The sequence below is a fragment of the Rhinoderma darwinii genome, chromosome 7 (assembly GCF_050947455.1).
Source record: "Rhinoderma darwinii isolate aRhiDar2 chromosome 7, aRhiDar2.hap1, whole genome shotgun sequence".
NCBI lineage: Eukaryota > Metazoa > Chordata > Amphibia > Anura > Rhinodermatidae > Rhinoderma > Rhinoderma darwinii.
Window position 1 is genome coordinate 26990288 of NC_134693.1, and position 134470 is coordinate 27124757.

The following is a 134470-nucleotide window of genomic DNA, read 5'->3' on the forward strand; positions in this document are numbered from 1 at the left end:
TAAGGGAAGTGCCGCTGTCCTCAAGAAGCGCTTTGCCCAGGGACTCCGGGTCTGCAGGAGCTCCTGACGTCTTTGTCCATATATGGACTGTGACATCAGGAGCTTCCCCCAGGCCGGAGTCTCCAGCCAGGCATGATCAAGCATCTGACAGACTCTGCGCTTGGTCGGGAGCGTTCAGGTGGCGTATCCTACTGTATGCCATACAGTGGAATACATTGGAGGTATGCTTCCGGAGTCCTCCTGACTTATACCTTCGACGGAAGGCAAATAACGCAATGTAACGGGGGCCTCAGAAATTCTCTTTATGCTCAATGGGGGTCATTTCCCAATACTATTACATCATAAATTTGAGAATTGGGGAACGCAGCCTGTACAACAGCATACCAAGGCTCATATATTTCGGTATATGGACCTGTAGGCACTCCATGTGCCACTGGATGGTGCCTACATAATGTACCATATTCTCCCCTAGAAGTAAGAAAGACAAATGGCGAATAAAGCAAGAGGTGCAATTCATACATCATACATATATTGCTATTTTTTCAAGTAAAATGACATCAGATATTGATGTGTTCTTCAGTGTGTTACAATTTTGTTTTTTATTTTTATAAATCAGGAACATTTTAAAAATGGAATGCAGAATGTTTGTACGTGTTATGTGTGCTACACAAAGAATTATGTGTACACAACACATGAACTGTGAGTGCTGCATATACAAGGGGCCTCATATATACCAATAAGTGCAAACATAATGTAGCAGTTGCCCTATGCAGCCAATCAATTTCCTGCTTGTGTGTGTTTTAGGGTGGATTAAAATGGACCAACCGTGGCGGTTTACTGCAAATTGCTGAGGTTTTGCAATGCAGTTATTGACTACCTGTTTTTTACAGGTGAAACACAGTAAAAATCACACAATAAGGCCTCCCACACACGAGCGTGTTCGGTCCGTGATATATGGAACGTACGTCGGCAGTATTTCCCGGACCGAACACAGTGCAGGGTGGTTTTTCCAGGGATACCTAGGGTCTGGTGGGTGTGGATTATGGGGCGTGGCTTATCTGGTGGGTGTGGCTAGGTGGGGCATGACTTTCGTTCCAGAATTTCTGCATACAAATAACCAGACAATAGTTTCTGCACGAGTTTGGCTGACAACTATTATGGTAGCCGATATCTCCCTCTGGTTATCCGGTTGTTTACAGGCAGGTGATGTCTCACTTTAACACTAGGGTTTGGCGATATGTGCTGACCACTGCTGGTAGTGTAAAAACAGCATAGATAGTGCCACACTCAGTGCCCCTTGTAGATGGTGCTCCACATTTCCCCCAGTAGATAGTGCCACACAATGCTTCCTGTAGATAATGCCACATGGCCTTCCTGTAGATAGTGCCACACATCCCGTTTTTGATAGTGCCACAGTGCCCTCTGTAGATAGCGACAAAGTGCCACAGTGCCCCTTGTAGCTGGTGCCACACAGCCCCCTGTAGCTGGTGCCACACAGCCCCCTCTATAGCTGGTGCCACACAGCCCCCACTGTAGCTGGTGCCACACAGCCCTCTGTAGCTGGTGCCACACAGCCCCCTCTGTAGCTGGTGCCACACAGCCCCCTCTGTAGCTGGTGCCACACAGCCCCCTCTGTAGCTGGTGCCACACAGCCCCCTCTGTAGCTGGTGCCACACACTAGCCTCCCTGCAGATGAAGCCACAACCCCCTCCCGCCACTGTAGGTAAGGCCAATGTGGCTCCCTCTAGGAGGGGAATCCCCAGCCAGAAAGTTTCCGACACTCTGGTTGGGGATTCTTCTCCTGGAGGAGCCCATGATGTCACTGTCCATATATGGACAGCGATGCCTAGGCTCCTCCAGTAGAGGATTTACCCGGCCAGAGCGAAGGCAACTGTCTGGCCGGGGATTCCGGTGCTCCAGGAGCCCCTGACTTCAATGTCCATGTATGGACAGTGACATCGTCAGAGGTTTTCTCTATGAGTGGAATCCCTGGCCAGAACGTTGCGATGCTCTGGACGGGGATCCGGCTTGTCTCACTTTATCACTAGGGCTTGGCGATATGTGCTGACTACTATTCCCAGTAGGATAATTTATCCTAAAGATGGAATACAGGTTATTTTATAAGACTTGACCATATTGGTTGCTAAGGGGATATTACATAAAGTCTGTTTACTAACTAAACTGGATGGATAGTGAAAAACTAGCACTTTAGTATATGACGTCATCAGTTGAATTTTCGCTATATAATGATTCGGGGAGATTTATGAAAACCGTCTAACAGCAAAACTGTCTTTGTTGTCCATAGTAACCAATCACATCGTATTTCTCATTTTTCAAGAGCACAATAAGAAATGAAAACTGCGCTGTGATTGGTTGCTATAGGCAATAGTTTCAGAAATCTCCTCTAAAATGTTTCTTCTCTATTTTTCTCCCATAATTCCACTTCATGAACTAAAGACCTCTTCTTCTTTGTGGGAGGGTCTATTTCTGGGGGGGGGGGGCGACGACAAAAAGAAAATAAAGATCTAAAACAGATATTATTATCTCTTTGCATCTGTCGCACTACAAGTCTATGGGGTCTGTCATCGTGGTAAACAAAAATGATGCCAGCCCAGCTAACGGATGGCTAAAGACACAAAAAAGTTCATGGGCTGTGATACTAAAACATTTCTCATCTTGTTTTTTTTTTTAAATAAAACCAGATATACTATATCTGGTAAAATACAAGAGGGCACATACCTTTAAAGTGTACCTATACTTTCAAAAAACTTTTGACATGTCATATTGACATGTCAGAAGTTTTGATCGGTGGGGGTCCGAGCACTGAAGCCCCCACAATCGCTAAAACAAATCGGCAGAATGATCTGGTCAGCAATGTGCCCCTTCGTTTTGGCTTGGTTCTTTGAGTTTATTGGTCCGTACACTGCTTGCTCGGCTTTCCGAGGAAACTAAGCAGTACAGTGCTCGGACCCCCACCGATCAAAACTTCTGAGATGCCTCTACGATATGTCAAAAGTTTTCTGAAAGTATAGGTACACGTTCAGGCTGTGGAATTTCTGCAATGGAATTCTGTGTGGAAATTCCGCAGCATTTACAGTAGAAGTGAAGTGAATACGATTTCGCAAACTTCCACCACACACTGCGGAAAACAAAAAAACGCAGAAAAATTGTGCGGAAAGTGTTCTGCGGTGCGACTTTCAATTCTGCAGCATGTGCTGCGGGTTCTTGCAGAGATGCCGCCCGCAGACTTGAATAGGGAGCATACATTTCACAACAGAAGAGTTTTACGGCAGTTTGAACACCATTTACGCAACGAAAATGCAATAGAAACCGCTGGAAATCTGCAGGTGCACACAAAGTTTGGTATAATCAATGCTTGACACTAAATCAGTCGGTAAAACTGCTGCAGTTTCCACAGCAATATGCGCAGCAAAAGCGCACTGTTTGATGCAGATTTTGTGACTGAATTACCTGTTTGTTTTTTTTAAAGATTTCGCTGCAGATTTTCTGTTGCAGTGTATCCCGTGTATGAGGAACATACCCTAAATGTTTTATTCTGTTCAGGACTGGATCAAAGTTGTTGGAGGCCCATAAGCAAAAAATTTGGTGGTGGGCAGCTCCTCAGTAGCAGTGTAATATAATACGTGGATAACGCATGCTGGACTTAGATTGATGGCGAACCCAATCTAACATGTATGAACGCGGCCCCACTGTCCTTTGGTGTCTACTGGTGGGGGTAATAAGGTTTGGCTTGTTGGATTTTAACCTGCCTGATCCATTGACTAACCTGGAGAGAAGTGGGGCTGCTGTCTCTGGCAGCTGCTTATCTCTGCTTCCTATGCCAATAAACATGCATGCTCGAGCAGCAGATTTCTTCTAGTTAGCAGTGTAGACAGGAGAATGGAGCTTCAACACTGAGGCTGGGTTCACACGACTTATTTTCAGACGTAAACGAGGCGTATTATGCCTCGTTTTACGTCTGAAAATAGGGCTACAATACGTTGGCAAACATCTGCCCATTCATTTGAATGGGTTTGCCGACGTATTGTGCAGACGACCTGTAATTTACGCGTCGTCGTTTGACAGCTGTCAAACGACGACGCGTAAATTGACTGCCTCGGCAAAGAAGTGCAGGGCACTTCTTTGCAACGTAATTTGAGCTGTTCTTCATTGAATTCAATGAAGAGCATCTCAAGATTTACGAGCATCACAGACGCATCGTATATTACGACTGAAAAGACGCAGCTGTTTTCTTCTGAAAACAGGCTGTCATTTCAGCCGTAAATGCCTACTATCGTGTGAACATACCCTGAGGGTATGTTCACAGGGCAAACGAAAAACGGCTGTAAAATACGGAGCTGTTTTCAAGGGAAAACAACCTCTGATTTTCAGACATTTTTAAAACATTTTTTTTACAGACGTTTTTGGAGCTGTTTTTCTATTGAGACAATGAAAAACAGCTCAGAAAACGGCGCAAGAAGTGACATGCACTTATTTTACGGGGCGTTTTTTTACGCGCTGTTTTTACAAACAGCCACATGAAAAAACGCCCCGTCGGAACGAAATGCCGTTTTTCCCATTGGAGGTGTTTTTTTCAACTGTTTTTCAGGGCGTTTATGGCTAGAAAAAACTTCTGAAAATAAGCCGTGTGAGCGTACCCTAAGTAATAAATATTCGTAAGAGTATGTTCACATGGCTTAAACGGCCGAAAAATCGGAAGCAGAATGCCTCCAAACATCTGCCCATTGATTTCAATGGGAAAAACGGCGTTCTGTTCCGACGGGCCGTTTTTTCGCGGCCGTTTTTCAAAATGAAAAACAAGTGCATGTCACTTCTTCAGCCGCTTTTGAAGCCGTTTTTCCATAGACCCTACAGAAAAGCAGCTCCAAAAACGGCCGTAAAAAACGCCGCGAAAAACCCGAGTAGCTTAAAAAACGTCTGAAAATCAGGAGCTATTTTCCCTTGAAAACAGCTCTGTATTTTCAGACGTTTTTGAGTTTGCGTGTGAACATACCCTAAATGTTGCAGAATCACCTCTTATTAGAGGCTCTCAAACTCCCAAGTCTTCCGGGAACGAATAGGGTGCGAGACCCCTTCACATACGCCCTTTTTTTCCTACCTTTAACCCGGTGCTGCTCCATTTATAGTCTCATTATTGTAGCACCCCGGGAAGGGTTAGACATACCATATGTGCAGCTCCATGGGGGTCCTGCACACAAGATGGCCCTAAAGGGAAAAAAATAGTGGTCCCTACTATCTATCTGACTCTACATAAGGGACTATACTAATAATTCCCATCCATGGGATTTTGTGGAGAGCCATGAAGGAGGTGCCCTCTGACTTGTACCTACTCTTATCAGATATACAGCTGGCAATGAAGGGGCCCATATACTAGTCTTACACAGGAGCCTTACCTGCCCGTGTCCGGCCCACATCGCAGTTGCATTGAGCTGTACAATGTTAGTGAATGGGCCACATAGGTTTTTATGGACATTAAGGCCTCGTGCACATGACCGTAAGGGTTTTTACTGTGCGCAAATATGGATCCGACGGCTATGGATACACATCCATAGCCGTGCCGCAACTGCGGACAAAAATAGGACATGTTCTAAATTTTGCAGATCATTTCTACGGCCGTGACACACATTCATAAATATACGGAAAGGTGTCTGTGCCAATAGAAATGAATGGGTCCGCAATTCCATCCATAATTACGGAAACTAAGTTTGTGTGCCTTGTGCCTAAGATGGCTACGGCCATGCCAAGGTGAGCTGCTGGGCAGCCCGGGGCTACATATTACCGTGGATTTATACAGGTCAGACATAAATATATCGTGTTACACGTGGTTATGGAGCCACGCCAAACAGATCACGGAATTTGGTTATAAATACGCCGCCACCGGCAACTTTCTTTGCCAAACTTATTATTACGTTATTCAGTCATAGGTAGAATTTCCTTTACTGGGAGTCAATATTCAGTTTGCTGCCCTAGCTCTGTATCTATATACTCTGCCATGGGGTCCATGCCCCCTAGCTATGCCCCTGCATTATTTTATGTAGTGCCACACACTGGTATGATAGTGTGCATGAATACCGTGTAATATTATTATAATACTCGGGGGCATGAGAGTTATTGTCCCGGAGTTCAGCCATGGTGGGCATATGCCCATGTATGTATGTATATATGAGCAGCCAGCGTGTTACAGACAACCCAGGGGCGGCCTGCACGGCTGATGGATGGCACACAAAGCCTGGTACTCACAATGGGGGATACATGCACAGTACACACAGGGGACGGCTCCCCCTCCCATTGGCCGGCCGTCCGGGTGGGTGAGGGGCAGCGGAAGGTCCGGGCTCCGCCTCCTCCAGGACACGTTCTCATCACATACACACAGTGCATGCAGCAGACTGGGGGAGACCTGGGCCAGGCCCGGGACATACTGAGCACGGACAGCGGGACATGGGGCCAGGCGTGAAGACGAGGAGAGCCCGGGACTGAGCTGCGAGTATTCTCCGCCTCTGCTGCTGCTTGGACTCACATTTGGTGCACCGTATAAAACACCGGCTACAGCCGCACGGACCGGGAGTCTTCGCCGGGTGTCGCTAGGCCGCCACGGCTCCTGGCCGCTCGCTCGTCATGTTCGCCAAGGGGAAAGGCTCAGCGGTGCCGTCTGACGGGCAGGCCCGGGAGAAGTAAGTGGGGCTGGGGAATAGGGAGAATGTGTCCTCAGCCTGTAATGCTGCTGCTGCCTGTGTCTTTGTGCTGCCCCTCACCTATTATGTACCCACAGCACTGCCTGCGCCCCAACCAACATGTGCCCCTATAGTGTTGTCTGCTGCCCCCTAACCTTCGTTTACCTCTTGTAGACATGATTAATGCCCTCCCATTATGTACCCCCTGAATAATTGCTGCACCCCCATGTGCCCCTATAGTGTTGTCTGCTGCCCCCTAACATTTGTTTTTCCTCTTGTAGACATGACTGATGCCCTCCTCCCATTATGTACCCCCTGAATAATGACTGCACCTCCATGTGCCCCCATAATGGTTTCTGCTATGCCCCACCTTTATATATGATTAATGCCACCCACCCCTATATAAGTAACAGAATAATAACCCATTATGCTCCTGCACAATATTTACTGTCCCCCATAATAGTGCATGTATGTACCCCATTGTGAAGCTTTCTATTCTCTTAGCTACCGGATACCCCCTAGACATGATGGTGTTTGCTGTGTTTTTTCTTTTTTTTTTGTAACCACTCTAATTGTTTTCCCCCACTATCCTGTATCCCCACAGTAATGTCTATAGCGCCAGAGACCTTTCTATACCCCCATAGCAACATCCCGATGAATCATACATGTCCCACTGTGATGTCTCCTGACCACCTAACATATACCCCCATGATGTGTGTTCTCCCCCAGACCTTATGATCCCCAGCATTGGTGCCCGCTGTATTTTGTTCTGCACTGTGATGTCTGTGCCCCCCATAACTTCTGCTACAATTACTTGCCCCCATATCTCTGCCTGATGGTTCTGCATCCCCAAAGTGATGTCTTCTGCCCTCGTAATAACCTCTTCTGCTCCTCTCATTGCCCATAAAGTTGTGCTCCCCCGCTAACTTTCAGGTACTCCGCCAGTGATGTCCTGTTATGTCTTTTGCCTTCTAACCTTTGTCCCCAGATATTGCCCCCTCTAATCTTTTATATACATGCACGTACCCCCCTCTTCCCTCCACTGAACCCTCCCGTTCTGTATGCCTTATACCCCCAGCAAGTCCCTGATGTAACTGTACCCCCATCCAGGTACACAGTGATGTTTTTGTTTACTCCTCCTCCATCCTCAATATTTGTGAAATATTATTTACAATGTTGCAGAATTGTCTCTAACACTAACCACTGCTAATAAACTGGCATCGGCTCTGACCTGTCGTGTCTGTTCTTTGCTTTCGAAAGCCCAAATTCTGTTATTAGGCGCTGATCTATATAGCTCGCAGCGGCGTCTTGTCAGCCACACCCCTGAAGTGCCCCTTTTTGAATGAATATGGAGAAAGTCACCTGTGACAATTTGCCATATCCTCTTATGTCAGTGTCCACTTATGACATCTGGATAAATCCTGAATTTTCCTTCCGCCATGGACGGTGCTTATGTTTCCTCTTGTTGTTCTCCACCTATTATATAAAGTGTGGAGTTTCGTTCCCTCCCCGTCATGTGCTCCGTGTTGTCTTACGTTTGCCGTCCCTGTATCATGGGGCATGCTGTGCTGTGTACACCTGGCACTGCTTTACATAAGGGCCAGCACATTCTTACCTAACTAAGCTCCTTATTTGTCAGCTACTTTAACCTTAAAATCCTTTTATTTATGCCCCTTTTTTGTAATGGGGATGCCACCGCTGCTTGGTAATGGCTCTTGTGCCCGGCTGGCGGTCTGCTCCCCCAGTTATATTTATAGTGTTATTTGCCGCTTATGCCCAGTGACTTGTATACTCTGGTTTGCTACACTGGACAGTCTGTCATCCATATTTTAAGAAGCCTGCGAGTGGTCTCTGCTCCTGAGATTTGGACCCATGGACTATGAGAATGAGCAACACCTTCTGTCCGTCTTGTCCTTCTGTCCGTCTTGTAATCTTGGGCATCATGAGCCAAAAGACCATAGACCCAGATGCTGCTTGTGTTCTTTGAAGTGGGTCCTGTGGGTTCTTACTTTATTAGGCCTCATGCACACTACTAGAATTGTGGAAGCACCCATAGACTTCTATAGGCAAGTCCGTGCCATGATTGCGGACAAGGATAGCACATATTCTATATTTTGCAGATAACTTCTACAGCCCAGACACACATCTGTAAATATACGGAACGGTATCCATGGCCTATAGAAATAAATGGGTCTGCAATTAAAGTTGATGTGAGTGGTAACGATCTCTGAACATCCGGTATTCCTCTAATATGTAGTTCAGCTGTGGGGACTTTAAATTTCCCGCAACCCTGCATGTTATTTTTTACGTGTTTCCCACATTTTAGGGAACTACTATTTCTGCAGTTCCCAAATACAGCCAATCCTTGGTGCAGCGACCTTTTCAATTTGCAGCGTGTTCACGTATATTGACCCCCGCCCCCCCCCCCAATTTACCTCCGTGTTCCACGATCTACTCCGTCTTGTTAAAGTTTCCTCTGTTTTCATGTCCTGTCTTTAGTTCAGGTTTCTTTTCCTGTTTCCCTGGTATTTCATGTATCAGACCTCCCTCCCCCCTTTTTCCTTTGTACACTCTTTCCTTGATTCTGATCTCTTGTCCTCTCTGTGCTCTTCCCTATGGTCCGCGCTGCACATAGCATGAACCTGCTGCAGAAATCACCCCTGAGTAGTAGATCTATTCCACATGAAAAGTTGAGTAACTATGTAAATACATGACATTACCTATCTTGATATTGAGTGGCAGCTGGTATTATAGACCAGGGTTCCAGTCAACGTTCTCAGGCACGTCTGACAACAACTGTCAAGGCTGAGCTCCTATAATGCAAGGGGGGACAATTATTTTTTTCATACTTTGTAGTGCCTGGTATAAGGCTACTCTTCCCAGAATGCAAAGCACCACAGCAAGCTCTGTACAGACATTGAGCCAGGAATGAATGCTGGGAGATTTCAGCTCTGAAGCCTGCAGAACTGTGTATACAGCTCTGGACTATAATCCAGACTAATTTGTGATCAGTACAATGTAAGTAATGTATTTACAAGTTACTTAACGTTCTCTGTCGATTCATTCTATATATACACTGTAAAATAGTGTTTCAAATAAAAAACCAGTCTATGGGGCTCCAAGTTTTGCACTTTGAATTGATACATTGATCTACTTTCCATGTTCTTGCGTCCGTCCCCCCCCGGACTGTAATTATGGTTGATTTGATATCCTCTTACCAAAAATTGTCCATGTAGCTTGGGTCTTATGTTTTTTACATGCTTACTATAGGCTTTCTGTTTCTTCTAATGTTTTTGCAGCATCCTAGGTGTATAAGAAAGATCCATGATTATCTTTTCTTTTGTAGGCTTGCTCTTTATGTATATGAATATCTACTTCATGTTGGCGCCCAGAAATCTGCACAGACGTTTCTATCAGAGGTGAGATCTAGATGTCTTTATTGATATCCTGTAGGCCAGGGCTCCACGTATTCTTACACACGGCAATCATGACCCTGTAAGATCGCAACATATTGGAGTGCGATATCGCTGCTTCTGTTAACCTATGGGGTTTGCGTGACATTTAATTTGTACGTGCTTTTTCTTTCGCTTGTGATTTTCACAATGGCAAAGAATATGACGTTGGATTTTTTGCAAATACAAACTCAAGTGCACATGGTAGAGCATGTACATATGTGGTTTTATGAGCTCGCTTTCCTTCTAGGTTAACACCATTATCGATATCTCACTGTGATTGGCTGCAATCAGACAGTACATTAATTGTTGCATGTAATATCACCATGGAGCCTTGCCCTTATAAAGACCTGGTGTCGTTACTTTCACTTCGTTTTGGTTTACAGCTGGCAAGGAGCGAATGTCAGGTGCAAAAGTGCAATAACGCCTCCCTAGGCATCATAAGAGTTCAGTCCGGATTTAAACGGATTCCGCTTCTAAATTCAAGCAGAATCTACTGCAGTTCCGCCGGCAATGCATATAAATGGTGTTTTGTTTTTTTTCATTCCCTACTAACACAGTATTTTTTCCATTGAACAAATGGAGCTAATGAACAGGCTCCTGAACGCTTTGAAACGAGTCTTATGCGTATTGTTACATGTAGGACTAAATGCACTTCAGACGGAAGGACAGCGCTGGTGGCTCAGTATGCGAGGTAAAACAAGGACATAAGAGGTTCTCAGAACCTTTTTCTTTATGTACTTTAAACTCTCATACTGAGCCGGTCGCCCGGGACTGCGGGCGCACAGCACTGTGGACTTACTGCAGCGGACAACTGTATATATTATATAGACAACTGCCATATAAATTCTATAGTCCAGTCTTTAGTCAGTGCCGTGATAACTAGTGAGATCTCGTGGCTTTGCACTATGCCTACCAGGGTTTATGGGAGCACCCCTGGGAATATGGGAGCTGCGGGGCAGGTAGTTCGGACCTAACTTCTGCGGTATGTCGGATTATTTACGTATTCTGCGCGGACCTTTATAATGCATTTTTTCTTATATTTTTTTTTATATTTCTTAGTTATTTTTGTGGGGGCTAATAATTTTTCAGTTAAAATACATCATGCTCTAGCTATTCTTTAAAAATGCTAATAGGAATATTTTTACACTGCTAAAAATTATTTTGTGTGTGTGTGTGTGTGTGTGTGTATATATATATATATATATATATATATATGTATGTGTGTGTGTGTATATATATATATATATATATATATTAATTACACACATATTTGGGTTTTTCCTGCTTGTAAACGGAATGATTCTCATAGAAAAAGGCTCCTAAATTCAAGCAGAATCTACTGCAGTTCCGCCGGCGATACGTATAAATGGTGGTTTTGTTTTTGTGTTTTTTTTTTTTCTTCCCTACTAACACAGTATTTTTTTCCATTGAATAAAATGGAGCTAATCCTTGTGCGAATCCGAATTTTGCTGTTGCAAATCCACAAAAGAAATCCTGAACTTCAAGCGGATTTCTGCGGCAAATTTCATTGAATGTCCATGGCTGAATTTACTTCTGCAAATCCTGACCATGTGAACATGGTGTCAGTTTGCTGTATATGCAATTCCTTAATATCCGTGAGTAGGGCAGGACTAATGCCAGAAGCCAGGTAGTTTATGGGTTTAGGAGTATTTTTTTTTTTCCACCCCCGTAATCAAATTATTTAGAATAGCAAAATGTTGCCACTAAAACGGATCCCTTATGCGTTCTAGGGATTTAATTATTGGCGATCCCTGTAAATGTTTTCATAGCTTTTAATGACACAATTTTGGGATAATGCACTGCTTGTTTTAAATCAGATCGTCTTTATTAGTTGAAGTTTTCAAAACGTAGATACATTTCAATAAACCCCATACCCCCCCCCCCCCACCACCCGGTCCCATTCCAGGCATAATCGTACAATACATAGTCAACAACAGTACAATATCATAGGTGGCTACCACGCATGGTAGGGGGTCAAAGGCCACTTATACAGAATCAAAGCGACACATAACATGAATACTGTCACATTTCAATGTGGAGCGCATTAGGATACAACCCAGATACCAGTAACCTTTCCTTGTCTATTTCCTAAGTTCGGATAGTGCACTGCTTTACTCAGCCATGAACACAATCATGGGTCACCCATAAATAAAGTACAGTAGTCCGTTCCTAGGAAGTATAGGACACAGCCTTTCCTATTTCTGAGTGACCTCCTGTTTACATGTTTGGCAGTTCCCATCATGCGGTGCTGCCAGCGATCGAGTAGGTACCCACTTTTAAAGAGGTTGCCGTGAAGTGGCAAGTGGGCTTATACAGTTTGCTCAAAATGTTAACAAAGGACTTCATGTTCATGTTTATAAATGACGCCTAGCGGCTATAGATCAAAGTGTGGATGTGCGGTCCATGTCTAGTCTCAATGCTGATATTAATGTTTTACTGCCTGGGATATTGTCAATGGTTTGACTTTTTTTTATTTGTAGGATTTTAAATGCTTCATTCCCTTTTATTACAGATCAGGTGGGAGAAGAATATCACATTAGGGGAACCTCCTGGATTTTTACATTCATGGTGGTGGTGAGTGAAAGATTGTGAAAATTCGAGTTTTTTTTATGTATTTCACTTGTCTTTTGCATACTGAGGCTTCTTAATTCTTCCTACCTGGCATACTAGCTCAAGTCTCTGATGTCCATTGAATTAGAGGTTAACGGGTAACTAAAGTTTTGAAAAACTTTTGACATGTCATTGTGATATGTCAGGAGTTTTGATTGGTGGGGGTCCGAGCACTGAGCCCCCCACTGATGACATTTTAATGAAGTGGCAGATGTGCTCAGGTGAGCGTCGTGGCCCTGCGTTTCTGAACGGCTTTCTGCAGCGTTGTACGGGCTCAATAGGAAGTCTGAGTGTGTACACTGCTCCCTCAGGATTTTCGTGGAAAACCACCATTGCTTTTGCCGCTTCATTTTAGCGATCGTTGGGGGTCCCAGTGCTCCAATTAAAAATTCTGACTTTAAAGTGGCTCTGTCACCACATTATAATTGCCCTATCTTCTACATCATGTTATCAATGCTGTAATGTAGATTACAGCAGTGTTTTTTTTATTTAGAAAAAGTTATAACCTATTTTAGATTTATGCTAATGACTTTCTTAATAGACAACTGGGCGTGTTTTTACTCTTTGACCAAGTGGGTGTTGTACAGAGGAGTGTATGACGCTGACCAATCAGCGTCATACACTTCTCTCCATTCATTTACTCAGCACATAGTGATCTTGCTCGATCATGATGTGCAGTCACATACTCACATTAACGTTACTGAAGTGTCTTGAGAGTTAATATACATGACCCCCAGCCAGGACGCAATGTCTATTCACAATAAGTAAAAACACGCCCAGTTGTCTTTTAAGAAATGCATTAGCATAAAGCCAATATAGGTCATAACTCAGCCAAACTTGATCGTTTTTCTAAATAAAAACCACTGCTGTAATCTACATTACAGCGCCGATCACAATATGTACAAGATAAAGCACTTATAATGTGGTGACAGAGCCTCTTTAATGGAAAAAAAAAAGTTTAGATACCCTTTAACAAAATTCAGACTTTGCTATTTTTAAATTGCACAAAAACGCAATTAAACATGGTGTTTACATAAATGTGAATGTACAACTGGGTTCTCCAGGGCTTGTTGGATGTTTTTATTTGCGATTTTGTTTGGTGTGGGTTTTTTTTTTTTTTTTTTATATGCTGACCCCCGTACCTCTCCTTATTTTACACAGTGTATTTTGGGACCTGTACTGTGCTGCGCCGGAGCGCAGAGACACCTGTGAACATTCAAGTGAAGCAAAAGCCTTCCACGATTATGTAAGTAGTCCGTTTCTGAATATAACCCTAATTTGACATTGGCTAATCTAATATAGAGAAATCCTCAGAACAGAGGAAGTGTCGGGTCATTGTATGGTTTGCGACTTGCATGACGTGAAGAGCTATAACCACGATCTGTGTTCAATGACTCCACTGACCCCTTTGGCAATACATACAATAGTATCTCTCAAGTAGACGGCACTGTGTAGTAGTTGTGTGTACCTTTACTACTGATTTGCCATTTTCCGCTGTACTGATAGCATGGTAACCTGTCATTTCTATGCAGGCTTCAGCGTAAGGCTCGGCCTCTACAGCTAAATTTGGTCTACCACAACTTGCCCTCTGTTTCCCTATGAGTAAAAAGTAGAGTGACAATGACTAGAATTCTGATGTGGTTGGAATTTTTGTAACCCTCAAGTTAGCTGTGACTTTTTTTTTTTTTTATTTTTTTTTTTCCCCTCCTAGGGAATCCTTGAGGTTTTGTGAAAGTGGCTGTCATGCCACAAAGTATTGTTGTATCACTAGTTGTATTCACAGCTTGGGGATAAATGGTTGAAATTACGTTAATGAATAATTCACATTGACCATGGTAGATGATGAATTCAGCCAGGCCATGTGACATGCGTATACTGTATTGTCTGATGTATTGGTAAAGATGTGCGTTTATAGCTCAGCATTGTGGTTTAACTATACGCATTGGTTTTGTGTGTTGGTGACTTTACCTTGTTACCTAGTCTTTCACCAGCGCCCATCGATATTGGATTGTTGTTGGCAGATCCCACCGCTTTCCACAGGATCTTCCATCACATTGGGGTGATGTAGTGTGTTTTATTTCTGAAGAGTCCTCGGCTGTGATTATGCTGCCTGTATGATGGTTTTCTACATTAATGTGGATTTTATAGCACAGGCAGTTACTGGGGTCTGATATTGCTCGCCATTGCTTCCTTTCCTACTAATCAATATTGTATAAGGCAGCAATATAACTTGTGTAAACCATGAGGATATTAATTTCCCATACTCGCTACAGTGTTTTTCAATGCAGAATCATCCGACTCCATTTTTTTTTATTTGGTTGAGTTCCAGGTGCTTGTGTGCTGCATTTGCAATGAACTTGGCAGCGTCAGGGCTGGGGTAAACTATGGACATCTTGTGTGTTTGGGTCAGCCACTCATGCATGTTATTTTAATAGAATAGGAGGATAATCTGCTGTCGGGTAACCCCTGTTGCTGCTCATCTCTGGACAAAAAGAGCATAAAAGAAGTTCTATCAGATCCTCGTCGCCCCTGATTTCAGCCCACTTCAAGCCCCTCTAGACATTATTTTGTCAGCAGATCACAACAAAAATGTGCTGTCTATGACCGACTTGAGCACTCTCGGGCTGTGTTCTCATCTGTGTTCTGTTGTTCTGCTCAGTCATGGGAGCCAAAAAACGAGGATACCGGAAGTGCCAGATCCGTCGCATGATCAAAACCAACAGTGCCCGATGGAATCTATTAACTGTAATGGGTACCGCAATGGTTTCTATAATTTAGCTGGACAAAATAGCGCAGCATGCTGCCCTATTTTGTCCAGGAAAGGGAGGAAATCTGTGAGGCCAATCTGCTGACCAACCTAATGTGTATGGGGGGCCTCCTGACTTTTCCCCCGAAGGCAGATGTTGGAGGAGAGAAGGATCGGGCACTTGGGTTTCAACTTTTCCTGATCCTTTTTTTTTCTTGGGGGAAGATAAGCTGCCGCCAAAGGTGTCTAGCAGTGGCTTACTCCCCTTAATTGCACGCTTGGCCAAGCGTGTATGAGGAATTGGGGGAAGGATATGTTTTACACCACTACCTCGGGGTGTTGCACCACTGACCTGTAGGATCCGGCTACATTGGTTTTGGTAGTAGTCTGTAACCATGGAGACACATCGGTCTGCATAGAACCTGCTTGCACGAAACAGTTTTTTTTAGTTTTTTTATCGAGACTATTTGCAAATTTGCTTTTTATTTTAGATGCATTTGAGCAATAATAGAAACATTTGAAAACGTGTCCATAGCCTTTAAATTTAAAATTCAAAATTTACTAATTAAAATGAAGGCATATCGTCCATGGCCAATAGAATGTAGAGATCCTGTAACAACATTACACGACACTCTGAGATAGGGTCAGATATCACCTGTATCAGATGTCACCTGGAATAATTCCCAATAATCCATGTTTTTTCATCAGTGCATGGTCATATGACCACACTAAGAGGTTTCACTGGAGCCAGAAGTGATCCGGTGTGTGACCTAAGGGGTCGTGTGTCAGACTCCCACCCGCCTTGGCCAGCCATGTGGGTGGCCAAGCCAAATTATTTTGTCTATCCAGTCTCTGCGATGCAATCTTACAACTGTCCTGTGTGGTGTTTTTTTCTTTCTTTTTACAAAAACGACATTAAAATGTAATCACCAGGCCATGCTTCCATCCAGAAATCCCAGCAGTGATTTAATTTTATTGCGGTGTCACTTGTGCAGGTTTTGCTGCAGTATTTAGTTTCATTTTTGCATTTTAGGCGTTTACACAGCTTTGGGGTTTTTTTTTTCATGTGTTTCAAACTGCATAAAAAAAAAAACACCATTCTTCTTTTGGATTTTTTTTACATGGCATTTTTATTTAGTGTATTTATGTACAGGTGTTTTTTCCTGCAGTTTTTGAAGTTTTTTTTTTTAGAGAAGCCTATGAAGAAAAACTCCATAACTATAGCATGCTGAGTTTTGATTAAAAACGCTGTGTATGTGGGCTTTCTCATATTTTGAGACTATAAATTTAAATCTAGCTGTAGCGTTTTTGCCCCACAACGCGTCTAAACGCTGTGCGGGGGGGAAAAAAATAGTAGTCTGAGGTCTTGGGCATGTGTTACTTTAGGGGGGGGGGGTCAGTATTTAGTTTATATATATATATATATATATATATATATATATATATATAATATATATATATATATATTTATTTTTTTTTATTAGTAAATAGGGAGCTGCAATAAAGCTAAAAAAATAAATGAATAAATAAATCCGATCATGTGGACTTGGCATAATCTAACCTCTCTGGATGGGTCCATGAATTAGACAATTAGTAGTGTTGATGAAACATTGTTCTAACCGGCCGGTGGAAGATAACTTTTTAATATTTAAGTGTTTTTAGATTTACAATGAAATATTAATAGGACCAGAGTTGTATGATACGAAGTAAACAGTCTGTAAACAATACTGCAATTTCAAAGAGATTAAAATGTTCATTTGTGAGGTTGGGATCACACAAGGCTGTCTGTCCAGTGCTCAGCCCTCTACGCCCAGAAACCATAAACATCCCCAGATCCGAGTAATCTGGTTGTGACACTTCCTGACCAGGAAAGGGCATGAGTTGTTGTCATAGGGGAAAGGACTCAAGCACCCTGGTAGTTTATATGAAGGGTAGTGCCCAGACATATACCACACAAATACCCTGTGTGTATCCGGCCTTTAATTGGCAGTAAACAATGATGCCTTGTACAACTGATAACTCATGTTCTACAATATTTTTTAGCTTTTTAAATATTGCAGCACTGATATGAGAACTTTTCTTGAGGATGAATTGACATTTAGGTTGATGAGTCATTGCTTAGTCACTGCTAGAGCACCAAAAATCCCAATTAATTCTGGTTGTGACCGGATGCTGGGTTTGCTGCTGCCAGTGTAGAAAAAAAAACATTATACTGCTCTGATCGGAGATTTGATGTCGACGGCCACAACTGTTGAGATATTTAGAGAGATGCTAGTCTGGAATTCTGCCTTGTATACATGGTGTGTAATACGATCTTCCCTATAAGAAATCATTTTAGGCTGAGGAGAGGCGGACTGTCCTGTTCTTCAATGGAAGGGTCAAGAAAAATGTCCGTCCCCGATGATCCCCTCGCTTTTAAGGTTCTAGACTCTGCAGATACGTATACCTTCACACCATTCCTTTTTGATTTTTTTTTTTTTCAGTGCATCTAAAATGAACAATGAAGCAACTTTGCAATAGTCTTGGTTTAAAACCTTTCCTATCGTTTTGTGCATACAGCTCCTATGTGTCTTTATGGTAAGTCTACAAACCCTGTGTAGTCTGATCCTGCGGGCATTTTGCCATCTGCCTGTCCTCTGCTTCTTGATAACTTACCAAATGTATGTTATCCGAATGTAAGGAATAGATGTTGTGTAGCATGGCTGCAGCATTCGACTACACAGGGTTTGCTTTTAGTGTTTTACTGTGAAGATACATAGGAGCTGCATACACCAACAAATCGGAGCTCAGCTTTAATTTCTGAAAAACTAAAAGCTGCAGTGTGGTTGCTATTGGCAACACGACCAGTCTTGACAGTTTTGATCCTATTTGAGGCCTATTAATCAAAACTAACAGTAAAATTGGTCTTGTTGCCCATAGCAACCAATCAGAGCTCAGCTTTCATTTTTCCAGAGCAGCTTAAGACATTTTAAACTAAGCTCTAATTGGTTGCTATGAGCAACAAGACCAATTGACTGTTATACAGTTTCGATAAATGAGGCCCATATGGCCCATAGATATTCTTTACACGGCCAATCATTGGGTGAACGTGCGTTTGTTTGAATGATCGTTCCCAATCATAGACCTGTGGACCAGGCAGCGATCAGCCAGCGAATGAGCAAACGCGTTCATCGGCTGATTGCATCTTATATAGTGCCATAAAAATCATTGTTTACGCGAGGAGACAGGACTCCATCTGTATGGGGACCAAACGATCGTATTGACGATTGGTCGTCCCCATACACTTTGCATCGGCCCATGTAAAGGGGCTTTAAACGAGTGTCGATAACAGGTCTGTCGGTGCTCGTTCAAAGGCCCTTTACATGGGCCGATGTAAAATTTATGGGGACGGCCAATCGTTAATACGATTGTTATGGGCCAAAATCTGCCTGTGTAAACCAGCCTTTACACCCCTCTTGGTTTTTATGTCTACAATGACCAAAGGTTGTAGATCTCCAACCCAGGGGGTGCGGTGCTCCCGGCTCATAAACCCTCCGTTATCTGTTTTTATTGTTCTTGGTCAAGAAAACAAAAGGGACGCAGAGCCGTTCACATTTGCAATTCTTTGCCTCCACACGGCTAAGAACAAAAAGCCTCTTTTACATGGGAGGTGACGGACAGCAATAAATCAGTGAACCAGACTGGAACACCTCTGCCCCAGTATCTTCCTCCTGTTACGGGGGCCCCAGCAGTCTGCCCCGGACCAGCATTGTGCCGCCTTGCATCTCAAAATGTAACACCCCTGTATGCTGCTGAAAACTCAATATCAAATTGTGGCATGTACACGGATAGGATGTGGCTGATCATATTCTAACGTGATGTGAAATACTTTCCCCATCCCCCTCCCCAGGAGTGCCGAGGTCTTCATCCTTCACAATGTTTTGCTGCTCTGCTATACTGCCATTGAGGATTAGTTGGACTTGGCGCACAGGTGTCCTGTGGAGCAGATGTGGATTAAGCTGCTGCCTTCTGTACAACGCTGCTCACATCCCTGACCAAACTCGAGCTTTCCTTATGCGGTATTTGGTACTTGGTAATGTTTCGTGCATATGGGCTGGCCCTGAGCAAGTTGCATTGTATATGTTGAGTTTTAAACCCTGCGAAGTGGACGTTACAAGGACATGAGTTATGCAGACTTTTTCTAGCGGGGACTGTTCCAATACATGTAGCAAAATTCCGGATTGGATCAGATCATAGGAAAGGATTCAATTATATTCACAGTCTTAGATGATAGGGCACGGAAAGACTTTCCCTGTGCATGTGCTACGTTAATATTAGCGAGGGGCATGACTAATTACTACTCCTCCCCCCCCCCCCCCACCTGTCCTCCATAGGGGACAGTGTGATAATGATCAGAAGCACTAGGGTTTATCTGAACAGGTAAGTATAGCTTGCATGAAGCACCACGTAAAGTTTCCTCTATAAACAGTTGTCCTATATGGAGGATCGAAGCCATAATTGAGTCTCTGTCCTTGTATCCACGAAGATACTACAAAAAATCCAGATAATTTATTATATTATGCTTCAGTGCAAAAATAAAAAAAACTTTGCTGAGAACGACCGTACCAGTCCCAAGGTTCCATGCATGCAGGTGAATGAAAACTTGGGACTGGTACGGTCGTTCTCAGCAAACTTTTTTATGTGGATCAGATGTTTCAGTCCTATGAAACAATGGGACCTATGCAATTTTTCCAATGATTTATGTATTTTGTATTTTTTGGTTGTGTGCTCTGTGGATTTTGTATTAAATTGATCAGGAAATTATATTGTAAAATAGTAGCAATGTCACGGCGACAATAGGCGCAATTAAATGTAGTTACTGTTTAAGTAGCTTACACAGGATGTGCACAACCTTCTTGTACATGCTGTGTGGACCCTGAACTGCTCAGGGAAGGCCCTGCTCTTCTGCTTTGATTCGGGACCTGCAGGGCAGCTGAGTGCTGTAATACTCCCTGCCATATAAACCACATAAACGGACAATATCTGCTGATGAGAAAGTGGTATTCGTGGAGGCGCAGGATTCACTGGTCACTCCTTAGTTGAAATAAACAAGTGGTGGCACTTCTGTGTAAACTAAGCCAGGTAATACAACCTGTGTCTCATATCCATGATGGTGCCAGGGCGAGAGAGAATCATAACTGGGGAACCAAAGACAAGTCTCCCCAATTACAAATAAATCAGTATTTTCTACTCTGGCTGTTAGAAGGGGTCCTGTTCAGAGGAGCCCTGCCACCCACTATCAATGGGATTGTATGAGATTAGGAAAACATGGCTGTCCTCTTCTAGAAATACACTTGTCCGTGGGCTGTGTGCACAGATCAATGGAACTAAGCTGCAATACTACACCTAGCCCGTGGACAAGTGTGGTGCTGTTTCTGAAAGAAAGCAACCATGTTTTTTTTAAAACCCCTAAACCCCTTTATTTGGCCTAACATACAGCCGAGTCACATTATTATGAGCACCAGCTAATATCCAGAGTAACCGCCGTGTGCAGCACGGACAGCAGCTAAGTGGGCTGGGAGTGACTCAATAAGGTGCTGCCAGGTTATCTCGGGTATCTGGAGCCATACTGACTGCAGTGCATCCCACATTTGCTAGAGGATCCATAGAGCGAACAAGACGATCAAGGTGGTCAATTGGGTTCAATCTGGCGAATTAGGGGGCCAGCGAAGTATTTGGATTCCACCTGCCTCAGGGAACACAAACAGCATGTATGGGTGGACGTGATCTGCAACGATGGATTCATACCCAAATCGTTTCAGAGAACCTTCCACATGGATGAGTGGCCCAGAGAATGGCAGGAAAAAATTCCCCAGACCATAATGCTGCCGCCACCAGCTTGTGTTATTCCAGCAATGGTTGCAGGGTGTTTGTACTCTACTTTTTCCTAATGCACCTTTCTCAATATAGGAACAGTGACCATCCGTCTGCTTCGGATCCCCATACGCATCAGGGTTCGCTGAACTGTTTTAGACACACATCTGGTAGCCCCCTGGTTGATTTTCACGGTGAGCTGCCCACTGTAGCATGTCGTTCGGCCCTTGCGCACCTTCGTAGCAGACGTTCACCTTTCGCGTCAATGGCACGTGGTGCTCTGCCGTTTCCACATCTGTTATTCCCAATGGTGCCATTTGTCCACTCACGATATACTTCCGCCACAGCAGGATGCGAACAGTTAACAAACTGCGGTTGTAAAAATACTGCCAGCCTTGGCCCGAAAGCCAATAATCATCCCTTTTACACATGGCAACATCGAGTGATATGTGTTCAGACAGCCTATCGCACATCTTGTATACCCACCAAGCCAGCCACGGCACATCACTCCCTTCATGGGCTACATGATGCCGACATCCAAAGTAGGAGGTGGTCATAATAATGTGACTCTACTGTGTATATTGCATGTCTAAAGGCATTCCAATAAGCGTGCGACCTCTTAAAACCCGGCTTAAAAAAGTTGGCTGAAAGTATTTTTTAGTCCATAAAATGCATGGTACAATATTTGGTGTTTTTGCTGCTAACGTGGTGTTGTGAAATAGTTAGATCTTTTTTACAACTGTATAAACATACATTTTAACAGATGAGTTTTCTCTCTAGCTGTAATTTAACCAGATTTTCCTATTTGTAGTATTCAGTCATCGCACACACAGCTGGTCAGACTTTTGCGATAAGCGCAAGGTTGCCTGCGCGGTGACTAATGCTGTGATTTTTTTTTTTTTCTGATTTTTTTTCTTGCGACCTAAAGTTGCTATATTGAACAGGAATACGTATCATAATGGGGGAAAAAAAAAACCTTATGACTGAACACTACAGATGCAGATTATTGGTATGAGTGCAAATTGTAGCTAGAATCAGCCAAAAAAAACCGATGTCCAACCTAAAGCCACCTGTAAATATTTGCAGTGTCTTGATCCTTATGATAAAGGACTAATGTAGAAGTTGGTAACTGCATATAGCGCTGGTACATAGATGATGTGTCTATGTGTTAGGTATGTCAAGACAAAGGTGGGGATGACATTCTTTTGTGCTGAGGAGATAAAAATGAATGCTTGTCTCCCCTCCCCCAGCATGCATCTAGAGCGAGAGAACAATCCAGGAGATTAGGGGTAGGGACTCTGAACTTCCCATCCTCCGTCCGGCTCGGGCACTTTCTACATGGAAAAGGCTTTACAGCTCTACCCCCAGCTCCTTGGTAGTGCTATATAGGGTGCATGGTTGGGCAGCTCAAATAAAAATGGGAGGTATTTCAGGTGCATGTAACCCTAACCTACACAGGTGATTTCTAGTAGAATGATTGCACTCTAGTCCTAGGTCGGCCATACACATTCAGCAGCCGTCAGCGGAAAAGAGACGTTCTTCAAATCCCCCATAAACATGAGCGGGAGACCTCTGGCGCCTCTTATCTTTCTATAAATTGATGGGTTAAAATCCAACCGGTCTAATCCCCTGTTCTCCTTATGAGAGACTTTGGGGGACTGGTCCGCCATTGTCTGAACACCTCGTGCTGAAAAAAATCTACAGTCAGCCTGATCAGTTTGTGCTGTCTAGGACTGACTGTTTTACGCTATTGTGACCCCAATTATTACTCTCCGATTTGAATATTGTGAGAAAATCAACTAAACGGTCATTCGTTTTTTCAGTGTGGAAGGAAACAACAGAAACCCCAGCACTACGTACATATAAATTATATTTCTTATTTTTACATGTAAAAAGATAACAAAAACACTGGCAAAGGGGAAAAAAATAAAAGATAAAAGATCTTGAACTAAATGTCTGACACATGGGGGTTTCACCATTTATCAAATCTATTTCTTGACAAATCTTAAAACACATGTGTTTTCCCCGGGACCTGAACTTCACACATTATAAACTCACAAGTCTTGAAGTTTCAATAATCCACTGTCTCATATTGGATTGAACTAGACAGCCGGTATCTTGCTTTCCACGTCTGTGCTATAAACAAGGCTCTATGTATTGCCAAAAACTCCAATGTTATTACATCCAGGTCACTGGGAATACCCAGAATACAAAGTTCCAATGTTGGTTTTCTATTTACCTCAAACACTTGGTTAATATGTGATAACACATTGCCCCTCCACTGCTTTTCATGTTAAAGGGGTATTCAAGTTACAACAAGTTACCCTCTATCCATAGGATAGAGAGTAACTTGATGATCAGTAGGTGTCCGACAGCTGGGACCCCGACCAATCAAGAGAACGGGGGTCCTCGTACCCCACGTTTGAACGCTCATGCGCACTGCCGCTCCATTCATTCTCTATGGCAGCGCCGGTAATAGCCGAATGCTGTACTCTACTGTTTCTGGTAAGTTAGCCCCCTATAACCAGAATATCCCTTTTAAGTTGTTACGTACTGCCTTATTCCTTGTACAAGTCCAGAACCAAGATCAACATCTGTGCCGCTCTTATTGGATAAAGTCTTATTCACCCGAACGTGTCCGTTTTGCGCGTGTAAAAAACGCAGCGTTTTTCCTGCGTTGCAGTTCCGTGTGACATAAGTGTATGGTGCGTGTCTGCGGTTTTACGCGCGTATGTCACGCGTTTCACGTCCGCAAAATAAACTGAAGGAGGTGTTTTTCTTTTTCAAAATCATTCCTTTAGCAACTGTTGCGTGGATTACGCACAGCACACGGATATGCGTCCGTGTGCTGTCAGTGATTTTCACGCACCCATTGACTTCAATGGGTGAGTGATGCGCAAAAAACGTACACGTGTAGGACATGCAGTAAGTTTCACACAGCGGCTACGCTGCGTGAAAAACACGGAATGTCTGACCCATTGACTTGCATAGGTCCGTGTGGCGTGCGTTATTTTCACGCGCGTAACACTGACGTGAAATACGCTCGTGTGAATTAGGCCTAAGAGACATGGTCGTCCCGTTTTGGACATTTCGCTCAACCATTGCTTGTAAAATTAACGCAAACAACCGCTAACTGTAGCTGAAAATGTGATCGGCCAGGTTGGAATTTTTTTGCTGTGGTTGGCCGTGACTACTTGTTCTATGATGTGATCGCCCAAATTCGACCGATCAGTTGCCATTCTGAGTCAACCCCAGGGAGTTGTGTGTTTTTGTTTTTTTTTGGTTTTTTTTTGGTTTTTTTTTAAACTGACTGGGCCAGGTTTTTTTCTATTCTGTAGCTGGTGGGATCGTTCGTACGAATGATCCCATGGACGATTGATCGGCCGGTTGTATGGCCAGATTTATACTTCGGAGGACACTGTCATATCGGTCTGCTGACGTAGTGTAGTGATTACCTCAGATAATGTTATTGATGTCGTGTAAATGTCGGCTTTTGTATTAGACCATGGATGGATGAATTTCACACTCCTTACTGGGTATAAATACAGGTTGTGATGATGAGCATTGTGTCTGTAGTGCATTGAGAGCTTATATGCTGCCGGCATCTGAGCTTTACTTTCTATCCAGTAAGAACTTGCAGGTATTTGGGAGTTGAATATAAAACTTTTTGAAACACAATCCCCAAACTTTATAATGCTGCTTCATATCAAATCACCTTGTCCCATTGGGATCAGTCTATATTTTATACTATATAATAAGTTAAAATTTGATGGTGTAAAAAAATAAACTTGATTTGGTGTTTACGAGATCATACAGAAATCATCTGGTTTCAGGGACATGTCCTTTTTCATTTGGAGCATGGTGTCCCATTATGGCCAAATTCAACTATTAAATAGAAAATGGTTATGGTCGGGCTAATGGAAGAGAGGTTGTGCCTGTTCTTTGCCCAGCCGTCACTGAATGCAATATTGAGTCCTTCGATACACCCACAAGCTCATCTTTAAATGCCCTCATTTATTGTTGTCTGTCTAAAGGCCCACTTATGTGGGCCACGTATCGGGCCAATGAGCGTTTATACGAACGCTTCTTCCTGATCATTGCCCTGTGTAAATAGGACGATGATCAGCCAACGAACGAGCACGTTTTTACGCAACAATAAATATTATCGTTGTTGGCACCTAGCAACGATCGCTCGTCCCCATACATAACCAATCATTGCTCCTTGTGAATAGAGAAAACGAGCGCCGATCAACTAACTGTCTCTTTGATCGGCATTTGTTTTCACTGCCCATATCAGGCCGTGTAAGAGGAACCTTAGTGGGTCTCCCTCTTAATATAAGGTGATACTTTCTCTTTACTCTCATGATCAGACGATGGGCAATACATCATTTTGTGAGTCTGGTCTACGAACACCTTCCTAGATGTCCGTGAGGCATCCATTCTGCCTCTGGACAGGCCCATGACTCCTAGATTATCTTCTGATAATCTGAAGACTTGTTCTCTTGCGAAGAATACCATAAATCAGGATGCCAATGTAATGTTTCTGCTACATTTCATGTAAGTATAATCAGACTGCAGTTTTGTGGCGGTCTCGAAGACTTCACTCTACCAAACCAAACCATGCCAGTAGTTTCCAATTTCTAACTTCAGGTGGGGTCACTACAAGGGATAGTATAGGTCAATGTGGTTGGTACCTGTAGCCCACAAATTACTTTCATTTCTCCACTGGGATGGGTGGGTCCCATGTATACTATGGCTACAATCAGTCCATTATTGGGGTGGCAGTCCCAAGACACAATGGCGTCTTGCTAGGATTTAAACTGATACAATTGTAAGTTTTTCGCTGTAAAGCCCTGGTTTTATGCATAATGGTTTTTCTGTTCTATAGAGTATAATGGAGCATGTCCGCACATGCATGGCCACCTTATTTTCTGCAAGTGTAGGACACAGGACTCCTGTTCTTAGTCCTAGTGGTAAAATCTTTGTAATATCCTATCGATATGCCATAAATGTTTTAGTCGCATGATAATCTTATATTTATCAGTAGAGTACTATATTCATATTGAATTTCGGGATTATATTTTTCTTTTGTCCGCAAAAAAGGTCCTACCGTCAGTGTTCGTATTATGATTTCACTACTCCTAACATGTCTGGCGCCTGTCCCTCATAGAGGGGTTTTTGAGCATGTGGGTGAGGGCAGAAGGGCTCATATAATGCCCGTTCATAATCGACAACTGCGTGGAATTTGTCTTGGCCATTGCCTTTGCTGCGCCCTTTATGTTGTTGTTGTCTAGTCAGCCCATAGAACGGCTAACTATATCTTCTAGATGTCTGCACCCTCTGTTGGGTAAAGCATCTGGGGTCTCATGTATAAAATGAATGCCGTTTTTATATATGGTTTGGGTCTGAAAGCTCATGGACTTTGGAGATACTTGAGCGATGACATTTTCGACCGAGGTGATTGTTATCCTTTTGCACACAAGGCTTAAAGCTGGCTGCTTGTAGGGTTGTACTGCAAGAACTAGTCCTGTGATCCACCAAACTGGACGATGTCTCTGGCTCTTCAAGTTAAATGGTTATATCCGTTTCTTTTCACCATTTAAATGTGTGGTCTGAAGGGGAATGCTGACGAGGGATTTAGCAGTCATCTTCCGACCCCCTTCTATTTTGAGGGGACATTTTAGGCGTTAGACATACAAACTCATAAATGAAAATCAAATTTTATAAGATGTAAGTGAGGGTGAATGCTCTAGTCTGTCAGATAATTCATGTAAACATTTGGTCACTGATACCAGACCTATTTCACACGTTTATGGCCATAAATTCAATCAAGCATTAGGCACAGTGAGAGGGATGTGGTGGGTGAGGGTCTCGAACGGTCACTGACTGTGCTTGAGAGAGTGACCACCTTCTGTGTGACCTGGTGACCAAGAGCTAGTTTAATACTAATATGGCTGTCAGGAAGTCTGTGTCAGACAGCTACTTCCTGTCCTATAAACTGATATCAGGTGATACTGGAGGACATATGACTGAGCTTACAAAAAACGGCACAAAGTTGCTACACATAAGGAGTCGGGAACATAGTGACGTTAATATTTTCTGGTTAATTGAAATAAAATAAAAAAATGTGTGTGTGTGTGTGTATATATATAATTTGAGATAAAGATATATCTCTGAAGTACTGTGATCATTATATACAAATGCCTACTGTAAATAGATACTGGATAGCAGTAGCAAAAATATGTGCTTGACTTTTTTATGGCCTGTTTGCATGAGGCAGTTGCAGAGTAGCCAAAGTTTAATTGAGGGTGCAGTCACACGCGGCAGATTTGTTGCAAAAAAAATATCTGCAACTGAAAATCTGTTCCATTCATCTAAATGAAGCTTGCAGAAATAACACAACTTAGATGAATGGAACTGCTTTTCAGTTGCAGACAATTTCTGCAACAAAATCTCCTCCATGTGACTGTAATATTGATGGCCTACTTAAGATAGGCCATCAATATCAGCAGCGTTGGACTGGGGTCCTTTGGGCCCACCAGAGGGAATGATTCTGGGAGCCCATCCACCATTTCTACAGAATATGTGCACATCCACTTATCATTGTACACATAGGACATATCGTCCTAATAGGTCAATAATGTCTAGTAGGTTATTTGTGAATCACCCATAAGAAATAGACCCTAGTGGTAAGTCCTTGGCTCCAAATGGGGTTGTCTTCTGCTAGACCTTTTAGGACCCATTATTGAGTAAAAGTCTGGGCCCACCGGAGGATCCTCTGGTAGGCCAGTCCGACCCTGAATATCCAATCGATCGGTGGGGGTCTGACTCCTGGGAACCCTGCCGATCAGCTGACTGTGTCCTCTTGTCTACTAGTCACAATGTCCTACATTTGGTAGTTGCTGAGAGTGGTATTGCAGCTCAGTCCTAGTCACCCCCACTAATCTGATATTAATGGATATCCTAAGGCTAGCCCATCAATATTTAAGGGCAGGAAAAGCCCTTTTAATACTTCAGTTGACAAACGGAACAATTTGCTTCCATGCCTGTAACTTACATGGCCAAATATTTACTTTAAAACATTTTATTATTATTTATTTCTTTTTATTCTTAGGCCTCATGCACACGACCGTAAAAACTCCCGTTATTACGGGTCGTAATTACGACCCGTAATAACGGGCTCATAGACTTCTATTGGCGACGGGTACCTTCCGGTTTTCTCACGGGAAGGTGCCCGTGCCGTTGAAAAAGATAGAACTTGTCCTATTTCAGGCCGTAATAACGGCACGGACAGTCCATAGAAGTCTATGGAGCTCTCGTAATGACGGGTGGCTACATGTGTGCACCCGTCATTACGGCAGCGTTGCTAAGCGACGTCAGTAAATAGTCACTGTCCAGGGAGCTGAAAGAGTTAACTGATCGGCAGTAACTCTTTCAGCACCCTGGACAGTGACTACCGATCAGTATAAACCTGTAAAAAATAAGACGTTCATACTTACCGAGAACTTCCTGCTTCCTCCAGTCCGGTCTCCCGCCCGTTGCCTTGGTGACTCGTCCCTCTCGACATCCGGCCCGACGTCCTGGATGACGTTTCAGGCCATGTGACCGCTGCAGCCAATCACAGGCTGCAGCGGTCACATGGACTGCCGCGTCGGGCTGGATGTGAAGAGAGGGACGCGTCACCAAGACAACGGCCGGGTAAGTATGAATTTCTTTAACTTTTATTACAGAAAGGGCTGTCCCTTCTCTCTATCCTGCACTGATAGAGAGAAGGGGCTGCCGATTAGTGCAGTGCTATTTTGCCGCCAAAAACGTGCCCGTAAATACGGGTGGAATACGTGTGACACCGGACCCATATTTACGGGCACGGGTTCGTAAATACTGGTGCAAAACGGGTGGAATACGTGTGACACCGGACCCGTATTTACGCCAGTATTTACGGGTGGGAAAAAATACGGTCGTGTGCATGAGGCCTTAGATTGTTTTGTACATTTACAGTGCAGTGATCTTTCCTAAAGTCAACCATACACATAAGATAATGATTGGTTGCATTATCCTACCAGAAGAGACTACAAACGGACTCCCTGGAGCTTTGAGCAAAGTGGCAAATGTTTGCTCGAATTATGCCATAGATGTCGTTTCGGCTGACCAAATTATCCATCCTGGCAGTTCACATTCTCAGCAGCCACCAGACACGCCGACCGTCCATTGTCGCTAATTTTTTCAAACGATGGCCGGCTGAAAGGGCCAAAATCGGAAATTTCGGACAACTCTAATCTCATGTATGGCCAGTTTAACAATTATTCCTTTGTGTAAATAGGCCTTTAGCTATATGCCATTTTTTTCACCTTTTTTATTTTTTATTTTTTTTTATAAGCTCAAGATTTACATTTCATAAATCCAATGTTACTGTGTTAGATTTACGCACATAACCGTATTACAGCTGCGTACAATCTCCGCGTTGTATAGAGCCAGAATATGGCCCCTATAGGTTTTTGGGCCCTTATTGTACCTCTGTATACCTACGATATTACACGGCGGCGTACTTTCTGTACCATTCCCTATAAATCCCTGGCTTCATGTCTAGGGAAGAATACGAGATATGTGCTGTATAGAGACCCCACACAGTGGTACTGGATCTGTAATACTGCGCCCCAATGACTGCCTCCATACAGCTCTGCCGTGTGCACGAGACCCAGTCTGTAACGTTTTTATGAGCTTTCATGTATATTGCTTTTTCTGTTTTTCTTTGTTTTTTTTTTTATTTATTTTTTAAATACTATATTACATAACCTACTCTTGCATGACAAAACTGTAGTATTGCTTGTCCCAGTGCAGAGGTGTGGGGCAACTTCCTTCTGAATATAAACAGGTCATGTATATTTTCTTTAGGTCTATATTGGAGCGGAGTTGGTGATCAGGCCTCGGCTTTGTTTCTTGTCTCGCTCATGGTCCTTTTTCAAAGATTTGTCAGTGCAGCAGTTCAGGGGTTAACGCCCTGTGGTTCAGAATAGGGCAAGCAGCTCTGTGGAGGACCCCGAGCAGATGCATTGGGAGGGGGTGGGGAAGGGCAGTATTTGCATAACTGATTAAGGCCTTCAGGGGGATTACTGGCAAAGGGGGGGGGGGGGGGGGAAGGGTTTGGTGATGGCACAATGGATGCTACAAAGGATTCAGATACTCTGCATTCCCCTATAATGCCCTTTTATTGTAAGGAATTTCTTCCGGGCCTGACCCTAGTACAGGATAAATCTGTGTGTTGGGGATATATATATATATATATATGTGCTGGCGTGCGTATATAAAAATATATACTGTGTAATAATATATTACACATTTACCATTACCATTAGGAATAGGTCTAAGTCTCTACATGCTTGTATGACCGTGAAGGGAAAGTCGCAGCAATAAATATTTTTACTTAATGTACATTTACGTTGGCGGTGATGAGGTTAACGGCGGCGTGCTGGATTATATGGTTTCCCTGGATACGGCTCTATAATGTGCAGGTGACACACGGGCTGCAGGATGAGACTCCTGATTTCAGGCCACGCTGATGCTTACCCTATAGATGTATATAGGGCTTCCTCCAAGAAGAGCTGCTGCTCCACATTCCCCTATATCAGGCTGGATTTACTCTTCGGGTAAGTTCACATTCCGCAGTTTTTTTCTACAACTGAAAATTGTGTACAAACATCTGAATGGGGTTGTTTCTGCAGGTGCATGGATTTTCTTTAAGTCCCATTCGTATAAGGGCCTGTTCACATCTGCGGTTGGTTTCCGTTGATGGGTTCCGTCCGATCTTTCCGTCAGAGGAGCCCATCAACAGAGGCGCAAACGGAAACCATAGCTTCCGGTTCTTTTACCATCGATTTCAATGGTAATGCTTCCGTTGCTAATGGTTTCCGTTTTTCTCCATTCAGTAAGTTTTTATTTTTTTTTTTTTTTGTTTTTTTTTGGCAGAAACAATAGCGCAGTCGACTGCACTATTGATTCCGTAAAGAAAAAGAAAAAATGGAAACCTTACAGAACAGAGTCAAACGGAAACCATTAGCAACGGAAGCATTACCATTGAAATCGATGGTAATGGAAACGGAAGCTATATGAATGTGTCGAGCTGCAGTGTAAAGCATGGTGGAGGGACTGAATCTGCAATAAGACAGTAGATTGAAAAGCCTAACACGCCAGAGATATGCAGAGGTCTTGCCCGTGGTTCGGGTCTGTGAACCACGTTACAATATTTGTCTTAGGCCCCATGGATATGAATATATTTTTGCGGCCGAAAGTCACCCGCAAATCTGCGTGGGGATTGCGGTCCCATTAATTTATATGGGCCCATGCACACGACCATTGTTTCTACGGTCCGTGCATTGCCCAGGAGCCTGGACTGCAAAAAGATAGGACATATTACGGCCACATTTTGCGGTCCCGGCTCACTGAAATGAATGTTCACAACCCGTGATTTGCGGGCGGCATGCAGGTGACACTCCGCGGCCGTCTGAGCCGCAAATCACGCGCCGTGCACACCACTACGGTCGTGGGCATGAGCCCTTAGATGTGGCTGTCGGAAGTCCCTGCTGTCCGTGACCACATTTCTTCAGAAAGTTATAGCCGGAGTGTTTTCTATGTAGACCACAGAAGTGACATCCAGCAGATATGGGACGGGGCTGCGGAAGTTGGTTGGTTTGTAAGTTGTGGTAGAGTTGCAGTTTTGCTGTCAATTTGGCACCGTGTGGATTTACCCTTCTAGTTTTAAACATTTGGTTACCCTGTCATTACAACCCTGGAGCGTAGTCCGTATAAGATGGATCTTGTAGATAAAACACATTTGCAAATACATTCAAAAGCGAATTTACACAGAGTCCCAGCGACCAATCTGACTTTGGCGATCATCCATCATGTCGTTTGCACTGGTCAGATAAAACCTGAAGGTGGACTGGTTGTCAGGGCTCGGTGTAATGAGTGTGAGCTCTGTGGTCCTGCTTAGCATATTGTGTCTGATTGATGGCTGTCATGCCGCCGTGCTGGAACAGATGCCCCCCCGCACCCCAGGACACCCTGTAGTCCATAATAGGAGATGTGTGAACAAAGAGCTGGGCCGGACTATTAGTCTGGCGTCTATTCTCTTCACACCTGCTTTGTTTGTTTACTTGTACCCACAACCATTCAAAGATTTGCCGATCCAGTCCATACATTTCTCTCCTTTTTGTGCTGAAGAACTCGTGTGACATTTCTACATTTCATTATGGGTTGCGTTCTACAGTGAGTCATGAGACAGATGGAAAAAAAAAATTGTTCACCCATGGATGACAATTTATTGGTTGTGTACAGCAAATGTTTAATTTTTGGGGTAATCAAAAATTTGGCTTTACCTTTGCCATAGTTGCCAATTTTGCCTGCATATTCGCTAAATTATTAACCAAAACTTAGGGGTAAACCTACTGATCATGATCCTGACTGGTTAATGGTGGGATTGGATTGCTGAGGGATCTCAAATGTAACCGCCAAGGTGTGGTCAGCTGAGCGAGCATGTCCTCTCTTTGGTGGAAGCCGGGATGAGGGGCAATCAGATTCTTCTGGTGACGCTTCTCGCAGAAGTAACAATATGGTCGGACATAGTGTCAGTAAATTTATAGGGCCTGCAGCAAACTGGTCGGTTTTTTTTGAGAATCAAGTCAAAAAGAGTCAATTGTCTGTCATTGCATGTAAAAACAGCAGCAGTCCATGGATACTTTATAATGACATTCGCTATGTATTTGCCTATTGGCTATTATTTTTACTAGCCGCCTCTTCATGTCTGTATTTGGCTTCAATGCAACCAACGTGAGGCAGTATATTTCTTCATAGGACTAGACTTCCTTGAATTAATCCCACTGAGGGACTATAGACAGTCCCTGTGCAAACCTCAATGGCTGATAACACAGAACAATAGTTGACTTTTGATCACCTGATCTAGTGATGTAATCGCCAAAAAGAAAAATCCATCCTGTCCGACCTGTCTGTTCGACCATCGGGAGATAAAGGTCTGCTGGTTCGATAACCCCTAAAGGCGTTCTTCAGGACATAAGTCTCTACTAGGTTTCTCAGAAACTAAAGTCCTTCTGTAGTTTTGTCAGCCTGTTCGATCAATAATGTTACAGAGAAACTAATTCTAATTTGAGAACAGGGGGTGCAGTCATATTGGTTGTCAAAATGTCTGCCGCTGCTGAATAGAAAATAAAATGCCAATTTCTCTCTCGGTAAATGTAACCTAAGGCCCCATGAACAAGAACGTGCTTTTGCGGCCGCAATTCCCCCGAAAATCCACGGGAGAATTGCGGCACCATTCATTTCTATGGGCCCATGCACATGACCATGGTTTCCACCGTCCGTGCATGGCCCCAGAGCCCGGACCGCAGAAAGAACGGACAAGCCTTATTACGGCCGTGTTCTGCAGTCCGGGCACATTGAAAATAATGGCCGCGGCCATGTGCACAGCCTGCGATTTGCGGGCGGCTCGCGGCTGACACTCCATGGCCGGCCGATCCGAAAATCACGGCCGTGCACGTGGCTACGGTCGTGTGCATGAGGCTTAATTCCTAAACTTTGACTATCGCTCTAACTTCTGAGTTATTAATATATAGGGCCAGGCCAATTTTACATTTCGTGAGAATCTCCTTCAAACCGCATACACATTTTTATTTTATTTTTTTATTTTCAATAATTGTAACAATTTTTAATTGAGCATAAAATCATCCCGATCAAGCTCCAGTTGTAGTGTTTGGTCCTGTGCGCACATTTTTGAGAATTTTTATTGGACCTACATAGTAGATATTACATCGCGCATCTGTATCGGGTGGGGGTTCTTCGGGCTCTTGGCTATTTGGCCTAATATCAGGTGACTTTGTTGTGTCCGCCGTCTGCTCTGAGAACAGCAGGTGTGACAGTTCTCGCTGACTGAAGATGATGTGATTACTTTAATTAGATAAGAGACTTAGCTGGATTCCAATTAAACTTACCTGACTGCACCGCTCGCTAAACCTGTCAGCTGCGCTCTAATTCTCTAGGTCATCAGAGAGACTGGCCAGGGCAGCAGGCAGCGCTGCGTGTTAGGGCTCATTCACACGAGCGTGAATCTCGTCCGTGTGCTGGGCATTGAAACAACGCACAGCATATGGCCCCATTGATTTCAATGGGGCTATTCACACATGCGTGAGTTTTCACGTAGCGAGCGTCCGTTGCGTGAAACTCACCATGTCCTATATTGGTGCGTCTTCACGCACCTACGTGCCCATTGAAGTCAATGGGTTCGTGAAAAACACGGAAAGCACACGGATGCACATCAGTCTGTGTTTTACACACAAATTGCATTGAAAAAAAAAAAATGTGCTTGCGAGTGCATGAAAAACACGCAAAGCACAATGATGCATAACGCAGATGCGCGTGAATCTGTCACGCTCGTGTGAATGCAGCCCTAGTGCCATCTTCTTAATGTGTGATTAGGAATTGGGTTTAGCTGGTCCTTTCACGATTCTAGAAACGGCAGCCCCCTTTCTATGGTCCCATAAAAGGGGAGAGTGGTCAAACCCTTTCCCCCAGTGACCATATTTTTTATATTTTAACTCAAGTATTAATTGGTACGAGACGAGTAAAGGAATTCCATATAATGTGTGGATAACATGAGGCAGGATGTGATGCTTATGGCCTCTTACGCGTGGAGTGTACTTGACAAATACAAGTTATTTTCCATGATAAATCACCGTGTTGTAATGCAAAGAGACCGGGTTGAGCTATATGTATAGAACGGCACATTACTGCCGTGTTATGCTGATTGGCGCTCTTTGATGGCATTGTGACACTGATGCTGACTTGCTGATCTCATGCTGAGCCTGATCTGGAGGAGTACAAGAGCGCCTTCTGCTGGTGGAATTGTGGAATTTATTTTGTTTTTGCCTGCCGCAGATTTTGTATTGAAGCTGTTCACAAAAGGATTGTGGACATAGACATAGTTATTATCATGTAGTTTGTGGTACTAAAACAGAATATTGGATCTGACAGAACATTTATTGCACCTGCCTGGAAATATCTTGTTTTTAATGCCGCATGAAAATGTTTGGGTTAGGCCTTATTTACACGAACGTGAGCGTTTTGCGCGCGTTGCAGTTCCGTGTGTCATCAGTGTTTGCTGCGTGATTTTCACGCATATGCCATCTTTATGACACGCTGTTTTGATGTTTAGAAAAAGAAATGAAGGAAGTGGTTTTATTTTTTCCTTAATTTCTTTACCTACTGTTGCGCGAATCATGTGCGACACACGGAAGTGCTTCCGTGTGCTGCGCGTGATTTCCACGCACCCATTGACTTCAATTGGTGCGTGATGCGCGGAAAACGGCAGAGTATAGGACATGTCGTGAGTTTTACGCAGCGGACACACGCTGCGTGAAAATCATGGCATGTCTGAACGGCCCCATTGACTAACCATAGGTCCGCGCGACGCGCGTGATTTTTCACGAGTGGATCACGGACGTTAAACACGTTTGTGTGAATAAAGGCCTTGGGGACACACAAACGTGCACGCATGCAAATAAAACATCACTTCCCCATGGAAAATCCTTCCCAGTATTGGAAATATCCGTGTATGTGGAGATGCTCTGACAACTGTCCGGTAAATTAAATATATTGGTACGATTTATTGGATTAGATTTGAAAAGCCATTTCTAGTGACTGATTAAATCGCTAGAGTTTTAGAGGTGCGTTCGCTCCCTGAGTCTACAATCTCCATTGTTCCATGATGTCTAGTTGCTGCCACTGGTGGTGCCATTGTGGCATGAGCTGCTTATGTAGTGTTAAAGTGACCTAAAGTGGTGCATTGGCATAAAATCGTCTCAATCCATTTATGACTGATCAGATTGACATTCGGGTAATGAATTGTACGAAATAAATCGAATGGCCCTTTAAAATGAAATTCGACACATTCCTTTTGGTTTCATTAGATTTAAAGAGGGTTATCCCACCAATACAACTTTAACCTTTCCACAGTGTAGGTAATCAGCGTTTGGTCGCTGGGGGTCCCGAGTTCTTTGAATGGAGCGGCGGTCACTCCGCTATCTCCAGCAGTCGCATAAAGCTTAAATGCAGCAGATATTCATTCAGGGAACTCGGGGCCTCCGTTCTCTTGATTGGTGGGACCCCCAACGATCAAACAGTTATCACCTACCCTGTTGTTTTGGTGGGATTACCCTTTGTAATTGTATAGAGAAGTTGTAAGATGTGTTTTTTTTATGTGGTGTTTTGTTCTTTTATGTTGTAGTTATTTCGTTTTTGTTTGTAAATCCGTTCGTGGGATATCCATAATGGAGACATACTTTCTTCCCGTACTTACTGCATAGTGAGTACAGCAGGGTGTGTGCGCTTTATGGCAGCTCCAATGAATGGGACTCCACCGATAGAGAAATCTTCATAGATTTCTAGTCTCCAGGAAGTGATGGAGTACAGCCCCTCCCGCAGAGACTTGCATACAAAGCCGTGTGTGTATATAGGGTTGCTATCCTACCTTATCTAGGTTTACCAGTAGTACAATAGAGCTGTCATTACAGGGATATAACAATCTCAGACATTTTTGGCATAGCCACCACAGGACCATACCTAGCCCCTGACCCGGTCCTACCTTCTTCTGCTGGGTTCCGACCCTCTCTGGGCTTCGGCCATTAGTTACAAGGTGTATCCTGGAAACGAGCGCATTTTTACTGCGCTGTTTTCCAGAACTTCTTTAGAAACCGTGTAGCACAGTGAGCTATATTGTTTCCTTAGCTTCCGAGTTCCGGAAACCGCATAGCTCGCTGTGTTATGCGGTTTCCGGAACTCTAATTCTCTTCAATGGGAGTTCCAGAAATGATGTAGCAAAACATTCTCGTCTATTTCCTGAAAAACCCGGTCACCTCGTAGTTCAGAGGCCAAAGCAGAGCAGGGGTTGGGGGAGTTGTTTTAGCGATATGTGCTGGTCCCAGAGGTGGGACTTATTCAGATATTTGTGAGATGTCCGAGATGGGAATTCTTGTTTTAATTCGCCCACCCTCTAATGCTATTGAGATGATTCTCCTCATCCTGTGCGTGTATTTACAGCAACACTGAAAAGTGAGCTGCAGAGGACAGGAAATATCTGCTCATTGTGACCTCTCTAGTGGCCAGTGTGAAAACTGCAATATGTCAAGTTCTGGGTTTTTTTTTGTAGCTACATACGTATAAAGTAAAAACAGCGGCATATATATATATTTTTTAATTGTGTAAAATAAAAACCTGATTTAAATATTGTCATTTTCTGATACATTCCGTTTAAATGGCTCTTTAGTGCTTCTTCATGGAAAGAACATTTACAATTGGTGTTGGTCGGCATTTCCGTTACTGTAAATTCATTTACATATTTACATTGTGTAAATTATCAGTTGGCGTACAGCTATAAGCCCAGTAAATGACGATTTTCAGTGTAGCTCGCTAGCCATTCTATGACTTGTAGTTCCGCAGGTTGCTTACCTTTGCTGTAGATCATTGAATTTTCTCTTCTTTCTTCCACAGAGTGCAGCAGCTGCCCCAAGCCCAGTGCTTGGTAACATTCCCCCAAATGATGGAATACCAGGAGGGCCAATACCCCCTGGATTCTTCCAGGTAAGATCCGTACAGCTTGTAATACTTCCTTAGATATTACGTGGGTATGTTCAGCAGCCGCTCCTTATAGCCAGTCTTCTAGCGGGTACGTTGTGCAGCAGCCAGATCTCTGATTAGTGGGCGTACAGGTGCCGGGGCATCGTTCCTCTGTTATTCTGCTGCTAATCATGGGACTTGCTAATCAGCAGGAATTCAGTGGCATTAATGTTTAGCAAAGCTGTTAAACAAATGCTTGCAAAATGGCTAATTAATTTTTCTTAATTAAGGCAACTGCTCGTAATAACTAGCGGTTCTGTCTCTAGCAGAGGGTTCATGGGACAAGCTGCTGCTCACGGTGTTAAGGGGATGCATCACAGCTGCAGAGTCTGCTCCACGGAGAGCGTAGAGATCTGTGATGCCGGGCACATTCTGCTCCGTGTGCACACACCAGCCTCTAAATGGATAAATATTTCTGGAAAAAGAGCTTTTATTAGGTTGGCCAATGATTTGTGATGGGAAGTTGTGTGCCCGTCACTAAGTTTTGATGTTATTTGCATTTTCTTTTCAGCAGGGTCCACCTGGGTCACAGCCATCTCCTCACGCACAGCCACCTCCTCACAACCCCAACATGATGGGTCCTCACAGTCAGGCAAGTCATTACTGTTCAGTAATTGATGCCGTGGCGCAATTACTTGTAAGAATTGAAAAACGGTTTATAGAATTCCCCCTAAAAAATGGGGCCTGCTTCTTACCCACTAAAATGGCGCCACTCTTGTCCTTGGGCTGTGTCTGGTATCAACTCATTTACTAAACTGCTTAATTTTGAAATATACAGCGTATGACAAATAGGCTGGGGTCGCACTCTTACAGCCAAATATAGGGCTAAAGGATAGAGTAGTATAGGGTATAAGGGCAACCGACAAAATACCTATTCTGGCTGCAGAGGCCTGTGGAGGGAAGGTTCAGTCTGAGGGTAGGGCAAATTCGCTCCAAGGTTGTGGTTTTTTTGTTGCATATTTAAACGTGCGTTTTCTTAGATAAACACCCATGTCTCTCAATGGGAGTTAATCAGCCAAAAAAAAACAAAAACACAAAAACCTACAGTGTGAACCCAGCCATGTAGTTGAACTGAATTTGTACTTTAACGCATTCGCACCATTTGTTCATTATAGTCGCTTAAGATACTGCAGTAGGTTTACCTTCTGTCCTATGGAAAACCACAAAAAAATACACGGACTTCTAGCGGAGTTGTCAATTGACCAGTCGGACACTGCTATTTCTGTATTTACATCTGTTGATTTGCACTTGGTGATTAATGTATTTATACTAATAAAAAAAATATATATTTTCTCATTGCAGCCTTTTATGTCTCCGCGATATGGTGGTGGACCCAGGCCTCACATAAGAATGGGAAACCAGGTGAGAAATGAATGATTGTATAGTGACGAACCTCAACCAATATGTTACATCATCACGCAGCATTTCTATAATGATCACAGAACTGGAAGAACAACCTCTTTTGGCTTGAATGCCCCCAATAACATTATTTGCTTCAGCTGTATGTCCATGTTGTGTCTATCGAGTGAGGAGGGGTGTGCGGCTGCCTGACACATCCAACACATCCAAAATGGACTGCTTGAGGTGTCTGCTGGATCCCCATACTTGGCACCTCCTACCGTTAATTAAAAATCTAACAACTAAAGTTATTTTCCTCGTCTTGCATTACTTTGTCTAATGTAGCTGGTTTCTCCTGCAGCCACCAGGGGTAGTCCCAGGATCACAGCCTTTGTTACCAAACTCCATGGATCCAACTCGACAAGGTAACAATCGCACTAAAGACCCTCTGAAATGTCTGATATTGGCCGTGAAAACAAGTGCCGACGATACAGCACATCGATCGGCGCTTATTAGCTCCTTTCACAAGGAGGAATAGTTTGTAATGTATGGGGACAAATGATTGTTACTACGATTGTTCGTCCCCATGCATTTGTCATCATGTCAGCAGCACATCTCCTTATTTACACAGCGAGATGTGCTGCCCACTAGCGACCTAGTTTCATGGTTGCATAAAAGATGCGATTAGCCGATGAACGAGCGCTCGTTCATCCGATCATTGGCTTGTGTAAAAGGGCCGAAAACTGAATGTGCTTATTTTATCAGTCACAGCATCTTAGTAGCTGATCTTTTTTTTTTTGTCTTAAGGACACCCTGGCATGGGAGGGCCCATGCAGAGAATGAATCCACCTAGACCAATGGGCCCCATGGGTCCGGGACCTCAGGTGAGCACATTATATTGGTACTTTTAGTTTCTACCTCCTCTCAGGTCATACTTTATTTTCCCCTCTTCTTTCGTTAATAGCATGACGTGCTTCTATAATTTTACTAGTACTTCCATTTTGTACTCGCAGGGATTGCCAACCTTAAGTTTGTACGCATCATAAAATGCTGATAATTAATATTGCCAGTGTAAATATGAGACCAGGATAGCAAAAATTGAGACCAGCATAAAATATGTTCCAGATGGCAGGGTGGAGAATCGGGTATGATACCGTTGACACAGAGTTGACATTCTGCCTAAAAATTGCCTTTTTTCTGAGGCTGTGCCCTGCTCTATTACACACCATTTGTGGACAGGATTGGAATAATTCCCAATCGTAAATGTCCTTTTGTGTAAGGCCTCGTTCACAACTGCTTTAGGGTACCGTTCATGGGTTCCGTCACACCTTTCCGTTAGGGGAACCCGTGAACGGAAACCATAGCTTTCCCTTTGCATGACCATTGATTTCAATGGTAATGCTTTCGTTGCTAATGGTTTCCATTTGTCTCCGTTCTGTAGAGTTTGCAGTTGTTTTGTTTTTTTTTGGGCAAAATCAATGGTGTAGTCGACTACGCTATTGATTCCGCCAAAAACCTTACAGAACGGAGACAAACGGAAACCGTTAGCAACGGAAGCGTTACCATTGAAATCTATGGTAATGCAAACGGAAAGCTATGGTTTCCGTTCGTGGGTTACCCCGACCGAAAGGTCTAACGGAAGCCATCAATGGAATATCGGCACAGATGTGAACGAGGCCTAACCGAGAACAAATTATTGTCCCTGCACCCAAACACGGATCTTAAGTGGTTTTCCCCCAAAGTGCATTGATATGTCCACTAGTTAGGTGATCATGTTAGGTCACTGGGGGCTTCACTGATCATTAGAATGGGGGTCCCAATTTCTCAATTCGTATGGAGCACCGGTCTAGCGTGCGTGGTGTTACTCCATATAACTCTATGGGCGTTACGGAAACAGTTGTTCTGCAGACACATCCTTTTTTGTTGTTGTACAACCAGTCACTGCCTGTCCTATAAAAGTACACAGGCTGGAGTGTCCTCTTCAGGTTCCCCATAGCTGTCAATGCTCACACATATAAATATAAGTAACACAACCATGTCCGCTAGAATGCGGTGATGTCCAGTAACTACTCTAAAGGTTTACATTGCATACATGATGGCAGGATCCACAGGATAGGTCATCAGTATATGATCGATGGGGGTCCAACACCCGGACCCTGCACCGCTCAGCTGCTCCGGCTGCCTTCGGGCGCCAGAAGCTATTCAGGGGTCGGTGCCAGAAGCAGATGGCTCCGACCACTGTATAGCGGCTGTGCTGCAGCTTTAGTCCTATTCAAGTGACTAGGAGCAGAGCTGCAGTAACCCAGCATTGCCGCTATACAGTGGTCAGAGCCACTGAAACAGCTGATCGGAGCAGGGTCTGGGTGTCTGACCCCCACTGGTCATATACGGATGACCTAGCCTGTGGTTTGGTCATCAGAATAGAAAAACAGCCCCCAAGCTGGACATCCCCTTTATGAATCATATACATTTATTAGACATACTGAGAGGTAAAAGAGACTTCTGATGCATTAGAAGCTAAATGGTGCCAATTCTAGATGAGGAAGGGCACAGAACTCCACTATTCCTGAAAGCCTTGTCGGTGCAGAATAATTCAGCGCAATTTATTGATCAATATTAATGAGGTTCACACCGCTGAGTTTGACAGTTCATCAGTTAAATAGAAAGTTTGTAGGTAATAAGCAGATGGATGTAAATAGAGTTGTAGCCCCTTGATTGACACACGACCTCTGAAACGACTTCCAGAAATTAACGAGCGTCTGGTGGCAGGCGACGTGCTCCTCTGGGATCGTAGAAGTAGATTCCTTGCCTCTCAATACTTGAAGTCATTAGTGCTTTGGGTTCCGTCATGTGAAGCGCTCATGACATGGAATAATTGACGTATTAATCATGTTCTGCTTCAACTAATTATGATAATGCTCAAACTGCTTGTTTACTTCATTTGCATTAAAAGTCCTTACCTGTGCTCTTACTCGATGGCATGATGTTCTGTGTGACTAACCCCCTCGTTTTCTTCTCTTCCATTTTCTTTCCGGATGATCCGTCGTTACCGTAGTCTGATCCTTGGTTATCATTGCAGAGTTATGGAAGCGGAATGAGACCACCACCCAATTCCTTAGGACCTGGCATGAACATGTACGAAAAGCATTTCAGGGGAGCAGGGATAGTGGATGGTTTCTGTTGAGGAATATTTTTCTGACACCTATATAATATTTTTGTTTTAGGGGTCCTGGAGCGGGCAGGCCGTGGCCAAATCCAAATAGTGCAAATTCGGTAAGTGTGCTAATAAAGTGGACTAGTCTATAGTTGTGCAACAATCCTTTTTAGTTCATATGATTACTTATTCTGCTGTTCACCTGGGACTAAGGCGCTGTTCACACCACATACGTGGTGCACGTTTGCTGTTTATGTCCAACTTTTGCAACTGGATGCCATACAGTTGCATACATTGGCAATTGACTTACATTTTATCGAAAAGCGTACTTGATTATACGTTTCAATACTGTAAAAAGAGGCATATGTCGGGCCCATCATAAACTATGGATACATTTGGTGTATACGTTGGGACTTAGCAGCTATAAATGTCTGTTTGTTGGGTAAAAGGAAAGTAGAAATGTAACAGATAATCCTGATATATTCTCTCTTATCAGCAGATTCCATATTCATCGTCCTCGCCTGGCACATATGTGGTAAGTGGTAGAAGGACATTCTCTGTCGGGTAATAGGTAAATTTAAGATCTATTTATACTACACCCTTTATTGTAACTGGCAAGGAGTGTAGACAAGAGTCACCTATTTCGCAATAGCTCGATCTATAAGATCAAGCAAGGTCGATCTCCATCGATTAGATGTGGCAGAGAGCGGATACAATGAACGTCTTTCGCTCTCTCCTGGGGTCTGATCCATCTCGTCTGCTTGATAGCCAGTAGACCGTCAATGGAACAATCAGACTCCATAGGCGACACAGGATGGATGGAGAATCTCATGGCAAATTTGTTTGTTTTACTTCACCAATGGACCGTGTATAATTGTTTTATTAGGATCGGTAGTCAGGAGCTGTTTTTACATTAAGTAAAATCTGGTTACCAGCCAATTGCTAAAGGATCTATATTATAATATATGTGCATGTTTGCAGGGCCCACCAGGTGGTGGAGGACCTCCGGGAACACCCATCATGCCCAGTCCTGCAGGTATGTATGTTGAATTGTTTTTGTAAATATATATGTATGTATGTTTGCCTAAAAGACCGTTATCTTAACATTCAATATTCCTTTATTACAGAATCTACAAATTCAAGTGACAATATTTACACAATGATAAATCCTGGTCCACCCACCGGGAACCGTTCAAATGTAAGTGAATTGATCTGACATTTACATCAACCTATGGCTTTTCAGATGCTGCAAAACTGCATGCTGGGAGATGTCGTTTTGCCAAAGCCAGAGCGCTCCAGATAGGATTACTGCTGTATAACATGCCTTTAATTCATGTGTGACAGTCTATCCCGATGTGTGAGATTTTAATGGATTGGATCTTATCACATCTTTGGATCGGGTCAAGGAATCTCAATATTCCGTGTTACATCACATTTGATTTCCTTTTGAAAAGCGGTAAAGATTCCCACATTTACAATCCTGTATGATCCATCGTCGTGTGTTCTGTTAGATCATACCAGCCATCAAAATGGGCAACAAAGCAAAGATTATGTTCTGTTATAAGAATAGAGAAGACGTTTGAGCCAATAAAATAAGAAAAGTGAAATAGTATAAAAAAAAAAATTATACTAAGTGTGTTTTTTTGTTTTTTTTTCCTCTCTAGTTCCCAATGGGCCCTGGCTCAGATGGGCCTATGGGAGGAATGGGTGGGATGGAACCTCATCATATGAACGGGTCATTAGGTAAGTGATGTGAGCATTAAAAATCTTGCTGTCCATTATTAACCATTGCGGTATACCATATATTCACACCCGAATACTATCTGCTCACAATGTTTTGATTTTTTTTTTCTCCTCCTTTGTTAGGATCTGGAGATATGGACGGACTCCCTAAGGTGAGGCACTACATATGATATCTGTATCCTGCCCAGTGGCTTCAGTGTCTAGCGTTAAGTTTAAAAATTTCAATCTGGTCAAACTGAACAACAAAGGTTTCCTGTGGTCTGTTGGTTCACAAGCTCGGTTTAGGGAAAAGCATCATGTATTATTCCACCGTATACTTTGGGCTCATTCAGACAAACGTGTATCTCGGTCCGTGTGACGGACGGTAAAACAACGGCCGTCACATGGGCTCATGTATTTCAAAGGGGCCGTTCACACGACCGTTGTTTCACCGGAGCGTGTGAAGTGTCTGTGAAGAAAATAGGACATGTCCTATTTTCTTGCGTTTTCACGCATCCCTCCATAGACTCTAGTCTCTGGGGATGCGTGAAATCGCGTTCAGCATGGGTGCACCTTGGATGTGAAAAACTGCCGTGTTTCACGTCCAAGGTTGACCACGTTCGGGTGAATGTAGCCTAAAGCAGAATCACTCCTGCTGTAAACCGTATTAATCTCAGAGAGCATGGCTCCTGTCGAGGACACAAATTCCCTGCAGCCAGTCAACAGATGAAGACCGCTTTGTGTCATTCTGTAGCTTATGCCTCGTAGACAACCTAAACACCCTGTTGTAAATGTAAAAAGTTTGTAATAACTACCAGGAATTACATTTTGCTGCTGCCCTGCTTTTTCAATTGACCTCTTTTTCGGCTGTTCACATGTGTGTCCTAGTTTAATTTCACAATGGAAACCAGTACGCAGTGTCAGATTTGTCGTACCATTGGTGCCCAACTGACCCCATTGACTTATAATGGGGATTCCTTTTAGCGCAAGTCTTTTCGATGGGAAGAATCGTTCTGCATCCAACGCTGTTCTTTGTTAAATCTGACCAGATATGCTATGGAGGCTCCAATGTGAACATAGCCTTGAAATATAAGAGGGGGTTGTGGATAATGTAGTTCCTAATATATAGAAGCTTATGTATTTCTACAGATACGTTTTAAAATGAATGACCACTTTTTATCATGTCACTATTTGGTCCAACCTGCTGTGCTGATTGATTTTCTTAATATATCTTTTTATATGCTCTCCCTTCTAGAATTCCCCAAATAACATAAGTGGCATTAGTAACCCTCCTGGGACACCGCGAGATGACGGAGAGTTAGGAGGAAACTTTCTTCATTCCTTCCAAAATGATAATGTGAGTCGTTTAACACCGCACACTGTGAATCCAGTTTTAAAGGCATGGTGTTGCCCGAAAAACATGTTTTTTTTAAAAAAATTAAACATTTAGTGTGTGGGTGATTAAACATTGTTCAAATTTTTTTTATTTTTTTCGCGAGTCAGGAAATATTATAAATTTTTTCTAATTTATAATACTACCCATTTTTGGTCACTAGATGGAGCTAGTTCCCAAAATTGCAGCATTGCAACATTGGGTTAAAAGCCCTCGCTCTAGTGAGCTCTCAGCATCCCCCCCCTCCTTTATCCTGGCTAGTGCCGGGATAAACGAGGGGTTTGAAAGGTTTAACCTCCTACACTGTGTGTCGCCATTTTTTGAGGTAACCCACAGTGTAGTAGGTTTACATACAGTAGTAAACACACACAAACACTAACATACATTGAAATCTCTTACCTGCTCCTGCTGCCGCGGCTCCCTCCGGCCCGTCCGCTCCCTTTGCTGCCGCTGTTCCATGTGCACAAGTCCGGAAGCCGCGACCAGAAGTAGTAATATTACTGTCCGGCCGCGACTTCCGGTCCACAGGAAAATGGCGCCGGACGGCGCCACTTTCGAATAGGACTGTGTGGGAGCGGCGCATGCGCAGTTCCCACACATACGCCGTACACGGAAGTCAATGGGACGGGAGCCGTTCGCAGTCCCTATGGGACTGTGGCTGCCGTATTCCATGTCTGTGTGTCGTTAATCGACACACACAGAAATGGAACAAAAAATGGCAGCCCCCATAGGGAAGAAAAAGTGTAAAAATAAGAAACAGTAAAACACAAACACACAAATGAATATAAACGTTTTTATTAAAGCACTAACATCTTTAACATATCAAAAAATTATTTGTGATGACACTGTTCCTTTAAAGGATTTTATTCTGAATATGGCTGTGTTTGTATTAAAAAAAAATATTTAAATTATTTTTATATTTCAACATGGTGAATAATGTCAGGAGTTTGGATTGCTGGGGGTCTGAGCACTGAGACCCGACCAATCACTAGAATGAAGTAGCTGAAGCACTCGTGTGAACGCTCAGCTGCTTCGTTTCGGCTTTTTCCGGAAAGCAGATGTATCATAGTACGGGACCATAGACTTTTTATTGATTCCGTACACAATACATTTATTTCCGGAAAAAGCCGAACAGACACAAAGCGGCTGAGCGCTCACACGAGCACTTCAGCTGCTTCATTCTAGCGATTGGTGGAGGGTCTTCGTGCTCGGACCCCCACCAATCCAAACTTCTGACATGTCAGAAGTTTGTCGAACGTTTAGCTACACTTTGTTACCCTTTAAGCATGTCCAGGCAGCCTATGGGGAATGTAACATGGATCATTATCAAAATCCTTAACGCTCGATAATTGTTCTTTCAGTACTCTCCCAGCATGACTATGAGTGTGTGACAACGGGGACAATGCTCAGCTGCTGCTTGGAAGGTCACAGTGATTGGAGAAGAGAATTGTCTGGAGTTTCGGAAATGAATAGAACAGCTCCCTCAGTTCGGTTTCATGCAATAAAAAGCCAAATCTTTTTATTCCATCAAACTCAGTACAAAAACTGTCAAGACAAGAAAAGCCTGTTCCGAGGATTTATAACTGTACAGAAAACTTTTTTTCTTTTATTTTATTATTTTTTTCGAAGAGAAGAAGACTTCAAGTTATAAACCTGATTGCTGTGTCCTTTTTTTGCCCCGAATGTTCTATGTCTGTGACGTGATATTCAAGGAGAATAGCTGAAATAGGAAACTTCATGTGTCTTTTTTTTAGTTTTTTTTTTTTTAGTTTTTCGCTTTATTTTTTAAATGAACTGGGATTCTCAGATGTCCATTTCCCTCCAAAGAGTTTTTCTGTTTCATGAAACCACCTCCGGAAAATGTTATTTTTTATTTTTGTTTTTTTTGCTGAAACTCTGGTTGGACCTGCCCCCTTCTCTTTACCTCATACAACACTTGATATTTGTTGAAACACCTAAGACTATATATATTTTTTTTCTTTTTACCTCTACAAGAGCGATAATTAACTAGAAACTCCTAGAATCAAGAGGAAGCCCTCGCTGCAGAAAGGGATGTTTTTATAGGATTATGGAGCCTGCAATGTACAGGTTTGTGGCAAGGCTTCTTATCGACTGGCTTCACGCTACAGACTTCCATGAGATTCATTTGTAAGGCGGCACTGGTTGGAAGGAGAGAAACAGGCAGTGGAAAGAACCCCCCCCCCCCCCCGGCCAGGCCGCCATCTTTGAATAACCACTGCCTGGTCTGGTTTCCATCATATCAATGTCGACCCAGAACAAGTTCATCTGATAAACGACACTGTATTTTTTTTTTTTTTATCTCCTTCAGTCTGAAATGAGAAACGGCTACACTTGGGTTTTGCTTGTTTGCTTATTAAAAGGGACAGTCCGTGTAAGCTGTTGGCTATGTTTCTGATCAAATTATCATGTGTTCCAGGGTTTTTGTAATTTTTTTTGTTTTTTTTTTTCATTTTATTTGTCAGGAGTAACTGAAGGAGGGAACATTAGCAGCTCCTCTCAGGACATTGTTACAAGAAGATTCCTTGTGTATTCAAAAAGGGATAGTTAAATTATTGTCTCTTGATATGGGACAGCTTGGAATGATATGGTTAATTTTTCCGCCTCCATGCTGTAATAAATTTAATAAATTCAAACAAATGTCATGTTTTTTTTTTAAATTGTGAATTGTATTATAGATTTCAGGTGTCTCATGTATTGCTAAAATTTTACGTAAAGCTCCAACTTTTTGAGGGATTGTGGGAGACTAGAAAAATGTCTTAATTCTTCCAGAAACACAGCCCATAGGCAAGAGTAGCGCTATCTGGTATTGCAGCTCTGCCTCATTTTTGCAAAACCCCTTTTGCAAACAGTGTGGGTGTTTTTTTTTTTTTATAAGACCTGCTTTGGGTTTGCATTTTGAGGGGAGAATCGTGGGTGATTTGCAGTCTCCAATAGAAACCGTTTTAGGAGCATTTCTGCGTTAAAATGAAATACAGATTTATTAATTTTTGCATAGTGGTGATGTTGCAGCTGTGCAAACTTGGCCTAATATATTGGGGAATCGCAAGAAGAGCAAATATCCATCTACGTTTATTACACAAATAAGCAGTGGGAAAAATACTTTCTGCTGTTCTCTCTGCATCTTCAGCCTAAGGCCAGGTTCCTACGGGGTGGATACGCTGCGTAAAAATCATGCAGCGTGTCCAACCTGGAACCAGCAGAAGATTCCATCCGAAAAATCACACCGCATTATGGTGCAGCATTTCAGACTGATTATCCGCTGGTAAAAAAAATAAAAACCGCTCATACTTGGCTGCGGTCACATGTAATGTCGTACTAGGAGGCTGGCCCTGTTATCCAGGCCGGCCTCTGGACTTTTCATCCCATGTGACCATCACTACAGTCTGTGATTGGCTGTAGCAGTCAAATAAGGTGGTTGTTTTGTTTTTTTTAAATTAAGTTTAGATCCACTCTCCCATAGATTGAAAGAAATGCACAGGAGAGCGGATCCCATACAGTGTAAAACCAGCCTTATAGTGCTCATGTACATGGAGATATAATGAAGCATTGCAGAATATCTATATACATATGGCTCCTTAGTACAATGTTCTACACACTGCACTGGGTTCTGCCATGAACCCTAACTGGACTCCTGTGTCGCTGGTATGACGTTGGTTTGGTATCAATCTTCCTATTTTCTGTGCACAGCAGTGTCAGTGTGCTGTTCCTTCTCCTCCATTTTTACAGCATGCTACACTACTCTGCGTCAAAAAGCAACAGCAAGTTGAATGAATAGGCTCTGTTCACTTGGAAATCTGGTGTAGTCACTAGCTTCCTTCTGAGTCTGTTGCTAGGCAACAGTCTTTACCAAAACACAACTCAAGGCACACAGGCTGCATTTGGGTTGGGCTCATCATATCTTAATCCCTGTTTTTATTAGAACACTGGTTATATATGTTATTGAGGAAACTTCATTACTGTAGGTGTATCCTAGAGCTGTGGTCTCCCATGTAATCCTACTTTGGCTGGCTAATAGTGAAAGGATGGCTTGTATTATGTGAAAGTGGCTAAATTACTAATACACATTAGGCCTCATGCACACATGTATTTTTTCCTCCTGTAAATACTGGCGTAAATACGGGTCCTATTCGACCCGTATTCTCTGCACTAATTGTAAAGCCCCTTCTCTCGATCAGTGCTAGATAGAGAAGGGGCAGCCCTTTCGGGCAGAGTTTCCGCAGCAATTGAAAGTAAAGTTCATACGTACCCCGGCCGTTGTCTTGGTGATGCGTCTCTTGACATACAGTCCGACCTCCCTGGATGGCGCGGCAGTCCATGTGACCGCTGCAGCAGTCACATGGGATGAAACGTCATCCCGGGAGGCCGGACTGGAGGAAGAAGCAGGGAGTTCTGGGTAAGTTAACTTTTAATACTATTAACTCCAGTGGTAATCACTGTCCCGGGTGCTGAAAGTTACACTGCCGATCAGTAAGCAAACGGGAAGGTACCCGTGGCCAATAGAAGTCTATGGGCTGATAATTACAGGTGTTTTTACTGTGCATGGGCAATAAATCTGGTTTGGCTTCAGTACTAGCCAGCCAACAACTGGGAACTAAAGCGGTCTTATGCTTTTGCAATGTGCAGGACACAGTACATTTTTTATATTGATGGCTGCATTGTCTGATTCCACTAGATGTGGTGTTGGGATCATGTATATTACAAACACAGAACACATTTACTTACAAGGTTTATTTTTACTATTCTTGCATAGACAGTTTTTTGGACCAACAGGGTTTCTCTGTCCTAAGAATTGTGACTGTTGCACAACCATTTTGGATGAACATGGTTGCATCTATTCTTGTATTCATACTACTCTGTCCAACGAAGCACCCAGTACATCGCAAGATTGCAGGATGGGGAAAGATCCAGCAGCCCTCAATTCTATCACGGTGGGGGGGGGGGGGGGGGGGGGTGGGGGGGAGAGCCTTGGGCAAATCAACCTTTTGTAGCCCTTTTATTAACTTCAGGGAAAGCAGGTTCCATAAATGCAATTTGCAGGAACCGGCAACTTTGAGTGATGCCTCAGCCAGAACAACCACTTCATTTTTGCACTTTGTTATTCCTGTTTAAATTTACTCCTTTTTGTCAGCAAATTATGGACTTCTGGCTATAGCAAACAAATCTGCAAGAGACCCAGATTAGACTGTTTGCACCTTTTAGACAAATACAGTACTGGACGTCTTAACTCTGCACATACTACTGGCAATCTGGGGTGGGGACGGGACATTTTTAAAGGGGTTGTCCGAGAATAAACATCTACAGGATAGGTGATAATTGTCTGATTGCGAGAACAGGGGGCCCCAACCCCATGTTCTTTGAATGGAGCAGCGGTTGTGCATGTGCGGTGCAGCTCCATTTGAAATCTATGAGACTGACAAACCGCCAAGTACAGCACTGATCCATGTCTGTGGGACTGACAAATCAGCAGTGGCAGGCGCATGCTCGACCACCTTGATTCAAGATCCTCACTGTGGGCCCTTTTCAGCAATCAGATTATGACCTCTTGTGGTTGGTTGATTATAGAGTCTGGTACAACCCCATTAAATATACTTGCAATCTGCCAGACACGGAGTAGGGGAATCACACTCTATGGTGTCTATACAACCAGATGTGATGGGACAATCCCTATAAAAAAGGGATCCTGCACACACTTTACTAATGCTGTCTAATACAGTGTAAACAGACCAGGCAGGCACAAAATGCGCTAAATTATCAGTGGTGCAAGTTTGTCACGGCGTATTTTGTGCCATCTTTTTAAAAAGTATCTAATGAGGTGGAAACCTCAATTGTGCCAAAATCTTATTCCTATTTTGACGCTTTCCAGACTGAACAGTAGCGAATCCGCCCCAATGTATATTATAAGGTTGCACTATATCCCAATTCTACTTTCTCTCCACCCCACCAATCGTGTGGAGTACATCCATGATAAATCACTGGTTTAAAATGGGTATGGCAACATTTTGCAGAAGAGACATCCAGAACGTGCCCCCATATAGCTTCCCAGCAAGCCGTGTGATTGGTGCAGAGGTGCTAAATCAGCACCAAGTGTATATTAGAAGCTGGACCTGGCCTGCTTGTGAGACCTGACTCTTTAGGGCTAATGTTACTGAAATACCCAGAGTATGGCCCGAACATTCTAGAATTCATTCTGTATTTTGATATCCAGCTCTTCCTGTAGAAAATAACCAAATTCCAGGACTGGTTTATCCCACTGTTTAGACTCAATACCATATGACAAATACTCCGCAAGACACAATGGTATATAAATATTCCGTTTTATTCAAGAAGTTGTATATACAGATAATCTATTAAAAGGACTTAGACTGCTCCATTCAGGTACATTGCCCAAAATTTAACAAAGGTTTCTGGCTTGTAACCAGCGATGCCAGCAGGTACCTGGAAAGAAACAAAAAGCATGTGTTACGGCTGGATTCACACATTCAGATTTGATGCTAGAAGTGGATACATAGATGAGAAGGGAAGGCGCTGTTCATCTGGTAGTCTAGTGGTGGTAACGGCACGGGGGCTCGGTTAGCATTGTTCCCTTGCAGCACTGGGGGCCCCGAGTTCAGAATCCAAGGACAACATCTGCATGGAGCTTGTATGTTTTCATTTATGCATGGGTTTCCTCCCACACTCAAAATACATACAAGTAGGAAATTTAGATTGTGAGCCCAATGGGGACATTGAGCGAGGACAACCTCTGTACAGGGCTGTAGACTATGTTGGTGCTATATGTAACAAAGAAAGAAATATTGTAGGTTGTAAGCTCTTCAGGTTGCTTTTGATGGTTTGAATGGTGGGAAAGAAAGAGTTTTAACTGTTGGGGGTAGCAAGTCTTAAAAAGTCACTGATGCCAGGAGCAGAGAACGGTTTTATGAGGCCTGGAGATTACATGTGGGGGAGACTAGGGCAGAGACATATGGAGGGCACAGGTTGTGGACCACCTTGTATGTCATGGTTAGTATTTTCAAATAAATTTGCTGGGTAATGGGTAGCCAGTGGAGGGACTGGCAAAGGGGGAGGCAGTAGAAGAACAAGGGGAGAGGTAGATTAACCTGGTGGGAGTGTTGAGGATGAATTGGAGAAGCGCAAAAGTGTTGGATGCAAAACCACAGGGAAGAATGTTGCAGTAGTCTAGGAGGGAGATACTGAGGGTATGTACCAGCGTTTTTGTTGACTCAGGGTTCTGGAAGAGTGCATTTGAGAAATATTTTTTGAGGTGGAAGCAGCGGGAGGTTGTAAGGGTTTGAATGTGTGGTCTAAAGGAAAGGGCGAAATCAAAAGGTAGCGCGAGGCAGCAGATGTGCGAGACTGGGGAAAATGTGGAGGCAATAACTGACTGATAGTTCTCTTTCGGCTACATTCACACGAACGCAGCCAGTCTCAGACGTGAAAATGCCGTTTTAGTCTATGGGGATGCCTGGTATCGCATCCCGCAGAGCACGGATGCCCCTTGGACGTGAAAAACAGCCGTTTTTCACGACCGAGATGCGCAAAGCTTGTCAATCTAACCCTAGTGTATATTTACACTGTGCGGTTTTGCCACGCGTCCGAAACTACACCGGAAAAACCCACGTGATTTCCATGCTAACTGCAGAACAGGTCAAACCGCACTGTGTGAATACACCCTTATACAAGCTGGAAAACAACTGGTCAACCATTGCAGCCCATTTTGTCTCAAATACAGATGTTGAATTTACTTTCTAGATGAAGTGAAGTACAATAATATAAAAAAACATTGCAATATTGTATCTTCAGGGCTCTGCAATCATGGCCGACTCCTGCTTGTATCTATTGCCTGACCAAAACAGGTATGTGGGCAGAACTACATTTCTCCTTTTAATGCCCTTTTCACACGGTTGTATTTCTTTTGGAGAGGTTTCCCTTCTTCCCTCCGTTGGGGTCCACTCCTACATGACACAGCTGTGTGGAGAAGCCCTAATGCTCAGGTTTGATTCTACTGAGGTAATTACTGAAGCATTTACTCAGTACCTGCTACATTTCAAGTGGTTTTAATTTTAAGAATATTCAGCCTGCCTTCAAATGTATTGAGGCTACTTACCAAAACCACTTTCCTCTTCATTTTTGGCTTAAATGCCACCGTGTCATATAGTGCTTGGTCTCCCTCCATCCAGACAATGTTCTTAATGCCATCGTTAGATTCTAAATCCAACGTATTCAGCTGCAGCACCATGAAATGAAACAATTGCCCATCAGTGCCAACGCTCTGTACTACAATCGGTTGTGGCAAAGTCTTCACATCATCCTGGAAAAACAAAAAACACTGATATTTCCGGTATAGATGCCATGCTGCTTAAATGAAAGCTCAGTATAGAAGTGCAGGCTGGAAATGCTGAAATAGAGTAAAGATAATCCTATAAAATATGCCAATGAACTCTGTACCAGACACACAGTATTGACTTGACAAGGCGGAGGGATACGGTATGCGTACAGACTTTAAACCGATGTAAAACAATCCTGACAGTGCTATGAGGGACTTACCCCAAAGAGGATCCTGGCTTTGGCTGCAGCACCCCCAAAAGCGATCATTAGCATTTTAGCTCTCAACTGGTCTGGAAGGCATTTTGCTCTGGTGCTACACGGTTCAGTGAGGTATACGGTGTGCGGGTGGGAGTATGGGAACCCATCTTTAAAACCTGCGACAGAGATGCAAAATGATATTACAAAACAAAAACAATAAGAAAAATCATCAACAGCTCAAGGCTAAATCTGCAGCCAGAACGGACACCGGTCACTTGGTTTTTGGTGCTCGTTTTTAGCTCAAATGCGTGATAAAATATTAGCGTTCCCCGTGCACTGAATGGTCTACATTTATTATGCCGTTTAAGCGTAAACTGCTGCAAAAAAGGTCACAAATGGTGACGTGCCACAAATTTGCCGTAACATTTGAGACTTCTTGTCACTAACCAAATTTGGAAAGTGACAAGACAATTGAGTGTGGTCTCCAAGGAGAAGCATTGTAGGTCACATTTATTAAGAAAAACAGGTGAAAATAGCATAAATGTTGGTGCAAATCTGCTCATAACGAGCATAGATTTGATTTTCTGACTTAATTATTTTAAAATGCAACAAATTTATTGAGAGGAGCACTTTTGAACAAATTTAGCGCAAATCACCCCAACTATATTCTTTACATAGACTGGCGTAAAATATGCTCGTCTTCGTATATGTCGGGCAATATCCGTAAACATAAGGTCAGACTTAGTAGTCAAATATAAGCTGCACCCAATATGTGAGATATCCACCTAAATATATATATATCTCCTGACTTATGAGCCATACGAAAATCTTCGATGTATGCGACTGTATGCCATACATCTATAGGATCCCAGGTTTAAAAAAACCTATACATCATGGTATACCAGTTTTTTGTGGTGGCCAACTGTATAGAAAAGAGGAGAAGGCTTCACTTTCTTGTACAGTGCTCATATAGGTCCTCAATGAATCAGAATATCAAAAAGTTAATTTATTTCAGTAATTCAATTCAAAAAGTCAAACTCATGTAGATTCATTACACACAGAGGGATCTATTTCCAGCATTTTTTTCTAACGTTGATGATTATGGTAACAGTTAATGAAAACCAAAATGTAGTGTCTCAAAACTAGACTATATAAGCCCAATTTTAAAAATGATTTTTAATACCGAATTGTAGGTCTACTGAAAAGTATGTCCAGTATCTGCCCTCAATACTTGGTCGGGGTCCGACTCTGCATGAATTACTGCATCAATGCGGCGTGGCATGGGGGCGATCAGCCTGTGGCACTGCTGAGGTGTTATAAATGCGGCCTGGCATGGAGACGATCAGCCTGTGGCACTGCTGAGGTGTTATCAATGCGGTGTGGCATGGAGGCGATCAGCCTGTGACACTTCTGAGGTGTTGCCCATGTTGCTTTGATAGCGGCCTTCAGCTCGTCTGCATTGTTGGGTCTGGTGTCTCATCTTCCTCTTGACAATACCATATAGATTCTCTATGGGGTTTAGGTCAGGCGAGTTTGCTGGCCAATCAAGCGCAGTGATACTGTGGTTATTACACCAGGTATTGGTACTTTTGGCAGTGTGGGCAGGTGCCAAGTCCTGCTGGAAAATGAAATCCGCATCTCCATAAAGCTTGTCAGCAGAGGGAGGCATGAAGTGTTGGGAAATGTCCTGCTAGACGCTGCGCTGACTCTGGACTTGATAGAACACAGTGGCCCAACACCAGCAGATGACACGGCCCCCAAACCATCACTGACCGTGGAAACTCCACACTGGACCGCAAGACACTTGAATTGATGCCTCTCCACTCTTCCTCCAGACTCTGGGACTTTGACTTCCAAATGAAATGCAAAATTTACTTTAATCTGAAACCAGGACTGTGGACACTGAGCAGCAGGCCAATCCTTTTTCTCAATAGCCCAGGTGAGACGCTTCGGACGTGGTCTCTGCGTCATGAGTGGCTTGACACAAGGAATGCGACAGTTGTAGCCCTTGTCCTGGATACGTCTGCGTGTGGCGACTCTTGAAGCACTGACTCCAGCCGCACTTGTGAATCTACCCCAGATTCTTGAATGGCCTATTTACAATCCTTTCAAGGCTGCGGTTATCCCTGCAACTTTTTCTACCACACTTTTTCCTTCCACTCCACTTCCCATTAATATGCTCAGATACAGCACTCTGCTGAAGAAGCTGGCTGTTCACAACATCCTTTTGTGACTTCCCCCTCCTTGTGGAGGGCGTCAATGACTGTCTTCTGGACAACTGTTAAGTCAGCAGTCTTCCCCATGATTGTGTAGCCTACCAAACCAGACTATTGGACCATGTAAAGGCTTAGGAAACATTTGCAGGTATTTTGTGTTGATTCGCTGATTAGGGTGTGACACCGGGAGTCTACAATCTTCAACTTCTACCCAATATTAAAATTTTCTGAGACACTAAATTTTGGGTTTTCATTAACGGTTAGCCATAATCTTCAACAGTAAAAGAAAAAAATGCTGTAAATAGATCCCTCTGTGTAATAAATCTATATAATGTATGAGTTTCACTTTTTGAATTTAATTACTGAAATAACTTTTTGATGATATTCTAATTCATTGAGAAGGACCAGTATTCCTGCCCGGCCAATGCCAGAAGAACTTTTGTTGACGCCTCCAAGGTCTCTAGACTTGTTCAGCCTATGCCCTGGGAGTATTTACTGGCAAATGTACACAGCGAACGTGGTGTGAACATAGCCTCAGTTCTGATGGGTCAATGAAAAACGCAGTGGGGCTCCACCAGACCTTCCGTGCAAGACTGTATACAGCAAGTTTTGGGCTGAGCTCCTGTAGTAGACTAACAACCATGTGTTTATAGGCCTGAGGGGAGATCTTGGTGAGAATTACATTACTTTCTTTTCATGTATCACCATTCCACATATAAACTAATTAGCAATTCATTGATCACCTATATCATTTAGATACTTGTAAACATTGACTTCATGTAGATCAATAGCAGGAGACAGTGGATAAAGAGAGTCCAAAACGTGCGGCTCGGTGGCTTGGATTTCACTGGAGGAAGCCAGAGGTTCTAGTGGGGTCTTGGCGCTCATCAGTAAACCATTAGAACCCCTGACGTGGTAAATCGTGGAGTCTGCAAAATAGAAAAACTGACTCATTAAGGGAAGGTCTGGTGCAATAACACCCAAAACAAGTCAGTCCTGTAAAGATGTTATATAGAGGTAGGATGTACAAGTTATCAGATGAAGGCCAAATGACCAAAAGGGTTTTTACTGTCCGCAAATACATATCCGATGGCTACGGATACACAACCGTAGCCGTCCACAGTTGTGGCAGCGCCCATAGACTTCTATGGGCGAGCCCATGCCGCAATTGCAGGCAAGAATAGGACATATCCTATATTTTGCGGATTATTTCTAAGGGAAGGACACACATCTGTAAATATACGGAAAGGCGTCCGTGGCCAATAAAAATGAACGGGTCTGAAATTTCAGCCGTAATTATGGATGAAAACTAGTGTCGTGCGCCTGGGGCTGGTTTGTGTTACAGCCCCTACACCTGGACCCTTCTACTGAACCCAACTTAGATCACCGTAGAGTCAGTTAATTTACGTAGAAACACGGGGACGGGTGTTGCAAGGATTAATCGTTATAGGATTTATAGATGGCGCTTACCTTTATGCCAATAAGTTGCCAACTTCCAATTCTCCACAAATGTCCTCTGTGAAAGTGAAGGATATGTACAGTTCTGCGTTTGGCACAAGTGCAGGAGACTTTGCAGCAGCTTTGGGCTTTAACAAGCAAGAGAAATAAATTGACTATTAACATTTTTCTACTTTCTGGGTTGCTGCTTTTTTTTTTTTTTCTTAAATTAAAATGTTAGATATCAAATACATAGACTACGTGCAGATATTGGGACATGCGGTTATTTGAAATAAACACCACAGTAATGTCAATCGTGATTAAAGGGGTTGTCCATGCACAGACAACGGATGACCTATCCACAGCATAGCTCATCAGTATATGATCGGTGGGTGTGCGACACCCAGACCCCGCACCGATCTGCTGCTTCCAGGCACCGGATGTTCATGCCAGAAGCACATGGCTCCGATCACGGAATTGCGGCCGAGATGCCGTCCTGCAGATCTGCTCCTAATCAAGTAAATAGGAGCAGAGTTACGGTTCTGCAGCACGGCCGCTATGCAATGTACAGAGCCAACTGCTTCTGAATACTGCATACCATCCGGCGCCCTGCGGCAGCTGACCTGTGTGGGGCCCCCACCAATCATATACTGATGACCTATCCTATGCATAGGTCATCAGTTGTCTATGCCTGGACAACCCCTTTAAATGTAGGTCAATAAAAAAAAAAAAAAGTTCTACAATTTAAGAAAAAAATATATGTCTGTCCTCCTGTGCATTTCTCTCATGTTTATTATTTTCCCAGTGGAGTAATTATGCAGATTCTTGCCACACACCCACACAATATGGGAACCCAGTCTAACCAGTTCCCGACTGCCCAGTGTCATTTGATGGCGGGCGCTGCAGGTCCCAAGTCTACGGTGACGTTGCTGTAGAAAAGGCTTATGAGCGCTCCGGTGGGTGCGCATTCTCTAAGCAGAAGTTGTTACTAACAGCTCCTGTACTTAAAAGCAGCTTCCTGTATCTGGCCGGGATCAGATGAACATCCGATCCCGTCCTATTTAACCCTTTGATTGCTGCGGTCCGTGACATGTTCAAAGGGGACTCCCCTCTTCGATTTCCGGTGACGCGATCGGAGACTGGGGGAACTCTGCAGTCAGCCCTGGGGACCCAAACGGGACCCCAGGGCTGTCTTTGAGTATGCCTGCTGTTAGGGCACGCCATGTCATAGTGACACAGTATAATGTATTAGCATACAGGAGTATGCGAACACGTCATAAGTATAAAAAAGTGGTAATAAAGTTATCCCTCCATCGGGTTAAAAAAAAAAAATGGAACCAATAAATAAATACATTTTTACAATAAAATAACATTTTATTGCCCATACATTACATAAAAAACTACACATATTCGGTATCTACACGACCGTAATAACCTGAAGAATTAACTTAACAGGTTTTTTACGGTTAAACTTTAAAAAAAATAAAAAACACACAATGCTGAAAATTGCTTTCTTCTATATTAACGCTGCAAAAATAAAAATTACACACTAATTTATTTTACCCCTAAACTGCGCAGGAAAAAAACAAAACTATTTCTACCGGATAAAACAAGACCTCAGCCACATCATGACTGCTGATAGGCAGAGGCAAGATTTTTTTTTAGCTTGTCATTAAAGGGGTTTTCCCATCAAGAACATTTATGGCATAGCCACAGGATATGGCAAAAAGGTCAGTTAGATGCGGGTCCCACCTCTGGGACCCGCATCTATCTCTAGAACGGGGCCCCCTAAACCTTTTTTTAACGTACAACATGAAGGGCCCGTACGGGTGCAAATCGGCCGTGAAAAATGTCAGTTTTTCTTGGCCAATTTGTCACCGTTCGTGTGAATAAGCCTTTAAAATTGCTGACGCCTCCTAAATGCCCCCTCCGTCTTCTTTACATCCTCAATTTTTTTCGCTCAATTATCCTTGTTTGAGGGAACCGGTTTACCGGGAATTTTTGGTGTCTTCCACTCACCAGTATTCCTCTCTCTCTCGTATTTCATCGGTGGTGCTCCATAAGCAGGCATTGGAAATAGCGTTGTGCACCAGTTCCTCATAATTGGGGAATGTATAGGCCGGGTCTTCACACAGGTTCACTATCCTCTGCGGTAATCCTTCCAATAACTTGGACTTGGTCAGCCATAGTGCCTGCTTTACACCTGAATACAGAGATGGGCAGAAGAGGTGACTCCACAAAGAATCTTATATGGGCCAGTTCACACATTTAGGATTTGAGGCTCCTATTAAGCCCTGCCTTCATTAGGCCCCTAGGCTGCCATGTCAACCATTGGCACCCCAAAAGTCACATTGCAGGAGGCACATGGGGTGCCGCTCCCTCTTATGGATTTGATGCCAAGGTCACTATTGAAGGGGTTAAACTGGCGGGATCCCGCTCATTGAAGTCAAGTGGCGGCTTTAACATACAGCAGAAACGCACAGGCTCAGCTCGCTCCATACTTTTCCTCCTAGCCTCCTCCGCACATACACAGCGAATGTCAGGAAGAGGTTAACATTTTCGGCATGGGAATTCAGAGTATGCTGCAGATTTCACCTTTTTCTATGTAGAAGGGGTGACATCTGCTACGAGGGTGGGTCTCCTAACTATGCTACAGTAGGAATGAAATGCAGACACTGACACACGATCCCCAGCAATCAGCTGTAACTAAAGGGCTCAATTCCCCTGCAGCGCCACCACAGGAGAAATTAAGTATTACATACTAACAAATCACATTTACTATTGTTGTTGCGCTAAAATTCTGGCCCAAGTTGCGCCTCATTTTCCCTATTGATTTGCACCAGTAGAGCGTTCTTATCAGCAGTGCATTAATTCTTTAGGGGCATCACCAGATGTGACTATTAGTAATGTTGGGGTTACACGCGGATTACAGACGTGCACAGGTGTCGCGACCTCCACACCTTTCCAGTTGTGCAACTCTTTAGGAGACGTGAATGACAAACTTTGCACAGATGTTTCCCATTCACCATTATTGGCAATGGTGCACTAAACCTGTACCCAACTGCACCAGTCACAGCACATCCCCCACATGCTGCATACAGGGCACAGTGACCTTTCATTGAGGGGTCACTCAGGGTGTTCAGCCCCCGTCATACCTCCCAGCAGCCGGCACTTGGGGCTGAAGACGTAAGAGGGCTGCTCTTTGTACAGCGCCATCTCCTGTGCGGGCGGGGAGCGATAATACTGCGGGTTCCAATCCATCCTCCATTCGGGGAAATTGGGCCGCGCCAGCCAGGGAACATAGTAACAAAGATCGCCATAAGTGATTCGCTCCAGGCCCGGGATCTCCAGCGGCTCCTTCCTCTGCCGAGGCTGCACCTGCTTCCTGCTGCGACTGGCGCTCACGCTCAGGCACCGGAGACCGGTTCTCCGAGCACAGGGCAGGCCGGCCGCTGACACGGAATGAGTGAGCATGGAGGCCGCCATCTTGGCACGCTAGGAATGATGGGTAGTGTCCTGTCAATACTTGAGGCGCAGTCTGTATCCGGTGTGAGTACAGTGCGGGGGGCCGGGGCCCTGCTACAATTATTTTTGGGCGCCGCTTCTTATTGCGAATATCACGTGGGGCGATGTAAATGATTTCTTTATACAATTTACAACAATCTTCTACAGGCAAAAAAAAATCTGATTATTCCTTTAATCTGGCATCAATGTGGCATAGGTGCCGGATTATGAAATATTCTGGTTTATCACATGGCCATATAAACATAAAGAAACTCCAAAAGAAAATGTTATGTTTCCTGTTATCACTTTGATTTTTAACCCCTTGAGGACACCGCATTTGTTTTAATTTCGGCATGACTGCGTTTGTAGAGCCATAACGTTTTCATTTACAGCGAATCTACATCGCTGTATTGGGGTAAGTTCACACTTAGCGTAAATACTGCAGATTTTCCACAACGGACGTCGCTGCAGGAAAATATGCAGCATAATACAGTAGCAGCAAAGGGGATATGAACAAGTCTCATCCACACGCTGCGGAAATGATGAGCGGAAAAAAACGCGGTGCAGTTTTTTTTTATCCGCAGGATGTCAATTGTATTTGCGTAATCGCTGCTTTTTTGCTGCAGGTTTTCCCCATTGAATTGAATGGGGAAGTAAAACCTGCAACAAATAGCAGATGTGGCGATGGAGAAAAGCTGCGATTCTGCGAAAAAAATCGCAACTCGGGTACAAAAAACAGCAATTCCACAATCGTTTTTTGCGTTTCGTTTATATGGCATTATCTATGCGGTACAAACGATATGTTAACTTTTTTCTGCCGGTCAATACGATTACGGCGATACCAAACTTATACAGTGTTTTTTATGTCTTACTACTTTTCAACAATAAGGGATCGCGTTTTTTCCGGACGGAATTTCGGACGGAAAAAGCGCAGCAGAATAAAGTAGCAGTATAGTGGATGAGACTCAACAAATCTCATCCACACGCTGCATAAAAATTCAGAGCAGAAATTGACTTGCGGTGCGTATATTTCGTACCGCAGCATGTCAATTCCCGCTGAGTGGCCAGAATTGCTGCGTTTTTCAGAGGAGACGTCACCATCTCCCAGCATTGTGAAAAACACAGCAAAAGTCGCACCATTTTCTGCCGTAAAAAACGCAGGAAATGGGTCATTTTTTCCGCAGCGGAATGTCTGCATTTTTCAATGGGATTGCTGCAGAAATTCTGCTGTGTGTGGACAAGCCCTAAAAATACTTTTTCATCCATAACGTTTTCATTTTTCCGTCCACAGAGGCTGTTTTTCATGGAGCACGCTTTAGTTTTTTTGATGCCATTTTGGAGTACATACGACTTTATGATAATTCCATTTTTTTAGGCGGCGGGATGAGCAGTAAACAGCAATTGTGGCAATGTTCAATGTTTCCTTTTTTTTTTTTTACAGCGTTCACGCTGCGGGATAAATAACACATTCGTTTTATAGTGCGGGTCGTTACAGTTGCGGTGATACCAATTATGTGTAGTTTTTATTTATTTATTTTATATAATAAAGCTTTTTTTATGGGAATAATGACTTTTTGTGTTTATTTTTTATATTTGTAAACATTTTATTAACTTATTTTTTTTTTTTAGCATGTTTTTAGTTCCTACTAGTGCACACTTATGTAGTTCAGGGTATTATTTCTGTCAGTACGACTCTAACAGGGCCCAATAGGAGTACCAAGATGGCAGACCTGGGGCCTAACCCTTGCTGCCATAAAAAACCCATTGGCACCCTGCGATCGCGTCGTGGGGGCGCCGATGGGGTGACGGAGGAAGCCTTCTCCTACTGTCTTACCGCTTAGATTCTGTGGTCACATCTGAGGAGTTTCATTTGATGAAGTTTCTGTGTTTTATTCTACAGGTTATGAACAACAATAAACATGACTGGATGTCACAGAAACCGGTGGAACCAACTTCTGCTCAGTGCTGTGGAAGTGGCTGCTCCCCCTGTATATATGATCTGTATCAGGCGGAGCTGGAATTGTGGGAGAAAGCGAAAGAAAGAGATGATCCCAACCTTCTACGAAAAATAAAAGTAGAGGTAAGGCTGGATTCACACGAACGTGTATTGCGTCCGAGCGGGCCGCGTGGTTTTCACGCGCCACGCACAGACCAATACAAGTCTATGGGGCAGTACAGACAGTCCGTGCTTTTTGCGCAGCGTTCGTCCGCTGCGCAAAAAGCGCGACATGGTCAATATCTCGGCGTATTTTGCGCATCACGCACCCATTGAAGTCAATGGGTGCGTGAAAACCACGCAGGTCGCACGGAAGCACTTCCGTGCGAACTGCCTGTTTCGCGCACCAGCTGTCAAAAGGATGAATGTAAACAGAAAAGCACCACGTGCTTTTCTGTTTACAAACATCCGAATGGCGTGTCATAATGATGGCGGCTGCGCGAAAAGCACGCAGCCGCGCATCATATGATGCTGCCGCACGGAGCAGGCAAGTGGCTTTTGCGCAGGCAAAACGCCACGTGTTTTGCGTGCGCAAAAACGCCACGCACGTCTGAATCAGCCCTAAGTCATTGTTTTGTCACTTGGTAAACAAGTTACATGGTAGCACAGACCCCACAAAAAACGTATCAAACTAAAATAAATCAGACATCTTCATTGGATAAAATGGCCACGATGTTTATTTAGGGGTAACATAAATAATAATTAAAATAACCATACATTGAAATCATGAAAACGAATAAAATATCAATATTAAACCAATAAAATACTAAAACCCAATTGACAAACATCGCGACAAGAAGGGACGCGAAAAACATTACGGAGAGATGGAGGGCCAGCGTCGGTCCAATTCTTCCAAAACGAACTGCTTGACCACGACGGAACCGCTTCTTTTATGGCCCATTTTCCCGCCTTAGAAATTCAAATGTCCAATCAGCTGATCACAGGAGAGAATCTGCCTGGAGATAGAAAGTTCTGGAACCTGCTCATGCAACTGCATAACTGACCCACGTCCAATCAGCTGGTACCAAAGACTAATTTGCCTGGATACAGAAACATCTGGAATCGGCTCGTGCCAACAGCACAGCTTACATAGGGGACTCCAGTATGGTAAGTACCATTCTACAATATAGGAGAGGGGAGGGAAAACATACCAACAAAAACACAAACCACACCATATAGAAACGTTGGGGGTTCGTGCAACCATGTGTCCCCCAAGCAATAGCTTGGGGGGCTCCTGTCATTACTTTTATATAGCTTGTAATATACTCCAGAGCTGAATTCACAATTCTGCTAATAGTTATTGGAAACTGTCCACTAGCTTGTTGTTAGACAGCTTTGCTGAGCTTCTGTAATGCAGTAGGGACAGTTAATTTTTCCTCTATCAGATTACTGTTCAGTGCCTACAGAAAAATCGCCAGAGCAAGCTCCGTGCAGACGCTGATCCAACAAGGATTGCTAGGAGATTTCAGCTCTGAAGTCTGCATAATGGTGAATGCAGTTATGCACAATAATACAGGCTGGAGCAATAGGAGATAAGTAATTCAAGGTATTGATCATTATCCCACAGAACCACAATGTACTGCTGAGTTCAGACACATTTACCGAGTTGAAGCTGTACTCCGTGGAGCAAGAGACAGATGACACCAGCCGCTACAGATTTCAGCTCCCATCTGGGGCGAGTTTGGGACTAAAGTTGGGCCAACATCTTGTAGTAAGGTATCATGTACCCTGACTCGCATTTTACTTGTTGACAGATGTATTGTCTCTTCTTTACACACAGGCGGCAGCCATTTTGTGAGGTAAATATTTGTATAAATGAAACATTTATTCACTAGGAACTATGACATTCCTGATGCACATCATGGCGACTATTGAAAATTGAATTGGCATACTTCAGTCGACCCACAAAATTGCCATCTCTACCGGGAAAATCTCCCAACGTACACGTTAAACGTAGGCTGTGACGATGCCTTTACATGGCTTCTGTCACCATAGAGCTTAATGCTTATATACATTTAAATGTAAACGTCATGAACTCTCATGACCCTGTTCATGACTGATACCATTCTAGTCTATAAGTGATGGATGCCAGTGTTAGGCATCCATGTAACGCATACGTTGCCCATGGACTATAATGGTATACGTTGATCGTATATGTCATGAAAGGCTATTGAACAGCCCATCATGTATATATTAAATGTATACCTCTAACGTTTGCCATACATTGGCAAATGTCTTCCATAGGCGCGTTATAAATTTTTTTGCGGGATCCCTCGGGATGTAAAAGCTATTCCGTCCTCCAAAAAGGAGGTAAACTGACTTATACCAGCCTGACGAAGGCCAAAAGGACACTCTTTTGACCTCCCTTGGGCTAAAGAAGCCCTATGGACCCATTTAAAGTGTACGCCGGGAGCTTTCTTGTTGTACATACTAAACGTAGGGCTGAAACATAGTGTGCACAGACCCTTAGGAGCACAAGCTTTATGTTAAATATTGTTCATAAGCCCTCTTGTCCAATTAGAAGCAGTGGGATGGGGTCACATGTCAGCTCCTTTCAAATGTACAGACTTAAACTTACAAGGGAGGGGGTCTCCATTTGGTAGGTGCAGGTTCCTCCTATATCTTTTTCTAGTGAACCTCCAGCCAAAACTCAAACTTGCCTGTTCATCGGATATGCAGTCTTCTTCTGTGCTCCAGATGTTTCCTGTATTTGGTTTCTGAGACAGGAAGTAGCTGTCTGACAGCTATACTAACTAGCATTGGGCTGGTTTCTCTGTCACCCAGTCACCCAAAGGATCCTACCCCTCCCTTTCTCAATTTTCTTTAGCAGTCAACCTCTGTCAGACATCTTCCCCACCCCTCCCATTGTGCAGAGACATGCTTGATTTATTATGTCTAGAGCCTTCACTGTCATTCATAGCTTAAAGGGTTACAATGTTTTGTTTTTCTTGGTTGCATTTCAGTACATGCCTAAAAAAAGTTGTTACTTTTTTGTTTTCATAGAGGGATAATAAATGGAGTGGAAATCCAAAGAGCATACACCCCCATTAGTTCCATAGATGTGAACGGCCATTTTGAAGTTTTAGTGAAGGTAAATGTATTTTAAAACCAATGAATTCGGGTTCATTAAAAAAAACTGTTTACCTACTAGATCCACAGGATATGTCATAAATGTCTATTAGAAGCAGGTCCCGCCCTGGTCAGGTGGCTGCCGCATCCAGGAGGAGAATGAATGAATGAAGAGGTGGCCGCACAGCTCTCGGCATTCACTTCTATAAAAGTTATGGAAACAGCCAAACGTAGAAATCTATCTGTACATTCTCCACCCGGATGCAGCGGCCACCTCATCGGGCGTGTCGGTGGACTGGTCCCTACAAAGGTGACGGTTCTAGAGATGGGATCTGTGTTTATCAGACAGTTATCTTATATCAACTGGGGAAATCCTGTGGATATGCCATAAATGTCTGTGATGGGAAAGTATTCAAAAAAATAATATAATTCACATATATGAATGTACTGGTGAAAATATGTAAGGAACAAGCGGCCATATTACCGTGTTGTACGGATCTGTAATACACCACCTGTAATTGGCTCATACTGTATCTCCCTGTACGTCTGAATTTGGAGGTTTTTTCACGCAGGATCCACCTGTTAGAGACGCGCAGGACGCACTGTCACTGAACCGGTCAGTGCCGCTGACCTGGCGGATACAGGTTTTAGCGCAAGATACAGCTGCTCTGTATACAGAATAAAAGGAGCTGTATCTCAAAAAGTAAAAATAATTTTTAATAAAAAGTGATTAGAAAGTTGCACCAAACACACTGGTACACACGCATATATATATATACTTAATTTTTTTTTTTAAAAGGTGTACATAGCCTTTAAATAGTGCTAATGGGGTGTAGGCAATAATCCCACTGAATAACACTACAGTAAGCGTAACCCCAGCCTGAAATGAACGATAACAGGGAATAATAGATGACCATTTATCTGAAGAGCATATAAAGACTTTTGTTTTATGTCCCTTCTTATGCCATCATCAACTTCTGTAGTGGAAATAATTGCCTTTTAGTAAAACAGAATATCATTTATATAATACACCTATCTAGGGTTGGGTTATGCGCTTCAATTTTACGTGTGATTCAATTAATTCTGTCAAGGGGTGTAACAAGTAACTATGGGACCTATAGCTAAAGTTGGACTGAAGCTCCAGGTTGCCATGTCCACCTCCAGCAATGTATCGATCATGAAATGCATGTGATTTTTTTCGTCTCTGTCCCATGTATCTTTTGTTCCTTTTCTCGGTCCAACAATCTGCATTGAGTTCTCCACTGCCACCTCTACTCTTCTAAAAGGGCTTCTTGTTGCAGGTTTATGAGCACGGCTTGATGTCGCAGTATATAAAATGCTGGAGACAAGGAGACCGTATAGCATGGAGGGGACCATTTGGAGGTTTCCTATACAAACCAAATAAGGTCAGTGTTAACGGATACGCACACTTTCATTGCTCCAATGCATCTAACAAGATAAAGCAACTTTCCAAATAGTCTTTATTTTGTGTATACAAATTCAGACCTATGTATCTCCATGGGTGAAGGCCGCTCCTTTTTCTAGCTACCTTACAGGTAGTAGAAGCAGCGGAAGAAAGGGATTAACAGACAAACAGAGGTTTTTTTTTTGTAGTCTGTAACCTTGAGGACGAGTTTTTCTATCTGCAGGCTCTATCTGAGTATTCCCTGACCTCAGCTCCAGAGGGAGCAGGGACTAGCCGCTGAATACAGATAGAAGAGATCCTACTCCCCTATCTCTCTCACACACATACACAGAAGCAGCAACAGCATGGAAGACATTATAGAGAAGTAATGAGTAGTGTTGTTGTGAATCCAGGACTGGGGTTAGATAGTAGAACATTTAGTAGAAGCATCAGCAGTGTATTATGTGTCTCTCTGCCTCTGTTTCTCTTTGCAGCTCCCTCCTCCACCTTCCCTCTCCATAGACATCTGTGGGCAGCAACTGTACCCTGCTCTCTCAGTGAAAATGACAATCGGTCTTCATCTCTGCCTCACTAAAGACAGATTTTACCAGTGAATAATCAGTGCATGAGGCAGGGGAGGGGGAAGAGGCAAATGATAAGTGGAGAAAGAAGCATTTTTATGTAAAAAGGACACATTACAACGTTTCTTATCTAGCTTTGTACTATTGATTTATGATTTTTTTTTTATCAACCCGTTAGTGACCGCCAATACGCCTTTTCACGGCGGCCACTAACGGGCTTTATTCTGATGATTAAGGCTTTTCACGGCACTGCATCAGAATAAAGTAAACGGAGCAGGGAGCCGTCAAATCTCCCTGCTCTCAGCTGCCAGACGTAGCTGAGGGCTGGGGGCGTCCCTGCTCTGCCGGGTGAGATCGATATTAGTATCGATCTCACCCGTTTAACCCTTCAGATGCGGTGCGCAATAGCGTGCACCGAATCTGAGTGGTTTTGGAGAGAGGGAGGGAGCTCCCTCTCATCCCACTGACACCCGGCGATAAGATCGCCGAGTGTCTGCGATGGCAGCCGGGGGCCTAATAAAGGCCCCCAGGTCTGCCTGTAGCGAATGCCTGCTAGATCATGCCGCAGGCATGACCTAGCAGATGCCTGTCCGTGTTAAACGGACAGGCAGTAATACACTGCAATACAAAAGTATTGCAGTGTATTATAATAGCGATCGGAGAATCACATATTAAAGTCCCCTAGTGGGACTAGTAAAAAAAAAAAGTTTAGTAAAGTTAATAAAAGAAAAACCCACTTTCTCCACTTACAAACTGCTTTAGTATTAAAAAACCAAAATAAAGTAAAAAAGTTACACATATTTGGTATCGCCGCGTCCGTAACGACCCCGACTATAAAGCTATTACATTACTTCCATAACTGGAAAACACTAAGGGACTATTTGCAAAGACTAACACGGGTAAACACAACAGTGCTCAGGCAATGAAGGGACGGGGCCCTTATAGTCCAGGGTGAGTATGGGCTAATTACAGATTTTCTACATGTGCGCACGCTGGCCCTTTAAGACCGGGCACGAGTGTGCAAGCGCACTCTACAGGACACTGCAGAACGAAGCGGAAGTGAGCGCTGGCGTCTTTTGAGTAGGGTATGCGACCCAGCGCTCACAGATCCATGGCTGCGGCCGTCGGGGGGGGGGGGGGTGAGGTGAGTAATCCCGACGGTCCGTGGCCATGGACGAAACAACCGTATTATGTAATGCCCTTATAAAGTTTTTATGAGATTAGAAAAATGTGGCTGCTTTCTTCCAGAAACAGTGCCACTGTTGTCCTTGCACTGTGTCTGGTATTGCAATACCAGACACAGCCCATCGACAATAGTGGCACTGTTTCTAGGAGAAAGCAGCCATGTTTTTCTAATCTCATAGAACCCCTTTATATTGATATGTGCTCTAAATCTGGTCTTAAAGTGCTTGTCTCTGCTTCACTTAGCATGGGGAGCTACTTCTGCTGTGTTCGGGAACAGGTATAGCCCCAATGCTGCCAATCTTGACCCATGTGACAGACAATGAAGAGGATGAGACCTTCATAACACTGGTGGTCTGTGCTCGCAATTTCCAAAATGTTTATATGAAGAACTTTTTGAAGGAGCAATCAAGATACTGGAATGTCAGAATATTCTATGTCCTGAGCCAAGTGAGTATGGAGTATAAGGTAACATTTCAACCACTCCAAAAAATGTCTACCATTATCTTGGTTGAAGGATCCAGTCTGGTCTGTAAGTGCTGAGCTTGTGTAAAGTCACCCTCACCATATGATGTATGAAACATGTTTCTGCTACGTATGCCGCCACTTACTCATATTTTTGCGAATGTGTTGCAATGAAGAATTCTTTTTAGCCTGAAGTATAGAAAACATGTTTCATGGTAGATCACAAGAGTATTGCAATAGTCACATGAATTAAAATGGGATAGATTTGAAAGAGACTTTAGAAACTCTAGACAAAAAATCCAATATTACATTTTTGCCTGGTTGACCTACTCATACTAATCTGGGTTCCTGCTCTGGGTTTTTCCTTCTCTCTCTTTGCTTCCCCTGGTACAACACTACCACTCAGTTGTGTCATGAGCTGACGGAACATCTGCATAAAAGATTCTCTGCCGAATAGCACAGGATCTTATACAAATGGCCAAGTGGCTCGTAACACAATTTTACATTGCAAAGTCTTCAGGGAAGGAAGAGAGAATTAATGGCTATGTGGACTTTTACAAATAAAATAAAAACTGTAGCAACCTTACAAATATCCTATGCAGAGCTATGTGTCTCCATGGTTACAGACTACATACATCCCTGTGTGTAGTCTGGTCCTGTAGTAATGTGTTCCTTCCTTGCTTCTTGCAGAAATATACCAATAGCATAGTGCAACTTCAGGTCTAGAGATGGATTGTTTACAATATTAACAAAATGTGTGATACAAAACGTATTGTAACATTACCAAATAAGACAATAATAACAAGATCTCCTCCTTTTGGTTAAATGCTTATATTGCTGTTATTTATCCATATGTACCACTGCATACAAAATTAAAGGGAACCTCCACAATTTGCATTGTGCTCAAATAAGGCATTGCATGTGTCAGGATGATACCTGTTCTTTTTTATCACTAGTTATCAGATCCATGACACCAGGACCGTTGCATATTAACAACTTGAGTCTGGCTTAGGTGTCATGACTTTCTCTCCATGGGTCTATGGGAATAAACCGGTGTCACATATACAGTCACTTCCTGTATGATGTCATTACAAGCTGCCTGCCTCTTCAGTCTCTCCCACATATGGACTCTTCCACACGGCCTCTCCATGGGGGCACAAACTTTTTAACAGCTTATTGAGGGACTTATAATCACACTGTACTCCCCTGACAGAGCCAGCAGGCAGACTTGGTGCTCATATGATGCTGTACTGAGGCTCCATGGGATTGGAACCTTAAACTTCATCTCAGCAGATCTAAAAAACAAGATGGCGTCCGATCTGAAGCAAACAAAATGCTCAATATCAGGGATTTAGGCGAAATATATAAATAAAAATTATATACAGGTTTCTTAAGGCTATGTTCACACAAAAGATTTTTCATGAGGAAAAATCTGACATGGAATTGGCAGAAATCCGAGGCTGACGCTTGGATTTCTGCCGTGGTTTTGCAGTAATACCATCTAGCGCAGTTTAGTCACATTCAATGGGGATAATTCGCGTGTGCCTATTTTTGCGCCGTAATATAGCAAAGTAACTGCCTTAAAAAGTGACGTGTTACTTTTTTTTTTTAAGGTGGATTGCAATTCCACCCCGTATGTACTACGGGGCGGTTTTCCATTAAAGATAATAGGAGACTTTTTACAATAGTTTTTTACGCTGATTCCAATGCGGAACACACGTTGGAATCAGCATTAAAATTCTGCCATGTGAACTGGACCTTAAAGGGGTTTTCTCATCAGAGACATTTATGACATATCCACAGGATAGATACGGATAGATACGGGTCCCACCTCAGGGACCCGCACCTATCTCTAAAACGGGGGCCCTTAAACCATGTTCTACCTCTCTGCGTTGTGGCTGAATCGTGTGATTTCCGACCATGAATTACAGAAACAGCGTAGCTCACTGAGCTATGCTGTTTCCGTAAGTCCCATAGAACTGAATGGTAGTTACGCAAACAGCGTAGCTTGCATGCTGCGCTGCTTCCATAACTGCCGTTCACTATTATGGGAGTTACGGAAACAGCTTAGCTCAGCGAGTTACGCTGTTTCTGTAATTCATGGTCGGAAATCACACGATTCAGCCACAACACAGAGCAGTAGAATGGGGTTTAGGGGCCATGTTCTAGACATAGGTGCCACCTGTGGGACCCATATCTATCTGACATTTATGGCATATCCTGTGGATATGTCATAAATGTCTCTGATGGGAAAACCCCTTTAATGTTTCCAGAATAAATGCCACTAGGTTTCTAATTTAACCTGTTTGTTGTCACAGGAACAATCTTTAGAAAATCTGCCCATGAGTTATAAGGAGAACTCAAAGCTTGGACGAATAGACTCTGTCTTCCTGGCAAAGGTGTTGGAAACGTGCAGAAGAAAACCCTACACACTGATTTGTGGTTCAGTATCGTTCATCGAGGACATAACACACATGTTGAAACAGCTAAAACAGGAAAACACATCAATTTTCTCCTTTTAACAATTTTTAGGAATCAAACATAAAGGGTGAAATGATTGTGGCCAATATTGAAGACATGATGCCTTAAGTAACTTGACCCTTAACGTTCCTGTGAGCAACAGTTACTGTGATTGACCTCAGCACCCCATAAATTCATTCACTTTTAAGTAAAATTGCCTAAATAAATAACTCAAGGGGGCGCTAAAACAGAAAAATATGTAATTTTATTAAATGTTCCCATGGAATATATTGTAATATAACATTGATTTTTACTAAAAAAAAACTGTAAAAGACTCTATTTACAGAGGCTTTATACAAAAAAATTATATTCTTGTAAGGAAGCATAAGACTATCTATGAGAGGGTACCGTAAAAGTCCCATAGTCTGGAACCTGCTGGACTGAATTCAGATTTTTGTATTTTCAGAGTGATAATAAAAACAATTCAAGAAGGATTTTTGCCTCTCACTTACCTACGCTCCAGGATTTCTGCCTAAAAATTCCAAACCAATTGGCATGTTATGGATTAATGCACAATTACAATATCAGTCCGTTGGCCTAAAGGAATTTTACTGTATGACCAGAATTTTCACTGCATTCAATTTTTAATATTTAAAACATAACATATTTTCTGAAATATAAAAGCAGAAATAACCTGATTTATTCTCCTTGCTTGAATACATGATTCATGGAAATTTTTTTACTAGAGTTCTGGGGCTTGGAAAAAAACCTATAGTAGTATGCTCTCTTTTCAGTGTTCAGCTTCTGTAATCTGTTAACCACATAATACTTACGGGCGCAGAACAAGTAACAACATTTAGGAAATTTTCCAGGAATAACATAGATGGCATTTCCTTAAGATAGTTCATCAATGTAGGATCAGTCTCGGTATGACCGCTGGGACTCTCACTGCAGTACCTGACACAGCGCTGCTCTTGTCCATGTGGCTGTATCTGGCACTGCAGTTTAGCCACAGCTCGGCCCCAATTCCCTTGACAACGCCATGTGGGCTGCAGCATAATAAACCAATTGTACCCGCCTGCAACCAACACTAGAGGGAGCTTAGCGAAGACAGATTAATGATTGATTTTAATGGGAGCTGTACTAATCCAAAAGTAGAGTACCCAAACCCAGCTCTGAACTTCATAAAAATATATTATGAAATTAAAAATCACAGAATTTTGAATCTATTTAAATCCAAAAACAAACAATGGGTACACGTAAATGAAACCTGGCTACACCTGAAGCCTTTAGTGCCAAGTGAACAGAAACTTAATGCCAGTTGTAGACACACAAGTAGTAATGTGATCTGCTCTGTTGGCATACTGCCTTCTTGTTCATAATTTGTTGACAACCACCAGTCCCAATACAAACCACTTGCACGCTAAAATTGGCTTTACACATAATATTGTTTCTGACGTGAAGTTGTTTGACCATCAGTTATCGCCCCAATTCCACTATTTATATGTATGCTTAGCAGAACTGTATGGACATGAATATTTATATGGAGGAGGGCAGACAAAATCAACATGGCTAATCTGACCCCCTCCTTCTCAAACCAAAGGTAGTCTTAGACCGATGGAAGTCTGGCAGCCATACTAACATTTGATTGTGGGTTGATCCAGCTGAAAATGATGGGATCCTCGAAAATGATTAAACAAGTCGGATTAGGGGTTTATTAACATGCAGTGGTATGGTTCTGCAGCGAGTGGCGCCATTACGGCACTGCTATAAAAATTATGGCAAAACCACATGTAAATACATACAGTTTTTTAGATGGTTTTGAACCCTTATTACATGTCTTCAATTATTGTAACAGATAACTAGAAACTGCTATATGAGAGCTCTAGCCTGTAGTGGGCGCTGTGAATTACTTTGAGGATAGCAGCTCATACGCATCAACATATTACACCTCCATGGATGAGCCCTATATTGCTTTGGGAAAGGCTTTCCCAATCTCCCAGGATTGGATCCAATCCCATACACCTCATACAAAAATCTGTAATACAGACATGTGCAGGAGACGTTATTCTTGCCTTGAAGGGGTATAGCCCAAAATCATAAATTCTCAATAGGTGATAATTTTATGATCGTTTGGACCCCCACCAATCGCAAGAATCGGGGTCCCGACCCCCCAGATCCTCCTCACTGCACTCCCCGCAGTGAGGAGGAGCTTTATTGGAGTGGTGGTCAAGCGTGCGCCTGCCTCTCCATTAACTGTCTATAAGAGTGACGGAAACAGCTGAGCCTTGTACCTGGCTGTTTTTGTCATTCACATAGACATTGAATGGAGCAACCGCCGCTCCATTCAATGTCCTCAATGTGGCCGAGTAGTGAGGTGGATCAGCGGGTTTGGGACCCCCATTCGGTGGGTTCGGGTCCCCCGGCGATCATAAAATTATCACCTGTCCCGTGGATAGTTGATAATTTATGATTTTGGGAATACCACTTTAATTCTATATGTAATACACTACCAGTATCTATGGATCAGAAGTCCCCAGGTATAATAGTAATACAAGAAAAACAAAAACACACAGAAAACACAAACCAATGTGCTGCCTTTCATTCTACCAACCAAGAACAAAGGACGGAGTTCTACGAAGTTTGTTTAGGGGCTCATTTATCAGTCTACAATAGAAAAAAAAGGTGCAAGTACTACAGACAAGCAGGTGACATATTTAGCAATGCAGTCCACCATTCCTTTTTTTTGCAAAAATGGTGTACAATTATGACAACTAGACTTGTCATTCATGCTTTCCTCCATGCCACATGGCATTTAAAAAATTGCCACAATTTTTGGTAGCACGGCACCACAACCCAACCTGTACAAACATCACTGTTGGTATCTACAGCTTGTGAGCTTTACTAGGTCGGGAGAGGGACTTAATTATTTTTTAGATCTTGTGTGATTTTTCTTTTTAATGTGCGGACTGGATTCATTTGCTTTAAGGCCTCATGCACACGACCGTAGCCATGTGCACGGCCGTGATTTTCGGGTCGGCCGGCAGCAGTGTTACCCGCAAGCCGGCCGCAAATCGCGGGCCCTGCACATGGCCGCGTCCCTTATTTCCTATGAGCCTAGACTGCAAAACACGGCCGTAATAAGACATGCCCGTTCTTTCTGCGGTCCGGGCTCCTGGGCCATGCACGGACCATGGAAACCACAGTCGTGTGCATGGCCCCATAGGAATGAATGGGGCCGCAATTCTCACGTGGATTTTTGGGGGAATTGCGGCCGCAAAAGCAGGTTCGTGTGCATGAGGCCTTCTCTAATCTGTGAAAATACTGAGATATTATTTTTATATCGGTCATGTTGGAAAGGACTCACACAATCTTTTATGTCTTCACTCAAAATAAACTGCAAACACGGACACGACACAGAACATGGTAGAGTTCTGGAAGCTACAGGAGGTGACATTATCAGAGTACGAGTCCCACAGACATTGACTGGTCATCAGAATGTCCTCCTGGTTCTTGCTCCCTATGGCCATGTTGCAGATGAGTTTGTATCGAGGTGGCGTAACTCTGCGGACCATTTTCTTAATGTCTTCACACATGTTCTTGGTGAGGTCGGCAGTCGTACTTGGGTCATATGTCAGATTTCTTAGCTTTGAGGTCAAAAATTCTTGCATGAGTTCTTTTGCTAGGGAGTATGGGAACCTTTGTGAAGGATTTGCAGAACCAGAAGGTACCTAATTGGAAACAGCATAATAATATTGAAAAAGTTAGTTTGATTTCTTCCATTCTTCTGTACGTTTTCATGATCACATGTATAAAGGGAAGGTCCATCTTTGCAACTTAGTCTTACCGTTTTGTGTCTACAGCTCTTATACAGACCTATGTGAAGGCCTATGGAAACCTTGTGGCATCTGATCCTGCATGCATACTCCCTACCATCTTTCCCCCTACGTCTTGCTCACTCACATTCAATAGGATCAGTCTTCACAGGGTTTGCTAGCAATCTGTGACCATGGAAACACATATGTCTGCATAGGTCCTGTAGACACAAAACTAGAAAAATCAAAACTAATTACAATGCTGTCTAATTATTTTATTTTATTTTTTTAGATGTATTAGGGTAATAAAAAATGCTTGCAAAGGTGGACAGTGGCTCAGCATTAGCTTTGTTGCCTATCATAAGCATAGGCCATCTATTTTAGAAAAAAAACAAAACTTTAAATATTGGAAAACAGAGAAACAAAAGGAGAAATTATTGTGCGTACAGATGAAAAATGTTCTTCACAGATCTACTCCTAGTTTTCCAATATCTTAGTCACCATAACCAGTACTAACCCACTCTGAGCTCTCTTAGATCAAATCATTCACTTCCAAGTCAAAGTAAATGTTCACCTTTCATCACCAATTTATTTTTTGTTACTGATCAACTTCATAAAATATCTTTATTAGGGTCAGAGCTCAGTTTTGTTGCAGAGCTCCAAATCCCATTTCCCTTCACACATACATAGACAGAATTCTATAATTTCACTCTGTCTGCAGCAGACACTAGGGGGAGCTTAGGAGTTTTCTGCCTACAGCTCACCCATTGAACTCAATAATAAATCTGTATGCAGCAAGATCCTAAGCTCCCCCTAGTGGTGGTTGTTTACTATGGTGTCATACAGGGGATTTCTACCTCTGTTTTAGTAAATCAGAGCTTTGACCCCTATAAAGATATATTCTGAAATTAATCAGAACAGAATTTTACACCTAAAAACAAAATGGTGTTTAAAGGTGAAAATTCACAAATACTTAGAGAAATTATTTAAGTACAATTTATTGTAATTAAAAGAACAGTTTTTGGTTAAAGGGGTTATGTGGGGGGGGGGGGAATTATTATCAATGTAGTCACTGCAGTATTTGATACACTCGCTAATATACATTCCGGTCCCCAGTCGCGCTGATTCTGACATTTTCATAGATTTTTTTAGCACTGCCGGGGGCCGGAAGTCTAGTTGCTCAGCCATCTTTCATGACAATACGACTTTTCGTTAAGTGACCAAGCCCGTTGTACTCTATGTACTCGCTGGGGCCGGTCAAATGATGAAGAGTCGTATCGTCATCAGAGAAGGCTTTACAACTAGACTTCAGGTCCCCCAGCAGCGCTATAAAAATCTTATGAAAATCTCAGAATCAGCGCAACGGGGGATCGGAATGTATATTAGCGAGTGTATCAGATACTGCAGTGACTACACTACTAATAATTTTTGCTCCCCACAAGACCCCTTAAATACAAACAGGAGTATAACATTATTGTCAACAAATCACTACTTGAGCAATTCCTCAGAGTGCAAGTTTATGGAATTGCTATACAAGCAATTCCCCAAAGACCGCTGGAGACTGTCTGGATCAAGCGTGCAGGTAAATCTGCTACCTCAAGTCCGTCACCACTCTGGTCAGCAGATTCTAAGGTTACTCTATGGTCTTCACCAGAGCCCACTGCAAGGAAGGTTGGATTTGGCTGCATAGAACCCAGGTTGCTTTTACAGAATACAGTGTTGGACAGGAGGTGCAACTCCAGACAGAACGGATAACCAGACAAGCGAGAGCGTTAATCAGCAAGCATGGGCTTACACGGGAGTACAAAACCAGGAGATACTTAAAGTTCAAATCAGTGAGCGGAGTGTAAATTCAAAGACAAGCTGAAGTCGAGTTCAAAGAATCCAAACAGTCAAGGTGATACAGGGTGTAACCATGAGCTTGATCAGAACATGCATACACAAGAGAATCACAAGCAACAATGAGAAAACTGAACAGATTCAAATACTACACTCTTGGCCCTGATAGGTAGCAGACAGAGAAATGAGATTGGCTCTGCATCTCAAACCAGGACCACCCAGATGCTAGGCTAGTAGTCATGACGACTTTAAGGGTATGTTCACATGGAGTGTCTTCAGGCGTATTTCGGGTCATTTACGCCTCAAAAAACACCTGAAAAAACTAAAGCAGAACGCCTCCAAACATCTGCCCATTGATTACAATGGGAAATACAGCGTTCTGTTCCGACGGGGCGTTTTTTTAGCACTCGTTTTCCAAAAACGGCACGTAAAAAGACGCCTGCGAAAAAGAAGTGCATGTCACTTCTTGGGAAGTTTTTGGAGCCGTTTTTCATTGACTAGAAAATAAGCTCCAAAAATGGCCGTAAAAAACGCTGTGAAAATCGAGAGTGGCTTAAAAAACGGCTGAAAATCAGGAGCTGTTTTCCCTTGAAAACAGCTCCGTATATTCAGACGTTTTTAATTTTGTGTGTGCACATACCCTAAAGTGACGGACGTCATACATTGGATCTGTATGGTGGTGTAGGGCCTTTTGAAGATAACATTGTGATGTTACTTAGTGATCATATATTTCAGATATGTAGAAATGTTACATTGCAGTTTTGAAACCACTTCCTTCGTAATAGGCAGCCTTTTATGTTTTTGAGCGTGCATTGTATAAGGAAGAGGCCGCTACTGTGTACACAATTGTTCTATGTAATGTGGACTTTTCGTGCAAACACACTTTACCAATGCGATTTAACTCATTTGTATACACGACAAACACTGGGCACTCCCGCACTCCTTATGGAATGTGGTTGACCATTGTTTGTCATCGTGCTGCAACGTACAAATAAAGATTCAAGTATTCTGTGGAAGAAGCAAGAAAAGAGCTACATCACCGTCCGTGGTTGCGCTGTGAACTCGACAGATAAGATGGCACGCTGCCGTTTATTGTATGATCATTGTAAATCATTGACCTGCGTCTGTGTACATACTTAACCCCTTAATGCCGCAGACAGTTTTAGTTTTTTCATTTTAGTTTTTTCATCCTCGCCTTCCAAGAGTCATACGTTTTTTATTTTTCCTTCGACATAGCTGTAGGAGAGCTTTTTTTTTTTTTTCAGGACAAGTTGTATCTTTTAATGGAATCATTTAATGTGCAATATAATGTACTGAAAAACATGTAACTTTTTTTTGTGAGGTGGATAGAAAATATACTGCAATTCCGCCATTGGTTTTGTTTTTATGGCATTTATCACGCGGTAAAAATGACATGTCAACTTTGTTCTGTGGGTCAGTACCATTACGGTGATACCAAATTTATATAGGTTTTTCTGTTATGTTTTACTACTTTTACAAAGTAAAAATAGTTTGTTAAAGGCTATGTAAACCTTTGAGCACTTTTTTTTATAAAAACTGTATTAGGCTTTTAGACAACTTTTTAATTGTTTAAAAAAAAATATATATAAACTTTTTGAGATACGGCGTCTACGGATCCTGGATACATAGAAGCTGTATCTTGCGCTAAACCTGAATCCGTCAGGTCAGTGACACTGACGGCTTCTGTGACAGGGATCCACCTGTTATTGATCACTTCTGAGCTATGAACTAAGATGTGATCGATTACAGCTGGAATCCCGCTGTCACGAAAGCCCTGTGTACCGCTGAATCGATTTGGGTTTTAGGAAACATAGAAGCTATATCTCAAAAATTATTTTTTTATAAGAAAACAATTAAAAAGTTGTCTAAAAACCTCTGATACGTTGTTTTATATATATATATATATATATATATATATATATATATATATATATATATATATATATAATCGTTTACATAGCCTTTAAAATGTATTTGGTTGCCATATTCTGAGACCCATAACTATTTTAATTATTTGTTGATACATTTTAAACTTTTTCAAGAAGGGATACAGAGGGAAAATGGGTAAGGGGGGGGGGGGGGAGAGACAAACACAGTAATATATTTCAGAATGTCCATTTCCATAATAACATGTTCAGAGTTATTTTGTACATTCTACTAATGACAGTCAATCCAAAATCTAATCTGATGGAACACAACTTGCCATGGACAATATAGATCAGCATATTATCAATACAGGGGGAAGGGGGGGACATTGATGGGACATCCGAGCCCATTCCTGGTCCAAAGTGTTGGGTCATCACCCCAAGTATATTGATTCCATCTTATCCTAATCGGTGGGGAACGCAAGAGAGTCTGCTCCAAATACCAAGTAGTAGGGCCAAAGCAAGATTTTAATTTAAGCTTGATCCTATCGGGGAGAAGGGTTATAAATTTGTTCCAGATTTTGAAGAAGTGTTTTACTTTCTGTTATTGGACAAGGAGGCTTCTTTCCAGTCCATACGATAGAGGTAGGATAACTTTCCAAGGAAGAGTCTAATAGTAGGCGGGGAGGGTGAGATCCAGCAGTGGAGTATAGTTTTACATGCTGCTGCTGAAATAAATAGAGCTTTTTCTCATGTAGGATTATGTTATGTTCAGGTGGGACCATACCAAATAAGCTCCACACATCTGCATTTGGACAAGAGTGTAGCAGGTTATTGGTGAGAAAAGATTGTATTTGTTTCCAGAATATTCTTACTTGGGGACACAACCAGAAACAGTGGAGTAAATCTGCCTTGGGCGAGGAGCATTTGGGACAAGAATGATCTGTGGTGTTGCCTATCATAAAACCTCTATGTGGAGAGATGTAAGCTCTATGAGTTATTTTATATGCCATTTCCCAATACATCGCTGATGGTAGGTATTTATTTGCCGTTTGTAATGCAACTAAAATATCGTCCACCGTAATGTCAGTTAGTAGAGTGGTCCAACAGATCATTCCCGCTTTAGATTTAGAGTAATCACATTTATGGCAAAGTAGTTGGTAGTATGTCGTTATTAGTTTAGGGGAATGTTGTCTGGCTGGTTTCAGTGCCAAAAAGGGATCATCCCAATCCCTATCCGTCATGTGATGTAGTATCTTAGTGATTTAGCTGTGGGCTTGTAAATAGTAAAACGGGTGTGAACCCACTACATCGTGTTCCAATCTTAATTCGTTAAAGGTCTCCTGGACTTATCCACTAGTTTCCCAACGCTACTTAGGCCTCCAGAGTGCCAGAGTTTGAATATTGGGGGCGGCTGACCATGCTGAAAAGTAGGATTTTTCAGGAATTGCAGGGATAGGGAGTTTCTCAAATTAAGTGACCGTAACTGTCTTCTCTTGGTCCAAGATTTCCATGTTGTGAACAATAAAGGTTTTTTTGTAACATCCTCAGGAAGTTCTGAGTATGGGGTATGTAGAAGGTTAGTCAACGATATATGAGGGAAATATTAACCCTCTAATATGCTATCCGTGTATACAGAGGTTTTCTGAAACCAGTCTCCCACAATGCGTATTTGGGCGGCTATGTTGTAACGCTGTATGTACGGGAAGTTTATACCCCCATTTGTTTTGTGTTGCAGAATGTGTAATCCAATTCGTGGTCGTTTGTGGTTCCAAATGAAACAGCGAAACAACCCATTGATGACCTTAATGTCCCGTGGTTTTAGAAAAACTGGGAGAGATGGAAAAATATATAATAGCTTAGGGAAATATTACCATTTTCAGGAGATTTGCCCTTCCTAGAAAGGAGAGTGTGAAGCCTCGCCATGTGGTAAGTTGGGACCCCAGATAGGAGATGAAAGTTCCTATATTCTGCTTGTATAGGAGACTGGGGGATCTAGTAATTTGGATACCTAAGTAGGTAATAGAAGTGGTGTTCCAGTGAAAGTCATATCCAGGGGCCCAAGATGGATTTGCAGGGCCTTTTAGAAGTAGTGCTTCTGACTTAGTTGTGTTAATTTTAAAACCCAATATGGAGCCAAATTTGATCATATCAAATAGTAACATGTCAAGGGAGGTTCTTGGATTGGTGATATATAACAGTATATCATCTGCAAAAGCTGAGAGCTTCAGTTCAGCGGGACCAACGTCTATCCCCTCAACTTGTATCCCCCCAAAGTGTCCAGGAAAGGGGTCTATGGAGAGGTTGAATAAAAGGGGTGATAATGGGCAACCCTGTCGTGTGCCTCTGAATCTCAGTGGGTGGTGTGTTACTTCCATTTATAGTATAAGGTAGTATGCGGCTTATTCTTGCGGTGCAAGCTATAGTTTTTATTGGTACCATTTTGGGGTACATTTTTATAAGTTTTTACAAAAAAAAATTTGGGTTGTCGAGGTGACAAAAAAAATAGCAATTCTGGCATTTTATTTGTTGTTTTCACGGTGTTCACCGTGCGGGATAAATAACATTATATTTTAGTAGTTCGGATTGTTATTGACGCGGCAATACCAGTTATGTATATTTTTTATTATTTACATTCTTTTGAAAAAAAAATGGTAAAAGGTATTTTTTTACTTTTAATGTGTGGGTGTTTTTTATTTTTTTATATATATATATTGTATATACTCTTTTAAACTCTATTTAACTTATTTTTACATTTTTATAGTTCTAGGTGGCTTGAGCATGTGATTGAATGTTTGATTGCTTGCATGGTACACTACAGAACTTATATATTGCAGTGTATTGTCTTTTTAATGTTATCCCATAAAGCCCTTATATTATCCTATTAAAGGGAATGTGTTGCCAGCAAAACATGTATTTTTTTTTTAGTTAAACAATTAGTGTGTAGGTGATTAAACATTGTTCTCATTTTTTTTATTTTTTTTCACGAGTCAGGAAATATTATAAATTGGATTCAATTTATAATATTTCCCAGCACTGGTCACTAGATGGAGCAATTCCCAAAATTGCAGCATTGCATGTGGTAAAGCAACCACATTGCTTTATGCTGCAAAATTGGGAAAAAATCCCTCGCTCTAGTGAGCTCTCAGAATCCCCCCCCCTTCTTTATCCTGGCTAGTGCCGGGAGAAACGAGGGGATTGAACGGTCAAACCTCCTACACTGTGTGTCGCCATTTTTTGAGCTAACACACAGTGTAGAAGGTTTACATACACTAGTAAACACACACTGAAACACGAACATACATAGAAATCACTTACCTGCTCCAGTCGCCGCCGCTCCCTCCGGTCCGTTCGCTCCGTCTGCTGCCGCTGCTCCATGTGCACAAGTCCGGAAGCCGCGACCGGAAGTAGTAATCTTACTGTCCGGCCGCGACTTCCGGTCCACAGGAAAATGGCGCCGGACGGCGCGCATTTCAAATTGGACTGTGTGGGAGCGGCGCATGCGCCGTTCCCACACACACGGCGTACACCATAGTGGATGGAACGGGCCCCGTTCGCATTCCCTATGGGACTGGAGCTGCCGTATTCCATGTCTGTATATGTCGTTAATCGACACATACAGAAATGGAAAAAAAAATGGCAGCCCCCATAGGGAAGAAAAAGTGTAAAAATAGAAAAAAATAACACACAAACACACAAATAAATATAAACGTTTTTAATAAAACCCTAACATAAAACTGATATAAAAAAAAAAAAATTTGTGACACTGTTCCTTTAAGCCCCGATTTGAATTGAGAAATTGCCAATCACGGCAGCTACTTATTAATTGAAAGGAGTGCTGGGACCTCTATTATGACAGTTGTAGATGCTCTACATAACAATAATGGGTCACTTAAAGGGTAACTAAACTTTTAAAAAACTTTTGACATGTCAGAAGTTTTGATCGGTGGGGGTCCAAGCACGGAGACCCTCACCGATTATTATAATAAAGCCGCAGAGGCGCTTGGGTGAGAGCTGTGCCGCTTCATTTTTGATCAGCTTTCCTCGGGGTGGTGTATGGGCTCAATTAAAAGTATACGAGTCCCCACACTTCTTGCTTGGCTTTCAAAGCAGCACAGCGCTCATCTGAGCGTTTCTGCAGCTTTGTTTTGGTTATCGGTAGGAGTCTCAGTGCTCGGATCCCCACCGATCAAAACTTCTGACATGTCAAAAGTTTAAAAAAAATTTATTTACCCTTTAAGTAAAAGGCCTTACCTGTTCATTGATGATGGTGATGGGCTTGCGGTTTGGTGTGCGGGCTCTGGCCTTTCTCCTCAGTGCTGCTTGATTCTGTAAGATTTTTGACAAGCATTATTGCAATTAGACCGTCTATATACACGTTCCTTAAAATAGGGTCAGCATGATATACTTAGCAAAAAAAATACTTGAACTGCGCTGAAGTAGCATTTTACAGTTTATTTTATAGATGTAATCTATGTATCAAGTTGAGTCACATTGTGAATACATTACATTACTTTTCTATCCTGTGTCACAGCCTGTATTATATCCCAGAGCTGTATTCACAATTCTACTAGTTGTTATTGGAAATAGCAAACTTGTCGAATAGAGAATCTCCTAGTAACTTATCTAACCTTCTACATAGCAGTGGGACAGTTAGGCCTCATGCACACTGTGCTTTTGCGGCCGCAATTTATCTGCATTTTTGCCAATAAATTACGGACCCATTAATTTCTATGGCTCCATGCACATGACCGTGGTTTTCACGGATCCGTGTGGGGGCCGCAAATCCGGAGCGCAAAAACTCAGGACAAGTCATTTTACGGTCCGGATTTGCAGGTTAACCAGTACTGGTGAATTGTTGTGGCTCCGTGAGTCCTGATGACACACGGATGCACAACAAAGGTTTTTTGTCGTCCGATTAGTGGACATTCCATGGTGTAAAGATGTGTCTTTCCAGAATGCAAATCACCAGAGCAAAATCTATGCAGACGTTGAGCCAGCAAAGAATGTTGAGAGATTTCAGCTCTGAAGCCGGCAGGTTTGTGAATGTAGCTCTGCACTGAAAGACAGGTTGTAAATGCCTGCTTTAGAACTGGTTGCAAATTTACAATAAAAAGCAGATATTCACGCAAATATGGAAGGAAAGCTATATGTAACTGGGTTTAAAGGCCTGTACTTTCTTCAAGGTAGTCATGGCAATATCTATCCATCTATCTCATATCCATCTATTTATCTATCTTATATCTATCTCAGATCTATCTGTCTCATATCTGTTGACACCTTAATACATTTAGTTTTCTCCATTTGACCTTTATATCTGCAGAGTTCCTCAATGACTTCTGCTGTCCTTAAGGGGGCTTTCCCATGAGGGACATTTATGACATATCAACAGGATATTCGGAAAAAGCGTGGTGAACAGCAGCACACGTCTCCCAAGTTTCAATCAATAAGTTATTTTATTAGTCAAACATCCAGTAAAAAAATGGCAACGTTTCGACCCGTGACAAGCTGCTGTTCACCACGCTTTTTCTGAAGATTATATTACGTCAGACTGGGTTTGTCTGATCCTACAGCGTGACACCGCTCCTGATAACGGGATTTGTGCTGCTTCAAATATTGAATTTTTTGGATTATATCCACAGGATATGTCATAAATGTCATGTATTTGCAGGTCCCAGAGGTGGGACCCGCATCTATCTCTACAACGGGGCCCCCTCAACCCCGTTCTAGCTTTTTGTGCTCACGCTGACTCCCGGCCTTACTGATTACATGGTCGAGAGTTACGGGAACAGCGTGACTCGCTGAGCTACGCTGTTTCCGTAACACCCATAGTAGTGAATGGCAGTTACCGAAGGAACGTAGCATGCGAGCTACGCTGTTTCTGTAACTACCATTCAGTTCTATGGGAGTTATGGAAACAGTGCAGCTCAGCGAGTTATGCTGTTTCCGTAACTCCCGACCATGTAATCAGTAAGGCCGGGAGTCAGCGTGAGCACAAAAAGCTAGAACGGGGTTGAGGGGGCCCCGTTGTAGAGATAGGTGAGAGTCCCACCTCTGGGACCTGCACATACCTGACATTTATGACATATCCTGTGTATATTTCATAAATGGCCCTCATGGGAAAACCCCTTTAACTTACAATAGAAGATGAATTATCCATAATGTAATATTCCTTTTCTTGTATGGTAGAGTGCTGACTATTTTACCTTAAGTCTCAGTGTCATTCGTTGAGCTGCCAGGAGACCTGACATGCTGATGGATTGTGTAGGTCTTTTTGTTTCTGTAGGTTTTGAAGATCCTTCACTTGGTGGTGGTTTCACATTTGCGGTTCCCCTGGAGCTTTGGGCAACTGTAGGCTTAAGTGGACAAAGTACTGATGAATCGTTCATTATAGGAGCCCCAAGTATTCACATTTAGCTGCATTTCTCCAGCATCACAATGTAAAGCAGTAGTAGTAGATTTGCTCCAGTGTCTTAATGCATATTTTTCTTAACTGCTTCCTTTAGAATGGGAGCAATCTAATAATAAAGCAGGAAAACCGTGCAAAACCACTTCAAACAGCTGATCAGCGCAGGTGGGCCTATCCTGAGGAAAGCCTGTCAATGAAAACCCAGATTACCCCTTTAACTCCTGTTCATTGCAGCTGCCACAAAGCGCACACAGCCTGCTGCACGGTCTACACATGCAATACAGGAAGTAAGTGTGTGCCCCCAGGGAAGTTTTAAAAATAAATTCCAACATTTTATAAATATTAAAAATAATAAACACATTATTTCTCTTCAACATCTAAGGCTCTGTTCACATCTGCGTTGGGGTCCCGTTCTGACGTTCCGTCTGAGCTTTCCGTCAGAACGGGACCCTGAACAGACACAAACTGACAGGAACGGAAACCAGAGGTTTCCGTTTGTATCACCATTGATTTCAATGGTGACGGATCCGATGCCCGTGGTTTCCGTTTGTGTCTGTTGTGCACCGGACCCGTCGTTTTGCCGGAAGCAATAGCGTAGTCGACTAAAACTAGCAAAATCACCCTCAAAATCATGATGCAAAACTAAACAACCTAATTACTTACAGACAACACGTAATTAAGATCAACAGTATCAATGACCTAATACTTGACATCTATTAGGGTATGTTCACACGGCCTATTTACGGACGTAATTCGGGCGTTTTTGCCCCGAATTACGTCTGAAAATAACGCTGACAAATATCTGCCCATTGAAAGCAATGGGCAGACGTTTGTCTGTTCACACGAGGCGTATATTTACGCGCCGCTGTCAAATGACGGCGCGTAAATAGACGCCCGCGTAGAAGAAGTGACCTGTCACTTCTTTGGCCGTAATTGGAGCCGCTATTCATTGACTCCAATGAATAGCAGCGCTAATTACGGCCGTAATTGACGCGGCGTTCAAGCGCCTGCACGTGCCGGTACGGCTGAAATTACGGGGATGTTTTCAGGCTGAAACATCCCCGTAATTTCAGCCGTTACGGACCCCCGCCGTGTGAACATACCCTTACACAGAGGATGGACAAGCTGAATACTTATTGTTTGTCTTCTGAGAATAGGCTCAATCTGCAAACCTCAGAAAACAGATTATAGTTAGGGAAAACTCCTCATGTAGCCGAACCTTGCTTTAGATAATAGAGGGTGGTCTTAAGCAGGACCACCTAAGCAAAAATATTTAAGGAGTTGTCAAATACCAGACCACTGCTTTACTACATATAGTGAAGCTCAGGTATAGGAACAGATTAGTGGATATAGCAATATGCCTACAAAAATCCACAGGATGGGTGATAAATGTATGATCACTGGGGAGTCCGACTGCTGCACAGCCGAAAAACATTGCAAAGTACGAGGGTCCTGTGTCCCTCATTTGAATGAAGCGGCAGTCACCCCCCACTCCCGCTCCATTTAGTGTCTATGGGACTGATGAAGTGCTTTGCTATCTCCATCAGTCCCATAGACATTAAATGGAGTGGTAGTGTGCACGTGTGACCGCAGCTCCATTCAAACAAGGGAAACAGGACCCTTGTGATCGGTGGGGGTCCCAGTGGTAGGACTGCAGTGATCATACATTCATCCCCTATTGTTAGTAGCTATCCACTCTGATCAATGTAACAAAAATATCCTAATATGCTCCCATTTTTTTCCTCTTTGTCTCATTGTACTGCTGGCGGAGGCTGCACAGTTATACCGTCTGGTTTCTCCATTGCTGCCAGGAGCTGCTCACAACAGTCCTGAGGTGGCTGCAATGTGAACCTCCCAACCATCTGAACACATGGGGATACACATACTGTTCTGTAATCTTACATTTTTCAAAGCTGTAGGATCACTATCTCGATTTGTTGCTCGAAACGTTACACGTGATAGTTTCACTGCTCCGAGTCTCTTGCTGTCACTTGTGGTGTCCATAATTCTAGAGGATCCAAATACAAAGCATCAAAAGTTTATACTTTTCTTTCCCTGAAATGTTAGTAAGAAAGGGTCTTAGGTAAAGTAATCTTTAAGAAAAAAAAAATGAACCTAAAAATTAACTATACTGAAGGTTGGTCCTACATAAAGCCCAAGGCTTCATTCACGTGGCCGCCTCAATGCCATACACACTAATATGGACAAAAGTATTGGGACACACTTCTTAATCATTGAATTCTGGTGTTTCATTCAGTCCCATTGCCACAGGTGTATAAAATCCAGCACCGAGCCATGCAGTCGCCTTTACAAACATTTGTGAAAGAATGGGTCATTCTAAAGAGCTCACTGAATTCCAGTGCAGTACCGTAATAGGATGTCACTGTTGTAAAAAGTCAGTTTGTGAAATTTCATCCCTCCTAGATATTTCACCATCAACTCTGAGTAGTATTATTACAAAGTGCAAGCTTTTAGCAACCACAGCAACTCAGCCACAAAGTCAGACCACGTAAAGTTACAGAGCAGTGTCACTAAGTGCTGAGGCGCATAGTGGATAAAAGTCGCCAACGTTCTGCTGACTCAATAACTGCAGAGATACAAACCTCCTCTGTCATTAACATCAGCACAAAAACTGTGCACCGGGAGCTTCATGACATGGGTTTCCATGGCCGGGCAGCTGCATGCCAGCCTTACATCACCAAGCACAATGCTAAGCGTCGGATGGAGTGGTGTAAAGTCGCCGCCACTGGACTCTGGAGCAGTGGAAACGTGTTCTGTGGAGAGATGAATCACGCTTCTCTATCTGCCAGTCTGATGGACGAGTCTGGGTTTGGTGACTGCCAGGAGAACTTTACCTGCCTGACCGCATTCTGCCAGCTGTAAAGTTTGGTGAATGCCAGAACTTTACCTGCCTGACTGCATTGTGCCAGCTGTAAAGTTTGGTGGAGGAGGGATAATGTTATGGGGTTGTTTTTCAGGGTTCGGCCTAGGCCCCTTAGTTCCAGTGAAGGGAAATCTTAATTCTTCAGCACACCAAGACATTTTGGACAATTGTAGCTTCCAACTTTGTGGGAACAGTTTGGGGTTTGGCCCGTTTCAGTTCCAGCATGACTGTGCCCCAGTGCACAAAGCAAGGTCCAGAAAGACATGGGTGCGGAGTTTGGTGTGGAAGAACTTGACTGGCCGCACAGAGTCCTGACCTCAACCCCATCCAACAGGAACTAGAACAGGGATTGCGAGCCAGGCCCGCTCATACAACATCAGTGTCTCATTTGACAAATGGTCTTCTGGATGAATGGGCAAAATTTTCCAAAATCTCATAGAAAGCCTTCCCAGAAGAGTAGAAGACGTTTTAGCTGCAAAGAGGGGACCAACTCCATATTAATGTCACTAGATTTGGAATGGGATGACATAAAAGCTCCTGTAGGTGTAATGTGTAGGTGTCCCAATAAATTTTTCCATATAGTATATAAGTTGATGGCAATTTTGTTAGTACAAAAATAAAGGGTTTCTCTGGGGCATTAATAATGACGGCCTTCTCCTGGACCATATGGATAGGCCATCAATGTTAACATCCTATGCAGGCAGCAAACTTAAATATGAAATTTTTCTGTAAAATGTAACACATTATTACTGTTTATTTTCATAATTTCTCACAGTTCAAAAAATGAAACAAATTATTTGACATGAACAAAAGTTTGTGAACCTTTTCAGTATATACAATAGTGTTATTTCTGTTCTGTAGGTCTCAGCCGAGGGAACGGTGTACGGACTCGTAGACTTTTTATTGAGCCTGTTCACCATTCTGCGGAAAGTCGATCAGGAACGAAGCGGCACAGAGCTCACCCGAGTGCTTCTGCTGCTTTGTTTTAGTGATCGGTGTGGAACTCAGTGCTTGAATCCCACCGATCAAAACTTCTGACATGTCACTATGAAATGTCAAAAGTTCTTTAAAAGTTTAGTTACTCTTTAACTTCTTTTCACTGAAAAAATCAAAGGTGTATCCAGGCTTATGCTCCAAATTTCATGTCACAAATGGGCACAGAGGAAGGCATTAGAATTTATTCCCAAAGTCTAACTCGACTCAAAATCGAATGAATCCCAATTACCCCATCTCCATCCTTCCCATGTCATGCTTATGTGAAAATGGGAAGTTCAGATCTGGTGGGTTCTTCTTTAGGTTTCTCATACTAGAGATCTGTTTCAGTTTCACCTCTGCACCCACATAAGCGCACCGCAGATTTCCCGAAAGCCTGTTATTGTGACTTGTCACTTTAAACAGACACACAATATCCAAAACCTAGATGGTCCTGCTGAAGACTAAAACCGCTACATTCTCTTATATACAGATGTGGTCCCCCTTACTTTTTCTTGAATTGCGTTAAAAAACGTAGGCTTGGACGGATGCCTTAAAAGTGGCATCCGCCACTATAGTTTTCAGATTGTAGAATAAACTCCAGGAACTCTCATGACCCTGTTCATGATGAATACGTTGAATACGTTGAATGGAAATTATCATAGTCTATGGGCGAGAGATGCCACTATTAGTCATCAGTTTAACGAATACATCGTCTATAGAGGTAACGTATACGTCATGAAAGGCACTTGAAAATCCTGTGATGTATACGTCAAATGTAATCCTGTAACGTATGCCATACAGTGACATACCGCACCCATAGACTCCTATGTTAAAAAAATGTATACAGTTTTTTCAGGATCCCTCTGGATGGAAAAGTGTAGTCTACTTTCACCCTTAAAAAAATGTATACTGATGTACACCAGCCCGACAAAGGCCAAAATGACACTCTTTTGCCCTCTGCTGGGCTAATAGAGCCCCATGGACATGTTTAGCGTGTACGTCGGGAGTTTTCCTGACGTACACGCTAAATGTAGGGCCAAAACATGATGTGCACAGAGCCTAAGTTACGTAATTTGTCATGAAATCAAATCATCACAATCTCAAGCCATCCAGTAAAAAAACATTTTTTTTTTAAAAATGGGAGTCTGTGAGCGACAGATGGCGTGTGCCAGAGGCATCCGTCACAGCCATCCAGTAAAAAGAAGTATACGTTAAATGTAGAAGTTTTTTAACATGAGAGTCTATTGGTGATGAATAACCGACAGATGCCCCCAATGCAGGCTATCTGTTGGCCATCTGTCGCCCAGAGACTCCCATGCAAAAAATGTATACATTTAACGTATGCGTATTTTTCACTGGATGGCTGGGACGTATATGGTTTTTTAACATAGGGGTTTATGGGCGATGGCTGATAGATGGCATCCGTCGGAGGTATACAGGGTTTTTTACATGTTCGCTTAACATTTTGCGCCATACATCTCAGGCTATGTCGGATTTAGTGAGAAAATAATGAAGGACAGATCTGTAGGGTTCATATAATAATTTGCAGTCATAGATTCCTGCAAATTACTAGGAAAGCTCCTGGACAAGAAGGTACTACCCATTAGGTATAACGTCCTACACTTTATAACTGGGGTCACTTGGGATGTAAGTGTTTATTAGTAAACTCAATCATTAAATGTAGGTGGCCTTTTTACCTAGTGCACCGTTTTACTCTATTTTAGTGTATTCTGGATCCTACTCTTCTTGCTGGTGATATACCGCCCTATGTCGAGGAGCACATCTATCATTCTGAAATTTCTTAGATTTTGAAGCATCGTCAATGCACTGTATCCCTCACAGTTTTACACATCATTGTGAGGAACATGGCGCCCAAATCATCAATAAGCGCAATATTTAATAAACCCAACAAACTTTATAAAATACATTGTTCCTCCTAACAAGGTAAAATTCTATTGCTGTGACCGCAATGCAAAAAACAACAAGCACAAAAATGTAGCTGAACTCTGCGGGTGCTAAGATATATGCAAACGAGGAATATTTGAATGACTTTATATTGCATTATTGCTATATTTACTATACTTATAAATGAGAGGTTCTTAATGCACATAATAAATACATTATGTGAGCCCACCTGTCAGGATAAGACAACTTCATTCAGATAGGTCGCTACAGTAACATTATACCTGTGCAACAAGAGACTCCGCAGTACCAGATAGGTTATGGAGGAACCAGCTCACTTTTTAGGAATAGTAATAATGTTATTTATAATAATTCAGATATTCAATGTTTCATAGCGTCCGCAGTATATTGATACATGTTCTATCCTCAAAATACACAAGTTCATTAAAATGTCTTTAGAAATTAAACCTTTATATTGGCAGATGCTGTGGGCAGGATTTACCAGGTTGTAGTCTGTTCCCCTGTCGCTGCTGTTACTTGTAAATGAGCCCCTTACAGCATCCGATCTTGAGAGCTCCCTGTAAGGAGAGGCGAAGAAGGCTGGACGTCTCCGGTCTAAGCGTATAATACTCTGCTATGTTTACACACAGGTTTCCAACGCTCTGACTCGCTATCAATTACACTTTATTTTGACGACTTCATTCTGCTGCTGGTTCTGCAAACATAACAACATAACAGGCGAGCTATGGGCACACATGAAGAACGTGATTAATAGGATTCTGTAACTGAGGGCCAACTAGACCATTAAGGGGTTACTGAATTCTCATACCACATAGTAAACCTAAGACTTTTCCTCATTTTCAATTACCTATTTTTTGGGGGGATATATAACGGCTAAAGACATGAGTTATGCTGATGGTAAGGTTATGGTCACACCTGTTTGGTGCCCCCATTGCAGATTTCGGACGGACACCACAATAGAACCAGACTAACTCCATTATGCGTCAATTAGGCACCGTTAATATCCACTGTGAGAAGCTCAGGCTGCTGATCTTTCTCTTCCCCATGCTTTACACTGCTGCTGTAGGTGCACAAACTCACCAGAAAGTCATGTTTATAAACGTCCTTAATACTAAAACTGTCTAAACATTGCCAAGGGTTACTTGTTTTCATGAATTTCTCAATATTGGAGTCTCGAAATTCAACCTGCTCTCAGTTCACATTAGGCTAGGGCTACTTAGCAACTTTAACCTCGACACTGGTCGCAAGTCCAAGAGATTGCTGTGTGCCCCTGCGTGAATCCCATGTAATGAAAGTCAATGTGGCTACAATGTAAACCGACATTCGCAAGAAATCCAAACCTGCTGGATTTCTTGCGACTCTCGGGTCGCGGCAACCCACGGGTCTTAACGCGGCCACATTGACTTTAATTACGTGCGATGCATGCAGGTGCACACAGTGATCTTTGGCCATGCAACCTGTTTCGCAGCCAAAGTTACTGTGTGCCTTAGCCTTATGCATGCAGGAGTCACATACAGACAGATTTTGTTTGCATTTTCCCCTATTCATGGAATTTATATTTTCTTTCCATGATTGTGTGAGTTTTCTCTGGATACTCCGCCATACTTACAGTTTCCGTACCGATAGGTTAGCTGCCTTTCTATGGAGTTGCGCTTAGTGTAGATGTGTGTGTCGGAGTAACGACCGCTCGTCCCCATCCATAGCTCGTGTGACAGGAGCAAATGAGCACCGATCAACAATGTCTCGTTGATCAGCGCTCGATGCACCGGCCGCTTATCGGCAGGTGTAAAAGGGCCTTTACTGACCTGCCTTATCTAGGCCTTAAACAGTACTTGTCCACACTCTAATGATAATGAGATGACTCTGCTCATTCTATCCCAGTGTATACAGCAAAGCTGACAAGTGAGATACAGAAAACAGAGAGTGTCAGCCTACTGTGACTGACTAAAGTTAATATTTCAAGATTTTTTTTCATGTGGATAGTAACGTGTCATTTTCTGATGATACATTTCCTTTGAAAATATGCTGCAGTAATATTTTCAAACACCAGGTGGAAAACACAGCACCTAAATATACTACTTATAGAAGATTATACATCGGCAGCAGTTATATGTACCATATCATTTACATGTAGCACAGACAATAATAAAATAATCTCTGTTCCATTGATAGTAATAATATTACATTTTTGAATTTCGAACACCCTTCACCAAAGCATAGCATAAATCATTTTATCCGTAGGATGCCCTCATGGCAGAGATGACCCTACATCTTTCAGCAGGCCGAAATTCCAAATAAATGAAACAGAATTTGTTTTTAGTAAAGTAAACTGTAGTTGTTACTATGTGCATCAACTTTGTTTTGTATTTAAAAAAATTATTTTTCCCACTAAGGACACATGATATCTGATAAATGTGTATTTGCTGGGAGCCCCGCAATCACTGGTGTGGGGGTCTTGAGTTCCCGTTTCACCTCACCTGTAAAGTCTGGAGATCAAGGGTATGTTCACAAAGCTTATTTTCAGCAGTTTTTTTGGCCGTAAACGTCCCGAAAAACGGCTGAAAATACGTGGGGCTGAACGCCTCCAAACATCTGCCCATTGATTTCAATGGGGAAAACTGTGTTTCGTTCCCATGGGGTGTTTTTTTTAAACGCAGTTTGTAAAAACGGTGCGTAAAAAAACCGCCCCGTAAAAAAGAAGGGCATGTCACTCCTTAAGCCGTTTCTGGAGCCATTTTTTATTGTCTCAATAGAAAAACAGCTCCAAAAAAGGCCGTAAAAAAACGCTTGGTGCATAAAAAACGGCTGAAAATCAGAGGCTGTTTTCCTTTGAAAACAGCTCCGTATTTTACAGCCATTTTTTGTTAGCCATGTCAACATACCCTAGGGGTAAATTCACACGTACCCAGTGCCGATTCTAGTTTTTCTGCTGCCTGAGGCGGAAATTGAAATGGCACCCCCCAGATTTTGATTGTATAAAAAAATTTCCACAGCACTTACTGTATCAGGGACTCCCTACTTCAGAGTAAAAGAGATGCAAATTCCGTATACAGAAATCCCATCCAGATATTCTTTAAAAAGGCTCTGTCACCAGATTTTGCAACCCCTATCTGCTATTGCAGCAGATCGGCGCTGCAATGCAGATTACAGTAACGTTTTTATTTTTTTTAAACGAGCATTTTTGGCCAAGTTATGACCATTTTTGTATTTATGCAAATGAGGCTTGCAAAAGTCCAACTGGGCGTGTATTATGTGTGTTACATCTGGGCGTGTTTACTTCTTTTACTAGCTGTGCGTTCTGACGTGAAGTATCATCCACTTCTCTACACAACGCCCAGCTTCTGGCAGTGCAGACACACAGCGTGTTCTCGAGAGATTACGCTGTGTCGTCACTCACTTCCTGCCCCAGGTCCTGCATCGTGTCGGACGAGCGAGGACACATCGGCACCAGAGGCTACAGTTGATTCTGCAGCAGCATCGGCGTTTGCAGGTAAGTCGATGTAGCTACTTACCTGCAAACGCTGATGCTGCTGCAGAATCAACTGCAGCCTCTGGTGCCGATGTGGCCGACACGATGCAGGACCTGGGGCAGGAAGTGAGTGACGTCACAGCGTGATCTCTCGAGAACACGCTGTGTGTCTGCACTGCCAGAAGCTGGGCGTTCTGAAGAGAAGTGGATGATGCTGATTCGTCAGAACGCCCAGCTAGTAAAAGAAGTAAACACGCCGAGATGTAACACACATAATACACGCCCACTTGGACTTTTACTTTAAACACGCCCAGTTGGACTTTTGCAAGCCTCATTTGCATAAATACAAAAATGGTCATAACTTGGCCAAAAATGCTCGTTTTTTAAAAATAAAAACGTTACTGTAATCTACATTGCAGCGCCGATCTGCTGCAATAGCAGATAGGGGTTGCAAAATCTGGTGACAGAGCCTCTTTAAATGGTGAAGAAACTTGAGGATAGCATCCATGAGGCAAAAAAGTAGTGGTGTTTTATTAACACATCCCAGATATACACAGACAAAAGTTATGTTTCAACTCCGCAGGAGTCTTTTTCGCATGAAAAAAACACCACTACTTTTTTGATACTGTCCTCAAGTTTCTTCCCCAGATTTTGATTGACATCCCCCTGGCTGTTTTACATCACTACCAGCCTCCTCCAACTCTTGGCGGATGCGCCATTGCCTTGTACTCCCCTGGCATGCGTGGTGCAGCGATGAAGCTGGGTTGGGTACACCTCGCTGCACGGTGCGTTCCCAAGTAATACAAGGCAATGGCACATCTGACAAAGTTGGAGGAGACTGGTAGTGATGTATAACAGCCAGGGGGATGTCAATCAAGCATGGAAAGGTGGGTTTGGAGGCAGGACTGTGTGACTCTTCAGGAAAGCATATAGCATGCACCGTTTTTAAAAAGTTGATTTTATAGATTTTGCTGCATCTGAAAAAACATACAAGGGAATGTTTGGAAATATTGTCAGGTCATGTATTACCGCATGGTGGCGGTTTAAGGTCTTAAAACTACCAGACAGGTTCTGATTAAATATACAATGAATTGAAAACAGTTGTGCAATTTTATTATTATAAATATATCCTGTATAATTACAGCTTCAGAAGCAAGCTCAATACATATATACAGTACCAGAACGAAGCTCACTACATAAATACCGCACCAGAACAAAGCTCAGTACATAAATACAGCACCAGAACCAAGCTCAGTACATAAATACAGCACCAGAACAAAGCTCAGTACATAAATACAGCACCAGAACAAAGCTCAGTACATAAATACAACACCAGATCGCAGCATGTCAATTCCTGCTGTGGAAAGTGGACTGATTTGCTGCGTTTTTCAGAGGAGATGTCACCATCTCCCAACATTGTGGAAAACACAGCAAAATACGCAGCATTTTCTGCAGTCAAAAAAGCAAGAAAATTGTATTTTTGCCGCAGAGGAAAGTCTGCTACTTCAACGGAATTGCTGAAGAAATTTTCTGCAGCAATTCCCTTACGTGTGGACAAGCACTTACACATCTGACTGTTAATATGAGTAAAGTAAAGCTGAGTTAATAGCTCAGGAAATGTCCCGGGCTGATGGGGACTTTAGACCCCCTGTATCCATTTACTGAACACATTAATAAACATTTATAATAATAAATAAATCAGCAACTATTAGTCTGCTATATAAATATGACAATTTCCTTAAATTTCCCTTTGAGGTTTTAGACTAATTATTGTTTCATAAGAAAGAAAATGTCAGTGCAGCTATTCTGTGGTTGTAAATGAACGTCTGGCTACAGAGAAACCTGAGATGAGATGTTTGGCAAAGGTCCCGGCTGTATGTGAGTGCTGGCCAGACCCTGCCTAATAGCAAATAATGGGGGCATCCTGGGAATGATAAATCAAAATTTTGTTATTGGGAGGAATTACATTACTGAATAGTTTTGTAAATTTAGGAAGAACTTGGGTAACCTCTTACACCTTCAGATCCATAGATGTTGTCCATAGGGCGCAGTATTATAATAGTTAATGTGTGTGTAGTAATGGTTAAGTGGATGTGAAAAGTGACAACCACTTTTCTGAGCCAGAGCACTTTTGTTTATGTTTTTTTTCAGAGAGTCAGTCAACCAGCGGTTGGCACAGGGGAAGGAACTTTCTTCAATGGCAGATTGCATTCTCAGGAAAAGATAAGTAGTGCCAATGTAGCGCTACTTATCTCTGTAGATATGAACGGGAATTGTCCATTGTCGTGTATTACAAGATTATAACGCACAACAGCAATTCTGCAACTTCTTACTGCACTTTAAGGTTCACCTACAGGGTCATTGTGAATCTACGGCCCACTGCACCATCAGTGTAAGCCCTGAATATCTCCCAGTGATTTAATGCAGGTAGTGAGTATGATAGCGTAAATCCAGGGACACCCGATACACATCAGAACATTGAGGGTGGAGAGAAAAGTGGGATCAAGTTCCTATTCAGACATCAGATGAATTATTAATTCTATAGCAGCTCCGTCTCTGTGACTCTTATCTGTAGTGGAGTCGGAGAGCAGTGGATATATTACATTCCTAGCGTTGCAATATGCAGAATATTCATTGCAAGTTTATCTTCATGATAAGTGTGTTATGGGAAGCTCCCGGAGTTCACGCACGGAAAGGTAAGTCGAGATTTCCTGTACTACGTTACTTGGTGTCTACTATGCTTCAACTGGAGCAAGACCTCTCAAGTTACTTTTAACCTGTAAATAAAACATCAAAAATTTCAACTGTTCTTGGAATTATATTTGTATAGACTTTTAGGCCTGATTTTTGCTCTTAGGTAAAATTTGTGAGGTAAAATTTTGTCCTGCCAAACAGCACCCTGGACCTCCGCTCCCCAAACACCTTGTGAATATGACTAGGGGTAGGGGGCAGCGTGGGGGGAGATTGTGTTGGATGGAATCATATATAACAGAGAGCTCGGAGTTATTTCTATGGTCTTTGTATCTATGTATTTATGTTTCTTTTTGGCTATTTTTGGTGAAACTTTTTGAATGTTTAACGACTGTCTTCTATTCACAGGTGTAAAGTGCGGGGGTGTACTCTCAGCACCAGTAGGGCACCTGTCCAGCCCTAACTTCCCGAGGGTATATCCCCCGTACACTGAGTGCAGTTGGCTCATAGTTGTGTCAGAAGGATCCACAGTTCAGCTCACCTTTCAGGATTTTAATCTAGAATATCATGACACTTGTGAATATGACTATGTCAAGATCTACAATGGGGCGACGAGGGATGAGGGGAATCTTTTGGGAACTTTTTGTGGTTCCCAGTTGCCACCAAATCTTACATCATCCTGGCATGTACTATCAGTCATCTTTCATTCAGACAAACATGTGGGCAGCAGTGGATTTTCTGCTACATATAGGAAGGGTAAGTTTCCTGGGTAGGTTTACCCTGCCCCAAACATTTCGGGATCCACTATAATTTGTAACCAGCCAAAAAATGTGAAAAAAATATATTTTTGGGATCAATGTACAATTTTGTAACATTTTCCAAGCTATTTTGCAAATCACTTATTATTATTTGTTATTTGGATGCTCAGATATGTCCCAGATATTTTTATTGTGTCTGTTGGGTACAGGCTTTGCACTATAACATAGCAACTAAATTGACTCCTGTTTTGTTATGTAGTTTGCTTTTTTTGTGTCGATTAACGCATCGTGCAATAACTGTCTATATCGGATTTTTTGTGGTCCTAGATTGCCGGGGCATAAAACTGTATGCACACATGAGATTTCATGCGTCCTCGTCATAGGCTTATTTTATCGCTGTTAACCTGGAATATTGGACAGAGATCTACCTTGATCGCACCATGTGATAATCGTGCGTATTATTGCAGTGGTGCTTGGTCATTGGGTGTATTTACAAGGTGAGGTCAATTTGTGATTCATTGCTGCAATTAGTACTTATATGCGTTAATCGTGGCAATAAACCACACCGTGTAAATAGACCCTTAGGGCCTGTTCACATCAGCGTTGGGCTTCCGTTCAGCGGTTCCGTTCAACCTTTCCATCAAAGGAACCGTTTAACGGAAAGCCAAACGGAAACCATAGCTTTCGTTTGCATTACCATTGATTACAATGGTAATGCTTCTGTTGCAGTTGGTTTCTGTTTCTTTCCGTTCCGTAAAGTTTCCATTTTTATCGCAGAAACAATAGCGTAGTTGACTAGACTCTTAGCCAAGCCCCTTTTTCTAAACTGAAGAGGACGATACAAAAAATGTCTAAACCACATAATAAATTAGGCGCACAGAATGTACTTCACTTTTTATGGCACAATTTTGCTAAAAGGGGTAATCCGAGATCTTAAAGTTGATGGCCAGATCCCAATATCTATGATGGACAGCATCAGTAGCGGTATGTCAATTATTGATTTCTATTTTATACTGTACTCAATTGTCTTACAGATATCTGTGGCGGAGTCCTCACCAGCCTCTCTGGGGTAATTACCAGTCCAGATTACCCCGATAACTACCCCAACAATGCAGAGTGCCACTGGCTGATCAGTGCGGCACCTCACTCCAAAATCCGTCTAGTTTTCACAGACTTTCAGCTGGAGAGCCAGGAATGTAACTTTGATTATGTGGCAGTATTTAATGGTTCAAGTCAAGAAGAAGAACAGGTCCGCCATTATTGTGGCACCACCAAGCCTCCTGACACCACATCATCTTCCAATGAGCTGCTGCTGGTCTTTAAATCTGACTTTAACATTGGAGGACGAGGTTTCAAAGCATTCTTCTCATCAGGTATGGGCAGGTGGAGCACGCTACCCCATGACATGGTGTTGTAACTGATTTACACATTGGCTTAAAACTAAAGATGTCTTCCAGCTATGAACAGTATTTCACTTTTAGGTCCAAAATTCTGTTATGTTAATAATTTAACTAAAGCTCTTTTTTTTTATAACAGAAATGAAGCGGCTGAGCGCTCACACGAGCACTTCTGCCGCTCCGTTTTAGCGATTGGTGGGGTTCTCAGACCCCCACCAATCAAAACTTCTGACATGTCACTATGACATGTCAGAAGTTTGTTGAACGTTTATTTACCCTTTAAATTATAAAATGTTATCTGCCAGCAGCTACCACTAGGGGGAGCTTAAGAGCTTACTGCAGATAGATTTATTATTGAGTTCAAGGGGGTAGCTGTATAAATCTCTATTCCATAAGCTCCCCCTAGTGGCAGCTGAAGGTAGCCAGAAGTCTTACATAATTTTATGCCATGGCTATGTGAAGTAAATGATTTGAAGCTCTGTATCGGAAAGGTGGAGCACCAACGAGTCCTGCCTATCTGGGCGAGACATATTCCTCCCTGGTGCACAGGTATAATGACAGAATTGTTAAACAGACAAAACTACTGCAACACCGAGGCAGAGCAGTAGGATAGAGGGCAGTTGTGACTGGTCCCCAAAGGCCCCCATTATTTTGCCTTTGTATAGCTCTGTTTTGCACAATCCAATAACCCATGCCTAGTCATTACAAATTTAGTGCAATGCTAATGAAGTCCTATCCAAAACCCAGTGGGCAGTGGAGTAGCTAGGGGAGGGCTGGTGGGGCAAATGCTCTAGGTGTGGGGGCACCATTGGCATCAGCAGCACTCATCTCTCTTCTTTTATCTGTTGTTTAGGTGAGTGCCAGGATGTGTTCACAGCGGTGAAAGGCAATATCACCAGCCCTCGATACCCGGATATGTACCCCAATAATATTATGTGTCAGTGGAACATACAGTTACCCCTAGGATTTCGCATTAAGCTGTTTTTCCGAGACCTTGAGCTGGAGGAGATGAACAGTCTGACAGATGAGTGTGATTATGATTACATGGCTGTGTATGATGGGCAAAGCACAAGTGACAAACTTCTGGGCAGATGGTGTGGGACAGACATACCGGCACCCGTGATATCCACCAAGAACAATTTGCTACTGGTGCTTGTAACAGACAGAGACATCGCCAACAAGGGCTTCTCTGTGTCTTATATTGGAAGTAAGTAATATATTTGTGTGTTTGCTTTTTTAAAGGCTATGTACACCTTTGAAAACGTTTTGTGGTTGTTGTTTTTTTTTTAATGTATATCAGTGTGATTGGTGCAACTTTCTAATTACTTTTTATTCAAAAATTTTTTACTTTTTGAGATACAGCTGCTTTGTATCCTGTATACAGAGCAGCCGTATCTAGCGCTGAAACCTGTAGCCGTCAGGTCAGCGAGACTGATGGGTTCAGTGTCAGCAGGTCCTGCATGTCTCTGACACGCAGGATCAAGCTGTTACCGATCACATCTAAGTTCATAACTTAGATGTGATCAATAACAGGTCAGGATGGGACCGACTTTCACTGAATCCATCAGTTCTGCGGACCTGACGGATTCAGGTCTCAGCGCAAGATACAGCTGCTCTGTATACAGGATACAAAGCAGCTGTATCTCAAAAAGTAAAAAATATTTTATTTATTTTTTTCCAATTCAATTTTTTTTGTTGGTTTTAATATAAACAAACAATGACAACCAAAAAGTGTAAATAATTTTTAATAAAAACTAATTAGAAAGTTGCACCAGAAACACATTTTTATTGAAAAAAAAAACGTTTTCAAAGGTGTACATAGCCTTTCAATATACCTCCCTATATTTTTTGTGTCCCCACAAAGGGGTTGCATGAGTTTCAAAATATGTGGCTGCTTTATTTTCAAAACAGTGCCACTCTTGTCCGTTGGCTTTGTGTGGTTTTGCAGCCAGTTCCATTTAAGTAAATGGGACTAAACTGCAATACCAGACGCAGCCTATTAAGAATAGTGGCGCTGTTTCTGTAATAAAGCAGACACGTTTTGCTAATCTCTAAATTCCTTTAATAAAATGCAAAAACAACTTTTAGCTTTTCTACAATGTAATGCGCAGTATTTGTTTATCCCCTCTCTGTACAGTGAGCAGCGCTATCACTGCACCTCCATCTTGCTGACCTACAGGCGTTAAATAGTTACCGTAGTAGACAAACAAATGAACCTGGAAGGTGGAGTAGTCTGCTTTTATCAAAAGAAACAGGCTCTCTGGGAAGTTTACATCTTATATTATTTTATTTTTATATATAGACCTACATTTATTTTGCATATATCTGAATATGGCAAAAGGGGTAGATAAAAGTGGGTTCTGTGTGCTGCCAAACCTCCGAGCCCCTGACTACTCACAGCTCTTTGCCAAATTAGCCTTGAGCTAAAAGTGTGAGTAATCTGAGACAGACTGGTTGCTATGGACAATCTTCCTGGCAACCCTATTTAAAAGACTGTAGCTGTTAGGCAATGCATCACTAGTAAGTGTCTGTACTACTGACTGTACTAGATTTGCACTGTGCTGGCAGCAGAAAAGGGTAAAAGCAGAATAAAGTTAATAACGTTTTTGATCAGCACACAAACATTTTATAAATTAAATTATTCATCTTAAAGGTCTTGTCCACTTTGGAGAAATGAGAATCCCTTTTTGTTTGAAGGGTCCCCTGTAATCTGTGGAGGAATCCAGTAGCAAGTATTCAATTCCCCTTCAGCGCCACCCCAGGAGAAAAAGAAGTATTACAGAGTTGAAACCAAATCCTCCAACATGAGACTACACACAATTTTTGCTGAATTCCGTAATATGGTATTTGAAAATGTATTTTCACAGTCTAGTGCAAACGCTGTGGTCGGTCACTCCAGAGTCCAGTGTAAATTCTGAGGTCAGTCGGTTCACAGTCCAGTATAAATGCTGCGGTCAGTCAGTCCAGAGTCTAGTGTAAACGCTGTGGTCGGTCCAGAGTCTAGTGTAAACGCTGCGGTTGGTCAGTCCACAGTCTAGTGTAAATGCTGCGGTCAGTCCACAGTCTAGTGTAAGCGCTGAGGTCAGTCAGTCCACAGTCTAGTGTAAATGGTGTCACCGATCAGTCCACAGTCTAGTGTAAATGCTCTTGTCGGTCAGTCCACAGTCTAGTGTAAACGCTGCGGTCAGGCAGTCCACAGTCTAGTGTAAGCGCTGAGGTCAGTCAGTCCACAGTCTAGTGTAAATGGTGTCACCGATCAGTCCACAGTCTAGTGTAAATGCTCTTGTCGGTCAGTCCACAGTCTAGTGTAAACGCTGCGGTCAGGCAGTCCACAGTCTAGTGTAAATGCTGAGGTCGGTCAGTCCACAGTCTAGTGTAAATGCTGTGGTCGGTCCACAGTCTAGTGTAAATGCTGTGGTCGGTCCACAGTCTAGTGTAAATGCTGCGGTCAGTCCACAGTCTAGTGTAAGCGCTGAGGTCGGTCAGTCCACAGTCTAGTGTAAACGCTACGGTTGGTCAGTCCACAGTCTAGTGTAAATGCTGCGGTCAGTCCACAGTCTAGTGTAAGCGCTGAGGTCAGTCAGTCCACAGTCTAGTGTAAACGCTGAGGTCGGTCAGTCCACAGTCTAGTGTACATGCTGCCACCGGTCAGTCCACAGTCTAGTATAAATGCTGCAGTCAGTCCAAAGTCTAGTGTAAACGCCGTGGTCGGTATACAGTCTAGTGTAAATGCTGCGGTTAGTCCACAGTCTAGTGTAAGCGCTGAGGTCAGCCAGTCCACAGTCTAGTCTGAATGGTGCCACCGATCAGTCCACAGTCTAGTGAAAACGCTCTTGTCGGTCAGTCCAAGGTTTAGTTTAAACGCTGTCACCGGTCAGTCCAGTCTAGTGTAAACGCTGCGGTCGGTCAGTACACAGTCTAGTGTAAATGCTGCGGTCGGTCAGTCCACATTCTAGTGTAAACGCTGCGGTCGGTCAGTCCACAGTCTAGTGTAAACGCTGCGGTTGGTCAGTCTACAGTCTAGTGTAAACGCTGTGGTCGGTCAGTCCAGAGTCTAGTGTACACGATGCCGCTGGTCAGTTCACATTCTAGTTTAAACCCTGTGGTCGATCAGTTCACAGTCTAGTGTAAACGCTACGGTTGGTCAGTCCACAGTCTAGTGTAAACGCTCTTGTCGGTCAGTCCAAGGTTTAGTTTAAACGCTGCCGCCGGTCAAACCAGTCTAGTGTAAACGCTCCGGTCGGTCGGTCAGTCCACCATCATTGCGTGTATTTTCCAGGCAATACTTTTTAATTTGGTGACCAAAAAATATCATAGGATCAAAGGCACCTAAGTGATTTTTTTAGTCCAGAGCCCTGCCTTTAAGGCCTGATTCAGACGAGCATTTCCGTTTTGCGTCCGCAAAAAATGGACTGTATTTAATGCATTTCAGTTCCGTGTGCCATCAGTTTTTAATATCCGTGTTGGTGCTGCACATTTTTTTTTTCTCAGCATTTCTTTAGAAACTGGTGCATGAAACAAGGACAGCACAAGGATGACGTCCGTCTGCTGTCCATGATTTTCACGCACCCATAGACTTCAATGGGCGACATGGTCTGCAAAAACGGACCAGAATAGGACATGCAGAGAGGTTCACGCAACAGAAACACGCTGCGTGAAAAATCACGCCCATCTGAATAGCCCCCTTGAATTGCATAGGTCCGTGTGCTGTCCGTTTTTTTAACGGACAGCACACGGACGTATACAACGTTCGTCTGCATAAGGCCTAAGGATGCAAACTATCTCCTACATCCCTGATCGTCTATGGAAAATCCACAGTCAATTCAATGTCCCTCACAGTTTTCTATTATTCTCAACCCATCAAATAGATCAATATTCAATAAACATTTTATAACATATGCAATACATTTTCTTAACGGGTCAAAGGATCGATTTGGGTTGAACGCATCCTATCATTTTGGTAACAATCACTGATAATTGGAGGGATCTACATAGAGTTGACAAAAGTTGTCTAATGGTGGCCCCACTCGCCCACAAGATATAGCAGAGGAATGTGGCTCCCGCGTTAAGTTCAGACACAAAACCTGAGACATTGTGAAATTAAATTATTCCGAGAGATGATAGCTCCTAAATAAGGAAGCATAACAGCAAAGGAAATGCAATTTACAGTGATTTACAATCTGTCTCCCTCGACCTGAGGACTCCGTTCCTCTGTCTCTTGCTGTAATGCACTATTTTGTATATAGGAAAAGCTTTTAATGGTTTTCTAATGTGAAGCGCTTCTCATCTCTTATTGATTCACCAGGAGAATTACAGACTCAGCCGCATTGTTGTTACTTGCAGAAGTGATGCTGGGATTCTACATTAACCCTCTCACGCTGTATAATGAAGTGTATCGTACTAATACATCTATTGCAGGCGGACATTTTTCAGACTAAACCTTACTTACAAGCTTATTGACTTGTAAGGGAACCCTCAAATTGTCCCACGCTTTGTGAAATTTTGAAAGTAAATGGAAACCTCTCTTTTGAACAACTTTCACAGCATTTCACGTAGCATAAAATGTTAAAGGGGTTTTGTCACCACAAACACTTATGCATACCTCCCAACCGTCCCAATTCCGGCAGGACAGTCCCGGTTTCTCACCGCTGTCCCGCCCGGTCTTCAAAATGTCCTCGTTGGGCGCTGCATCAAAACAGCTGATCGCTGCTGACTGCTGCAGCGATCAGATCGATGCCGGCCCGGGAGTGGACCAGTCCAGTCACCTGACCTGTCAGGTGACTGGACTGGTCCACCCCCAGGCTGGCATCGACACCAGTGAGAACACCGCCGCAAGACTCCTGCCTTCTTCTGACGGTGAGTGACGTCAAAGCAGAGCGGAGAGTGGCAGCAGTATACTTTCCGCACAAAGTATAAGGGGCTGTGTGTTGCGCTACCTACAGGGGGGCTGTGTCTGGAGCTATCTACAGGGGGGCTGTATCTGGCGCTATGTACAGGGGGGCTGTGTCTGGAGCTATCTACAGGGGGGCTGTATCAGGCGCTATGTACAGGGGGGCTGTATCTGGCGCTATGTACAGGGGGGCTGTGTCTGGAGCTATCTACAGGGGGGCTGTATCAGGCGCTATGTACAGGGGGGCTGTGTGTGGTGCTATCTACAGGTGGGCTGTGTGTGGAGCTATCTACAGGGGGCTGTATCTGGCGCTATGTAGAGGAGGGCTGTGTCTGGAGCTATCTACAGGGGGGCTGTGTCTGGAGCTATCTGCAGGGGAGCTGTATCTGGAGCTATCTGCAGGGGAGCTGTATCTGGAGCTATCTGCAGGGGAGCTTTATCTACCTGTCAATTGAATAGTCATCCACCACAGGGTCTCCCTCTTGACTTTCATTGTTCTTGACTTTTGGTTTGTCCTGCAGCTGCTGCCGCCGTGATGAGCAAATGTTATACCCAAGATAGGAAAAGTAACATAAAGACGACATAACCGGATCCATAATATCTGTGATATCCAGACTAGAGATCCGCAGTGAGAATGTGCGCTTGTTATTTGCAGAAGGATCTGGCCGTGATTTGATGTGTTTATGCCGAATATTGGGCATGGTTAGGGGCGTGGCTTAAAATGACCCTCTTTTCCGAATTCAAAAGTTGGGAGGTATGGTTATGGCATATCCACAGGATATGTCATAAATGTCTGATACATGTGCCCGCACCTATCTACCGAACAGGGGTTGACTGACCCCCGTCCCACCTGGGGAGTCGGCCGCTGCATTCAGGCGCAGCATAAGTGCACAACAGGACGGGATTCCGGAAAAAGCTGAGCTTGCTGTTCACTTCTATGGGAGATATGGAAACAGCGCAGCACATCAATCTCGACTGTTTCCGGATTCCCATCCTATTGTTCACTTATACTGTGCCTGGATGCGGCAGCAAGCGACCGCCTCACCTGTGGATATGCTATAAATGTCTGTGGTGACAAAACCTCTTTAAATAATTCTGTAAATACTTTGCTATAACTGTTTAATACAACTTTTGAGCTACATGGTGTTTTCTTCTCCATTCACGTGGAAAGTAAAATTCTGAATACTGATGATTTCTTATTACCAGAGAGTCATGCATAAGAGCTCACCTCACCTGACATGTTGTTATGGTAAATACTTACATTCCCCATGAAATAACAAATTTGGAACATCTGTGTTGTGCTGTTCCTCTGTTACTCCTCCTGGAAATTTATGAAAAAATGAAAACTGGGTGTTACGATTCCACTTGTCAATAGGGTGACTAAAAAGTTTGATGGATTGGACGGTGTCAATATGTAAGGACACATCCTAATGACAAGAGGAATGGTAATACCCAGTTGTCAATTTATTCATACATTTTCAGGAGAAATAACAGAGGAACAGCAGAATTGCAGTGTCCCGGAATTGTTACTTTATGGGGAACGCAAGAATTTACTAAAAAAAGACATGTCAGGAGAGTTCACAGGTCCTTTTTAAGCAGTTAGGGCTGTTTGGTCACATATCTGACAGAGAAATGCAGTCTTTTTCAAGGCCAACCAGCTGAATTTTGGTAGCTTCTCTATATTTGAATTCAGAAACGTACCAAATACAAAATAAATATATGTAAAGATATATAAATATATGTTCAACTTTTTATGTAGATCTAAACTTTTGTTATGCAAAAAAAATGTAAACAATTATTACTGCGTTCACGGGAGTCATAGAATTTTTCTTCTTCCATTGACGTAGACGTATGAGGGCTTGATTTTTTGTGGGACGAGATGTATTTTTTAATGGCACCATTTTGGGACACATAATGTAAATAAAAAAAATTGCATTTTTTTGGGGGAGATGGAAAAAAAAACTTAAATTCCGCCAAGTAACTAAGTGACTTTACAGCAAAACCTGGAATGGGACCCCTCTCCAATATGACCACCTCCGGCAGTGAGATCAGAACATGAAAAGCTTTTTATTCTTTTGGTCTCCACAGGGATAATGCATAAAGTGCTCACAGTACAGGGAAAATCCTCGCAGTGATGTCACAGTAATGGGATATGTGCACAGTGATGTCACAGTAGCGGGATATGTACACAGTGATGTCACAGTACAGGTATACAGTACACAGTGAAGTAGTACAGGGTGGCCATTTATATAGTTACACCTAAATAAAATGGGAATGGTTGGTGATATTAACTTCCTGTTTGTGGCACATTAGTATATGGGAGGGGGGAAACTTTTCCATCTGGGTGTTGACCATGGCGGCCATTTTGAAGTCGGCCATTTTGTATCCAACTTTAGTTTTTTCAATGGGAAGAGGGTCATGTGACACATCAAACTTATCGAGAATGTCACAAGAAAAACAATGGTGTGCTTGGTTTTAACGTTACTTTATTCTTTCATGAGTTATTTACAAGTTTCTGACCACTTATAAAATGTGTTCAAAGTGCTGCCCATTGTGTTGGATTGTCAATGCAACCCTCTTCTCCCACTCTTCACACACTGATAGCAACACCGCAGAAGAAATGCTAGCACAGGCTTCCAGTATCCGTAGTTTCAGTTGCTGCACATCGCGTATCTTCACAGCATAGACAATTGCCTTCAGATGACCCCAAAGATAAAAGTCTAAGGGGGTCAGATCGGGAGACCTAGGGGGCCATTCAACTGGCCCCCGACGACCAATCCACTTTCCAGGAAACTGTTCATCTAGGAATGCTCGGACCTCACACCCATAATGTGGTGGTGCACCATCTTGCTGGAAAAACTCAGGGAACGTGCCAGCTTCAGTGCATAAAGAGGGAAACACATCATCATGTAGCAATTTCAGATATCCCATGGCCTTGAGGTTTCCATTGATGAAGAATGGCCCCACTATCTTTATCAGAAACTTGTAAATAACTCATGAAAGAATAAAGTAACGTTAAAACCAAGCACACCATTGTTTTTCTTGTGAAATTCTCGATAAGTTTGATGTGTCACATGACCCTCTTCCCATTGAAAAAACTAAAGTTGGATACAAAATGGCCGACTTCAAAATGGCCGCCATGGTCAACACCCAGCTTGAAAAGTTTCCCCCCTCCCATATACTAATGTGCCACAAACAGGAAGTTAATATCACCAACCATTCCCATTTTATTTAGGTGTATCCATATAAATGGCCCACCCTGTAGTGCAAGGATAATGTACTTCGTGAAGTTGCACCACATCAATTATACAAATAGTGACATCACAGCACAAGATATAAACATACTTTATAATGATGTCACCCTGCAGGTATAATTAACAATGCCACAAGTACAGGGATGATCCAGTGATGTCACAGCACAGAAATAAAATGAAAAGTGATGCTGTAGAAGAGGGATAATGTACACAGCAGGGATGTAACAAGTGACTACTGGGATCAATAATACAACTCGAAATGGAGCCCCATTCCGTTTCCATGCCCCCCTTACATCATCCATAGTCATCAATAACTGCACCTTACTTGTGGGTGGAGATAGCGCCTTTAGTTGTTGGACCCCATACCAGCTGGAATGCCTCCTAGTCCTTTCCCGCTAGTTATTCTCATGATCTACGTAACTTGAACCTCTCCTGCTCTAGAGAGAAACGATAAGAATCAAAAGTGAGGCTCATGTAGAAGTCTTGCCTATAGGACCATGTATCACATCTGTTTACCACGAATGGCTACGATTTTTGGCCATGTGATTTTTCAGGTGAAACACAGTTTTTCATCACGGAGAATACTGGTAAATACACCTAAAAAAACAATCTGGTAATTGGAAGTTGGAATGTAATTAACAGATTTAGCGCTCATTCAGATGAGCGTAATATTCATCCGTGTGCTGTGCATTGAAATAACTCACAGCACACGGAGCCATTCATTTCTACGGGGCTATTCAGACATGCGTGAGTTTTCAGAGCGCGTGTGTCCATTGCGTGTTACTCACTGCATGTCTTATATTGGTGCGTTTTTATGCACCTAGTCCCCCATTGAAGTCTTTGTGTGCGTGAAAATCACGGACAGCACTCGGGCGACATCCGTGTGCTGTCCGTGTTTTACGCATCAGTTACATAGAAAAGCAGAAAAATAAATTTAAAAAAAAAAAAAAAAAAAAGCGCTTGCACAGAGGTGAAAAACGCATGCCACACGCAAAGCACACTGATGCCAATACGCAATGCACACGGACATGAAATGTAGGAAAATCGCTGCGTTTTTTACGAACGCAAAACGGACACGCTCGTCTGAATGTAGCCTTACTGTCCTTTTTTTTTTTTAGAAACAAAAACCCCCAACCTTTCGCTTTACTTATTTTTTTAGTGGTTCCAATTAACATCAGCTGCACCCGCACAGACTTCCACATCCAGATCCCGATCCAGGCTGTTCCTCAGCTGGAAAGAAGCCACATCTACCTGGGAACACCAGCCTGTGCCGCCCAGTTATCTGGCAGCAACTACAAGATTTATGCCCGTTTTGATACATGCGGGACAGAACCACAGGTAACCAACAAATAAAGTGCACAGGAAGAGGTGCTTTTTAGAAATACAAATGTATATTCCGATATTTGCAATGACTAGCGTGTGAATACAAGACAGTCATTGCAAACTGACCAAAGAAATGTTCCCGACCTGTAGTTACTGAGAGGCCTCCTTCCCGAAGTGGATATGACATATAGCAGTATATTGTATCTATGTATTTCTACCTATATGGGGGTATGGGGATTTAGTTATTAAATAACTAATAAAAGTTTCAGACTATTATATATACCCTAAGGCTGGATTCACACGAGCACATTACGTCCATAATGGAAGGAACGTATTTCGGCCGCAAGTCCCGGACCGAACACAGTGCAGGGAGCCGGGCTCCTAGCATCATAGTTATGTACGACGCTAGGAGTCCCTGCCTCGCTGCCGGACAACTGTCCCGTACTGTAATCATGTTTTCAGTACGGGACAGTAGTTCCACGGAGAGGCAGGGACTCCTAGCGTCGTACATAACTATGACTCCCTGCAGTGTGTTCAGTCCGGGACTTGCGCCCGAAATACGTTCAGTCCATTACGGACGTAATGTGCTTGTGTGAATCCAGCCTTATAGTATATGAGAGCAATACTTTGGTAATTGTGTCTGAGCATGTAGCATAGTAGAGATCCTCTACATAGGTACGGCTCCTTCTAAGCCCAATTTAATGTGGTAATATGAGATGAGAAAAATATTTTTGCTTTCGTCCAAGAACAGCGCCACTCCTGTCCATGGGCTGGGTATGGTATTGCATCTCATCCCTTTTTCCATTGAATGCTATGATACCAGACACAGCCCATGGATAAGACTGGCTCTTTTTGCAAAGCACCAGTCTCCCTCCGACATGCTCCCATCTAGCAGGGTCAAGGACTATGAACATCACCGTCCCTGTTTCATTTGCAGAAAAGGAACAACACCTCAGTGATTGTGAGCGTCCTTTATGTGGACTTTTCTCTGAGTGGTCAGGAGGACATCCATGAGTATGAAGTGCAGTGTGAACCCAAGAGGAAAGAGGCCTCTGTGCACATCTTATCTGGTTCAAACCCAGCGCAACTCAATGGAAGAGCAGAGGACATAGGACATTCTCAACTCCCAGAGGCAGAAGCTTCAGAGAGCAGTGACCGCGGTCAAGACAGCAGCGACGTGGTGTTTATCAGTATCTGTATATTGGCTGGAGTCCTCATGCTTATCGCAGTGGTGGGACTGGTGTTACTGTGACACCGAACCTCGGGCCGCACCCTAAATGATCAAAAGGACAAGTACTACAACTAAAGCAGGAAGGTTAAAGACTGAGAGGCAGAATGGTCTACACTATACAAGGATGGTCAAGAACGCCATTATTGTACCGGTTATATAAGCACCACCACGTGACAAGCAATATCTTTATGTGCCTGTTTTATATCCATTATCTGATGAAAATCAAAACACCTAGAATAAAAGGTCCACATACAAGTATTAATATGTCACATACAGCCAACTTATAAGCCTGCTTGCCAAACGGCAGAAATATAGCCGTGATAACAAGAGTAACCCAAGTATTTTAAAGGGATAAACAAATATTAGAACACATTATTGTGTATAGGAATGCTAGACGTATATACATGGCTGTCACAGACGTTATATATGCAGTATTATCAAATCATGGACTTATAAGGGGTACTCCCATTTTGTAATATCGCTAGGATATGCCTAAAAGGTGTTGTCTTAACAAGACAACCCGTGTCCCTATGTCCTATTAAGGCATATGGACATCATAGAAGTGGGTCCCCTGCATGGGAACCCCCTCTATAAGCCAGAATGGAGAGCTGATCTGCAAACTCTTTAACGGGGTTATACCAGAATCACCAAATATCACCTATCCAAAGGATAGGTAACAATTGTCTGATTGCTGGGGCCCCCATTGATCATGAGAACGGTGGTGCCGAACCCCATTTCTCCTTACTGGATCCCCTGCAGTGAGGAGGAGCTGTACTGGGCTTTCTCCGCAATTACCATAGACTTTGAATGGAGTGGCGGCACGAATGCTCTACTGCCGCTCTATTCAAAGTCCTCTTCAGTGAGGACGAGCAATGAGGAGGAACTGGAGGTTCGGGAACCCTGTCCTCACAATCGGTGGGGCAACCAGCAATAAGAACATTATGACCTATCCTATGGATAGGTGATAATTGGCAATACTGGTAAACCCCTTTAACTACCCCTGCTGGTCCTTTATTCCGAGGATCTTTGGGGGTCCCTGCCCATTGATCAGAAAGAGATGGCATATCCTAGCAATTTGACATCACTATTAATGGTGGGAAAATTATTTTTGTCAAGTATGATGAGGTTAAATTAAAGTGACACTATCCCAAAATGTGCAGACGGCAGCGAGAGAAGCAGCGTCCTATGAGACGATCTGGTTGCTGAGGCAACAGTACGACCCATGAAGCATTCCTGTAGAGCTAAAGATATTGCAATAGTGTCCCTTTCAAATAGAAAAATAATTACACAACTTTCCATTCAATATGTGATGGATTGGACCGATTACCACCGTACAGGCGCGGCTCAGTAGTTAGCACTTTTGCCTTGGCGGTCATGGGTTTCAGCTTGACTAAGACACCACCTGCCTTTATGGGCACGTTCAGACGTGGAGCAACAAAGTATTGTACAATGGTAGTAAATGGGGTTTTACCTGCAGATTTTAGGCCATGCTGATCAATTGTCGCAGATTTGCCAAGGATTTTTCATTGCGGATTTGCAAAATCCACAGCAAAATCTGCAAATTCCACTGTTGAATGTTCCGTCAGGTCTGATAATATTTTTGCGCTTACAAGGACTTCACACTCCAGAATCATACTGATAGGTCAAATGGGAATAAGGTTATAGATGCCGCTATGGACGGAGACTGATGTGTGTGAAAACAGATCTGCAGATAATGTTGGTGCTAAAAATAAACTACGAGAAATAAATAAAATTCATAGGGTTCCACATTGTGTCTATGTGTCTTTTAATACCCACCATATTTCTCTTCTCCTTTGATTTGCCTGATAAGTAAATGTTGGCCTCTACCACCCATTGGATATAGAAGGACGCTCTGCCTTGGGGTATAATTACAAGAGTCATTTTTATGGCGTTTTTTAACAAAAATGTTGAGGTTTTGTAACGATCACAAAAATAATCACGACCCCGATGCTGTAAGACTGAAGACATTAACAATCATTTGAAAACTTCACCGATTCGCGGTTTTCACTCACATTTTAGTCGGGCCGCTATGTGTGTCTGTACCCTTAAATGCCGTAGTGATCTGGCAGAACCCTACAAGGCTGTACGCAGTTAGAAATGTTCCATTGCTTTCCTGGAGGGGAAATACTCACATTATGGGCCAACATTTGGCACAACCTCTTTCTGTATTCCTTGGGCATTTCCATCGTAGACATTTATGGCATATCCTGTGGATTGCTACTTGCACAATTGTTTCTATAAACTCCCATAAAAATGAATGGCGAGCAGCGCACGTGCATTGCCTCCTCTCCATTCATTCTCCACCTGGATGTTGCGGCCGACTCAACGCCACATCCTCTGGTGGGACAGGGGTCCCGCACCTGTCAGACATTCATGGCATAAAATGTCTATGATGGGAACAAACACTTTGATCTTTTTGGTTATCGGAGTGTCCTGATGAACATATGACAAAAAGGGTAATGCATTGAGATCTGTTATTTCGGTTGCCACTCATTATTCATGAGTATTTTAAGGATTTTTTTCATTGTGATATCACATTGATTACACTGTGATAGGGGGTATGGACAATTTTCTTTCTCCCTTTATCTCTGTTGTGTATTCCCACCCTGTCCGTCTTGCTGCGAGTTCTCACATATGTGATTTTGTAATATTAAGGCCATTCAGGGCGCACTAGGGCGAGGTTGGCGAGCAGGGACACCCCTTTTGGGACGGTTACTCTGCAATACACAGGGTGGACCGGGACTTAATTAGAGCTAGTGGTAGTAATGAAGGGGCCACTAATCATAGGTTCTGTGCCCCTGTGCAGTCTGGCTTATCACCTGTGTACATGTCAGGCTTATTAGAAGTTCTCCATGTCCTTTATTATCAAACCACCATTTATTCAATGCACATTTTATTCTGCAATAATTTTTTCCTTTTGTAAAAAAAATAAATATATTGGCGATATCATCATCTCTCTTTTAAAAAGTTTGACCAGCAATATTTTGCTATGGATTCACTGGAATGCTAAAAACAGAATTAGGCTGGAAACACACATGCAGTTTTTTTTGGGTCAATCCAGAGTGTATTCAGTAGTAAGGAGAAGTATAAGTCCTTCCTTTAAATTTCCTATTCCTTTTGAATCCACTCCTGGTTTTGGCTCAAAAAACTGCATGTGTGATTCCAGCCTTATGGCAGCTCGGTATGAAGGATGTTTTCCAGATGATCCTGTGTATGAAGTGATGAGGAGTCCAGAAGGTTTGTCCTCTCCTCCACATTAAGTCCTCATGTTACTTCTTATGACTCTGCACTAATTGGTTGACAGGTAAGTGTCCATCTTTTACTTGTTTTCGAATCTCTGGTTTATGCTTCAAAGCAAATACCAAAGCCCGGACCGTCCTTCTATAGTGCACATCGATGAGTCTGGCGCTTCGGTGGAAAACTTCACGTTCAATGCACTCAGCTAAAGAGTCATCAGCCTGATGGACGGGGAGAATATAGACAAAGCTTTGTAAGTGTTACAGTACTTGCTGCATCAGTTTAATGCTGGGTCATGCAGAATAACCACCACCTCCAAATAAAAGATATTTTGGACTTGTATTCCCCATTAAATAACAATTCTAGAACATCTTTCCTAAAAAGTATGATTTGCGCCGTTCATCTGTTATTCCTGGAAATGTATAAATAAATTGACAACAAGGTGTTAGCATTCCCCTTTTTAATAGGGTGTGACCTTAGGCTAAGTTCAGACTTGAATTGTATAATCTGTTACTCGGATTCCTTTTTATCAGAATAATGGATGAAAACGGATCTGTTAAAAGTCCCTTTGAAATCAATGTTATTTTTAATTGCGTCCGCTCGCAAATGTTAGTCATTCGTTTTTTTGATGGAGATAAAAGTGCGGAGTACAGGACTTTATCCCTGGTCAAAAAAAACGGATGTCTAATATATGGGTTATTTTTACCATTGACGTCAATGTAAAACGGATACGAACAGATTTTAAACGGATCAGTTTTATCCATTATTTTGATCTAAAAACGGATTAGAGTAACGGATTATACAACGCAAGTGTAAACTTAGCCTTACACAGACTGACGATGTCAGCACAGGTTGCAGAGTGTGTAGGAACATCCCCATGGACAAGGGAAATGGTATAATCCAGTTGTCAATTTGTTCATACATTTCTGAGAAGTATAACAGAGGAACGGCACAATGCAGCGCACCAGTTTAGATGGCCATAAACATTGGATATATTTGTCTTCAGATCTCACAAAAATGAGGGGAACAGATGCGGCCTAAGGCTTCACTCAAACGAACGTGTCCGATTTGTGCGCGTAAAAAACGCAGCCTTTTTTTCTACATTTTTTGTTCACGTGCGTTGCGTATTGGCATCAGTGTGTTTTGCGTGTGGCATGCGTTTATCACGTCCCTGCAAGCACTTGATTTTTTTTTTTCTACATTTCTTTCTTTGCTTTTCTATGTATTTGATGCGTGAAACACAGACAGATTTCATCCGTGTGCTGTCCGTGGCTTTCACGCACCCATAGTGAACACACGCACCAATATAGGACATGCAGCGAGTTTCACGCAATGGGCGCTTGCCGCATGAAAAACAATGCATGTGAATGGCCCCATAGAATTGCATGCGTCCGTGTGCTGAGCGATTTCAACGCACAGAACACGGACACGTATTTAGCTCGTCTGAATGAGCCCTTACTGTCCACCAATGTCATCTGTTGGGGGAGGTAGGGATGGGGGAGTTGTCTGATTCTTTGGTTAACTTGAAGATAAGAGGCGTCTGACAGCTGCTTATCTACATTCCTCTTTAGAAAGGGGTCAAAATAAAACGTTGACATAATAAACAAACTTCTAGAACTTTAATGTTGAGTTAAATTAACGTGATTTATAAAGCTCTTCATGACTCTTAGAAAAACTAAAGCAAGGCTCTACACTGATATTTTTTGCAGGGCCTGAGTGCGGCGGTACATGACACATGGATTCAAAGAACAGTAAAGAGAGAATCCCTGTAGATCGTGCTTTACCCCATAAGGCTCTGCACTCAAAGTTTCCTAAATTATATTCTGGAGCTAAATGGAGGCAGACACGAAGGCTGCAAATAATAGCAACATGGTCCACAAAGTGCATGTATTATCTACAGGCCGAATGGCTCTTACCTCTTTGTCCAAAGCATCGAGAAGCATCCGCCTGGCATTGCTACGCAGTTTCTCAGTTGCAGCATCACACCTCACCTCTATGGTTGGCTTACAGCGGTTCTCCTGTATAAAGGTTTCCCATTGGGTGTGCACTTCTTTAGCAAGTTCAGATACTTCCTTGTCACCATGTATCAGCAAGCGCTCCACTGCCTCCCCTGTGAGAGGAGCATATAGATATGTCCATGAAGGAGATCACAGACACGTGTGGATAATGTCTTCATTATATACAAATTCTATATATATATATATGTGTTGTCGCTTTTAAAATGGAAATTATTTAAGTGTATTACAAAAACAGTTGGAGAAACACTGAATAGAGCAGATTTCAGACACTATCCCAGCTGTCCCATCCCCTGTCCTAGCGAGTCCTGACAGCTGTGAGGATCTTCAGGATTTGGAAACCTATTCTAGTATAACTAGTAATACCAATAAGACATTACTAGTATTTCTGGAGGCTGAGGACAGAATAACACTCCTTCATGGAAGTTAAAGGGGTTGTCCACCCACGGACAACTGACGACCTATCCACAGGATAAGTTATCAGTATATGATCGGTAGGGGTCCAACACCCAGACCCCGCACCGATTAGCTGCTCCGGCTGCCTTCAGGCACCGGATGTCCATGCCGGAAGTAGATGGCTCCGGTCACGGAATAGCAGCCGAGCTGCAGTTCTGCAGCATGGCCGCTATACAGTAGTCTAAACCATCTGCCTCCGGCTACAACTACTTCATACCCTTCATAACATCTGGCGCCCCGAGGCAGCCGGACCAGCTGATCTGTGCGGGTCCGGATGTCGGACCCGCACCGATCATATACTGATGATCTATCCTGTGGATAGGTCATCAGTTGTCCGTAACCGGACAACCCCTTTAATTCCTGGGATGGGAATGTGGAGAAGGCATGTGGTGGCTGCATTATGATGTAGGGGACATGGCACTGGAAATACTATCTATCTGGGCATAGTTTGGCACTGGCACTACTTGACTATGTGGGTAAGTATGGCTTGATAGGACAGTTTGGCTCTATCGAGCGAACAATGGGACTTTCTGGGCACTGTTCTTTGTACAAGTGAACGGTCTGCAGTATACGGATGCCATACGACACGGTCTTTTAGATGTTCGGAGGCCGGTGTTCAGAGGAAAGTGTATTGTACAAGAGGTCTCATTCCAAGTTGCCTTATACATCATTTCACTGCTAAAGCAACCAGAAATTATTAAAAGTAACACCTTAAGCAAAACTTATACACTAGACATGGCATGATAGGACATGGATTTTCTCTCTGGTGTTCATTGAATCCCTGTATCACGCACTGTTCGCTCTCCGCAAGTGCCACTGAGGCGGGACTTGATTTTTATTCTCCCAGCCCCGCCCCTCTCCTCTAAGTAACGGCTCTAACGTTCTCCTAACTGGCCGCTAGAGCCATCACTCAGAGCAGAGTGGCACTTGCGACTGCCGCTCCAGGGGCATCAAACGTCGTTAAGTTTAAAATGCCGTTCCCCTCCCCCACATCATACTGTCAACAGTTTTGAGTTGTCAAAACTGCAGACAGGTTCCCTTTAAATGCTATGAGCACCTTTGAAATGTATTTTTTTTATTACTCAAATGCATCTAAAATAAAATATGAAGCAACAGATTATCATGATTAAAAATCTCCTAGCATTTTGTGCCTAAAGTTCCTATAAAAACCTATATGTCTCCATGGTTACAGGCTACAAACAAACCCTATGAAGTCCTACCCCTGTCCCCTACTTCTAACAAACAGTCAGTAGGTTAGCAAGAAGTAGAGGAAAGATGAAAGTACGACTACAAGATCAGACTACACAGGGTTGTAGTCTGTAACCTTGGAGACACATAGATCAGCATAGGAGATGTAGACCCAAAACGGTAAGATTATTTCATTTTTTTAATTACAACTTGAAGTCATCTCAACCTCAGTCATGATATAGAACATTTTACCTATCTTCATGGAACGTATCACTTGTTCTGATGGAATTTTCTTCTTTAGTTGTAACAAGGTCTCTATCAGATTCTCTGTCGTTTGGTTGGGCAGCTCCAGGATACATTTCCATCTCTTAATATCTTCCAGAACCACAACTCTCTAAATAAAGGGAAAACACAGAAATGACCTCTGAGAAGCTGAAGTAAGGAATCTGTATACCTGAGGCATCGATATAAAACAATACATCTATAACACAAGGAAGAAATAACTACTTGTTCCACGATTTCTGGAGGACTCCACTCATTAAAGGGTAACTAAACTTTTGAAAAACATTTGACATATCAGAAGTTTTGATCAGTGGAGGTCCGAGCACTGAGACCCCCACCGATCACTAATGCAGAAGCGTTCAGATGAGCGCTGTGCTGCTTTGGTTCTGATCGACTTTCCTTGGGGGCACAATTCCCGGTTATCTATCGGTTGTGAACTCCCATCGTGCACCCTGTAGCTAAGCAACAGCTGTAGAATTACAACTCCTAGCATGTTACATGTGGCTATCTGGCTGTTAGAGAACTACAAGTATCATCATTCTTTGGCCGCTATATAATAGGTGTAAAAAAAAGACTACAAGTCTCAGCATTCACCATTTGGTTGTACAGATGTTGTTCCGGCATGCAACAGTTTCCCATGTTATACTCACCTTCAAAGAGTGCAAGGTGGCCTGACCCTTAGAGATCTTCTGCTTCCCTCTCCCTGCCCCATCTGGTACCCGCGGTTTCGTGTTTCTAATCACGAACCTGTCCATGCTGTGGAGGTGACTAGTCTTCCGTACACTCTCTTTCCATTCCGTACATCTCGTCGCGCTATGATGACGTTTGTAAACAAAACTGTAGGCGGTGCTAAGGAACGGTCTACTCCGGATATCGACTACAGGATTAACTGAGAGGAGTAAGATGGCCGCCACACGGTTGTTTTGCGGTGTTGCGCTGTTGTTATGTACTAGTTTGGGGGTTCGAGGATCCCTAGACTCCGTCCTGGGGGACAGCTCGTCCTGTCACCATGTATGCGAGGGAACCTACCCCCTACACACGTACCCGGAGGTAAGTGTTCTCAAGGAGGTAATGACCAGCGCCCCTCCTCCACCCAGCTCCGTCCTGTACTGACACCGACCCTAAGGTTTTGTCTATGCAGGAGGTGGAATGTAGTCTATTATTCCCTGTTATCAACCAGTTCAGACTGGGAGTGGCAAACTGTCTTAGTTTTAAAATAAATAAATCTATATATAGCACATCTAGACAGATTTGCCATTCCGGTGTCTAGGAAAGCTGGGTGCCGCTCAGGTGAGACCACTATGTGAAACTTCCGGCTGGTATACATGGGTGTACCTTTTATTTTTGCAGTATGCTGTATAAGCAGACTGTGCCTTTTTTATTTACAAGGAGAAAAGTCGTGCATTTTACTGCAATTTTGTTGCACGTCACCATTTGCAACAGCCTGGCGTTAACTGCGCCATAAATGTGAGCTGATGTGTAATAAAACGTTCTAGTCTCATAAAGTAAAACCCCGCAGCCATCACCGTGCCAACAATAGGGATTGTCGTTAAAAACGTATGCAGAGAGAAAGGGAAGGAGCCTTCTGTAGCAACCAATCAGATTCCAGCCGTCACCTCTGCCACTTTCATTTACCTCACATGTGTGAGTAGTGGAGAGATCTGTGATGTAGTGTGGGAAGTTTGTGAGCGACAAAGCAGAGACCTCCAGCTGTTCCGAAACTACAACTCCTAGCGATTAATAGTGGCAATTTGTCCATGTCTGTACCCACCGTCCGTGTCTTGGCAGCACATGGAGTTCTTATGGCCCCAGAGTACAGAGAAGTAGCCACTGTCTGCGAGGCTGGGTTTACACGTAGCTGCCAAAACGTGCCACCATTGAGTTTTATCTCAAATTCAGAACCATTTTCAAATTGCAATCAATTCCAAGCGTTTTTTTTGGGGTAAAACTGATGTTTTACCCTAAAAACAATGTGGCCATTAACAATCAAAAAATGTGCCTATTTGCTCCAAAACCACATGCTGGCACGTTTATTGCCGCTATGTGTGAACACAGCCTAAGAGGTGTTGATGGCGTATACCTGCATTTTCCACTGTTTGGTTGTTCTAGGCTGTATTTGCACTATTCTCAAGGGTGAAATGACTTTTACAAACAGTAAAATAGAGGAATCAAGTTCTACCAGTGCAGGTAAAGGGTTGTGTTATTTTCCACTTCTGCCTTCAGGGCTAAAATAAATAAAACTGTCCTACTTTAGGTTAAAGTGCAGCTAAACGTTTGACAAACTTCTGACATGTCATAGTGACATGTCAGAAGTTTGGATTGGTGGGGGTCCGAGCACTGAGACCCCCACCAATCGCTAGAATGAAGCAGCTGAAGTGCTCGTGTGAGCGCTCAGCCGCTTTGTGTCTGTTCGGCTTTTTCCGGAAATAAATGTATCAGTGTACGGACTCAATAAAAAGTCTATGAGCCCGTACTCCGATACATCGGCTTTCCGGAAAAAGCAGAACAGACACGAAGCGGCTGAGCCCTCACACGAGTGCTTCATTTTAGCGATTGGTGGGGTCTCAGTGCTCGGACCCCCACCAATCCAAACTTCTGACATGTCACTATGACATGTCAGAAGTTTGTCAAACGTTTAGCTACTTACATTATTACAGTAGATGCAGTAAATGTTGTGAAATAAAAAAAACATTATTCACCTGTTAAATCCCCTCCAGCTCCGTTGGTCCCCCTTCAGTCTCTGTTTATTTTCCTGGAGCAATGATGTGATGTCCATCAACATGACGGCTGCTGCCAATCACTGGCCCAGTTGTGATGCTACGGCGTACAGCGTGTCATCGCTCCAGGAAAATAAACAAAGACCGGCCCGTAATTACGCGCCCATAGCCTACTATTGGCCACTGGTACCTCCCCGTATTCTTACGGGTATGTGCCCATGCCGTCGAAAAATATAGAACATGTCCTATTTCAGGCCGTAATTACGGCACAGGCAGGCCCATAGAAGTCTATGGGGCTCCCGTAATTACGGGTGACAACGTGCGTGCACCCGTAAATACGGGAGCGTTGCTAGGCGACGTCAGGTGATAGTCACTGTCCAGGGTGCTGAAAGTGTTAAACGATCGGCAGTAACTCTTTCAGCACCCTGAACAGTGACTTTCGATCACAATATAGATCAACGTGTAAAAAAAATAGAAGTTCATACTTACCCAGAACTCCCTGCTTCTTCCTCCAGTCCGGCCTCCCGGGATGACATTTCAACCCATGTGACCGCTGCAGCCAATTACAGGCCAATCACAGGCTGCAGCGGTCACATGGACTGCCGCGTCATCCAGGGAGGTCGGGCTGGATGTCAGGAGAGGGACGCGTCACCAAGACAACGGCTGGGTAAGTATGAATTTCTTTTACTTTTTTTGCGGAAAGGGCTGTCCCTTCTCTCTATCCTGCACTGATAGAGAGAAGGGGCTGCCGATTACTGCAGTGCAATTTTGCAGCGAAAACGTGCCCGTAAATACGGGTGAAATACGGGTGACACCGGACCCGTATTTACGGGCACGGGTCTGTAAATACGGGTGCAATACGGGTCGAATACTTGTGACCGTGGACCCGTATTTATGCCAGTATTTACGGGAGGACAAAAATACCTTTGTGTGCATGAGGCCTTACTGTGTTTTTGTTTGTTTTTTTTACTCTGCAAATCTGATTGGCTAAGAGGTACCATGTGACAGTATGTACGACTCCTTCGGCTGGGATCTTTCCTAGAGAATCTAATCGATTCTCCTGCTTTGGTCCTATTGACCTTAATGATTGTGACAAAACCGCATGTATTAACCGCAGCACAATGCAAATTCTCAACTTAACCTTAGACCGGACTTAGACGGCTGTATTATGGCTGCAGGTCCCGGACCCCTGTGCTTCTGCAGAACTGACCGCCATAGAACTGTCTGGTGAAATAAGTTTGGTTCTGTAAAAAACTATTTTACGGCCATCTGAAACCAGCCGTATATGTATCCTGCACAGGTTCCTACATACAGAACATAGCAGCGGAGGGTTCATGATGGTTGATAAATGAATATATTCCAGTTTGTGGATAGAAGGTTCTTAATATCTTGTGTCTCTAGGAGGAGGAGCTGTTCGCCTGTCACAGAGGCTGCCGTCTTTTTTCGATCTGTCAATTTGCTGAAGAAGGAGATGACTTGAACAAGACCAAGACGGAATGTGAATCAGGTGATGTCCAGGATGGATGTATATGGTTATAAAGTCATACGTTATATTTCTGTGTTTTTAAAGGGGGTCTTGAGACGTGCACTTGAACTCTTTTACTGCCATGGACGTATGTGTAATACATCATGACTGATATTCTTGCTGCGGCAAGCATTTAAAGGGCTAGGGCTTAGATGATATCGTATTAAATCCCTGAATCCTAGCTGTCAAATGATACCAAGCTCAATGTATTTAGGGAGCAGGACTCATTTGAGGTGGGGGGAGACAGATTCCAGTGACCCCAGGGGGCGATACAGGAACTTTTGTACCTTTTTGATGTTATCATCCTCCTTCCCTTTGAGAGGATACTCTCTGATTGTCACATATAGGGCGGGGGGTCTTTTGTTTTTCCTACTACAGTAGTGCGAGGATGAGCAGTTGCATATCCAATCACCTCCTCAGACTAATCATGCCATCTCGATCGTCGAGTAATTCAATCTCATGCGTTTTTTAATGATTTTGTGAGGATATGTATGAGTACCATGTACGAGCATCCGCACTTCTATTTCTAGACGGTGCTGTTCGTCTCCGGTTCTGATCGGGTCAGGCTTTTAGCCACAAACATGAATTTACAAAATGTAACGCTCTGATGCAAAATTTCATGAAGGTGCCCATGAGTGTAAGGCCTGATTTACACGAGCGTGTGCGTTTTGCGCGCGCAAAAAACGCTGCGTTTTGCGCGCGCAAAAGGCACTTGGCAGCTCCGTGTGTCATCCGTGTATGATGCGCGGCTGCGTGATTTTCGCGCAGCCGCCATCATAGAGATGAGGCTAGTCGACGCCCGTCACTGTCCAAGGTGCTGAAAGAGCTAACTGATCGGCAGTAACTCTTTCAGCACCCTCGACAGTGAATGCCGATCACAATATACACCAACCTGTGAATAAAAAAAGACTTTCATACTTACCAAGAACTTCCTGCTTCCCCCAGTCCGGGCTCCCGGCCGTTGCCTTGGTGACGCGTCACACTCTTGTCATCCGGCCCCACCTCCCAGGATGACGCCGCAGTCCATGAGACCGCTGCAGCCTGTGATTGGCTGCAGCCTGTGCTTGGCCTGTGATTGGCTGCAGCTGTCACTTGGACTTAACTGTCATCCCGGGAGGTCGGACCGGAGTTATCGGTAAGTCAGAACGTCTTTTTTTTTTTTACAGGTTCATGGATTTTCGGAGCGGAAGTCACTGTCCATGGTGCTGAACCAGTTTAACGCTTTCAGCACCGTGGACAGTGACTGTCTCCTGACGTCGCGTACCCGAACATTTTTTACCGGTTTCGGTCAAAACGAGTTTGGCCGAACCCGGTGAAGTTCGGTGCGCTCATCTCTAATTTGACACTCCGTTTGGATGTTTGTAAACAGAAAAGCACGTGGTGCTTTTCTGTTTACATTCAGGAGTTTGACAGCTCTTGCGCGAATCACGCAGTTCGCACGGAAGTGCTTCCGTGCGGCATGCGTGGTTTTCACGCACCCATTGACTTCAATGGGTGCGTGAGTGCGCGAAAAACGCGCGATTATAGAACATGTCGTGAGTTTTTTTCTGCGCACACGCGCTGAGCGCAATTCACGCATCGTCTAAACTGCCCCATTGACTAATATAGGTGCGTACGACATGCGTGCAAAGCACGCGCGTCGCACGCGCGTATATTACGTTCGTGTAAATGAGGCCTAAAGGGCCAACTCTCCGGCTGGAAACAGGGACTTGGGGACCACATTCACTATAATAGTGGTGGTCCTGACAGTTGAACCACTCGCCTATTATATCACTATGACCTGTCTAATTGGCTGGTCATAGAAGAATAAAAAAAGAGGGTTATTGTGGAACAACCCCATTGCCCATTCTGCTGATCACAGGTGAATCATTTCTTGATGGGTAGAGCAATAGAATATCAAGTGGGAGGATGGTATTTGCCGCTTTTGTCACTGGTAAGGGCGTTTAGGTGTTCGAGGACTGGCATAAGTCTCGGCACTTGTCAGTTCTGCGATGTCTGCCTGTTTATGGCCCAGTCTAAGTGTCTTCTATATACGGCATCTGAGGTTTTAGATTTAGTGACCCATTTAAATATTCAGCAATTCTAGATGTATGGCGCTATGTAGAATCTATTACTGCCTGCTACTAGAGACTGCTTGTCTTGCCTGCAGGATATGAACAACTTACACAATGGCAAAACCAGTGATTAGAATTTGTTTCAAAGTTTTGTAAAAAAAAATAATTCACGTTCTGTAACTGATCCCGTGGCACAATTGAAGGAAAATCTCAGCCATTTTCCTTGTATTTTCCAAAGTGATTGACAGCCTGGGAATTTAGTCCTAAATTATAGTCTGTATAAAACCTTATGATCTCGTTTTTTTTTGTTCTCCTACAGCTTGCATAGAAGCCTATCCCCAGTCCAATGAGCAGTATGCCTGTATCCTGGGCTGTCACAGTCAGATGCCTTTTGCAGAGAAGCGACAAGAAGAGGTGAGTACAATATTACTATACTGCGTGTTCAAAGGATGACGACAACCCCTGCCCGCGTGCCCTATTGGGAAATATGGACGTCGTAGTCGTCACCTTGAGCCAGAACGAAGAGCTCTAGAGCCGTCCATGTATTACATAGACGCACGTTCATCTGAATGGCCGCCAGGTAATACTACGTTCTCTCGGCAGCGGACGCTTTAGGGCGAATGTCTGACTGGCCTTGGCTTTCCCCTGCAAAATTGGCTCCAATTTGAAAGGGTTTTTCTCTGATGTTACATCCCCTTTAATGTGATTGCAGTTTTACTGCCCCATGTATGAGAAGTAATAATAATCATTCTTTTTAATGCTGCCTTTTGGGTTGTTCATGCAGCTCTCGGATATGATGCCGCGGATACATATCCTCTTTCCTCTGACAATGGTAAGAGCTTTCTGGAGCGATATGATGGATTCTGCACAAAACTTAATGACCTCGTCCTGGACTTTCTACATACAAGCTGATAATGGACGCATCCTTGTAGTGCAGGTATGTGCTAGATAATCATATCAACAAGTCATGAAGGGAGTCCTCTGAACAGTATTGGGGGGGGGGGGCAATATATAGTGTCAGGGAAACGAAGAGAGTGGGGAAAAAGATATATGCCTACATTAATATGCTCATTGTTATATTCAAGCAAAACATGGAGGATACAGAAGACAGAAGCATGTATATCCTGCATTACACACACCTCGTAGCTGAACTTGGTTTTATAAACCATATTTTACTAACTTTTCTTCTCTTGCTTTATTGGTCCAGTCTCAGCCAGAAATTCAGCAGATGCCACCACTGCAGTCAGAAGACCCATCAGCAAGAGGCAACATGCTGGACTCTTTGTCCTGTAAGTCTCTTGCTGAGCACCATTGGTTTTGAGAATGATTTAAGTCTTTGAGAATGGGAGTAGTCATGTTTCTTCTTACTCTGCAGCAGATTTAGTGGGTGGAAGTTCAGTTGGCGACGTATGGAGCCGAAGAGCTGGCATCCTGGAGTTAGATGGAGGAGAAGGGATTATGAAGTGCTTCTCAATGTAAGTTGCGGCAGTAAAAGCCTACACTTCTATATTATGACATGTACTCTTCTGCAAACAACTGTCCAATCTTCAGTACTCCCTCCTAATTTGGGGTGAAAAGCCCTTGATTCAAATTACTGAAATAGAAGATGATTTTACATGTTATACTCCCATTGTTTGAAATGGAGAGACAGCAAAACATACGGTGCGTTTGGTGCAACTTTCAAATTTAGTTTTTATTAAACATAATTTTAACTTTTTGAGATTCAGCTGCTCTGTATCCTGTATACAGATCAGATGTATAGTTCGCTAAGACCTGAATCCGTCAGCTCCGCGGGAATGACGGGTTCAGTGAAAGCGGAGACGCGCAGGATCCACCAGTTATCCATCACATCTAAGTTCATAACCTTGATGTGAACATTAATAGCTCGATCCACGCAGGACCCGCTGTCACTGAACCAGTCAAGCCCCGCGGACCTGACGGATTTAGGTCTTGGCGAACTATACATCTGCTCTGTATACAGGATACCGAGCAGCTGTATCTCAAAAAGTTAAATTATAAAAGTATAATTTTTAATAAAAACTCATTTGAAAGTTGCACCAAACACACTGAAATTTTTATTTAAAAAAATAAATACTTTCAAAGGTGTACATAGCCTATAAGTATCAGGTCACTGATCGAACGATGAATGTAAACATTAGATTCTTCATGGAAGATTGTGCGAAACCTATTGTTTTCCCTGAGATAAGCAACACTAGAAGTGCCTGGTAGCTACTTATCTCCCTTCCTCAGTTAGAATGTTTTAAACCCTCGCGCGAGCTCAACATGCACATTTGAGAGGAAGCTGGAGTTAAAGGGGTTTTCTAGGTAATAGCAGGTTTTTGCTCAATTAAATATAAAGAGTTTAGCTTACATATAGATGGCCACTCCAGCACTCAGATGCGTCGTTCCACCCCGTTAGCAGCACCAGTCACGTGATTACATCAGCTCCGCCTCATCATTGGTAGTCAGTGGTTCCGACCACCCGACTCTGTCCTAAACACGCCAGTGATCGGTGCGCACTACCAAACCAACTACATCTTCCTGCTTGCGAGTAGCAAAATGTAGAGGAGGAGAGGGAGGGGGTTCAGCCTGCGCATGATGTAATTCACATGCCCATTTGAAAGAAGAACGGAGTGCCATAATCACATGACTGGCACTGATAACGGTGGAATGGCGCATCTGAATGCCGGAGTGGCCATCTATATGTAAGTAAATCTCTTTACATTTAAATGAGCGAAAACCTGGTATTAGCTGGAAAACTATTTTAATACAGTACCTGTGGAATGAAGGGCTTGTGCAGCTTTGCCGTTTTTCAGCAACAATGTAATTTCCGACCTAGCTCTGTGCTAGGAATTGCAACACAGCCCTACGCGAGCCAATGAAAATCCAACACGACACTAAGTTGGGAATGGGTTTGGGGGAAAAACGTTAGTCATTGTTGTGCTTTATGTAGGCCATGCCATGCCAGGCAAAGTTCATGTTCACTACACATCCAGTATTACCAGTCTGGCATTTACAATTATGTGTTTCCTTCTTATTCAGGAATTCAAACTGGCTGCTGACTGCGACATTGCTTTTATCTATCCTGGTTCTTCTATGGATTTGTTGTGCAACAGTAGCAACCGCGTCGGATCAGAATATTCCTTCTGAGGTAAATTCTGTTCACCCTGCCTAACCTGTTTTTATGGACAATAGCAATGTCATTACCATGAGTCTGTAAAAGAAAGTCTTCCCTGCTCGTCTGCACTACATAACGTATCTAAAATGTGGCAATGAAGCCAATGGACAGCTTAAAGTGAATGTCCAACTTTTAACACCGTCATTTTTAGATCTGTGCTGATTTCATTATAGATCTTTACAGCTCTGTTTTTCAGTTATAGGGTCCAAATCCCCTGCAAAGATAAGTTACCGTAAATGATGGAATTCTGCCACCACTAGGGAGAGATCTCTGTATACTGTTTATACATGAAACTCAATAATAACACAGTATGCCATAAGCTCCCCCTAGTGGTGGCTTTTTTTTTTACCATTTAATTATGTCTATGCTGAGGAAATAGAGCTCTGTAACCGAAAAACAGAGATCCGACCGCTATAAAGATATATTAAGACGTTTATTAGCACCGAATTTTGGTTCTATTGAAAAAAAATTTTTATTCAAAGGTGAATATTTACTTCACCTGTTTGCTAGGAATGCTCTGCATGACAATATGATATTATAAGAGGCTCTTGCTGTCGGGGAGCCTGTTTAAGGCCACTAGGATTGCTCAGATAAGTCTTCTCAAAGCTGAATTGTAACTGTAATGACGGCTGAGAAAAGCGGCTTGACTGCAGTTACATCATGCCATTCCCTATACCGACCTGCTATTATTATTCAGATGCTTCTATAAATAAAGAATGACAGTAGAAAATGTCTTTTAATGTTTGTATGCATCTGAAGAAGTGAAAATTAATTCCTAGGTCAACATGTTTGGGCTATTTTACAGTTAAAAGGATTTTTCAAGTAAGGCGTAGCATTAAGAAATGCTATAAATGTATGATCATTGGGACCCTCTGCGATCACTAAAATGAAGGGGCTGCTGCCCCCTTCAAAACATTGTGTACCTTTTGGCACCCCTCGTTATGTGAGACACCAGGTCGTCCCATTAAGCACCACCGATCATACGTTTATGGCATATCTTAATGATATGTCAAAATTGGATAGAATTGAAAACCCCCTTTAGAGTGACTTCACATACACAAACCCCATCCACATGTAGTGAAAAAAATCTGTTTGAAATTGAGGGCAGACGTTGTAATCCGCATCATGGCAATTTTGTCACGGATATTTATTTTTATTTTTTTTACAAAAGGAGCTTTGCCTGCTGATTTATGTAGGATCTGAACTCTTTCCTTGACTACTATCAGTAAATCCTGGTACCTAGCTGTACCTGACCACTAAAGATTAGAAAGCGGTTGCTTGACTACAGTTTGTATGGTTGTGATAAGGGAACTGCTTACATCTTAAATCACACCGTGAAAACATGTACAGATAGACCTACTAGTGTTTTAAGAGCCTCCGACCATGGGGGTCTTGGACAAGACAGTGGGTCGTCCCTTTTGCTGTTTTTGTCGTGAACAGAGATCTAGGTAGCCACAACTATTTTTATTTATTTCCAGGTATTAATATGGCACTGACTTATTTCCCGAATCCACTCACAACAGTCCACAATTGAGCTGCAATATCAGACACAGCCCATTGATAGGAGTGGCACTTGATATAAAAGTGTATAATATACAATACAAATAGAAGAGATCTAACCATTATGCTGATGTATTTCAGAAACTGAGCATCTATGGCGATCTGGAATATCTGAATGAGCAGAAGCTTCACAAATACCCCCCTGCATCACTTGTCGTGGTCCATGGTCTTCCCCAAGAAAATGAAGATGCTGGACCTTTACCAACTAAAGTGGACCTGGCCATGTCTACCATATAGGCCAGCTCTCCAGCCCGCTGTTGAATCTCCACACCACCACTTTAAGGGGCATCTGTTGCAATGTGGATTTTTAGTAAAACTGTGGAATCAAATTATCTGCCTGTCAGATTTTATACGCTGGGTGGCTTCAGGGAGAGGGAAATCTCTGATGTGGACTTCATATATTCTAGTTTGGAACTGGATCCAGAGATGAATCCTATCATTGATGTGACATGATCTTTTCATGTTTGGGATGGGTAATTTCCTAATTTTCTCTATAATCTCTCGACTGTAAACCTTTCTTATACAGGTAGGTGATATTATGATCTTGGTGTGAATCCGTTTTGCCTTTTATCTCCTATGCACCATTATGTGCTGTCCAGCTTTGCAGCGTTTCTCTGTTCCATTCACTGAATTCCTTTCTGGCTGTTTACATGAACAGGTACTATGGAAGCAGTGAGCCACAAACCCTGGACTTGTGCTGTGCAACAGAGCATCACATGCAAAGCACGCTTCTTATTGAACCTGAAAATGAGTCCTCCATGGGAGCACATTATATCTATACTGGGTATCGAGGGTATAACTGCACCAGTAACTTTTTACTTAAAGCGTACCTAACTTTTCAGGAGACTTTTCAGAATATGTGTGTACATGAGGAATAACGCTATTTCTGGCCATTATATGATTTTATATTTTGCATTTTTTAGCAGTTTTCCTCTCTGCAGGCTTTATCTATAATTCTCAATTGTCTCTGAACTAGTGGGCAGAGTGTAACTGCTATCATGTCTTCTATACACTGCACACATAGAGGAGGAGAATCCTGCTCTCCTATGTCTCACATATATAGAAGCTGCAGCAGTATGGAGGATATTCTACAGCAGTTTCGAGCAGTGTAGCTGATAATCCAGCACTGGGGTGAGAGAGAAATCTAACCAAAATCTGCTGCATGTCAATGTGTGTCTTTCTTTTTCTGCTCCCTCTCCATAGACATGAATGGAGAGTGTGTGTTTCTTTCTTACTCTTCCCATGCTTCTCCATCCCCTCTTCCCCAGAAGGCAGTGAAGTGACACGCCCCCACCTTCTGCAGTCCGTCTCATCTGCTCTGTAACTAGGGACGAATTTTGCTTGACAATGGGGTAGACTGCAGAATACAGGAAGGGAGACACCTAGTGGCAGTAACTTTACACACAATTTTCCTGGATAAAACACCTTAATTATAACCGTAAGTAAATAAAAAAAATTATATATATCAGGTATACTATAAAATTAGCAAAAAGTTAGTGTCCATTTAAGTCCTAAAATTGTGAAGGACTAACTGCCTAATAATTGCACAGACACTTTGGCTCTGAAGGATGAATAGCAGAGGTGACTGAGTTGTTCTACTCACCATTCGTATAAATTCGATGATTTGCAGAGATTGTGATTTGCTTCTGGTTAATCGGAGAGAAAACTCTGTGCAAATCAGTTCGCTCTTTGTATTCTATTGGCTGATTAATCGGGACTAGAAATCGCTGACCCTTCAGCGTGTTATAGTGAAGCCTCCAAGGAAATTGCAGGGAATGTTAGAAATTTAATATTTTACAATAGCTGGTGATCTCCAGACTGAATAACTTCTTGCTTTCTTATTGTGGTTGATGATTCCTGCTAGTGGACCAACACGCTATCATCTCACAATTACAGAGCAATGTTGCTTTAAAGGAACCGCGACTGTCAACATTCCACAATTAAAGGGGTTTTCCAGTCTCATAACATTTTTTTATTTTTTTCATCAGCTGAATATTGTATAATCTAACAACACTTCCAATTCCCTGGTCTCCTGCTTGAGTTTTCTCACCTGGCTACGGCGATGACGTCACCTCAAATTATGATTGGTTGTAATGGTCATGTGTTGAGATGACGCGCAATCACTGGGGCTGGGTAAACAAAGACCAGAAAAAGACTAGGAAACTGGAGTACTGCGCCTTTTGATATTTAATACCATATGCTGATGATCTTAAATACTTTTTTTTTTTTTATGGGGCTTTGTGAATTCTTGTGTAACCTTACTATTACTTGACTTATCCTGTAATTATTTTGCGTTACATGGTTTCTTAACAACTCGCAACTAAAGCTATATTCAGAATTCTGCTAGATTCTTTTATCAGAGAGCAGTGCATTGTGGGAGTTCAGGAAACCGTTACACAAGCAGTCACTTATCTGACAGTGGATATAAAGCGCTATACTACCTGTTTCTAAGGGCAACAAGCAAAATGTTGACAAACCTAATCGGGACAAAAGCAGTAAAATGCTAAAGTTACTCGACTTTATATATAGAGTTAAAGTTTAAGATGTTGGTAAAATGCTGGAGTTACGATTTTAAAGACTATGTACACCTTTGAAATCGTTTTTGTTTTTAAATAAAAATTTCAGTGTATTTGGTGCAACTATCTAAATACTTTTTATTAAAAAGTATTTTTACTTTTTGAGATACAGCTGCTTTATATCCTGTATACAGAGCAGCTGTATCTAGTGCTGGATCGAGCTGTTCCCGTTCATAACTTAGATGTGATCGATAACAGGTGGAACCTGCATGTCAGAGACACCCAGGACCCACTGACACTGAATCCGTCAGTGCCGCTGAGCTGACAGATACAGGTCTCCGCGCTAGATACAGCTGCTCTGTATGCAGGATACAAAGCAGCTGTTTCTCAAAAAGTAAAACTAATTTTAAATAAAAAGTTGCACCAAGCACACTGAGACATTTTTATTAAAAAAAAAATAAGAACAACCCTACAGAATTACAAATGTTATCAACTACAACCAGCCCGTCACGTAACCAAACTGTTTAGGATGTGGAAGCGAGAACTTTTTGTTTAACACTGAATATGAAGTGTAAATCTGCAGTTTTCCTTTAATAATAATAAATCACAAATTCTAAAATTGGTTTAACAGTCGTCTAGTCTTCTTATTTTTCAATTTCTTACAGGATAACATTCCAAACATTATTCCAACTGCAATAATGATATAGAATATAAGATATATATGAAAATGTAACCTGCACTTCAATGTGATCGCACGTGCTGGGGTATATGTATTATGTGCAGCGCTGGCCATACACTATTTCACCCGACTGCTCCATAAACAGTCGTGCTCGTTTTGGCTGAACAATCATGTTTATTTCAATGGGAAGGGGGGAATAAGCTGCCCCCAGACCACTCTGGTTGCTAAAAAACAGACGTATGGGAGATTATGAAGTTCTGTACACGATGCATTTTTGTTCGTGGTGGTTTTTCTTTTCCAAACCGCTCTGTCATGTTTTTCAGGGAATTTTCTTCCCCAAAGACTTCAATGGACTGCTAAAACTTGTTCCAAAAAATGCTTTGGGGGAATTGAAACCTTCCCCTTCACCCTCCTTTGTGCTATCTTGCCACCTAGTGCAATAACTGCTAGAGCTCCCATCCCCCACATCAGAAGAACTGTCATATAAGGCTTTATTGCCCCTTTAACAAAAGATTTTCTACTGGGCTGAGGCTATCCCTGTACATCTGACACTTCAGTTCATGCCTTTTTACCACTTGGCTCATAAGACCCCTGCCTGGTCACGTTTTTCCACAGCTGCTACAAGAAGTTCATCTTACCTATACTCCTACTACTTGCTTTGTCTACTCTATGGCGCTATCTAAAAATAAAGAGAATAGTCCTGCTAAATGTCATGGGCCAGCTCCTTAACAGGTTTCAGCCAACCTTAGCCTATCTCCTCATTTTGAAATAGTGAAAG

General features: G+C 42.9%; 7 protein-coding genes across 17 annotated transcripts; 4 read left to right on the forward strand and 3 right to left on the reverse strand.

Moving 5' to 3' along the window:
• The first annotated feature begins 6239 nt into the window (after positions 1-6239).
• On the forward strand, positions 6240-47120 carry SSBP3 (single stranded DNA binding protein 3). Of its 7 annotated transcripts, none has more exons than XM_075833021.1 (18): positions 6240-6692; positions 10039-10111; positions 12681-12742; positions 13940-14024; positions 37929-38018; positions 38566-38646; positions 39357-39416; positions 39754-39817; positions 40200-40276; positions 42472-42527; positions 42617-42665; positions 43043-43081; positions 43528-43582; positions 43674-43744; positions 44211-44289; positions 44413-44441; positions 45524-45625; positions 47023-47120. In XM_075833021.1, the coding sequence occupies exons 1-18, from the start codon at positions 6637-6639 to the stop codon at positions 47050-47052; spliced, it is 1158 nt and encodes a 385-aa protein (XP_075689136.1). In that variant the 5' UTR covers positions 6240-6636; the 3' UTR covers positions 47053-47120. The 7 variants fall into 7 exon arrangements, with proteins under 7 accessions (XP_075689136.1, XP_075689138.1, XP_075689137.1 ...); XM_075833023.1 differs by having other exon boundaries at positions 6241-6692; positions 38569-38646; positions 43046-43081; XM_075833022.1 differs by having other exon boundaries at positions 6242-6692; positions 43046-43081.
• Positions 47121-51977: 4857 nt separating this feature from the next.
• MRPL37 (mitochondrial ribosomal protein L37) lies at positions 51978-61377 on the reverse strand. The gene is made up of 7 exons (XM_075833024.1): positions 61014-61377; positions 59878-60061; positions 57892-58007; positions 57165-57350; positions 54227-54381; positions 53787-53990; positions 51978-52117 (listed from the first exon to the last, which is right to left on the reverse strand). The coding sequence occupies exons 1-7, from the start codon at positions 61342-61344 to the stop codon at positions 52040-52042; spliced, it is 1254 nt and encodes a 417-aa protein (XP_075689139.1). The 5' UTR covers positions 61345-61377; the 3' UTR covers positions 51978-52039.
• Positions 61081-73014, forward strand: CYB5RL (cytochrome b5 reductase like). Of its 4 annotated transcripts, none has more exons than XM_075833025.1 (7): positions 61081-61407; positions 63263-63442; positions 64926-65074; positions 66362-66449; positions 67729-67833; positions 69842-70045; positions 72379-73014. In XM_075833025.1, the coding sequence occupies exons 1-7, from the start codon at positions 61321-61323 to the stop codon at positions 72580-72582; spliced, it is 1017 nt and encodes a 338-aa protein (XP_075689140.1). In that variant the 5' UTR covers positions 61081-61320; the 3' UTR covers positions 72583-73014. The 4 variants fall into 4 exon arrangements, with proteins under 4 accessions (XP_075689140.1, XP_075689142.1, XP_075689141.1 ...); XM_075833027.1 differs by lacking the exon at positions 61081-61407 and adding an exon at positions 61412-61489; XM_075833026.1 differs by lacking the exon at positions 61081-61407 and adding an exon at positions 61416-61777.
• Positions 72805-92947, reverse strand: LOC142657722 (dynein light chain Tctex-type protein 2B-like). Its single transcript, XM_075833031.1, has 5 exons — positions 92733-92947; positions 88372-88477; positions 86267-86416; positions 84315-84389; positions 72805-76251 (listed from the first exon to the last, which is right to left on the reverse strand). The coding sequence occupies exons 2-5, from the start codon at positions 88471-88473 to the stop codon at positions 75904-75906; spliced, it is 675 nt and encodes a 224-aa protein (XP_075689146.1). The 5' UTR covers positions 88474-88477; positions 92733-92947; the 3' UTR covers positions 72805-75903.
• Positions 92948-98290: 5343 nt separating this feature from the next.
• On the forward strand, positions 98291-112875 carry CDCP2 (CUB domain containing protein 2). The gene is made up of 6 exons (XM_075832147.1): positions 98291-98416; positions 98820-99167; positions 100204-100542; positions 101420-101773; positions 110870-111048; positions 111971-112875. Exons 1-6 carry the CDS (start codon positions 98341-98343, stop codon positions 112283-112285), a joined length of 1611 nt encoding a protein of 536 aa, XP_075688262.1. The 5' UTR covers positions 98291-98340; the 3' UTR covers positions 112286-112875.
• A 2264-nt stretch (positions 112876-115139) lies between these two features.
• Positions 115140-120483, reverse strand: TCEANC2 (transcription elongation factor A N-terminal and central domain containing 2). Its single transcript, XM_075833032.1, has 4 exons — positions 120114-120483; positions 119434-119575; positions 117439-117632; positions 115140-115743 (listed from the first exon to the last, which is right to left on the reverse strand). The coding sequence occupies exons 1-4, from the start codon at positions 120216-120218 to the stop codon at positions 115555-115557; spliced, it is 630 nt and encodes a 209-aa protein (XP_075689147.1). The 5' UTR covers positions 120219-120483; the 3' UTR covers positions 115140-115554.
• On the forward strand, positions 120312-130826 carry TMEM59 (transmembrane protein 59). Of its 2 annotated transcripts, none has more exons than XM_075833029.1 (8): positions 120312-120513; positions 123582-123687; positions 126079-126173; positions 126544-126696; positions 126967-127048; positions 127138-127234; positions 128802-128910; positions 130579-130826. In XM_075833029.1, the coding sequence occupies exons 1-8, from the start codon at positions 120367-120369 to the stop codon at positions 130732-130734; spliced, it is 945 nt and encodes a 314-aa protein (XP_075689144.1). In that variant the 5' UTR covers positions 120312-120366; the 3' UTR covers positions 130735-130826. The 2 variants fall into 2 exon arrangements, with proteins under 2 accessions (XP_075689144.1, XP_075689145.1); XM_075833030.1 differs by having other exon boundaries at positions 120326-120513; positions 127135-127234.
• The last annotated feature ends 3644 nt before the right edge of the window (positions 130827-134470 follow it).

What these genes read in the sequence shown, in the direction of transcription:
- SSBP3 (XM_075833016.1), top strand. Translation starts at nt 6,637, where the DNA reads ATGTTCGCCAAGGGGAAAGGCTCAGCGGTGCCGTCTGACGGGCAGGCC. An exon ending in GACGGGCAGGCCCGGGAGAA is followed by an intron (nt 6,693 to 10,038) that starts GTAAGTGGGGCT and finishes TTTCTTTTGTAG; the next exon opens with GCTTGCTCTTTATGTATATG. An exon ending in CAAAAGCCTTCCACGATTAT is followed by an intron (nt 14,025 to 37,928) that starts GTAAGTAGTCCG and finishes TTTCTTCCACAG; the next exon opens with AGTGCAGCAGCTGCCCCAAG.
- CYB5RL (XM_075833025.1), top strand. Translation starts at nt 61,321, where the DNA reads ATGAGTGAGCATGGAGGCCGCCATCTTGGCACGCTAGGAATGATGGGT. An exon ending in GGCCAACATCTTGTAGTAAG is followed by an intron (nt 65,075 to 66,361) that starts GTATCATGTACC and finishes TTGTTTTCATAG; the next exon opens with AGGGATAATAAATGGAGTGG. An exon ending in TCCTATACAAACCAAATAAG is followed by an intron (nt 67,834 to 69,841) that starts GTCAGTGTTAAC and finishes TGCTTCACTTAG; the next exon opens with CATGGGGAGCTACTTCTGCT.
- MRPL37 (XM_075833024.1), bottom strand. Translation starts at nt 61,344, where the DNA reads ATGGCGGCCTCCATGCTCACTCATTCCGTGTCAGCGGCCGGCCTGCCC. An exon ending in CAAGTGCCGGCTGCTGGGAG is followed by an intron (nt 60,062 to 61,013) that starts GTATGACGGGGG and finishes CTCTGTATTCAG; the next exon opens with GTGTAAAGCAGGCACTATGG. An exon ending in TGAAGAGGAAAGTGGTTTTG is followed by an intron (nt 52,118 to 53,786) that starts GTAAGTAGCCTC and finishes GTTTCTTTCCAG; the next exon opens with GTACCTGCTGGCATCGCTGG.
- LOC142657722 (XM_075833031.1), bottom strand. Translation starts at nt 88,473, where the DNA reads ATGGACACCACAAGTGACAGCAAGAGACTCGGAGCAGTGAAACTATCA. An exon ending in GAATGACACTGAGACTTAAG is followed by an intron (nt 84,390 to 86,266) that starts GTAAAATAGTCA and finishes AAAATCTTACAG; the next exon opens with AATCAAGCAGCACTGAGGAG. An exon ending in TCACCATCATCAATGAACAG is followed by an intron (nt 76,252 to 84,314) that starts GTAAGGCCTTTT and finishes GTTTCCAATTAG; the next exon opens with GTACCTTCTGGTTCTGCAAA.
- CDCP2 (XM_075832147.1), top strand. Translation starts at nt 98,341, where the DNA reads ATGCAGAATATTCATTGCAAGTTTATCTTCATGATAAGTGTGTTATGG. An exon ending in TTCTGCTACATATAGGAAGG is followed by an intron (nt 99,168 to 100,203) that starts GTAAGTTTCCTG and finishes ATTGTCTTACAG; the next exon opens with ATATCTGTGGCGGAGTCCTC. An exon ending in CAAAGCATTCTTCTCATCAG is followed by an intron (nt 100,543 to 101,419) that starts GTATGGGCAGGT and finishes TCTGTTGTTTAG; the next exon opens with GTGAGTGCCAGGATGTGTTC.
- TCEANC2 (XM_075833032.1), bottom strand. Translation starts at nt 120,218, where the DNA reads ATGGACAGGTTCGTGATTAGAAACACGAAACCGCGGGTACCAGATGGG. An exon ending in CCACCTTGCACTCTTTGAAG is followed by an intron (nt 119,576 to 120,113) that starts GTGAGTATAACA and finishes CCCTTTATTTAG; the next exon opens with AGAGTTGTGGTTCTGGAAGA. An exon ending in TCGATGCTTTGGACAAAGAG is followed by an intron (nt 115,744 to 117,438) that starts GTAAGAGCCATT and finishes CCCGTCCATCAG; the next exon opens with GCTGATGACTCTTTAGCTGA.
- TMEM59 (XM_075833030.1), top strand. Translation starts at nt 120,367, where the DNA reads ATGGCCGCCACACGGTTGTTTTGCGGTGTTGCGCTGTTGTTATGTACT. An exon ending in CCCTACACACGTACCCGGAG is followed by an intron (nt 120,514 to 123,581) that starts GTAAGTGTTCTC and finishes TTGTGTCTCTAG; the next exon opens with GAGGAGGAGCTGTTCGCCTG. An exon ending in ATCAGAATATTCCTTCTGAG is followed by an intron (nt 128,911 to 130,578) that starts GTAAATTCTGTT and finishes GATGTATTTCAG; the next exon opens with AAACTGAGCATCTATGGCGA.